The sequence below is a fragment of the Hemicordylus capensis genome, chromosome 4 (genome assembly GCF_027244095.1).
Source record: "Hemicordylus capensis ecotype Gifberg chromosome 4, rHemCap1.1.pri, whole genome shotgun sequence".
NCBI classification, from domain to species: Eukaryota; Metazoa; Chordata; class Lepidosauria; order Squamata; family Cordylidae; genus Hemicordylus; species Hemicordylus capensis.
The window spans coordinates 8,638,591-8,782,173 of NC_069660.1; the positions used below are offsets into that span (position 1 = coordinate 8,638,591).

The following is a 143,583-nucleotide window of genomic DNA, read 5'->3' on the forward strand; positions in this document are numbered from 1 at the left end:
CAAAATTCCTACGTCCTGTTTGCTTTCCCTGTCCGCTATGCTCCTCAATATATACCCTTCTAGCTATATACTCCTCAAGCTCCCTTTTTGCATCCCTTATTGACTCCTGCCTGAAACCTTGGAGAACCACCGCCAATCAGAGTAGACAATACTGAGCTAGATGGGTCTGACTCGGTATATGGCAGCTTCCTATGTTCCTGTGTTTCTATGTGAATGACAAGGGAATCATAGGGGAGGGAAATATTGTTGCTATATAGAGAGCAACTCTTTTGAAAAGCAGTTTCTCATTAATAATAATCAGAATATTTATATACTGCTTTCCTAAAAAAAAAAAGTTCTAAAAGTCTTACACAGAAAAAGGAATGAGAGATGGTTCCCTGTCCAAAGGGCTCACCATGGAAAAAGAAACACAAGCAGTTTTTCCGGGCGGTAATATATTCGGCACAAATTCTGACAGAAGAGGTAACGGGTCCAATTTTATTTAAAGGATGTTCAAGAATGTTGCTTGAGTTCTTAGTGCCATCTGCTGGCAATATGCTGACAAATCCGTGAACAAGCCAAGTTAGAAATAAAAGTTATTTGAAAAGACATGGCTTTTTCATGGACTGCCAGCAGATGGCGCTCATACAACATACTTTGAACATCATCTAAACATGACTCTTGGAATTTGCGCGGAAGTTGGAATAAATGACCATGTGAAAGAGCTCAAAGTAGATCTCATCAACAGGCACTGGAAAGACACTATGCTGGGGGTTGGATAATGACAGTTGCTTTTGCCCTGCTAAATATAAGAAAGTCACCATTTTAAAAAATGCCCCTTTGCCCATTTTGCAGGAAACAACAAAAGCCTACCTAGTTTCAGATATACACACGCACACCACTGAAAGCCAGGATTTCGTAGGAAATCTTCCACTCCTTGACCCAGTCAGTAAGCAGGTGAAGGCAGGGGTCCTCCTCAGACTTGGTGATGAAGCCATTGTGACTTGCAATTCATTCATTCATTCAATTTCTATACCGCCCTTCAAAAAATGGCTCAGGGTGGTAAAATAAATAAATAAGATGGATCCCAGTCCCCAGAGGGCTCACAGTCTAAAACGAAACATAAGATAGACACCAGCAACAGTCACTGGAGGTACTGTGCTGGGGGTGGGTAGGGCCAGTTACTCTCCCCCTGCTAAATAAAGAGAATCACCACATTAAAAGGTGCCTCTTTGCCCAGTTAGCAGGGTTGATGGGAGGTGTAGTCCAACAACATCTGGGAAACCCCGATGTCAAGTCTGAGAAACTCTGGAGTATGTAGAAGGTCTTGGCAACAATCAGTCACTTGAGAAATGCTTTCTGAAAGGAGGAGGTCAGAACTTTAGGGATTGTCGGAGTAAAAAAACCTCTTCAGTCAGGTAGATGGCACATTCAAGCCTCCTGTCCAGGGAATGTGAAAACAAAGCAGTTCTGAAATGATAATAGAATGGATTCCCAGGCAGGAGGAGATGGAGAGCATGGTGAGGAGAGAATGACAGATGGTGGGTTTCTGTGTGGATTGCAGAATGCTTGCAAAGGTCAATGCAAATATATCATTTCTCTCTGTGTGAATGTTTATATAAAGGTAAAATGTGCCATCAAGTTAATTTCGACTCCTGGCGCCCACAGAGCCCTGTGGTTTTCTTTTGGTAGAATACAGGAGGGGTTTATCATTGCATCATCCTGCACCGTATGAGATGATGCCTTTCAGCATCTTCCTATAGCACTGCTGCCTGATATAGTACCAGCAGGATTCATCTAGCAATCTTCCGCTTGTGAGTCAACATTTTCCCACTGTGCCATTAGGTGGCTTTGAATGTTTATATAGTCACAGAATGAAAACGCAAACCAAAGGCAGCCCGTCGGGTGTTCAAACAGGCAGCAACTGAGAGGAGGCGCCCTCTTCGCATGTTTCATGGGTGATGTGCCACGTGGTGGGAACTGCAGGTGCTCTTCTACTCTCCAGGATGTGGGACCGGCACCGAAGGATCGAAGACACCCCTTTCTGAATGAGTTCCCTGCTGAGAGTACGCTTGGAGGCCAACCAAGGCTTCCCTCTGTGAAATGGCACTGGGAGGATCATCACAGGGTGGGGTGGGGTGGGGAGGGCTACCCTTTGAGTCAAAAGATGCACACAGGGGAGGGGGGTGGAGCCTCCCCCCCCACTGAACCTCTGCTGCAGTCCTTTTTGGCAAGCCTGGTTCTGATACTGGAAGTGAGCAGGGCCATGCTTACAAGTGATGGAGTGTGAGGAGGTAAGAGATAGGGGAGAGAAAATGTCCCGCTCCCCATCTCCCCGGCACCACCACCACTACGAAGAATATTTATATACCACTTTTCAACAGAGTGGTTTCCATATAAAAATAAATAAGAGGATGGTTTCCTGTCCCCCAAGGGCTCACAATTCTAAAAAGAAACACAAGCACCCTATTCACACAACCAAGCAGATCTGGGTGCAGCCTCTGACTCCAGTGTGCATGTTCATGTGAATGGGCATGTGAATGGGGTGGAGGTTTCTTATGGAGGAGGGATGTTGTACTGGGGTTGGATAGGGCCAGTTGCTCTACCCCTGCTAGATATTATGACTCGAAAAGATGTTACGACTCTTCCCCTGCTAGATATTACAACTTCAAACGGTGTCTCTTTGTTCAGTTAGCAGGAGTAACATTCTGATGTAGAAAGTAGGGTTGTGGCAAATATCCTCAGGCAACATTTCGGTGCAGAAAAGGGACATTGGGGCCAGTTTCCCCTGTAACAGGGATTCCCAGAAGTTGATGATTGCAACTCCCATAATCCTCAGCTGCCACTGCCAGCAACATCTGGGAACCCCTGTTGCAGGGAACACTGTTTGGGATCCCTGAAGCCTTCCCTCCAAAGCGTACCTTTATGAAGCCCATTTGCTCAAAGTTTGCTGCCCCTCTGGGCAACTGCTTCACCAATTTTTGCTCCCCATCAGGGCTTTATCTTTGGAACATAGGAAACTGCCATATACTGAGTCAGACCATAGGTCCATCTTGCTCAGTATTGTCTACACAGACTGGCAGTGGCTTCTCCAAGGTTGCAGGCAGGAATCTCTCTCAGCCCTGTCTTGGAGATGCTGCCAGGGAGGGAACTTGAAACCTTCTGCTCTTCCCAGAGCGGCTTCATCCCCTCAGGGGAATATCTCGCAGTGCTCACACATCAAGTCTCCCATTCATATGCAACCAGGGCAGACCCTGCTTAGCTATGGGGACAAGTCATGCTTGCTACCACAAGATCAGCTCTCCTTTCCAATTTTCCTGGCAATTTGATCTCATAGGAACATAGGAAGCTGCCATATACTGAGTCAGACCATAGGTCCATCTAGCTCAGTATTGTCTGCACAGACTGGCAGCAGTTTCTCCAAGGTTGCAGGCAGGAATCTCTCTCAGCCCTATCTTGGAGAAGCCAGAGAGGGAACTTGGAACCTTCTGCTCTTCCTAGAGCAGCTCCATCCCCTGAGGGGAATCTCTTACAGTGCTCAAACTTCTAGTCTCCAAGACCAGCTCTCCTCTCCTCTCAGCCAATCATAGATCATGAAGCAAATGTGATTATGCCTCTATGCCAAACAGCCAATCAGATTTGGCAATATCACTTAGTGCAAACATAGCCAATACAGAGTGAAGGCAATGTTTCCCTTATCACATTATCCTATCACCAAAGTGGAAGGATCAGCCTCTTCATTGCCTGAGCAGAAATCTGTGAAGTCAAGGGGTCTGTTTCAGCTCAGCTCTAGCGAAAACAGAGACCTCCACATCCTGTCTTAGACATGAACAGGGAAGGCATGCAAACAAAGAAACATGGCTGCCCATCATAGAATCACAGAGCCAGAAGGGCTCCTCCTATAGGCTGCAGTCTCTAGTTTGGCTGTAATTTGGGGTGGATAAGAGCTGTGACTTCTGTTTGCTTAGGAGTTCCCAGTGCCATTCTTGTCACCAATTAGAGACCAAAGCCCAAGAAGGAGAAAGCAGCAGCCATGCAGAGGAAACAGCTGCCCTGCCTGCCCCCCTGCCCTGTGTCTCGGGCTGTGTCTGCGGAGTGGACAGTTAATAAAACACATCCATAAGAAAGAAAGAAAGAAAGAAAGAAAGAAAGAAAGAAAGAAAGAAAGAAAGAAAGAAAGAAAGAAAGAAAGAAAGAAAGAAAATCCCTGCTGAGATCTTTGCTGTTCCGTCGAGAGAATGCTGAATTTAAAAAGCCAAAAGCCAACCAAATCAAATAATTCCAGGCTGTGTCATTGCTGTTTGGGGCTCTTGAGATGGTCGTGGGCGCATTTCTGTAAAAGGTCAAAAGGCAGCTGAGAATGAAATTCGTATTTCACAATCCTCGTCGGACCATTTCTCTCTCTTTGTGTGTGTGGTGTGTGTTCCTTCTTTCTCCTCGACAATGAAGCTCAGATGGTTTACTACAAAAGTCAACAGGAAGTTTTTCTACAAATCAAGGCAACAAAATGTGGGTCTCCGGCAGCGTCAGTGGTTTGTCCTTAGAAGCCAAGGGGGCGCCAAATGAGGGGCAGATGCCTCGGCTTCCTGGCAGCCCCATTGTGCCTGTTTCCCCCGCCCTGCCCCCATGCTAACGAGAGCCGTGCTGCCTGCAGGCTGGCCATTCATCAGGTAGAGCTGTGCGGGCTACTTAATGCGAAGGCAGGATGGGATGGAACAAACAAGAGTAGGGGGCTGCCAAGCAGCAGAGGCAGCTGTGCCTCATTCCCCCGCCCCGGCTCTTTAGGGGCCATTGAAAGGGGCCTTGAAGCTGGCTACCAAAAAGTAGGCTGGCTGGTGGAAATCAACAGGTTGCTGGTCAATTTAGAGCTCCTTCCTTACAGGGCAGGGCTACAACGACTGGGCCTCTCATTTTATTTTAAAAAGGCAGCCAAAGGGAGACATGACAGAGGTTTATGCACTTACGCATAGGGTGGAGAGAGTAGATAGAGATACGTTTTTCTCCCTCTCCCATGGGCCATCCCAGGAAATTTAGGACTGACAGCTTGGGTGGCTTTAAAAAGGGTTTAGGCGAATTCAGAGGACTGGTCTATCAATGGCCATCCATGTCCAGTCTTCTGGGGAATGGCTGCTGGGGCAGGCTGCTGGTTTTCAAGAGAGGGAGTGCAGCCCAGGAGACGAGCTGTTTATTGGGGGCAGAGGGGCAAGGGGCAAGGACAGGTGTGTGTGTGTGCAGAATGTGCCGGCCCTTTGGGGAATGGGGGGGCAGGATTACCTCTCACATTCTTACACCACTGTGCTGTACTTTTGGGGTCAGATACAAGAGGCAACAAAGCAATCTTATGTTTGTTGAACTAAGCTTTATTCAGAAACAACTCCATTTTTAGCCTACTTTCCAGTAGGCTTATGAGATCAACCAGCATTCTGTGTGCCCGTCCGTGTGTCACCTCCCATCAGCTTCGCAATGCCTGGACCACTATGAACCACACTGGGTACAGTTGTAGGGACACCTCAGTGGCATAGGTTGTGATGATGTCATCCACTCCAATTCAAGATGGCGGCCACGTGAACATCTGAGGTGCAAGCAGGCTAATTTGTGAACCGCCTAACCCATTTGAACCAAGTTGGGTATAGCTGCAGTGAGTGACACACATGGACACCTCAATGGCGTAGCTTGTGATGATGTCATACATGCTGATTCAAGATGGCGGAGGCATAAACTTTTGAGGCACAAGTGGGCTAACTTGTGAACTGCTTAACCGATTTGAACCAAATTTGCTGCAGCTGTAGGGACACATAGGGACACCTCAATGGCATAGTTTGTGATGATGTCATCTAGACCAATTCAAGATGGTGGACACGTGAACGTTTGAGGCGCAAGTGGGCTCACTTAGGACTATCTAACTTATTTGAACCAAATTAGGCACAGTTGTACTGAGTGACATACAGGGACACCTCAGTGGTGTAGTTTGTGATGATGTCATCCACCCTGATTCAAGATGATGGAACCACAAACCTTTGAGGCGCAGGTGGGCTAACCTGTGAACCACTTAACCAAATTCATCCAAATTTGCTACAGCTGTAGGGACACCTCAATGGCGAAGATTGTGATGATGTCACCCAACCCGATCCAAGATGGCAGATGCATAAACTTTTGAGGCACAAGTACACCCACTTGAGGACTGTCTAACCGATTTGAACCAAATATGGAACAACTGTAGTGAGTGATGCACAGGGTCACCTCAGTGATGCAGTTTGTAATGATTACATGCACGCTGGTCCAAGATGGCAGACAGATGACCATTTGAGGTGCAAGAGATCTAACTTGTGGGCCTCGATCTGCACCAAATTCAGTCCAGATATAGAGACAGTGATAGGAAAGTAGGCTGATTAGTTCTTACTTGAACAACTTGTTCTCCTTCTACTTTCCCTCCCTTTACTTTCTGACTCCACCCGCCACAGGATCCCCACAAACTTCTAATTAACAAAACACAAAAGATTGCAAGATAGAATACAACAGTCCACCTAGCGGACAGGCCAGTCGTGATCATCACTAATATATGGGAGGCTTGCTGAAGGCTCTATTCTGCCTTCTGTACGCTGGATTCATTTGCTCTGCAATGGCCTTGTCTTCCATTACTTTAAAAGCCAGGAGGGGGGTTGTCTGGTTAAAGAATAGGCTGGAAAACTGCAGTCCCTTGCAAAATGTTATCAACCATTCAAAATACACCTCAGCGGCTGCTGTGCCTGAATCGCAGGCTGCGTTCTTCACAGGGCTTTCGTGTGCATGCATGCGCATAGACACCTGAGATCACACCTCTGCTCCTCACGAAAAGTTCCAGAAATCCTAGGGAGGCAGCTGAGCCCAGAAGAATGACAGGCAAAGCAGCTCATGCACGACATTTTCACAAGACATCTCCGGAAGGCAGAAAGAGACAGAAGAGGGACCGTGGTTTCCTTAGGATGGATACTAAAAAGAGAGGCCTGTCTATGGTAAATACAGATGGTTGGTTTGGATGCATACAGCCCTCATTTCCTCAAGTGCTGTGTGGGGGGTGGTGTGTGTGGGGGGGGGCGTGTGTTTAAGTCCCTTCTCTTGTATCTGCTTCCTGCTTCAATTCCCTAGCCCTTCCCTCAAATGTCTGAGAGAGGAGAGCTGGTCTTGTGGTAGCAAGCAAGCATGACTTGTCCCCTTAGCTAAGCAGAGTCTGCCCTGGTTGCATATGAAAGGGAGACTAGAAGTGTGAGCACTGCAAGATATTCCCCTCAGGGGATGGAGCCACTCTGGGAAGAGCAGAAGGTTCCAAGTTCCCTCCCCGGCTTCTCCAAGATAGGGCTGAGGGAGATTCCTGCCTGCAACCTTGGAGATGCCGCTGCCAGTCTGTGTAGACAATACTGAGCTAGATGGACCAGTGGTCTGACTCAGTATCCTATGCTCCTATGTTCTCTCCTCTCTGGTTCCTGTTGGCCATCAGGCCAAGCTTTGCCTCCCTGTCTCCCAACCCCACTTAAGTCTTCTCAGTAGCAGCTCCTCCTAATGAACCAGGGGGCTGCCAAACGAGACACAGTTGTTTCTGGTTACTGGCCACCTTTCTCTCCCTTCCTGCCCCACCTCAGTGTTAATGAGAGCTGTGCTGCCTGCAGGCTGGCCCATTCCTCAAATAGAGCTGTGTGGGCTAAGCCTGCACAAGTCTACTTGATGAATAACCAGCCTGCAGACAGCATGGCTCTTGTTAACACTGGGACAAGCCAGGATGGGAGAGAGAAGCTGCCAGTAACCAGAGGCAGCAGAGCTTCATTTCACACTCCCTGGCTCCTCAGGATGAGTCACTACTGGGTCTTCTGCATGCCCCACAAAGGGACTTCTTTCCTTAGGACTTGCAAGATTTTCATCCATTCTCTTTCCGCCCAGAATTAATGTTTCGTGGCTAGCTTTGTTCCTGGAGAAGTTGGAATGTTGGTGAGGATTCTGTGTCATCACACCACCGGTTCACCCAGCAGGTGTCTGAGGATTCCCTGTGTCACGCACAAGACAATGGAACATGTCCTGAGTGTGTAGAGCCGGTGTCAACCAGAGACAGAGGTGCTCCTGACTGAGGAAGAATCACCTGGGGGTTTGAAGCATGACTGCGGGGAGAGGGACTTCCTAAATTGCAACCCCCTACCTTGCTGGCCAGAATCAAGAGACCCAGCAGTTGTCCTTTGCACCTTCACTGAGAAGGCAGCTGTGGTGCATGGCCTCCCAGTGTGCCCACAACTACTCTCTTACGGATTGCAGCAGGAAGGAAGAGCAGAACAGGGCTGATCTTTAGCCCCTCAAAAGAACACACTTCCAGCAGCATATCTCTTGATGCATAATTGGATGGTGCAGCAAAGGGCTATTTTTCAGCCCTGAGAAGAACTGTGCTTTAGTTGCTCCTGGGGGGAGAAGAGCACAAGCATTTGGTTTCTGAGTTCGGAGCCATGCTCTTCCATCATGGCAAGGGGAGAACTCGCTCCCTCCCTCCTTCCCTCCTTCCCCCCCCCCCCGCCGCCCATGTCCTGGCCACTAGTAGAGAGCAATGGACCGTTGCTTGTTCTATGTACCTAAAATAGGTTACTTCCAGCTGCCAAGGTGGAGACTGAGATCCGTTTTATGCATCTGGATGTAGGTCAAGATGTGTGCAAGGCAGGGGCCAAAGTGGCCACACAGAAGACATGAGTAACAGTTGCCTGACATTTTTTTAAAAAAATGAAAAGCAGCGAAGGGAGGCTGCCCGTATGAGTGGTGGAACAATAAGGGGGAGGAGCTGCTTAACCCAGAAGCGGAGAATCGGACTCTTTATTAGGGTCATTGGGTCCCTAGATGTGGTTGGACCGAAACATTATCCCCAGCCACAATAGCCTTTGGCTTATGGGAAATGGGTCTAACCCCAGGAGATCTAAGTTTGAGCACTCCTGGCTTAACTCTTTCCTCTCTGTTTCCACACACACACCCTGCCTCCCACTCAAAAATTGCAGCAGCTGCTTTTCCAGCGGAAGAGGGGGAAATTATATGTACTGGTATCTTCCACTGCCACCCCCCTCATGGAGAATCAGTGGGGGAGGGGTGGATTTTTTATACAGAAAAATGTCTGGGGTGGGGGGTATGAACACTCCCCTTCCCACACTCTCCCACTTGCTGTCTCCTGCAGCTGCTTCAATTTTAAACAAAAAAACAATTGGAGATTCTTACACGTTTCCTTTGTAGATGGTCCTTAAATAGCAGATTTTTTATTTGACTGGCAGAGCTGGTGGGTGGGGGGGTGAGAGTTGGCAGCACTTTGAAAGAGGGGAGAGTTGCTCGCGTTGCATACACATATACTTGTTCTGCAAGGGCCGCAGGTTTGGCCGGCTGTCCCCAAAACATGCACAACCTGTTTGACCATCGGAGATATCAGGACGAGAGAAACACAGGGGTCCCGCACAGGATGCGAGGCCTCTCAAAGCGCTGGGGAGGGGCCATCGCTAAGTGGCCGAGAACCTGCTTGGCACGCAGAAGGTCCCAGGTTCTGGCCTTGGCTATTCTGATCCTGGTGGGATTCGATGTCTGGCCTTTGTAGAGGCCCAGCCTGGGAGGGAATCAGGCCTTGGATAGCTCCAAAGGAAGCCCAAGTGAGCCAGAGGGGTCAGGACCGCGGATAGCTCCAAGGAGGACGGAGGGAGCTGCACAGAGCAGATGCCACTGCAGTAATCGTCTGGAGCAGACTGCAGGCTAGGGCCGGTACAACCCCACCCATTCCCTGGGGAGGCTCTGCAGCATAAAGGGGCCTTGTCCAATTTTGGAGGCCCTGACTCTGGTCTCACGCAGGGGGGACAGGGACTCTACTTTAGTTGGCAGGCCCTTGAGGGGTTCCTCCAAGTCAAGAGGACACTATTGTGTCTCCCAGGGTTAGCTGGGCTGGTCTCCCAGTGAAGACTCACTCAGGGTGCCAAGCGGAAATTGAAGTCACAAGCTGGGAAATCCGTTGTATGCAGGAGGGAGTGTAGGTCAGCTCAAGCCACAGGCTGAGGTGTAACTCAGGAGGCCAGGGCTACACAGGAGCAAGCAAAAGAGCAAGAGTCTTCTGAATGAGAGCAATTGCAACCATGTGGCTGCAGCAAATGGAGCCCTTTTCAAGGGCTAGTGGATCCTGACCATGCCCCCTCCCCAAGCCTGGAAGGTTGCAAGGCTTAAAGTCCCTGTGCCTTATCACTCGCTCCCTAGCTGCAGCATAGCTGAGACTTTGGTGATGGAGCTGGTGCAGCGTCAGCTTCCACTTTCCTCAGGAGGAAGAAGCTGGCAAGAGGGCATCCTCCAGTCACAGGGGGAGCTTCTGGTGATAAAGGGGCACACGTCCTGGAGTGGGGTGGGGTGACATCCAGTGTCTTCTTCTGCCTCTCAGAGGAGGGGGTGGGGTCAGGCTCATGGATCGTAACAGAGGATGGCAGGGCTGGGTCAGTGGATCATGGCAGGGAGGCTTGCTGGGTCTGGTTCCCTTGGGGTGTGTGGGTTTTCTCTCTCTTTCTCTCCCCAGTGAAGAGGGTCACCCAGAGTCTGGGTTGCAACGTCTCCCCTCCCCTATTCCCTGAGCGATCCACCTCATGCCCCAGCTGGTGGGGCTGCCGGGTCCAGGGGTCATGACACCAGCATCCCCAGTGAAAAAGGATAAAGCTGGTCAGGAGGGCATCCTTGCTGGAGTCCACTCTGGAGAGGGGCTACAGTGCAGTCCAGGAGCACCTTGTTTACCGGGAGAGAACCCCCCAGGTACAGTCCCCAGCATCTCCAGGGAGGGCTTGGAAAGACCCCTGTCTGGGACCCCTGAGCTGGATGAACCAGGGGTCTGACTCAGCAGAAGACTGCTTCAAAGGGCAGAGCACATGTAGAAGGTCTCTGGCATCTCCAGGGCCCCTGGATCTGCTCTGGGAGGCAGAGTGTGATGCTGTTTGCTAGTCAAGCATCCAAATAGCCTCATGGACAGTCCGGCCCATCCACTAGGCAGACCTAGGCAGTTGCCCAGGGCACCAATTCTTGGGGGGCAGAGTGGGGGGCTAGGTGCCCCTACCATAAGGCAGGAGGGGGGTGAGGAAGACGATGATGCCTTTTAAAAGAGATCCCTAAGATTGCCACCGCTGTCCCGCATGTGCGGCAGCCAGATGAGCCGCAGGGGTGGGCGTATGGCGGGCACAGACCCTGCGCAGCCGCATGCTGGTGGCAGCGGCAGACTTGCGGATTTTAAAACCGCCTCCTTCCTCACTGCCCACCATGCCACAGCCAACTTCAGTCGCCAAGTATGACTTTGGCCAACCCCACTCTCCCACATTCAGTTAAAATTATATTCTGTACATCACAGAATACAATTTTACTGAACACAGGGGGGGAGAGCATAGAAGCCATACTTTGCCTAGGGCCGGCCCCAACTGTAGTAGTCAGGGCTTAAAGTTACAAAGGCACGAATGAAACAAAACGGGAGCCAGGAAGAAACAATCGACCGACCCATTCTCTTTGTTTAAATTTTAAAGAATGGTTTCTTTTAATTCTGATCTTTGTGTCAAGTACAAAAACCAAACAAAAAAACAACGTGTTGTGGTTCTGTTCGCCCCAGTTCCCCTTGCTCACCCCCCTGGAACAAAAAACAGACAGAGACTCTCCCCTTTCTCCCCCCGTCCCCCCTCCCATACCCAACATGACAATGCACACAAGTACGACCACATACAGTAGAGAAAGGAGGACCACTCCGAGGCCCAGCCAGCATGACAAGCTTACATTGGCTTGAGTGTCAGGGCTTCCCTAAAGGAATCCTGGAAACTGTCATGTGGCAAGGGTCTAAGAGTGATCTGACCGACACGGTGAGCCTCTATTCAGGGCTGAACTTGACAGGACTTTAATCCCATCATATCTGCTTTGGGCCTAAGTAGGCTCATCATTTCTACCAAATCACGCTTGGCATACTTCCCTTTTCTTTCCTTATAAATAGCACATGGAAGAAGGGAACAATCCTGATTTAGACCATGGTCAGGCTAGCATTAAAGCCCTTCTATCTGCCACGGGCATAGTTCAGACGGTTTCCAACGTATTCTATCCTAGGCCCAGTTAACCCAGTCATTCTAATCTAGGTTAATTTAGGGTGATTTTGTGAACTCATACCAAGGCAGGAATCCCAGATTCATCTTGGGCTATAAAGCACCTTAGCATGAGTTCACACAGTCACACTAATGCCAGTTATCCACATTAAACCTAGATTCAAACAACTGTGGGAACTAGGCCCTAGTTTATCCCTTCAAGAACTACAATTCCCAGGGTTCCTAGGGAATGATTCTTAAGCCAATTTAAGCCCACAGTGTGGCCTGTGCCCAGAGGTACTTCATTATAAATCCAATTCTCTGAGACACAATACATCGATTTTTTAAAAAAAGACATGTTATTGCATGATGTCCTGTGGATAAACAGTCTTGGGGTCAATGGGAATCTTGATCAGTGGAGAGAGAGTATTCCATGGATGAATACACGAATGTGTGCCTCTCCACACATCTTTGAGACCTGCTCTATGATGTTTGATTGAGTCAGTTGCCCACCACCATGATTTTAGGTGTGCACCAGAAATTGGTCTCCGCTGCATAAAGCACGCCCACTCTGTGGTTTAACCATTGCACATTGTTTGAGGCTCCAGGCCTACAGAGATGGGGTGTGGGGCAGGACGCAGCCAGCTGCCAGGCACCCACTCTGGGTGCACAGTTACAGCCAAGTAAAAATCCCTTAAGACGGATGGGATAAATATAGAGGGAACCAGATAACATCTGAACACTTTGCAGCATTCCTATAGTTGATAAACCCTATCCACGGAAAAGGCCGTTCCCACAGTATGTTGTGCAAGAAACCAGCCCAGGATGGGGGCTTTGCAGATGAAGAGGTGGAGATCTGCAGATAGGAGCAAGCTTCATTCTCAATGGCGGGGGAGGGTGGGAACTGCCAGGGGCAGGGAATAGTAGCTGGTTGCAATTCATGCCTATGAAGAAAAATAAAGTGCTCACTTGGGGACGCTAGGACAGAGAAAACCAAGCCTGCCCTCCGCCCTTGGCAATGCGTACACCCTAACTGATCTTGCGATATACAAGCTCTCCAGCCCTAGTTACTTGTCTTTAAGAGGGGTTTGGATAACTTCATGGAGGAGAGGTCTATCAATGGCTACTAGTCGGAGGGCTATAGGCCACCTCCAGCCTCAAAGGCATGATGCTGCTGAATACCAGTTGCAGGGGAGTAACAGCAGGAGAGAGGGCGTGCCTGCAACTCCTGCCTGTGGCTTCCAGCAGCATCTGGTGGGCCACTGTGTGAAACCGGATGCTGGACTAGATGGGCATCCTTGGGCCTGATCCAGCAGGGCTGTTCTTACATTATGATCAATCCATGTGCAATCTCTGTATAGTGCATACATGTACAGATCTGTACTCATGTAGTTACTCACACATTGTGTTGAGTACACACATATACAGCTGTATGCTTCTTATCTGCATCCTGCATTTGCGGGGGCCTGTACTCAGGCTCAAAACAAATGCATGCACACACATTTGCACAAAAACATATCTCTGTGTTCAGACACAGGCCCAGCAGAATAATGTCCAAAGAGGGCTTCCCTGGTCACAGATTCCACAACCCAGACATTTCAATACTGTGAAACGACAAAAAAGTGTGTCCCATTGCCCCTCTCTTCTCCTTTTCACATGGCTTAACAGACCCATATTTTAATGGTGTGATCAGCTGACAATAACCGTATTTGCACGTTGCTGCCCTCAGCTGTATCCCTGCAGAGGGCCAGTCTATACACGCGTACTTATGATCCACCAGCCTGAAGGCAGTGGAGTAGCCACATTTGCCAGGCCCCTTCACGGCGCAATAATCTATTTTCTGCTGCCTGCCCGAGACTGCAGAATAGAGAGGGATGCTGTTGAGCACTAGGCACTAAGCCGATGGGCTGTATTTGATTGGCTGGGTGAGAAGCTGTGGGAGTCTGGGCAAAGACAGTCCTGGGCAAGATGGCCTGACTCCACAAAAGGCAGCTCTTTATAGCCTTAAAAAGCTGTCCCAGGGCAATGACAGAACTAGTCTAAGGACCAGTCCTCAGCCAAACCCCAGTTCCAGTTCCAGGATGCTCTCAGAATGCTAGCTAGTCAGTGAAGTCTAGTGGTTTGGGTCTTGGATGAGGAGCAGGGAGAGCCTGGTTCAAATCCTGCCTCAGCCATGCAGCTCACTTGGTAACCTTCGGCCAGTGACAAATTCCCAGTCAAATTTGCCTTGGAGAATGTTGCAAGGATCAAAGGAAAGGAGCAGAAGAAGAATCTTTTATGCACACTTGAATTCTTGGAGGAACCGTGGAGTTAAAACAAGATGTAACTATTAAGTAACAGCGATGAGACTCCCCCTTACAATATCTTGCAATGGGAGGGTTTTTTGAAGCAGGAATCATGAAATCCACGGACGACCCAAAATCCAATTCTTACAGTAGCAAGCCTGAGCCCAGCGAGGTGGTTAATGCGCTTCGCTGGGACCCCCCAGAGGATCCGTCTCAGGCCGCACAGCTGTCCTCTTGCTGCTCTAGAGGCCCCGTTGCAGCTGACCAGAGAGAAGACTGAGGCAAACTACTTTGGACTCTTGGCCAGGATTCTGAGAGCCCACAAGTCATGGGCATGGCCTTGCCAGGCGAAGACTGCTGGAGAGCTAATCAAAAGCGGTTTCACAGCTGGGTGGTGAGGCTGGGGGCCTGAGGACACCCTGCAGATTAGCAGAGGGAGCTTTGGAACCCGGAAGCCAGAGAACTCCGCGGACAGCGGCTCATCCAAGGGAGCCACCTTCATTCATGACCGCAGTGGGGCCGGGGGCGGCAAAGGAGACTCAGCCGCCCCTAGTTCCTGGCAGCCTGACTGCGCTGGTTCCTCCCCTCTCGCTCCATGTTCATGAGAACCCTGCTGCCTGCAGCCTGGCTGTTCACCTGCCCGAGCTGTGCAGGCTGATGAAGGGCCCGCCTGCAGGCAACGCGGCTCTGGCTCACGCAGGGCGGGGTGAGGGCAGAGAGACACGTGCAGTCAGGCTGCTGGGACGAGCTGTGGCTGCCCCCTGACCTCTGAGACACTCACAAGCCGGAGGGAGAGAGCGGCATCCTCCCCAAGGGAGACTGTGGCTTACACACATTGGGTGCATTCTCCCCCACACCTCCTGAGCCAGACCCTGCATCCCCTATACACATGCAGCTCTGCATGGGTATAGAACGATGCCTGTTTTGCAGGGCGAGTCGGCCCGCTGCATGAGCCCAGGGGGCTCGGTCAGCGCTGTCCTCAAACCAGACAGAGGCTCACAAGTAGGGCAGGGAAGCCACAGCTCTTTTAGCCCCAGCATGCAGGCACACTGGCCCTGAATATGTACACTCAGGTACACTGGCCCTGAATATGGAGGCTCCATGTACAGCCAGTTACTAGATGCGCCTTCCAGCAACGTCCCGACTTCTTTTTTTAGAAGCCACCTAAATGAGAGGCCGCCACCACCTTCTGTGGAATGCATTGCATGTTAATTCTGCGTGCGCTGAGCAAGCACCCACCTGCCAAGATCTAGCGAGAAATGTGCGCACACTCTGGATGTGAGCAGGTGGGCTTGGGATGTTGGAGGTGCAGCCCGGCCAGCCCACCACAGCACCATTCCTTTCAACAGGCCTTGCACAGGCGAAGTACCTGACAGATCGGGCGCAGCACTCAGGGGCTGGGATCCACCCAGACCTCCTCTCTCATAAGGGACTGCAATACGATGAAATTAGTGCCTCCTCGGTGAGCAAAAGCTGGAATCGTATCTGAACTGACAAGCACTCCGGAGGCCTCCCGAGAGCCGCATTTCTCTTGCCTCCACTTAGCAGCCTGCTGGGCCTCGGGCAACCCCAGAGCAAGGGGCAGGGGTGTGTGTGTGTGGTTTGGCTGCAAAACCAGCCCAACCACTGAAAAGGGGGACCAAATGCATGCCTACAGATTTTGCTGGGGGCAAGTTGCTATCTGGAGGCTCCCAGGAGGAAAAACTCTCCTGCCTACCATCCTGGGATGTTTATAGGCTGCACAAGAGGGTCCATCCCGCCATGGGTCAGTTCCAGGATTGCTCGGGGAGAGCCATTTCGGATTACCTGTAAGGTGGGGTGGAATTTGGAGGGGAACCGGGGTGGTTTCTACAGAGAGGAAGATCAAAACTTAGTCCTGGTGAACCTGGCTCCGGAGTAACCAGGAAACCTGGTTGATGCTCAAATGAAACAGGGTACTATTTGGCAATGCATTAATTTGAATGAATGTTTCGGAGAATTATTCTTTCCACTCTACCTAGCATTTCTGTTTTGCTTTTGAGGGTTCTGTGTGCTTCACAGCTTGTTGGGATCCTTGCTGTGACTCTGCAAGGTAGGTGAACATCATGGTTATGATTAAAAATACATATATGCTGCCTTTCAACAAAAAAGTTCTCACAAGTGGTTTACAGAGCAAAAAGGTAGGAGAAAATGGTCCCCTGTCCCACAAGGGCTCACAATGTATCATGTGCGTGCGAGCACACGCACGAGAGAGAGAGAGAGAGAGAGAGAGCAGCAACTGCTGGGATGAATAGGGACAGTTACTTTCCCTTTACGAAACATAAGAGAGTCGCTCCTTTATAAAGATGCTGCTAGCCCAGTTAATAGGGGTGAGATCCATATTGCAGCCGACCCTGAGGCCTCGTTGCCTAAGATCATCTATTGAGTGCATGACAATGGCAAAAATCAAACCAAAGCCTCCGAGTGATTCACAGCCCAGCTTCTCAGCCACCAGGTTACACCAGCCCACGAAAGCTCACGAGACCATCCAAACGAGATGAGATTCGAGGAGCGTGTCATTTGCAGCCTCCGGTGGTCCAGAAATCTTCTGTGTTCACCCAGCAGAAAATCTCCGGAGTCTCTTCTCTTCTCATGCCCATGCTTTTGTCAAGGGAAGAGCTTCCCAGTGTGATCAGATCCCCCCCAGGCTGAGCTGCATTAGTCCTGCTGGTTGCCGCTTTGCACGGTGTGAATTCTTAGCCACTTCGGCTGCAGAGAGCAGCTGGTCTCTACATGGAAAATGAGGCGTTAAAGAGGGAGGAACGGTGGGGGTGGGGGTGGGAGAGAAAGGGAGCACAGTGACACATCCCCAGGAGCCGGGTTGGAATCTGGCCCTTTCTATTCCCCAACATGCGGTCGAGGTGTCCAGACCTGTGGTCCACACAAGCCATCCTCCCAGAGATGGTTCAGTTCACAGTGTTGCACAAGTCTGCTGCCAGGCAGGCGGCTGGTTAGGAGACGTTTCCAAAAGAGGCTGGAGAGGGTGGGGCGGAGGGGAAGAAACAGAAAAGGGAATAAGTCCTGGGGCTGTCAAGGACAATCAGGGGCTGCAGGACACCGGGGAGTGAATGTTGCAGCGAAACAGACCGAACGTATTGTGCTTCAAGCAAGATTGCTGGCCATTCCCTGGGCTCAAGAGCCATCTTCCTAACCCACCCCCCACCCCCATTTTGCCAAACTGGAGGAGGCTTGGTGTCCTCGAGGTGCTTCAGGTCCCTCTGTTCAAGCTATTTTCATGCCGGGCTGCTTGATTTGGACCAAACAGCCAGAGATGGGAGTAGAGCGGGGGTTCTCAAGGCTGAGTTCCCAGACGTTGTGGGACTACATTATCCCATTATCCCCAGCCACAATGGCTTTTGGGAGTTGGAAGGAATCCAGCAGTGTCTGGGGACCCCTGATTGAGTCCCCTTGGAATGGGGGGGGGTATGCCAGTTATTTCTAAACCCCCTTCAGATGCTCTTCCCTGGTCCTGGGGTCTAGAGCCCGTTCTCCTCCTCCTCCTCCTTTGTGCTCTGGAGGCCAGACTCATCTGCACACACTTGTGCTGGGGACTGCAGACCCTGATAGCAGCAGCAGCAGCGCCTCACAGTGTCCCCCAGTGTCCCCGGTTGTGATGGTGCTTCCCTCCTGGGCACTTTCCAGCCTAGCTGCTCAACAGCAGCAAAATGCCTCCGTTCGGGCAAGTCGCCTTTGTAACGCAAACAGTAGGGCGAGCCGTCTCGTGGAAACCAACAACCCCCCAAAACAGCAACTTTTAAATGTCGGATATATGACGTCCTAGCTCTGTATTGCAGCAATTAAATTCGAGACAAGGCACTGGGAATCTGAACGGCACCCTGCATTTTTTTGTGAATGACCGTACCTGGGCTCATTTAAAAAATGAACCTAGGTGCAGAACCTGAAAATGCATGGTACAGATAGGAAGTGTACTGCTGTACCCGCATTCGACATAACATGTGCATAACTGTACATGCACACATGTTGTACAAGTAATGAACATAACGTGTGAACTGGGCTATAGTGAGGAATACACCTCTAGGTTTCTCAAACAACTAGTTTCCCTTTCCAAGTGCGCTCTCTCTCTCTCTCTCTCTCTGACCAAGCATTAGGGCTGCCAACTCTGACTGAAGTTATTCCTGGAGATTTATTTCCCCCAGGAGCATTTTCAGACAGCAGGCTTTACCGGGCTGAAAGGATTTACTGAGAGTTCAAAGTTGCCCCCCCAAACTGACACAAAAAGTGGATTTCTTTTACCCTGGATATAAATGGGGCTACACTCTTAACGTGCAATGAGGAACCTGAATGGTGTGTGAAGTGCACCCCAATAGCTCGCAGGGACTTCGGGGTAAATTTGGCCGATATATGAGCGCACACCTCCATTCCGGAGAAGATGCAAGACAAAAGCCCTGCGTGAAAAAGCTCCAGGAGATTGAGGCTGATACCTGGAAGCTCCAGGCTAGTCCGGCGGGGCTGGCAACCCTAATGAGCATGCCACATTTCTGAACACGGCTTGTTCTCTTCCAACAGGGATTCTGACGAACTCCAGCAAATTTCACAAGATCTGGACATGCCAATGATACAGGGAAGCAAGTCTGCACAAGCACGATCTACGACTGAGCCTTCATTTCTAATGCACGGGAAGGGGCTTGCATTGGACCGGGCCCCTGAGCCTGTTTCTCCCTGACATGCTCAGCCCTGGCTGGTACTTGCCGAAAGAGACCACCTTGGGCATGGCTCAGTGCTTCTTGCAAGTTGCAATCCGTATTGGGGACAGTGCATTGTCGGCCAAGGGCGAGGTGAGCCTTTCTGAGGCTGGCGACACATGTGCTGCTTTCAGAGCAATTTCCCCTTTCCTGTGACTCTGGTGACTCCAGCCCCAATCTTGCTTCGGTAGCCGAGGAACCAGACAAATGTAACAAAGGAGAGAGGGAGATTTCCTGTAGGGGTGTGTGTGTGTAATTGCTCGTCTGGTTGCTGCCTCCTGCAGAGGCTATGGCATGCATGGAGGAGGGAGGGAGGGAGGGAGGGAGGAGGGGGGGATAGAAATGGAAAATAAATCGGGATGGGGCAGAGGCACTCTTACTCCTGGACTTTGGGGCTGAAATCCAGGGCCTGCACACCCCCTGGGGGCCCCCACATCCTCTTTCGTCTGTTCTGGGTGGTGTGCTCATGGTGCCACGCCACGGGCCCGCACTGCGCCAGGTGGCCAAGGGCCATTGTGACCTGCCCCAGGGAGGAGTGGGGAAAGTGTTAAGTTGCAGGTCAAAATGTTTTTGCTAATGCATATTTGCATAAATATGCCTATTTTATATTCTTACATTCTTGGGAGTTCAGTTGCTGCTTGTGCCCTTAAAAAACCCACGAGTTAAAAATACTGTGCGTGTCACTGTGTGTGTGTGTGTGTGTGTGTGTGTGTGTGTGTGTGTGTGATGATGATGATGCTTAACTTGCGGTAGGCCACCAGCGAGGTGGGGTGTGTGTGTGTTTGACTTCGAAAGGCCTTTAGGTCCAGGCTCTAAAATGACCACGGTGCACCTCTGGGAGTGGGGGCAGAGGTTGTAGAAGAGAGAGTGGAAAGGGGAAGGGAATGGGGTGGGGGTGGAGTGGGGGACAAAAAGGGGAGTGGAAAAGGAGGGAGACTGGAGGAGGAGGAGGAGGCGAAAGGCCAGAACTGAGTGGCAGAGCAGACTGGGTTTGGCCTGCAGAGGGTCCCAGTCTCTGCATCTCCCAGCAGGTGATGGGAAAGACCTTCTTCCTGAAACTCTGCAGAACTGCTGCCAGTCAGATGTGACAGTCCTTTGCCAGACAGACCCATGATCTGAGATGGCGTAAGGCAATTCCATAAATTCAAAGGTTTAGCAGGCCAGTCGCTGTCTGGCATGCAAGAGTTCCCAGGATGAACGTGTAGCAGCTCTCGTTGGAAGGATCTGAGGCAGGAGAAGACCACCTCCCTCCATCTGAAACCCCAGAGAGTGGCTGCAAGTCAAAGCAGACTTGGGTCTGAGGCTGGCGACGAATATTGTGGGGCTGACAAACTGTTGGGACTACAACACCATCTGTTGGGGGAGGAGAGCTGGTCTTGTGGCAGCAAGCATGACTTGTCCCCTTTGCTAAGCAGGGTCTGCCCTGGTTTGCATTTGAATGGGAGACTAGAAGTATGAGCCCTGTAAGACATTCCCCTCAGGGGATGGGGCTGCTCTGGGAAGGGCAGAAGGTTCCCAGTTCCCTCCCTGGCAGCATCTCCAAGAGAAGGCTGGGAGGGAGATTCCTGCCTGCAACCTTGGAGAAGCCGCTGACAGTCTGTATAGACTATACTGAGCTAGATAGACCAAGGGTCTGACTCGGTAGAAGGCAGCTTTCTCTCTAAGTCCCTTCATGTCCAGTCACAATTGGCAGGGCATTATGGGAGTTGTATTCCAACAACATCTGGGGACCCAAGCTTGGGGAACCCTTGAGTAGACAATACCAATGGCCAGACTTGAGAGAAGGCAGTTCTGTATGAAAGGGGGAAGATGGGGAGGGGAGAGAGAACAGAGGAGGAAGACAAAAGAGAAAGAGAGAGACTGTCGTGTCTGGGCTAAGGCAGGAGGGGGGGTAACCTTCCTCCGCCAGACAGCAACACCTTTGTGGGTCTCCGTTTGCACATATGCAATCTCCAACTAGGAGTCCTATTCAAAACAGTGGAAACGTCTCAAAGCCCCAATTCCATTACCCTGCCCTCTCCTAAAGCTTTGGAGGCCAGGGAGCAAAATTGTCAAAATGCTTCCATCTTTCACAGCAGTGAGGCATGCAGAAATCCAACAGGCTATGCATTTACCCATTAATTTAATTCAATTTAATTTTTTATTTTATATACCGCTTGTCTTCAAAGGCTCTAGGCGTTTCACAAAAGTATACAATGATAAATATACAACCATAATTTGAGGAGGAAGAAGAATTCCATGCCACACTGCAGCATCTTCCTGCCAGGAAAGGCTGCATCTGTTGAATTTCTGGTGCACAGGCTGCCAGAAGGAACCAGCAGGCCACTGGGTCCAATGCTTTGTCCTCGAGGTCTGGACATCCCCGTGTCATCCCTCCACAGAACCACCCACATGATTCTGCCACAGGCCACAGAGAGAGAGCAAAAGTGCCACCCTACCTTGACTGAGGAGCTGTAGGTTGCGCACCTCTTCCCGCACCTGGAGTTGCAGCACCTGCTGAAGGACCTCCTGCCGCTGAGACTCCTGAGTAATCCCCATGCGCTGCAGCTTCTCTGCATTCAGCCGCAACAGGGCCCGACCTGCCAGGCAGCAAGCAAAGCAGCAAGCAAAGCAGATGTCAAGAAACAGGGTTCTAGGGCCTTCTCCGTGGCTGCCCCGAGGCTTTGGAACACACTTCCTGCTGGAATAAGAGCCTCCCCATCTCTTACAACTTTTAAAAGGGCAGTCAAGATGCATTTGTTCAACTTCACCCAGGCTTTTAATCAGATACTGTTTTAATTGCACACGCTAGCTTTCTATGTGCAAGGACGCTTTTGGTATATGTGGGGACACTCCATCGTGTGAGCATAGAAAATTTTCGGCAAATTTTGACCTTTTCCCCGATGACCAGGAACCTAACTCCCATGATCCCATAGCTCCCAATCAGTGTTCCCTCTAACAGGGTTTCCCAGATGTTGTTGACTATAACTCCCAGAATCCCCAGCTGCAATGGCTTTCGCTTGGGGATTGTGGGAGTTGTAGTCAACATCTGGAAATCCCTGTTAGAGGGAACACTGTCCCCAATGCCTCAATATTTGCGGTTTCTGTATCCTCAGTTGCAGCTGGGAACGGAACCCTTCCGTATATCACGGTCCTCCTGTAATGGTTTAATTTCACAGCGAGTTCTTGGCTGAGATGTGATCTGGGGACCCAGAGGCGTCTCGGCTTATTGCTCATGCCCACAGCCAATGCACTCATCCAGCCTGCCTTCCTGCCTTCCGAGAAGTCTTTTAACCCGTGTCTGCTTTGTAAGTTCTGTCTGGCAACAGTGATCAAAAACCAACCTCCACCCATTTCCCGAAAGCTGCAACAGGCTGGGTCATTGAGACTTCCCTGTGCTTAATCGAGAGTCACCCTGCAAATCCATCACAGGGAGCGGGGATCACAGGACCTTCTCCATCATCCCTTGACATCATCACTGCAAAGAAGGCTGTCCCGCTGATTTCAGCCCACAAAACAGTATGGGCGTGCCCTGAGCCTCCGTATCAGGCACTTGGCGAGATACTTGTTTCCCGAGGGCAGGGGTTTTCTGCTTCTCCAGTCCTCCAGTCGTGCATCAAGACCTATTTTGTTTCTCTGCGCACGGGCAGAATGCTGGGAAATCCATGTGCCCCTCCTGGAATGCATCCCCCTCCGCCTCCTCTTCTCTGCCCATGCAGGGGCTATTAGAAGAGAGATTTTATAACCTGCTCTGTCCCCATCTCCTGGGGGTACAATCACAAATGTTTTCCCTTTATTTCCAACACAAGGGACTGAGCGAGCTGTTCCATTAGTGTTTCTGCCGTCCCTCCAGGGCACGCTAGGCCGTGGATTAAAGCCTTCGTCACTCCAGCAAAAACCTTCTTTGCCTTTCTCATCTCCTTCTGCATTTCTGCCTCCCAAATTTGGACAGAGACACGTTACCCTCCGTTGAGCAAAGATAGGTGTGTGGGGGTGTAGGGGGGGGGGGCCGGGGCGAGGAGCATGGCAAGCTCCCGATCCATCCATTGTGTCTCTTCTCCCTGCCCTTTCCTGCCCCAGACAGACAGACACACCTGGCAGTGCCTCGAAAATGGTGATTATCGGCGCCTTCCTCCTGCGCCAGTCAGGAGTGCATCTGGGAGACTTGTGAAATATTAATTCAGCAACTTCTCTCCTTGTCTGCCCTGTTATGTTCTTCGGCAACAATCCCTTTGTTCTTCAGATCAAGCCAGCCTGGATGTACTATTTTAAGACAGGCTAGCAACCCGAGGAGGATGCAAGGCTGAAAGCTTGTACCAGGTACTTGTCAAGGCACAAGTACCTCTGCTTGGCAAGAGATAGCAAGCATGAATTGTCCCCTTTGCTAAACAGGGTCTTCCCTGGCTTGCATTTGAGTGGAAGATGACATATGAGCACTGTAAGATATTCCCCTTAGGGGAGGGGGCCGCTCCGGGAAGAGCACCTGCATGCTGGCATGCAGGAGGTTCCAAATTCCCTTCCTGACATCTTCCTGACATAGGAGTGAGAGAGACTCCTGCCTGTAACCTTGGAGAAGCTGCTGCCAGCCTGGGTAGACAACAGTGAGTGAGATGGACCTGTGGTCAGACTCAGTAGAAGGCAGCTTCCTATGTCCTTATATGTTCTGCTTCTCTCCTGGATAAATAAGTCAAGGGCATGTAGAGGCAAGGCAGCCTGCCAGGTTGCATGATGGAGGGTCCACCTTGGCCCTGGAGAGTAGGAGTGAGGCAGGAGAGGACAGGATAGCCTGTCATCCAACCTGTACCACTGATGGCCCAAGTGTGGCAGGCTTGAATTCAGCCATTCCCCCGTCCGTAATGTCAAGAGGGTGATGGGTGTCCTGCTTCACAGGGCTGTTGTAAGGACTGCAGACACAACATGTGCAAAGGGCTTCAAATACTTGTATATTTTTACTCAACCCAGTTTGCCTCTGTCCAAGTGCATGCAAGACTTTGAATGCCCTGGGCCAAACCTTCCCAGAGAACCTGTGGGCCAGCCTAGATCTGGTGAGGGCAGCCGAGTTTCGTGGCTATGTGTCTCCCCCATACCCATATAATGCAGGGGGTGTCTCATCGTAATGTCAAAAGGGCATGTAGGTGTGGATGGCCACCATCCTAGTTGGTGGCCATCCACACATCCTGTGGTAGAGAACTCCATAGATTAATTGTGTGCAGTGTGAAGCAGTACCTCCTTTCGTCAGTCCTAAATTTTCTGGCAGTCAGTTTCATGGGATGGCCTCTGGTTCTAGTGTTGTGAGAGGGGGAATCTATTTTGTTGTGGGGCATAGACAAGTGGCCCTGGGTATATCTTGCTGTAAGACCTAGCCCCACCCTCCACTTTCAACATGAATGGAGCAGGCACATGGATAAGGAAATAGGGCTGGCCACTAACATCCCCCCAACGAGTACTCCTTGGCCCTTTAGTACTGAAAGAATGAAGAGCACCAATCACCAGGGAGCAGATACGGGATAATCCTGAAGTCCCTGAGCAGGGACCAAAAGAAACTCTGGAAAGAGCGGGATGCAACCCCATTTGCACCCATATCCCACTTTAGAAATGGAGGGTTTGGGGGAGATTCCATCCCAACCTGTTCCATTTGGCCAGTGTCAATCATTCCCGCCCTAGGAGCATGAGACGAGGTGAGGTGGTCTCCTCAAGTAGGAGATTCCTGGGGCACCAGCCTGGCGGCAAAATGCACCCCGAGCACCATATGAGTAGCTCTCTGGGACGGATCTGACCCTTGCAAGGAGCACAAGGAAAGAAGAGGAAGCTGCCGACACTCTCCCCTCCTCCTCACTCTCAAAGCTTGCAAGGGTTGGTTTTGAAAGGTTGTTTGCCCCCAGCAGGGGCATGAGACAAGGCAGGATTTGGTGTCTCACCACAGGCACAATACCTTGGGCCACCCCCTGGGAGCAACGTTCCTGATCCTCAGTAAAACTGCATCACTGTAGGCCCATGCATACATTATGTTCAACACGCGTACAATGAGTGTACAGTGTACACAGGTACAATCATTCACACATTATGCTGAACGTAGGTACAGAAGTACCCTTCCTCTCTGTACCATGCATTTGAAGGGCCTGTATCCAGGTTCACTTTTAAAATGAACCCAGGAACAGTCATTCACACAAACACACACACACACACACAGGAGTGTAGAGACATCTGTACACTTGTACAGCAAAATGTCTGAATCGGACTTGTGTCTCAGCAGCAACATCTTTCCTCTCTGCAACATCACCTCCTTTTGGAGAGCCCACTTGAACGATACCTGTGATGGCGTGATGCGAAAAGGCCTCCACGTAGATGAGATAATTGTGTGGACAGTGTTTCTTGAGCCACTTGCACACATCCTGCTGCGTCCACAGCACCACCGGCTTGGTAAGGCTGCCTAGTGTCGGGCTGGTGTGGTAGATGCCGTAGTGGTTGTAGGACTGGCCCTAGAGGGGTTGGGAAGTGGGGAAGAGAAGGGAAGCATTAGTGGTTCTGAATCAATGGGTCTGCTGATTTGCAGCGTCCAGAACCAGTTCTCATGAAGGAACTTGTGTTTGTGCACAAAATAATTCCTGAAATATACAACACTTCGTGGAACGAACGCATGGCGAGTCACAGCCAGAGTTCCTGTTGAAGCATGCACAAGATGCAGCTGAACAGGCTAAAGCAGGGGTTCCCCAACCTGAGTCCCCAGATGTTGTTGGACTACAACTCCCATGAAGGGAGAAGCTTGAGAACACCTGGGCTAAAGGAATCTAAAAGGACAACTTCCGATTGCCTTCACAGGATCTGCTTATGGGCTTTTGAGATGTATTTGTCTGACCACTGTGGGAAGCAGGTACTGGGCTACGTGGACCTTGGGCCTGACCCAGTAGGCTTCCTCTTCCGTGGGTTTTTCTCCTCTCCCCGCTTTACTCACCTGCCTCCCCCAGCATACCCCCAGCCAGGAAAAGCTGAACACTTCCCATTGGTACCCTGTCCAGGAAGGAGAGCTGGTCTTGTGGTAGCAAGCATGAACGGCCCCCTTTGCAAATTAGGGCCCGCCCTGGTTTGCATTTGAATGGGAGACTACATGTGTGAGTGCTATAAGGAGTACAGGCTAAATACGTGAACGCCGAGGGGATGGGGCCACTCTGGGAAGAGCAGCTGCATTCTTGCATACAGAAGGTTCCAAGTTCCCTTCTTGGCATCTCCAAGGCAGGGCTGAGACAGACTCCTGCCCGAGACCTTGGAGGAGCCGCTGCCAGTCTGGGTAGACATTATTGAGCTAGATGGACCAAGGGTCTGACTCCGTAGAAGGCTGCTTCCTATGTTTCTAAGGACCCCTCTGTAGCCTGAGAACTGCACCAGTGAATTGTAAGTGGCCAGCTTTGGCCCACGGGTGGCCAGCTGCCTACCGCCAGCACTGAAGGCCCATCCGCTCATGACCAACCCGTACTGGCAAGTACCTGCCTTGATAGCTGGCACTCTTTCCCCTTCAGCCCTCTCAAGAGCCCTCCGGCCTCCTGATTTCCCTCCAGCTCATTATTATACAATCGGTGCTGCACCACTGCTCTGGCTGAGCTGTCACCTGGCATATCCTTCCGCCTCATGACAAAGTGGAGGTGACGTCGCTGGGAATCGTTCTGTAAAGTTGTCACAGTCGTCCGTGGCTTTGCTACTTAAGAATCCAATTACCAGGAACGCTGAAGGCTCCAGTGCACCAGCCAGCAAGCTCCTTCATCATCTCCTTCCCTCCCTCTCTCCTCGACTCGTTCCCACTCAAAGGCTTTTCTCCTTCTCCCAGTGCTTCATGAAGGGGGTCCATCGGTTTCAGAAAGAGTGTCCTCTCCCCACTTTGATTCTACGGCACAATAGATTGCCCACTACTACAGGATGCCACATGGTACAGAATCACATCCCAAGGACCTGTCCTTTTCAAAGATGAGGTGTGCATTCTCATGCACAACTTGGTTTTTGGATTAAAGTCAGGCAGAGGCATTTGTTCGCTAGGCACCTATCTGCAACTATCTGCACCTACCTGCCTGTGGGACACTGTGGTCTGGACTGCACCTAGGGGTGTGCACCAACTGTTTGTCCCAAACTAGTTCACCTTGAACCAGCGCCAGTTCAACGGTTCGATCGTGGACCAGACTGGGGCCAGGGGTATTGGTTTGGGATGGTAAGGGGCTTTCCCGAGTGATGGTGGCAAGTGGTGGAAAACGCTGCTCCCCCTGACGGCTCACTGCCGCTTGCTCTCGGCATGGCAAGCAAGCTCCCCACTTCTTTACTGAGCCAGCAGCAGCTCAGTTCTGGCCTCCATGCGTGCACAGTATATCCCCCGAGTATATCCCCCAAATCGGTTCAACCTGGTTCAGTGGTCGAATCGGACCCAGTTCAACGAGACACGGAACTGAACTGGCCAAACCAGTTCCATGCACATCCCTAAGTGCATCATGGTAAGAGCTATATAAGGCACCTATTTTGCATGCAGAAGGTCCCGATCCCTGGCAGCATCTCCAGGGAGAAGCAGCAAAGACCCACCTGGGACCCTGAAGAGCCACTGCTGGTCCATAAGAGACAATGCTGAGCTAGATGGACCAACCATCTGACTTAGTATAAGGCAGCTTCATCCCTTCACAGAGTGTGGGTGCTTCTGAGACCCTGGTGAGCTACAGCTCAACCTGGCAGTCAGCCCTAGATGCCTTGTTCTCTGCACCCCCTTGTCAGAAGAGGGAGCTGTCAGTCAGCGTCCTGCTATGTTAGGTCCCACCGACACAAACAGCCAGTGAGCCGCTTAGAGCTCAGTAGTTGGGTGACACAGCAGGGCTGTCAGAGATGCACCTGGCACTATGAAGAGTCAGGCTCTGGTGTGTCTCCTTGCTCTGGGCAATTTGCTGCACCACTCAATACCCTCATACCTGGCCAACCAATGACCAGACCTGACAACCTCCTCCTTTTCCATCTCTAAGACAAATCTTGTCCTCTCGTGGCTTGCGTTTTCTTCCCTTTGTACTGGTCAGCTGCACCTTAACTGAGGCCCTTTGTTAGCAACTGAGCAGTCCAAGAAACTGAGCTTGCTACCTCAATGCAAAATGGGTCTCAACATAGCTCAGCTACAGATAAAATCCCCATGTCCCAAGCTGGGAATCCTGAACAGTCAAAACCAGCCCGACCCCCTCTGTCCAGAGAGGCCCCTCTGGCTGAGTCCAGACCTACACTTTGGGCAGTTCTGCGTCAACCTCATGTAAATCCGACACTAGTCTCAGTTCCACACCAGGCCCAAACAATCCAGATTACAGATTATTAGAGCAACTTTTTATATGTTTAAATTGCTGGGCTTATTTGGTGCTGGTAAAGCAATATGCTTGTATTCTCAAGGAGCGTCATCAGGGTGCTTTCCAGCCTAGCTGCTCAACAGCAGCAAAATGCCTCCATTCAGGCATGTTGCATTCAAAACATAAACAGCAGGGGAAGCAGTCTTGTGGAAACTAACCACCCGAAAAAAACAGCAACTTCCTTACGCTGGATATACGGCATCCTAGCTCACACCCATCCTGAAAGAGCTGCACTGGCTGCCAGTTCATTTCTGGGTCCAATTCAAGGTGCTGTTTTTGACCTTTAAAGCCCTTAACAGTTTGGGCCCGGGGTATCTGAGGGACCGTCTGCTCCCAAGGGTTGCGGACCGCCTGACAAGGTCATCTGAGGGGGCTCTGCTCTGGGTGTCTACAATGAAGGAGGCTCGTCTGTTGTGCACTCGGGACAGGGCCTTCTCTGTTGCTGCCCCCAGACTCTGGAATGCTCTCCCAGTGGCCATTCGCTCCTCGGACTCCATCACAGTTTTTAGAAAGCTTCTTAAATCTTGGCTTTTTACCCAGGCTTTTACATGACTGTTTCTACTGCTGCTTCTATGTGTTTTTACTCATTTATAGTTTTTATGCTTCCTTTTTATAGTTTTTAAATTAGATTTGTTTTATATTTTAACTTAATATTTTAATTGTCATTTTAATTGTATGTTTTTAACTTTTGTAAACCGCCCTGGGGTTGTTTTTAATGAAAGGCGGTATATAAATTCAACTATATATATATATATATATGTATATGTATATGTATATGTATATGTATATGTATATGTATATGTATGTGATTAAATTCGAAACAAGGCATTGGGAATGTGAACGGCACCCTGCTGTCTGTGTAGGGACTGTGGTGTCACGACACAGGAAGTATGGAAGCACACTTCCGAGATATGACGTGATCCCGTTGCAGGCTCTAATCTGGAAAGCACCCTGGCTACCTAATGCTTTTGTCTGGCTAGCCCCACATTTCCATTGTTTGACATATGCCCTCCGCTTAGGTTTTGTTCTTTGGTTACAATGGTTTTTGATAAGATGCTTAAATGTTTTGTCGTGAACTGCCTTCAGGATTCTTTTTCATGGAAAGGCAAGGACAGGATAGATATGTTTTTAATACATTAACTAGTATAAATATTAGAGAGTCGTCCCCCCGCCCCCTTTGTAAATAATGTATTGCAAGCATTTAGGGCAGGATAGGGTTTGAAAGGTGGGGGGGAATTAAACAAACAAACAACTGGCCTTGAATTGGTAGCAAATCTCAGTGTGAGTTATTTCTCCCTGTTTTGCATTTTGGGCTTTTGAGACACAGGATTTAAGCTATGCCTGCAGATACTCCCTTGTATGCCCCACCCCACCCCACCGGCTCCATTCTCATCAGCAGTGTAGACTCCCAGTGATCAGAGAGCCCAGGCTGGTCTAATCTTCTTGGCAGCCGAGAGAAACAGCAGCTTGTTAATAAGAGACGATGTTTCGGATGCATTAAACATTGCCGTCCTGATTATCTGGAACTCCTGAAAATGAAGGGCTATTAGTGCTGGCTTCAGTATGATGCCAGCAGCTGTACCGTGGCCAGGATGGAAAGGGAGCACCAGACAGAGCCTCACTGCAAATCAGCACCTCCCCGTATGGCTGACCCTCTTTTTGAGTTCTCAGCTGCTGTTCAGAGACAATTAGGAGACCATTCCCACCAATTCACCTACTGAATTCACAGTACAATATGAATCTTCAACTGGGATCCACTTCTAATTCCAGAATGCAACATGGGACCCAGGCTTAACTGTGGACTCTGCATCCGTTCATTTTACTTCTCTTTGTCCATTTCGCTCTCTTGCCTACCTGTCTGTCCTGCATATGAAAGTACGAAGGTCCAAATCAGAGGTCGGCTCCAACATGCATGCAACAGTCTCCCGATTTTTGGTCAGGAAAAGCAGCTGGGGGAGCCAGTGGATTTGAGTGGAGAAACCGTAGGTAGAAAGGGGATGCTTAAACCCTTCCCTGTGGGGCATGTCCCTGCATATAACCCTCCCCTTAGCAGCTGGGGATAGGGAGGGAGAAAGATTGAGAGAGAGAGAGAGAGAGAGATGATGCAGCAAACTGGACCAATGGCTTACTTTTGAAAGAACTATCACAAGCCAACTGCAAGGAAAACGGAGGAGTCCGTGCAGCAGAAGTCTTGGAGTTGGATGCTGCCTTCGTTAGTCTTTCATTTAAAAGGTATCTTCCAATGGCACCTTCGCATCCTCCTTCTGCCAAAAACCCCTTCCAATTAGGTCAGGGATTCCCCGCCCCCCTGCATGGTAGATTGCTAGCGCACCTCATAAGCAAGGGCGAGTGGTGCCAGGTGGCGGAACGCAGCCACCACCGGAGAGCCCTAATGGAGTGCCAGGGAACAGAGCTCGTTCCAGCAATTACCTCTGCCTTGGTGAACACGAAGTGCCCCGTCAAACCTGGGTCCATTTATTTGGCTCACAGGTGAAGAAATGCCTGGACGTTTAAATGTTCCTTTATCATGGAGGGTGAGGAGTTCTGGGAGGGGCTGGAGTTTAAAACTGCCTCCTCGACAAGCTATGAAGGCTTAGAAGACCTTCTCCCAATTCCCCCTTAAAATAATAATAATTTTTTTAATTGGTTTTCTAAATACAGAAATACAAAAGTAAGGAAAAAGAGAACTGGAATAACATAAAATCAAAAGGACAGAATGCATCTCTGAACTTACGATATCCACAGATAAAGAGAGTTTTACAAACTTGTTATCCACGAATGAAATACAGTTTTACAATCTTATTATACACAAATAGATCAGAATTATCTGATCCGACCAAACATCCTTTCTAAGTAAAGTCCAGAGCAAAAATAAAAAGGTATAGAAAAGAGAAATTAGCAAAAGAACTATTAATTGTGACAATCAAATTTAGCCTGAGTCTCACTGGCTTATGTATCATTTGGGTGAGAATTGGAATTGGTAAGGACTGATAGGGGAATATAGGAAGCTGCCATATACTGAGTCAGACCATTGGTCTATCTAGCTCAGTATTGTCTACCCAGACTGGCAGCAGCTTCTCCAAGGTTGCAGAGGCAGGAGTCTCTCTCAGCCCAGTCTTGGAGATGCTGCCAGGGAGGGAACTTGGAACCTTCTGCTCTTCCCAGAGCGGCTCCATCCCCAGAGGGGAATCGCTTACAGTGCTCGCACATCAGTCTCCTATTCATATGCAACCAGGTCAGACCCTGCTTAGCTAAGGGGACAAGTCATGCTTGCTAGACTTGTCACAAGACCAGCTCTCCTCTTGTTAGTTAGTGTGGGCAGTGGAGGAGAGGAGGAAAAAGCACTCTGCACACATGGTTAAACTGCAGAGTCCAGGACCTCCCTGGTTTTAATGTTGCATTCAAAGAGACTTGCTCCCAGGTAAGTATGCATAGGGATACATTCTGATAATTAGCAGAACTTATGTGGTGGCGTAGCGGGGAAGCAGCTTGCCTAGGGAGCAAGAGGCTGTGAGTTAGAATCCTGGCTGGTGTGCTTCCCAGACTGTGCCTAGTAAATATATCTGTGCAGTCACCTATATCGGACAGCAGCGATATAGGCAGGTGCTGGAGGTGGATGCTCACTTCAGTGACAACGGCAAAGGCATCATCTCATACTGCGCCGCGCGGGAGGAAGGCAATGGTAAACCCCTCCTGTATTCTACCACAAAAACCTCATGGCTCTGTGGTCGCCAGGAGTCGACGCCGACTCGACGGCACAATCTTTCCATTCCAATGATACAGAAGCAGCTCCAGGACTTATAAAATGAAGGACTTCTTCACACAGTGCATATAAAGTATTCAGTTTGCCGACCAAAGGGGAGGTGATGGGCAGTAGATAGCTTTTTTTTTAAAAGGTCTGATCGACAGAGGATGGGTTTATCACGGCTATGCCTCATGACTGCTAAATTGAGCCTCTATATACAGAGGCAGTATACCTGTGAATATCAGGTGCAGAGGACAAAGAACAGGGGTCGGCAATGGCCTTCCTGTATTCCTTTTCAGCACTGAAAGAAAGCTGAAGCAGATGGACATTTAGTCTTATCTGGCAGGGCTCTTCTTAGGATAATTACTTTTATTTATTTTATACCCCACCCTTTCTCAATAAGTTCCGAGAAGCGTGCACGGGTTCCTCGTACTCCTGCTTTATCCTCACAACAACCCTGTGAGGTAGGCTAGGCTGAGAGATAGCAGTTGGCTCAAGGTCACTCAGTAGGCTCATTAATTGGATAGGACAAGCATCCTACCCAAGTCTGGGAGCTGTGCAAGTTCCACAGGTTGGGAACCCCTGAGGTAGGAGGAAAAGCCCCCCTACCCAGGGGGAGCCTCACCTTGCTTTTACTTGTGCACGGTCACAAAGTGGGGACGCACACGGATCCTGATCTTAGGTAAGACACCTGTCCTACCCTACCGCTGCTCACGAGAGCCAGCTTTGTGAGCTTCACAGCTCAGCAAGGATTTGAACCCAGGTGTCCCCATTTCTAGTCTGGGGCTCCCATGTGGTCAAGGCCAGAGAGAGGGCAAGAGAGGGTGGAGGATCTTAGCAGCAGTCGACGACCTAAGAGTGCTACTGGATTAAATGGAGGGGGATGACCCCTTGGATACTTGAACCAGCAGACCCAGAGGACGAAGGAGGACACCTCCCAAAGGTCAATGGTGCTTAAAGGGCATTAGAGTGGAGCCAATTTCCCTGTGTGTGAACACTGGCTAATTAAGCATGCCTAATCAAGGAGCAGCAGCAATCAGAGTGACAGGAACTTCAAGGCCCGCAATGACTCAATTGCTTAACGGCTTGTCCCTAGGAGGTGGCAAGTGATAATGGGAGTCAGTTTGGAGCCTAAGTCTTTCCTAAGGATAATTAAAAGGTCCTGGATCAAGGCAGGAGAGCTGCTCTTGAGAGAGCAAGCATGAATTTGCTAAGCAGGGTCTGCCTTGGTTTGCATTTGGACGGGATACTCCATGTGAGCACTGCAGGATATTCCCAAGAGGGGATGGGGCTGTAGCTCAGTGGAAGAGTATCTACTACTGCAACTACCAACATTTATATTCTGCTCTTCAACAAGAGCTCCCAAAGCGGTTGATACAGATGGGACACAAGGGCAGAGGACTTGTGCATTGGGGCCAGACTTGGAATGCACCCAACCAGTCCGTTCTGTGAGGAGGCCATTAGACCCAGTCTGCATTTCCCCTGGTCTCTCAGACTGCAATGAAGTTTTTTCCTGATTTGGGTGCGGGGAGCCTGGCACATGAGGAACAAGCACTTGCGGGGCTGAAAAACATGAATCAATGAAGCTGCCTTAACCTGCTGCTTCACCTAGCTCAGGATTGTCTATACCAGGCCTGCTCAGCTTAGGCCCCCCAGCTGTTTTTGGACTACAGCTCCCATAATCCCCAGTCACAGTGGACAATAGCCATGAATTATGGGAGTTGTAGGCCAACATCTGCAGGAGGGCCGAAGTTGAGCAGCCTTGGTCTATACTGACAGGCAGCAGATTCCAGGCTTTCCTACAAGGGTCTTTCCCAGCACTACAGAGAGGAGAGGAGAGGAGAGGAGAGGAGAGGAGAGCTGGTCTTGTGGTGGCAAGCATGACTTGTCCTCTTAGCTAAGCAGGGGCCACCCTGGTTGCATATGAACGGGAGAGTAGAAGTGTGAGCACTGGAAGATCTTCCCCTCAGGGGGTGGAGCCACTCTGGGACAAGCATATAGGTTCCCAGTTCCCTCCCTGGCAGCATCTCCCAGATAGGGCTGAGACGAGAGAGATTCCTGCCTGCAACCTTGGAGAAGCCGCTGCCAGTCTGTGAAGACAATACTGAGCTAGAGAGACCAAGGGCCTGACTCAGTATATGGCAGCTTCCCATGTTCCTACCTGAAGGCACCAGTGTTTGAAACCTGGGGTCTTCCGCATGCAAAGCAGGTGTGCTTCCACTGAGCAAAAGGCCTTCTCCAATGCTGCCTTGAGACTAGGGCCATCTACCTCAAGGGTGGGGCGAACATTTGGACATCCCAACCACATGAGCACCCCTCCGCAAACTGCAGTAAGCAGAATTAAGGCTGTTGAGAGTTCACCTCGGACAGATCCCTGCCTTGATTTGCAATCTCTCTCCCCCCCCCCCCGCCCTGCCTTTTGATGCTTGCTGAAGAAAGATAGTGAAGCAGGCATTGGCGAGGCTCCAGCAAAATACCTCCAGTTCAGCTCCATCTTCCCTTATGGGAAAAGATGCTCAGTGTAGATGATGGGAAAAGATGCTTTCCTGATGGGAAAAGATGCTCAGCCTCCTCCTCCTCCTGCAGGAGGAGAGGCTCAATGGATTCTATCCTGATTTCACAGGAGCCCTTCACCTGCTCTTACCCCAAGGTGGATTTTCTTCCTTGGAGAAAGGGAAGAGGCAAGGAGAATTGGCACTGAATTCCTTTTAGCCACGTAATGTTGCAATGGTGAAGCAACTTGCCTAGGGAGCAAGAGGTTGCCAGTTCTAATCCCCACTGGTATGTTCCCCAGACTATGGGAAACACCTATATAGGGCAGCAGCGATTTCAGAAGATGCTGAAAGGCATCGTCTCATACTATGCGGGAGATGGCAATGGCAAACCCCTCCTGCATTCTACCAAAGACAACCACAGGGCTCTGTGAGTGCCAGGAGTCAACACCAACTCGATGGCACAACTTTACTTTTACCTGTTCTCCTTGAATGCTGAAGTCAAAAGACTGCAGAGAATCCCCTCAAGAGTTTCCAAGCGTCCAACAATAACACTCAAGAGGCACAACTGATTTTGGGGATGAGAACAACACTGTCCAATCATCCCTAAGCAGCCTGTGTGTTTGCTTCTGCTTCCCTGCATTTGTGCACCTCCATAAACAAGAGGATTATTTCCATAACCCTTGGGGACTTTCACCTCCAGAAAAAAACCCTTACCTTCTAAAGTCTCTCCTGAATTTTCTACTGATCAGGTAAGAGAAAAACACAGAACAATACGCCGTTACCCATTATGTTTATTTAGATTCCTAAGCTATACCCATCCCTAGAGATGGCAGCAGTTTTATTTTATTTTTTATTTTTCTTTTATTGAATTTTATTTAACCATTATTAAAACACACACAACATAAAGTTAACCAATACAAAACAGAAAAACAACATCTCACTATCTTCCTTTTAAATCAACTCAGATTACATCTTATACAAAACTTAATTCACAACAGTATAACTTCCCATCTGATGATATATAATATTTATACCCCAATTAAAAAAAAATTAAGACCTTATTAGAATAAAAAACCAAACTTGGGGGTGTGGTAACAAACCATGTACCAGACTGTACTGTACAAATGGTTGCCATGTTAAATTAAAACTGTCAGACTTATTCTTTATATGTGAGGTTATCTTAGACATTGATGCATATTCCCATAATTTAACTTGCCATTCCTCTAAAGAAGGAATTAAGCGTGTTTTCCAATGTTATCATATACAGCATCAAGTCAGAATATTTTACTGTATATAGGGTTTAGTAATACTTAACATAGAGATAACTGGCTAAAAAAAGGGAAGTCAATGTTTAGGATTTGCTGCATCCTATGATGCATCTTTTATTTATTTATTTTTATTTATTTATTCAATTTCTACACTGCCCTTCCAAAAATGGCTCAGGGCTTTCCCCAGAATTGTCTCGCTTTACTGGAGATGGCAGCCGTTTTAAAGTCCCTCCAGCCATAAAATGCCAACTTAAACATGAAGGCTTTTTGCAGCACTCCTGGAAAATGCGAAGGTTTGGCTTTTGACGAGTCTCTAGGGAACGGAGAGCAGCAACCAAAAATACCTCCGCATACGGACAGGCCAGACCCAAAAGCATTCTTTGAGTGATCTCAGAGGTCACTCAGGGGTGGACCAAGACAGTTCGCTGCCTGAGGCAAGAGCAATACGAAGCCCCTTCATCTGCAAGTGGGTGCTCAGCACTCTCCGGCCATGCTGATGAGGCAGTGGCGGCGGCACACAAGCCCTCTCAGACTAGGCCACTGAAGCAGGCAGTGGTGGCAGGGATGTTCCTAGCTGGGGCAGAGGGGAAAGGAAAGAGGTGTGTCCCAGCGGGGTGAGGACCGGCGCTAACAGGGGGCACAGAATGGCACCAGTGGTGGTCATGGAGGGCTGGCATTCATCTCCCCTGACCACCCCACCCCCTGGCTTGATGCTACTGCCTCACTCTGCCTCATGGTAGGGCCGCTCCTGAGATCACTATAGAAACAAATAGAGAAGGCTTCATCTGTGGTGCACAGAGCTAAGACAGTATTCTGGGGGACACTGGGGATACCTCAGGAGAGGAGTTCTCATACTTGGGCTCCCAGGTATGGTTGAGCTCCCAGATGTTGTTCCACCATTTTGGATGGGGATGATAGTTGCTGTAGCCCAGCTCTCTATTATTTATTATTTCTTGTTTACACAGTCAGACAGGTGTTATTGACTGGTTTGTTTTATCCAGACATCGAGTCCTTCCCAAGGACCTGGGATGCCAGAATTTTATTGTCAATTGTTATAGATATTGTCGCAGAATATAGGCTGTTCCCAGTAAAGCTGCTTTTTGTAATTGGCTGATGGTGATTTCTGTGGCCTCTATGGTGCTGAGGTGCTCTTCAAGGTCTTTTGGGACTGCACCCAGGGCGCCAATTACCACTGGGATTATTTGGGTCTTTTTCTGCCACAGCCTTTCAATTTCAATTTCAATTTCAATTTGTATTTGGTGATTTTTTCTATTTCTTTTTCTTCCTATTCTGCTATCCCCTGGTATTGCTATGTCGATTATTTTCACTTGTTTTTCTTTCTTCTCGACTACAGTGATATCTGGTGTATTGTGTGGCAGATGTTTGTCTGTTTGTAGTCGGAAGTCCAATCATATTTTTGCATCTTCATTTTCTTCAACTTTTTCAATTTTATGGTCCCACCAATTTTTGGCTACAGGTAGCTTGTATTTTTTGCAGATGTTCCAGTGTATCATCCCTGCTACTTTGTCATGCCTTTGTTTGTAGTCAGTCTGTGCGATCTTTTTACAACAGCTGATTAGGTGGTCCACTGTTTCATCTGCTTCTTTACAAAGGTGGCACTTGCTGTTTGTGGTGGATTTTTTGACTTTTGCAATTATTGCATTTGTTCTTAGTGCCTGTTCATGTGCAGCCAGTATTAAACCCTCTGTTTCTTTCTTCAAGCTGCCATTCTTAAACCATTGCCAGGTCTTGGTGATGTCTGATTTTCCACTTATATTGTGCAAATATTGACCATGCAGTGGCTTATTTTTCCATTTTTCTGCTCGGTTCTTGACTTGTTCTTTCTTGTAGGCCTGCTTTGTTTCATTGGTGTTGAATAGTTTCACATTATTGACCATGATTTCTATATCGCCCTTCCAAAAATGGCTCAGGGCGGTTTAAACAGAGAGATAATAAATAAATAAGATGGCTCCCTGTCCCCAAAGGGCTCACATTCTAAAAAAACCCCCACAAGATAGACACCAGCAACAGCCACTGGAGGTCCTGTCCTGGGGGTGGATAGGGCCAGTTGCTCTCCCCCTGCTAAACAAAGAGAATCACCACGGTAAAAGGTGCCTCTTTGCCCAGTTAGCAGGGCTCTAGTCAATGAACTTTGCCACTTAGGAGAAGTTGGCAGTAATCCATCTAGTGACCATCACCTTACTCCCCAATATGGCCAACCAATGGTCTCTGGGCGGCTCCCAGGCATGGTTTAAAGGCAATAGTTCTCGCCCACTGCTCATCCCTGGGAACTGCTGTTCAGAGGTACCCTGCTTATTATCACAGAGGCTCCACTTATGGATCATGACTCTTGACCAGTCTATCCCCATCCATGTCTAGTTCATTTTGAAAGCCATCTTAGCCCATGGCCATCACCACATCTCGTTGTGGCACATGCTGTGAACTAATTCCATGTTGTATGAAATAACATGGAGAGCTGGTCTTAGGAACATAACACAGGAAGCTGCCATGTACTGAGTCAGACCCTTGGTCCATCTAGCTCAGTATTGTCTTCGCAGACTGGCAGTGGCTTCTCCAAAGTTGCAGGCAGGAGTTTCTCTCAGCCCTGTTTTGGAGAAGCCAGGGAGGGAACTGAAACCACCTGCTCTTCCCAGAGCGGCTCCATCCCCTGAGGGGAATATCTTCCAGTGCTCACATGTGGTCTCCCATTCAAACTGAACCAGGGCAGACTTTGCTTAGCTAAAGGGACAAGTCATGCTTGCTACCACAAGATCAGCTCTTCTCTTGTGGTAGCAAGCATGAACTGTCTCATATGTTAAGCAGGGTCCACCTTGGTTTGCATTTAAATGGGAGACTATGTGTGAGCACTGGAAGATCTCCCCCGAGGGGATGCGCCAGCTCTGGGAAGAGCACCTGCATGCTTGTATGAAAAAGGTTCCAAGTTCCCTCCAGATAGGGCTGAGAGAGACTCTTGTCTGCAAGCTTGGAGATGCTGCTGCCAGTCTGTGTAGACAATACTGAGCTAGATGGACCAAGGGTCTGACTTGCATAACATAACTTCCAATGTTCCTAATACTTTTGTTTGTCTGTCTTAAATCTATTGTCAGTCACTTTCATTGCATGATTCCGATTTGTAGTATGAGGGGGACAAAAGATTTTTCTCTATCCACTTTCTCCACACCAGACATAATTTAATAAACTTTTATCATGCTTCCTGCGCTGCTGTTGTTTCTACAAATGAAGAAGCATCCAACACTGTAGTCTTTCCTCACAGGAAATGTTCTCCAATCCCTTGAATATTTTGGTTGTCCTTTTCTGCACTTTTGCCAGCTCTACAACATCTTTTTTGGTTTGGGTTGGATCCAATTTGGGAGCAAATGCCATTGAGTTGGCCCTGGAGATACCCACACCACCGCCCTTTCTCCCTCACATGTACAGGGCAGAGTGTGTTCATGTCTCAATTCCAAAGGAGAAAGTGAAAATGTGTCCATGTAGTCTGTGCCCAAGAGTGACGGCATCTCTTCAAAAGAGGCTGATTCCACAGCAACCATTATCCAAATAACCCTCCTAGCTACAGGGTAATAGGTACCCAGCAACCAGCAATTTCCCCCAGACAGAAGCGAACCGTGTATTACTCTTGGTGTTTAATCTCATTTCTGCAAATTGGCAAACTGTCTGAATTTGCCGCTCTCCCCCCCCCTCTGCTTCCCAAACTGGCAGCGACTGCCTTGAAATGTGACCCATAAACGGAACAGATGCTGCGTGGCACCTGAAGGCATTTTTAGCCAGTTAAAAGGAAGCCTTTCTCTCTCTTTTCCTTCCAGACTGGAGGCATCCAGTTCTCTCTTGCCGCGCTGCCTCAGTGCCACTCTCCCAGGACAGAAGGCACTGAGATCTGAAAAGGCTGCAAAGGGGAAGAGCTTTGCTTTTTGGCCTGAATGGCAATGGAGATACAGGGAACTCGCTCACATAGTTTGCTGCAATAATGGCTACTGTGTAAGATGGCTTCCACAAATAACTACATATTGGTGAGAATAGATCTGTGAGAGTGGTGTAGTGGTTAGAGTGCTGGACTAGGACCAGGGAAACCTGAGTTCAAATCCCCATTCAGCCATGAGACTTGCTGGGTGACTCTGGGCCAGTCACTTCTCTCTCCGCCTAACCTACTTCACAGGGTTGTTGTGAGGAGAAACCTTAGTATGTAGTACACCGCTCTGGGCTTCTTGGAGGGAGAACAGGATATAAAATGTAAAATGAATGAATGAATGAATGAATGAATGAATGAACACACAAACAAACAGTTACTAGCCATAGCAGATAACTGGAGCCTCCATGTCCAGATGCACAGATGTACCATGTCCAGATGTACCTCTGAATGCCAGTTCCTGGGGATGAATAGTGCTTGAAGACTATAGCCTTCAAACCATGCTTGTGAACTTTCCCTGGCTGTGGCTTAATCCTGCCAGGATGCTGGGCCTTCTGACTGGAAGCCCTGAACCCCAAAGTGTAGGCTGTGCTTTCTCAGGGCTGCTGTATAGGTGTGAACACCTCACTTCACAAAACTATTTTGTTATGGGAACTGCACTTCAAACCACAAGCAGATCGTCATGCTGCTGCCTGTCAGTGTAGACAATTTTGTGCTAGATGGACACATTATTCTATTGTGTGACCTGGTATAAGGCATCCCTATATTCCTATAATTCCTATGTTCCTACAAGAACTTGGGGTCATCCAATGAACATGACTGGCAGGAGATTCAGGACAGAAAATAACTTCTTCACACGGCACATAATCTGGGGCATTTGCCACCTCAAAATGTGCAATGTGATGGTGACTAGGTCAGATGGCTTTGACCACTGTTCCCTCTAAGCGGTGTGCATGTGCTCGCACTCACAAGCTTTTGGATGTCCACTGAGGTTGAATCAGGAATGCCCCATTCTGAATGCAGGTGCACACACAGTGCCTTGATCCTGCCACCCAGACAAAACTCATTCCGCACAGAGATGAATAAAATTAGAGGGGCCATTGGCTTTGACACCTCCATCTCTAAATACCAGTTGCCACACGGGGGGAGGGGGAGAAGGCTAATGGTCTTCATCTCTTGCTTGTGGGCTTCCCAGAGGCATTAGTTTGGCCAGTCTGGGAAACAGAATGCTGGACTAGATAGGCCTTGGCTCTGACTCCGCAGGACTTTACTTTCTTAATGTTTTGCATACATGATCTGTTTTCTTCCACTGAGCCGTGTGGGGCTTGCAGAGATAAAGGGAGGGGAGGGGAGAGGAAGCAGAAGCACTCTGCTTCCAGTTTCAAGCTTTTCTGTACCACCTGAGCGCAAGGGCCAACATCCTTCCTGACTACGGCTGCATGCACGCTCTGGGAAGAAGCACCTGTGCTGAAGAAGTCGTCCTGACTACTGCAACATGGGGACTCGTGCAGGGATGAAAAGTCAACCCACCTTCCTTCCCTCCAGGTGCGCCCTGTGCCACCCAAGAATATGTCTCTGGGGGACATGTTCAGAATCATAGGAACATTGGAAGCTGCCGTATACTGAGTCAGACCCTTGGTCCATCTAGCTCAGTATTGTCTACACAGACTGGCAGCAGCTTCTCCAAGCTTGCAGGCAGGAATCTCTCTCAGCTCTATCTTGGAGAAGCTGCCAGGGAGGGAACTTGGAACCTAGATGCTCTTCCCAGAGTGGCTCCATCCCCTGAGGGGAAGATCTTTCAGTGCTCACACTTCTAGTCTCCCATTCATATGCAACCAGAGCAGACCCTGCTTAGCTAAGGGGACAAGTCATGCTTGCTACCCACAAGACCAGTTCTCTGGCGTCTTTGGTGTTTTGGGGTTTTGGTGTTTTTGAGTGATGCCGGACTCTTCTGGGAGAAGGGGAGGTCAGCGTGATTGCCACAGCTGAGTGAGTAGAAACTGCTGGATACTGTGGGTAGGTGCATCTTACGTAGTGCACATGTAGCTGTGGAGTTCTGCCTGGGACCCAGGCAGGGCCAACACACCCCTCCTTGCCCCTGCTGGCGGCAGACGTGGGAAACCCGGCAGTGTCGGCCATGACGGTGGCAGGAATGCTTGGTGCAGAGCCTCTGAATGGGGAGGGGATGGAGGGGCAGGGTAGGGGCCGGCAGGATGTGGCTGGTCTCGCAAGAGCTGGACGTCTCATGAGACAGGATTTCGGACTCCCATGAGACTTGCACCGACTGTCAGGACCTATTCAATCCTCTGTCCAACGAGGAGACAGACCTGGAGAACGAGGGAGAATGACGATCCGCTGGGCAAGCAACTGGGTATCTTAAGGAGGAGCAGGAAAAAGAGGAGATGGGGAGACCGGTGCGGCTTAACTGCCCTGCTCCTCTCGCAAAACTCCGCCCCCCTGCTGAAGCCTCTGAGGGAAAGACCCTGGCCAGACAGACCAGGGAGGAAGGACCCCACAGCAGCCTGCGTCAGAATGTCGGCCGTTCTCCCTGCATTCCCGAGCATCTGAAGTCCCACCCCAGAGTCCCACCGTTCCAGACTCACCAGCAGCTCGGCACAGCTCCCAGAGCTGCTTAATAGGACAGCATGATGTACCAAGGGCGCATTCCTTCTGGCTGGCTGCTCTAAACCTCCCTCTAATCAACTTGCCGTCAGGAATAGCAAGCAGGCGCAACTGGGAGGCAGACAAGCAGATGTGTCTTGGCCCTCGTTGTGCTGGGAACAGAGCAAGGAAGCATCTGGAAGAGATCTGTCTTCCAACGTGCAGGCGTCCCGGAGAGGCTGTGGGCCGAGCTGAACTGCTCAGTGTTAATTAACAAGCACGGTCCCCGTTTGCTTTTCTTCCCGTATCATGAGGGCAAAGCTCAAGTCTGCTCTCGTCTCGGGTCTGAGCCCTGGAGGGCTCAGGCTTGATTCAAAAGTAGCCCTTCTCACCAGGGGATGCATGGATGGGAGCCCAGACTGTCCCTGCCTGTGGTCAGAACAGCTGGCAGGGGCCAAAAAGGTTGGGAGGGCTTGCAGCTCTGTGGCGGAGCACATGCTTTGCAAGCATAAGATCCCCGATTCAATCCCAAGCATCGCTAAGGAAGACCCTGGAGTCCTGCTGCTTCCATTCCGTGCAGGCTGCGCTGAGCGAAACAGAGCAATGGCCAGACTCAGGAGAAGGCCATTTCATAGGTATGGGGGAGCGGCTTATTGTCCTAGGCTGCTGGTACCTCTCTCCAGTGCTTGAGCGATAGGTGTCATTCAATGGGCTTTAGTTGCTATTTTTGGAAGACCACAGCAAGATGCACGATTTCACTAGGACTGGAGAGAGTCAGGGGCTTGTGGATTTCATTAAGGCACCACCACAATTTGTTCCTTTCCACACAACGCATAATCAACTTGTGGAATTCTCTGCCACAAGATGTGGTGACAGCCAACAGCCTGGATGGCTTTAGGCAGGGTTTAGATAAATTCAGGGAGGACCGGTCTATCAATGGCTACTAGTCTGAGGTATAGGCCAGCCTCAGAGGAAAGATGCCTCTCAATACCAGTTGCAGAGGAGCAACAGCAGGAGAGAGAGCATGCCCACACCTCTTGTCTGTGGGCTTCCAAGGGGCATCTGGTGGGCCACTGGGGGAAACAGGATGCTGGACTAGATGGGGCTCCTTGAGCCTGACCCAGCAGGGCTGTTCTTATGTTCTTATAACCCTCTCAGCAGCTGTCGCTCTCCTTTAGAATCAGTGTGAAGGCGAGTCAATGTGATGTAATGGCTAGAGTATCAGAGTAGTACTGAGGAGGACTGGGTTCGAATCCCCACCTAGCCATGGAGCTCACTGAGCCAGTAGTGCTCTTTGGGTCTAGCCTCCTTCACAGATTTGTTGTGAGGATAAAATGGTGGGAGGGAGTTGCATAGGCCTGAGCTCTTTTAAAACAACAAACCCAAAACAAAATAGTGGTGTGTAAATGCCATGAAATGGTAATAAAACCTGCAAGCCGACGTCCAGACTAAAGTAGCACGGGTGCTGCTAGTGCTATGCTGGTGCTGTGGGGAAGGAGTGATTTTCGCCAATCCCACCTTTCCCAAGAAAGCCCTCCTTATGGCCGCGAAGTAGGTCACTGACAGTTGGGAAGCCCTCAGGGCAGCCAGATGGAGAAGAGCACAGGTCTCGTGTACCTTTAAGAGATCCAGGAGAGGGAATTTCAGCAGGTGCCGTTCTCCTTTCCCTGCCTAACAAGCTGCACCTGCATGAATTGCCCCCTTTGCTAAGCAGGCCCCCCTGGTTTGCATTTGAATGGGAGACCAGAAGTGTGAGCACGGTAAAATATTCCCCTCAGGGGATGGAGCCGCTCTGGGAAGAGCAGAAGGTTCCAAGTTCCCTCCCTGGCAGCATCTCCAAGATAGGGTTGAGAGAGATTCCTGCCTCCAACCTTGGAGAAGCCGCTGCCAGTCTGTGAAGACAATAAATACTGAGCTCTGTGGAGCAAAGGTCTCACTCGGCAGAAGGCAGCTCCCTATGTCCTTAATGAAAGTCACCCTTTCTCCATAGCACCAATGCTGCTGATTGTGGCCACTGTTTTTCACTGGCTCTAGCAGCAGCCTCACTATGAGGGAAAGAGATTTAGCTTTCTCTTGCACATGCTAAGGCCAAGCGAGATGCAACAGCTGAGTGGGGGAAGGTGGGAAGCCATATTTGTTCTTCCATGATGGCAGACATTTCCCACAATTAAACGGAGCTGAGGGGATCTACAGGTGAAACTCGGAAAATTAGAATATCGTGCAAAAGTCCATTAATTTCAGTAATGCAAATTAAAAGGTGAAACTGATATATGAGACAGACGCATTACATGCAAAGCGAGATAAGTCAAGCCTTAATTTGTTATAATTGTGATGATCATGGCGTACAGCTCATGAAAACCCCCAAATCCACAATCTCAGAAAATTAGAATATTACATGGAACCAAGAAGACAAGGATTGAAGAAAAGAACAATATCGGACCTCTGAAAAGTATACAGTATACTGTGCTTGATTGGCCAGCAAACTCGCCTGACCTGACCCCATAGAGAATCTATGGGGCATTGCCAAGAGAAGGATGAGAGACATGAGACCAAGCAATGCAGAAGATCTGAAGGCCGCTAATGAAGCATCCTGGTCTTCCATAACACCTCATCAGTACCACAGGCTGATAGCATCCATGCCACGCCGCATTGAGGCAGTAATTGCTGCAAAAGGGGCCCAAACCAAGTACTGAATACATATGCATGCTTATACTTTTCAGATGTCCGATATTGTTCTTTTCTTCAATCCTTGTCTTCTTGGTTCCATGTAATATTCTAATTTTCTGAGATTGTGGATTTGGGGTTTTCATGAGCTGTACGCCATGATCATCACAATTATAACCAATTAAGGCTTGACTTATCTCGCTTTGCATGTAATGCGTCTGTCTCATATATCAGTTTCACCTTTTAATTTGCATTACTGAAATTAATGGACTTTTGCACAATATTCTAATTTTCCAAGTTTCACCTGTATATAATCCTCCCCTGAGCTTCCTTGCTGTGGGCAAGGGGATTCTGTGGGTTTTTTGTTTTTGTAAGGAAGAACATGTCTGCTACGGATGACACCATGTACACCCATGGAATTAATTCCTTATATACATGAATCTGGAGCACGTGTGGAAGGGCCATTTGGATGAAGAGTTGCCCCCCGTGATAAACAGATGTGACAGGAAGGCAGCAGAACGTCTGGGGAGGACATTCCAACCCCTCCAAATTGGGGGAATGGACAACAAAATGTGGTTCAATGTAAGTAAATGTAAACTGATGCATATTCGGGCAAAAAATCCCAACTTCACATATGTACTGATTGGGTCTGCGCTGTCAGTGATTGACCAGGGAAGAGATCTGCGGTTTGTGGTGGAGAGCTCATTGAAAGTGTCGACTCAGTGTGTGGCAGCTGTGAAAAAGGCCAATTCCATGCTAGGGTCAATAGGAAGGGGACTGAAAATAAAACGGCTAATATTATAATGCCCTCATACAAATTTATGGTGTGGCTACATCTGGAGTACTGTGTACAGTTTTGGTCACCATATCTTAAGAAGGATATTGTAGAACTGGAAAAGGTGCAGAAGAGGCCCACCAATACGATTAGGGGCCTGGAGCACCTTCCTTATGAGGCTAGGCTACAGTATCTGGGGCTCTTTACTTGGGAAAAGAGATGACTAAGGGGAGACCTGATTGAGGTGTGTAAAATTGTGCATGGAATGGAGAGAGTGGACAGAGGTAAATTTGTCTTCCTCTCTCCCAACACTAGAACCAGGGGTTATCCCATGAAATTTTAGGACCAACAAGAGGAAGTACTTTCCACACACAATGCATAATATCTACAGAATTCTTTGCCATGGGATGTGGAGATGGCCACCAGCTTGGATGGCTTTAAAAGGGGCTTAGACAAATTCATGGAGGACAGAGCTATCGATGGCTACTAGTCTGGTGGCTATAGGCCCCTTCCAGCTTCAGAGGCAGGATACTTCTAAATACCAGTTGCAGGGGAGCTACAGCAGGAGACAGGGCATGCCCTCACCTCTTGCCGGTGGGCTTCCCAGAGGAATCTGGTGGGCCACTGTGTGAAACAGGATGCTGAACTAGATAGGCTTCCTTGGGCCTGATCCAGCAGGGCTCTTCTGATGTTCCTAACGGCACCAAACGAGGCACAGCTGCTTCTGGTTCCTGGCAGCCCAACTGCCCCGGTTTCTCTCATAGCACCCCATCCCCACATTAATGAGAGCCTCCCTGCTTGCAGGCTGGCTAGCATGAGCTAAGCCTGCCCAGCTCTACCTGATGAATGGCCAGTAGGCAGGCAACACAGCTTTTGTTAATGCAGGGAGGGATAGGAGGAAGAGGAGCAACTGGGCTGCCTGGGAATCAGAGGCTGCCGTGCCTCATTTGGTGCTCCCATCCTCCGGCTCATTAGGATGAGCCGCCGCTGCTGCTTCTTAATCGCGTGATCAGGGACAGTATTGTCCGAACTGGCCCAGTGAGAATTACCCAATGGACAGAACATTATGCAACCAATTTCACTTTGTGGAGTAAGCCATGAGAATCAATAAGGCCTTGGTTTTCCCCTTTCAGAGCAAGCCCAGTGGTGAGTCTTATGTGCCCCATCTTCCCACCTTCCTACCTGGGAGCCTTCAGTTCCTGGCTGCTGAAGGAGTTTAACGGTCTTTCCTCCCGCCGACCTCTGACTTCTCCCATCATGCCAGGTCAAGCTGCTGCCCGAATTCCTCTGCAGGCGGTAGTTGAGGTTTTCAGCTGACACAGTGTGTTCTAGAAGGTTCTGGCAGAAGTTAAAATGAGCAGCAGCGGCAGCTGTAGGGAGGGAAAAGATTTTTATTCATTTATCTTAACATGTTCCAGGATACCTTCCAGTAAAACTATTAGGGTGGCAATAAAAATAAATAATAAAACATATTTTAAAGCTACCATTAATCAAAGCACAGAACATAAAAATGAGGCAGCAATCAAATTCCATGAAATTCAGCATGAATTCATGATGGGAAACCCCCTGATGCTGGGAGGCTTGTTGTAGCCTCCCAGTTGGGGGCCTACTCATGAGTTGCTGCAGTGCGGAGCTGCGCCATGGTGACACATGATCTGGAAAATGGGGTTAGCAGAGTACGTATTCTGCTAACCTCATTTGGGGGTTGCATTTAAGGTGGCTTGCTGCTGGGAACTGCATGGCTCCTGTTGCAGCACATGGCCCGCCGAAACTGGGCTGGGCTCCCTCAGCCTGGTTTTGGCAGGTTGTGAGAACAGCCTCTTAGAGTCCTTGATGATCACCTTTAGCAACTCTGGCTTTTCTTTAGTTAAGCCTCAGATCTTGTTTCCCCCCCAGTTCTCAGTGATTTCAGCTCTCCAGAGATTACACTACTCTGCCAGTGATTAAACAGCTCTGTGGTCTCTCTCCAAATTCCAAAATGAACTGCCTTGTTCTCCAGGACCAACACACAAACTCTTCTTCTGATTACCTGACTGAATACAACTCTATTCCAGCTCTCCAACATGTAATTCTTGGACTCTGTTCTTAAACTGAATTCTGGCTTCTTCAGAATTGAAGGCAATTCTTTCTGACTTCTTCTTTGGACTCTGACTTCGAACTCCAACTCTTGTCTCACTCAGACTCCAACTTCAACCCACCAACTCATTGAACAACCTTTTTATATATACACAATTTTTGCTCCAACAGTTTAAGCAACCCAATCAGTGTAACTCAAAGTTCTCTCTATTTTTCAAAACTTCCCTTCTCTCCAAAACCAAACTGTCAAACTGATATTCTCCAAGTGAAACTAAATGTACAGTACAGCAGGCATGAACTCCTGACCCTTCCAGTTTTCTTTGCAAGGCAAGTTGTTGTTGTTAATAATTTGATTTTTATACCACCCTTCCAAAAATGGCTCAGGGCGGTTTACACAGAGAAATAACAAGCAAATCAGATGGATCCCTGTCTCCAAAGGGCTCACATTCTAAAAAGAAACATAAGACAGACACCAGCAACAGTCACTGGAAGTCCTGTGCTGGGGGTAGATAGGGCCAGTTACTCTCCCCCTGCTAAATAAAGAGAATTACCACGGTAAAAGGTGCCTCTTTACCCAGTTAGCAGGTGCAAAGTTACACATACGATTCTATTTACAAAAAGAAGAGTTTTTGGAATATCAGTGCAACAACAAAAAGAGGTTTGAGTCTCATCCCTTCACACTTGCATTGAAGCCCCCTAGAGGGGGCTTACATCAGCAGTGGGGGAAGCAGAATCCCAGACCACTCATTTGGTCTGATGATGGCTGCCATTTATTTTTTTACTACCAATGCAATGGCTTCTCCTCCACTGCTGCCTTTCCCACAACCCCTCACAGTCACAAAGATTTGGGGAAGGCTTCTCTTGGTGGGGGCAATGGCTTGAAGCCCTTCCCAGCAGCCGCCATATTTTTTGACTGTTGCCTTGCCTCTTTTTCATCCCCAGGATATGAGATCCTGCCTGCAATCTTATGCCCTCTTACGCTGCAAGAAGTCCAGCTGATCTCTGTAGTCTTACTTCTCCTCAAAAGGCAAAAGGAGGGACATTTCTCTATCAGAAACAAGTACCAGAAAATAGGGGTTTTCGCTAGGAAACAGGGACTGCTGGAATGTATCCTACTTTATTGAGTTAGTTCCACCCACACTTCACCTCAAGATCTATTAGTGTAATATTGTGCTTTTAGAGTACTCAAGAGCCCCATCCAGTCATTTAGAAACTGCAGGTGTGCTGCTGCAGGCTGTATTCATCTGGTACAGCCAGCCTCGCAATCACGGAATCGATCCAGCCTCGCAGTCACGGAAGCGCCAGCCATCATTCTTAGGGAGCTTCCCTATTCAGACAAACCCCACTGTAAGCATGAGCAGCGGGGAGTGAGGCTGAAGGGCAGGCCGAGGGCGGGACTTCTTACCCATCCATTCCACTGTACATTTTTATTTATTTAATTTATGTATTATTAAATTTTTATACCACCCTTCCAAAAGGCTCAGGTTACATTGTTGCAGCAGCATGGTTTTAAACATATGAATGAGGCTACAGTGTTCCTCATACACTTGCTCAGCATGCTTTACCAGGGCACTTTCCAGATTAGCCACTCAACAGCGGCCAAATGCTTCCATTCAGGCAAACCGCATTCAAAACATAAATAGCAAAGTGCCCAGCAGGGGAGCAATCTCACGAAAACCAACAACCCAAAAAACCAGCAACTTCTTTACGCCGGATATACGACGTCATAGCACTATATTGCAGCGATTAGATTTGAAATAGGGCATTGGAAATGTGAACGGCACCCTGCTGTCCGCATAGAGATTGCAGTGTCACAATGCAGGAAGTTTGGAAGCACACGTCAGAGATACGCCGTGACCCCGTTGCAGGGTCTAATCTGGAAAGTGCCCAGGCCTTTCAGTCAGCTGCCAAGGGCATCCAAGTCCTCAGAGGGCCCACTGCCCATCTCTGAAGCATCCACCTTTGTGAGGCAACAGAATGATTCTTTTGGCCAGGGGAATGGCACTGTCATGGCCCCCTCACAACGGAGGGCACAATGGAGTGTGACTCTTTTGTGCTCCTTGGCTAGTGCCAGGGCTGGTGCCATCACAACCTAGGAGGGCAGGAAATCTATCCCACACCCCACGGTGAACCCCAACAAGGAATGAAGGGAGGTGGAATGTGGATAAAAGCCTTATTTTTACAACAGTCCTGCAAGGCAGGCCAGTATTTTTATCCCCATTGCGGACAAAATACAATCCACTTATAACAAAGAGTAAGGAAGAACATCACAAAACTTTGATTTCCAAAAAGCAATAGATTAAAACAAACAAACAAACAAAAACAGCTGCACAAATGTGCCTGCTTTTTCATTCATTTCTGATCTTCTAAAACATATTAATTCTGCAAGTAACACAGTGTTCCAAATAGGTTTATACCAGTCTATTAATGAGGGACGATGTGGAGATTTCCTGTGAGATAAAGTAGTGTAGGCCGTACTGAGCTAGATGGGCCAATGGCCTGACACAGTCTAAGGCAGCTTCCTATGTGCCTATGATAAACAAAATGCCAACTCTGAATCATCCTCTAATAACACCCTTAATATTTATAGATTTATTACAATTTTATCCTACTCTTCCCTTCTTCCAAGGAACTGGAATTACAGAGCAATGTACAAGGTTCAAACCCCATCCCCTCATTTTTATCCTCACAACAACCCTGTAAAGTAGGTTAGGCTGAGAGGGAGTGACTGGCCCAGAGCCAGCCAGTGAGCTTTCATGGCTGTGTGGGGATTTGAACCTGGGTCTCCCCCAGTCTGACACTTTAACCACAACACCAATCAAACCAGGTACAGTACATAACCCATTCTTAATGCTATGCTAAGCAACAAAACAAACAATACCAAGAGAATCAGGGTAATGCACAGCTTGATCCTCAATTTACTCTGGAGTAAATTCCATGGAGGTTCAAGGCACTTATTTCCAGGTAACCATGCCCACAGTCTTGTATCATATAAGTCTTTGTGGGCAGGGCACAGAACCTTTCCACTGTGGTCAACCCAGCCCTACCAAAGAGAACCTCTCTCTGCTTTTCACTCAACTGGCCTGCCAATTCGCCCCTAGCAATTTAGATGCAATGCAATTAAACTTTATGTCCTAGCAATTAAAAGCTTTATTGGAGAGGAGTATAAACAGGCAATGGGGCAGGGAATGCTTACAAGAAGTGGCTGAAAGGGATAGGATGGGCAATCAAGTGCAGTAGTTGGTTGCCAGGGTGAAGGGTCTCCTACAACCTAGCCTGAATATTTACACTAGCCACACAATATTTTTTAATCTTTATTTTTTTTATTTATTCAATTTCTATACAGCCCTTCCAAAAATGGCTCAGGGCGGTTTACATTAAAACAAAACAATTAAAATCAATTAACAGTTAAAAACAGAGACTATAAAACACTGTAAAAGAATTAGCAATTAAAACATTCAACAGTTTAAAAACCCTGGAAAACCAGGTTACAGCAGATTAAAAACATTTACAATTTTAAAACCCTGGAAGGCCAGGCCAAAGAGACAGGTTTTGAGGGCTCTCCTGAAGGCTAATAATGAATGGCACAGTGGGGAAATAACTTGCCTAGAGAGCAAGAGGTTGCCAGTTTGAATCCCCGCTGGTACTATGTTTCCCAGACTATGGGAAACACCAATATCGGGCAGCAGCGATATAGGAAGATGCTGAAATGCATCATCTCACACTGCGTGGGAGGAGGCAATGGGAAACCCCTCCTATATTTTACCAAAGACAACCACAGGGCTCTGTGGGTGCCAGGAGTCGACACCGACTCGATGGCACACTTTACCTTTAGTATTAGCCTGGTGGTTTCCCTCTGTGCTCCGGGTCCGCCCTCTGCATGTGGCAAAGTCATTATAAGCCACTTCTATTGCACTTTTCCATATACAGTGGTCCCTCTACTTACGAAATTAATCCGTTCCGAATGCACATTTGTAAGTCGAAAAGTTCGTAAGTCGAAAAGCGGTTTCCCATAGGAATGCATTGGGAACGGATTAATGCGTTCCGGAGCCTAGAAAAAAGACCCAGACCCCCAGTAAGGCTTGCAAACTGCACAGGAACATTTCTTTTCAAGAATAAACAGGCAGTAAACAGGCAGGCAAGTCAAGGAAACCGCATGTAAAATTCGTAAGTCGAGGAAACTCCATCTAAAAATTTGTAAGTCGAAAAAACCGCATCTAAAACCGGATCTAAAACTGCCGTTTGTAACTCGAAAAATACTTATGTCGAGTAGTTCGTAAGTCGAGGGACCACTGTACAAAGCATTTTACAATTTGTCTCTCATTTAGCCAATCCAGAGCTTGAGGTAATTATTGCGGAATTCTTATCCTGAGACAAACCCTTTCTGCATTAAACCCAACAAATCATAAGAAAGCACAGCATTCAGATAGCAAATGTGGTTTGCAAGTCAAGATCCAGCCTCAGAAATGCATGTTCCTCCACCTCACCCCCGCCCCCACTCCGTGGCATGATTTCCCCCTCTCTTCCCTTCTTGGCTATTTGTGACTTTTATTGGAACCTAGTATTTATGTCCAATATCAACTTCCAGTTCTCATGTTAACACAGTATATTGGTATTGTATATTAAATGTTTTTTTAAAAACCTTTTGCAAACTTGAGATTTTACTTTACTGTGTTTTAATATTTCCAGATTATTATTTGAATAATTGCATTGATTTGTCTGCCAGAGAACTCCAGCATGCCTGTCCTGGGACCCTGTGCACTGCAGAGGGCTCTGTAGGTTGTGGGGGGGACTCTAATGGATGGATATGGGGCTGTTGAGACACAACTTGAGTGAATTGAGTGCGCCCTGTGCACTACACAGGAAGACAGATCCTGGTGAAGAAGCGGTCTTCCAGGAAAGCTTGCCCACCCTTAAAGATTTTAGGCCCATTCACACGTTATGTTCAACACTCATACAATGAGTGTACAGTATAGACAAGTACAGTCATTCACACGTTATGCTGAACCCAGGTACAGAAGTGCCCTTCCTACCTATACCATGCATCTGAAAGGCCTGTATCGAGTTTCACTTTTAAAATGAACCCAGGTACAGTCATTCACACAAACACATGTACGAGTGCAGAGAATCTGTATACACTCATACAGCACAACGTCTGAATTGGGCTCTTTTCTTTAAAGAATTCCTGACAAGGAACCCTAAAGTAACTGACAGCCTAAAGTTGATGGTCTTTGTGGCTATCAGCAGGGACGGCCCAATGTATTGCGGTGCCCGGTGCCAAACGTGAAATTGCCTCATGAGCCGAGTAGTAGCCAGCCTCCTTTCGGACCTGACCACTGCAAGCTTTGGAAGAGGTGCAGGGAAGCGCCTGCTCTTCTCCTCCCATGGCTCTTACAAGAAGTGTCAGCAGCTGAGCAAAGAGGTGGCTTTTAAAGTGAAGATGCTCTTTATTTTTTATTTATTTATTGTTAAATTTATATACTGCCTTTCATTAAAAACAATCCCAAGGCGGTTTATATTTAGCAGGGGAAGAGAAACTGGCCCTATCCAGCCCCAGCAGAGAGATCCTCCAGTGGCTGTTGCTGGTGTTTCCACTGTATTTCTTTTTAGACTATGAGCCCTCTGGGGACTGGGAACCAGCTTGTCTACAGCTTCTATATCTATAATTCTCTAAGGCATAACTGGATGCCTCTAATGGCGCAGCGGGGAAATTACTTGCCTAGCAAGCCAGAGGTTGCCGGTTCGAATCCCTGCTGGTCTGTTTCCTAGACTATGGGAGACACCTATATCAGGCAGCAGCAATATAGGAAGATGCTGAACAACAACTTGAAATGGAGGAGGAGAAAGGGAGAACTAGGGGCGCAGATGCTCTGAGCTTGGGTCAGCTCGTTTATAATATTTCTTTCTTTCTTTCTTTCTTTCTTTCTTTCTTTCTTTCTTTCTTTCTTTCTAAAGCACTTTGAGAACTTTTGTTGAAAAGTGGTACATGAATATTTGTAGTAGTGATGGTGGTTGTGGTAGTAGTAGTAAAGAGGTGTTCCTGCTAGTCTTGTGGTAGCAAGCATGAATTGTTCTCCTTGCTGAGCAGAGTGCACCCTGGTTTGCATTTGAATGGGAGATTACAAACCTCTCCTCACAAGCAGGGAGAAGGGCTCACGGGTGGGCTGCGGGAAAGGTGGGTTAAACCTACCTTCCCTGCAGATGAGCATCTCCCCTTCCCTGGGTGGGCGGATCATTGCATGGTGCCTTTTCTCCTTAACCCGAACCACTTCCAATATTGGAGTCAAGCCGAGAGAGGTAACAGAATGTGTGGGAGGTAAGGAGGGAGAGGAGAAGAGGATTCAACTTCTCTCATGTGCACACAAAGGGTCCCCTCACTTTATACATGAACGAGGAGGGCACATTAAGACACAAACATGGCAGCCCCTCATATCTACTTTGGTTCTCAGATTCCACCGCAGTTCTTGAGTTCTGTATTAACTAGCTGCTGCCAGAAGGTTGCACACATGCCATGCAACTCATATGCAGCTATTGGTTCCCCCTCTCCCCACTTAAAAATGTCCTATTTATTTTGTGAAATAAAAGAGAGAGGGAGAGAGAGAAGCTGCAATTGAATATCTACAGGTTACTCACCTGTAACGTTGGTTCTTCTAGTGGTCACCTGTCCTTTTACACAAATGGGCTCTGCGCCTGCTCAGAGACCTCGTCGGAATCTAACAAGCTCAATTCTCCTGCTTGGGGCAGGAACTTCGCCCCCAGCCGCTATATGCGGCTGCGCCACTCCTCATCTCCTCAGTCAGGGAGTCCAGCATCAGTGAACCCCACGAGGACGACGGGAGGGCATGTAGAACCTGCAGTTCTTCAACGTGGTCTCTGTCTTTTACACTAATGGGCACATCACAATCTAGCACCCAAGGTGGAGGGAATACAGAAACAAATGTAATCTGACAGAATCATGTATTGCAACAAATATATCAACTGAAAATCAATTGTAGGACCCTCCTGCCAAATACAGCATTGTTCCGTGCCCTGGCATCAAGAGCATAATGATGGATAAATGAATGGGGCAAAGCCCAGGTAGCTGCCTTGACATGTAGTGTCCAACGGGACTGCACGATCAAAGGCCACAGAGGCCGCCACAGACCTAACTGAGTGCACCTTAATGGTTGCAGGCAACTGTTTACGAGCCAACTGATAACAAAGCTCAATTGTGGAAACTATCCAACATGGACTGGGCCAACACTGCATGTGCCACACACCAATGCCAAAGGTCCACAGACAAGAACAGAAGGCTTCTCGAAGACGTGCCACCTTGATGATTGACATAGGCTTTCGCCATTGCATTGTCTGTTTGTATCATCACTGAGTGACCTCCAATTATGGGCAAGAAGCCCTTGAGAGCGTTGAAAATGGCTAACAGCTCCAAATAATTGATATGATAGGTCCTTTCCTTGGGGGACCAATGACCACTCAGGCGAAACCCTTCTAGGTGAGCCCCACAACTGAGCTCCAAAGCGTCCGTCGGGATCACCCATCAGAACGAGGAGCCTGGAAGGGGGCACTGATGCTCAGGTGTCGAAACTCTGTCCACCACTCTGCCATTGCTCATACCCAGCGAGGATGGCCTGGATCCCGAGGGGGATCGAAACGTCCAGAAACCATCTTTGAACAATATGCATGCAAAGTCACGTTTAGGGCAGTACGTAAGTAGTAGCTGCCATGTGGCCCAATAAGTGCTGTACCGATCGCATGGTCTACGGGCCACCTGCTAGGAAGTCTATGGCCAGCCTCCTGAGAGTACATATGTGGGCATTAAGGAAGGAAAACCCTTTCTAGAAACATGCTGAATATCAGCCCTATGAACTGTATCCTGCGGGTCAGTTCCAACTGCGATTTGTTGAAATTGATCTGGACCCCCAAACCCTGCAGGGTATCTATGACCAACCCTAAGGCGTCCAGCACCACCCGTCTGGTGCACGCTAAGACCAGCCAATCGTCCAGGTACGGCAGCACCTGCAACTCTCTCTCCTGCAGGAAAGCCACCACCGGGGCCAGGAATTTCGCAAAAACCCTTGGCGCCATCGTGAGACCAAACGGCAAGGCTTTGAATTGATAGGGGATCCCCCCGATCTGAAAACACAGGAAGCGCCGATGTTGAGGACATATCGAGACATGGTAATATGCATCTTTTAAGTCTAGAGAGACCATCCACATGTCCTTCTCCAAGATGGTCACAGGGCCAGACTGGGGGCACTGAGAGGGTGGTGGAATGTATGTGGGGAGGGGCCAGGTTTTAAGCATAATGGGTAATTAAGGGTGGGAGCTGGGGCGCAGGGGTGGGGTGGGGCACACCAGGTGGGGTGGAGTGCACACCAGGAATATGCCCTGTTGCCCTAAGGGCAGTCTGAGCCTACTTCTCACGACCAATCGGAAGGAGAGGAGGTGGGGCTCTCTGGACAGGGAGAGGGGGAAAGGGGAGCTGGGCAGCTGGCGCAAGGAGAGCCCAGCGAGCACAGCAGGGCGCACCAGGTGAGGGTGCACCGGGAAAATGCCCTGCTGCCCGGTGAGCCAGTCTGAGCTTGCATGGTCATAATGATTGGTACCGATAGCATCTGAAAATTTTTGTACAATAGATGCCTGTTCAGGGCCCTGAGGTCCAGTATGGGGTGTTGACCCCCGTCCAGTTTCGGTATGATAAAGTACCAAGAGTAGAAGCTGGGACTGTTTGGATTGGTGACCTTCTCTATCACATCCTTTAATAGGAGCCCGGCGACCTCCTGAACCAATTCCGTATTGCACAGAGTAGTCAGAACCCCGGATACTGGTGGTGTACCCTCAAACTCGAGGGCATAACCCAAACATATGATCATAAGGACCCAGTGTTCTGTAGTCACTCTGTCCCAGCTTGCTGAAAATGGGGCCAGGCAAGTCTGGAAGCACCCCGAGTCATCGTTTCTTTTGAAAGGTACTTGGCCGTTGCTTCTGGAAGGGTGGCTTACCACGCTGGGAGCCTGGCTTACCTGGCCAGAAAAGAATGTCCGGTTGGAGAATGCTGTTGAGAGAGCGTCTTTTGTGGATGATAAGGAGACCACTGCGAAGATTTCTGTAGTTTAGTGTTTGAGGACGAGTATGACATAGAATTCGCCATGCTCCTCAACTTTTATACTTTTTGGAGTGTATCATCTGTCTGCTCCACAAGCAGGCTAGAGCCCTCAAAGGGCAGATCCTCGACCCTAGCACAGACCTCGTAGTTCAGGCCAGATGAACACAGCCAAGCATGTTGTCTAAGCGCCACAGATGTGGCCATCACTTTGGCTGCGCACTCTGAGTGCCTGGCTGAGTACAGTTCTTGTTTGGCCACTTGAATAGCCTCACAGAAGAATGCCTTAGCAGGATCCCTCTTGCCCTGAGGCAGGAGATCCAAGAACGGACCCACCTTTCCCCACAAAAAGTGATTATACTGTGTGTTAGAGGCCTGATACTTAAGTGGAGGGCTGAAGCTGAGTAAAGTCATCTGCCAAATGAGTCAAACTTCCTGCCTTCTCTCTCACTCAGTGCCGACTGGCCATGACCCCTGGTTTGCTGCATGTCTCATGGTACCAGGTGTCCCACACAAGGTAGCCTCCATATAACAAGAGCCATATCGATGTCTCCCAAAGCTGGAACAGTCCAATCAATAGTCTACCTGATATTGATATTGTCTTTTTATTGTATGTTTTAACTTTTGTAAACCACCTTGGGGTTGTCTTTTAACGAAAGGCAGTATATAAATGCAACAATAAATAAATAAATAAATAAAATACGATCCAGAGTCCTGGCACCAAGCATTATAGGATGGCTCAACCGCTACCAAAGGAGACCGGTGTTCTGACGCTCAGTACCAATCAGAGTAGACAGACTCACAAAGGTCCCAGGTCCGCTCTTGCTTGTAATCCAATGAGTGCTCTTCCAAGTCCCAACGATCACTGCAGTCCCCAAGAGAAATGTGCTCCTGGCGTCTCCGAGAGGGTGAATGACGCCTAGGGGAATATGCCTCCCTGTCTGATGAGGCGTAACCAGGCTCATCCGATGTCACAGAGCACACTCTACTCGATCAAACCCGAGCCCATTACTGTAAAATGGAACCCAACCAGGTTCAATGAGTCCTCCTCTTCAAGGGAGCGAGGCCTAGCCCAGACCGAAGACTTTGGTGCTGGACATGCAGAATCTACTTTAGGTTTCTTGGCCACAAGGGCCTCCGACACAGGAACCAACGGGGCTGCCTTCTTTCTGGGCATAGGAGGGAAATGTTGACCCGCCGACAAATCACAATGCAACTTAGACTTTTTCTTCTTCCTCTTAAGTACTGAAGTCATAGGAATCAAGGATGATTTCGGTATCAAGGTTGCCAAGCGCTTTGGAGGATCTTCTGAGTGCACTGGCTCAATCGATGTCGTTGAGGAGACAACTGCAGGAGGTGTCGATACCGGTACCGAGTTCAGGTTCTCAGCCTCTACAGGAGCAGATACAGAATGTTCTGATGTCACCGATGAAGCCATTTTCACGGATCACTTCAACGATAAGGCTTCCAATGAACGGAGAGCCAAGTCCCACAGGGCTGCGTGCAGGCGAGAAGCCCTATTTTTGCGAGCCTGCTTTGTAAACTTCTGACAGTGAAGACAGGTCTCGACAATGTGGGATTCCCCCAGACTCAAGAGACACTCGGTATGAGTATTGGGGGAAGGGATCTTCAATCCACACCAAACACACTTTTTGAAGTTTGTCGTGCCCGGCATAAATGCCGAAGGCCGGCCGGCCACCATGCTCTGTCCCAGCTGGGATTGGAGCTCCGGAGAAAGAAAGGACCATAAAAACCAAAACGCTAAGAAAAAACTGCTAACTATGTGAATAAAGCAAAGAAACAAAGGAAGAAAAGAGAAGCAGGGAGAAAACAACAAGTGGAGAGCCAAATCCTACTCGTCCTCGAGCTGCAGACTCCACGATGTTTACCGAAGCACAGACGAAGAAAGACTGAGGGGATGAGGAGTGGTGCAGCCGCATAAGGCAGCTGGGGGCCGGGTTCCCACCCAAAGCAGGAGAACTGAGCTTGTTAGATTCCAACGAGGTCTCGGCACAGGCACGTAGCCCATTAGTGCAAAAGACAGAGACCACATCGAAGAACATCCATAATCTGTAAGGCGAGGAAGAATTGGTTACTTTTGTGATTTTGTTTATAAAAAGAAAATTCTTTTAATTTAAAAAAATGCTGGTGAGGCAGGGGAAATTAAAAAAAAAAAAAGCTCAGTTTTGTTCAGTGTTATTCTCAGCACAGCCTCTAACATCGTGGTGTTAAACACACCAGGAGATCTGGAGATGGAACAAAAACTGCAGCATCAGCTGGGACTTTCCATTCCCAGCCTTTTTCAATCTGGATAACAACCCAAATACTGTTTTAAATGTCAACTTATTTCCCCGCCGCCGCCACTTCCTCCCTTTCTTTTGACAGACAATTGTTCAAAGCCCCAAACATCACTGGCGATATTGATTCACTCCAAAGCAATTAAACAGACAGGACAGAGATGGCTGTGCTCAAGATGCTATTTACAGCGAGGAGTCCTGTCCCATGTCCCACTGCCAGCTCTCACACCAGATACAGACAAATGATTCACCACCCCAGTGCACTGGATTTAGGCCAGGAATTGGCTGGGGCAGGTACCCCCCCTGCCCCCCTTGAATAAATCTGGATCACTGCTCCGTTGACCTCCTTGCTACCACTGTACAGCACTTTATGCCAAATGAACAAACAATAGAGGAACGAAAGCCAGAACCCTGTATCTGATCTTGTGTTTACCAATTAGTAACTTATAAGCTGGTTTAGAGCGAGTCAGATTCTTGGTTCATCTTATTCAGTATTGTCTATGCTGGCTGGCAGCGTCGCTCTATGGTTTCAGACATGGCCTTTCTGATCACCTGCTATGTGAATTCCCTTTAGCTGTAGATCTCGAAGACCAAACCTGGAACTTTCTGCAAGCAGAGGATGATGATCTGCTACTGAACTGTGGACCCTGCCTGTAACATTTATGGAGCATGGGCTTCTAGCCTAGCCCACATATGGTGCAGCCCATGAGTTCTAGTCAGAGCTTAAAAACAAAGCAGCCTACACGCTTACAGGTGCCGAAGGGGGTTGGAAGTCCTGCCCTGGCCCCGTCGCTCGCCACCTTGTTCTGGCTGCACACAGTCACAGTGGCATTTTGTGTTAAGAGGGAAGCACCGTAACTGTGAGGCCGGGCACTTCCATGATTGGCAGCCTGGGGAAGAGACATACTCATGAAGGAAGCCTACAGCTAGGGCCCAGAGTACGTTCTACCTAATGAAGCAGCGGGGAAATGCTTGACTAACAAGCAGAAAGTTGCCGGTTTGAATCCCCGCTGGTACTATATCGGGCAGCAGCGATAGAGGAAGATGCTGAAAGGCATCATTTCATACTGTGTGGTAGGTGGCAATGGGAAACCCCTCCTGTATTCTACCAAAGACAACCACAGGGCTCTGTGGGTACCAGGAGTCAAAATTGGCGTGAAGGCACACTTTACCTTTAGGGCTCAGGGTATTTAAGAGAGTGCCTTCTTCATGAGCCCTGCCACCTATTAAGATCATCAGTGACCACCAGCTCGTTTGGTGGTGACCGAAAACCCATCCTTCTCTAGGGGAGCCCCAAGGCTCTGGAACATGCTCCCAAGGGAACTTAGAACCTCTCCATCTCTAGCTGTTTTTAAAGTGACTTTTGGAAATGCACCTGTTTTATCAGGTTTTAAGTTTATAATGTCTTATCTATCTATCACACTTTTATACCACCCCACACATGTGTTTCTGGGCAGTTCACAATGATAAAACAGTTAAAACACATATAAAAACACATAAAAACAATTAAAAACTAACAATTTAAAACTGTGAAGAAAGTGAAGAAAACTAACAATTTAAAAATCAATCAAAGAATAAAAACCTATACATTATTAAGAAGCTGAAAAGGCCTAAGTAAAAAGATGGGTTTTAAAATATTTTTTAAAAATTGTCAGAGATGGGGAGGATCATATAGGGAGATATAAGGAGCGCATTCCATAGTCCTGGGGCAGCAACTGAGAAGGCCCATCTCTGTGTGGCCAACAGACGAACTGGCGGCAACTGGAGATGGACCTCCAGAGATGACCGCAATGGACAGTGGGGCTCATAGTGAAGAAGACGCTCTCTTAGATACCCAGGGCCTAAGCCATTTAGGGCTTTATAAGTTATAACTAGCACTTTGTATTTTGCCCGGAAACCTATAGGCACCCAGTGTAACTCTATCAGCAGAGGTGTAACTTGTTCTCTCCGAGATGACCCAGAGACCAACCTGGCTGCCACATTCTGAACCAACTGAAGTTTCCGGACTATGTACAAAGGCAGCCCCATGTAGAGCACATTACAGAAGTCAAGTCTGGAGGTTACCAAAAATGTACCACTGTTTTGAGGTCACTGATCTTGAGAAACGGGAACAGCTGGCGTATCAGCTGGAGTGGATAGAAAGCACCCCTGACCACCACCTCAACCTGAGAAACCAAGGAGAGACGTTGATCCAGAAGTACTCCCAGGCTGCAAACCTGTTTTAACGTTTTATTGATGGTTATTTTAATTGGTTTAATATGATTTAAGGTTTTAATGGTTGAGTTTTCATGTGTAAACCTCCCAGAGATTTCAAATGGGGTGACAGATAGCTAATCAGAGGCTACTAGTCTTGATAACCATATGCTACCTCTAGGTTAAGAGGCAAGATCTCTCTGAATACCAGGTGCAGGGGAGCCACAGTAGGAGAGGGGGCATGCACCATCTCCTGCTTGTGGGCTTCTCAGAGGCAGCTGGTGGACTACTGTGGGAAACAGGGCACCGGACACGGAGCCCTACCAGATTAGGCCCAAGGCCTACTGCCTGCAGGCTGATCCAACAGGGCTCTTCTTATGCCCTTCTGTCTGGCCTTGACAAATTTTCTTTGCATCTAGAGGCCAGCCCCAAAATTTAGGAGCCAGACACCAGACGCTTGACAAAATTACCAGACTTCAGCTGCATGGCTACCATTGAGCATGAGGTGGGGGGTGGGGGAAGGGCCTCACATCTGGAGGCAACCAAAGGCCTGCACTTCCCCGCCCCCCGCTCGTCTGCCCCCACTTTGCCCATGCCCATAGCCAGGACGGGCGCACTGCTCTTTTTTTTATTCCACTCAGCGCTTCGTTCATGTGGCGTTGGGGTCGGGTCGGGGTTAATTCTTTCTCTGTTCAGAGCAGAGAACCCAAGCTGACCCCAACAGCGCATGAACGAAGCGCTGAATAAAAGAAGCAAAAGGGCATGAGACTGGTGGCCACATGCCCTTGTGTATGACCTCATACATAGGGACGTGGCCGCCACATGCGCAGCAACTCAGGGGATGGGGCTGCCGGTAAGAACTGGTCCTGCAGCCGTGGGTCAGCTCCCCGATGTCCCTGCCACGCTTACCTGTGGATGTGGTGGAGAGGATGGGCAAATGGATTTCTCTGTATCCCCCTTACATACTTAGAAACATACTTAGAACAGGGCTGCTTGGGACAAATAAGGACTTTATTAAATAACTCTGACTCTGAATAGCCTAGTCTAGGAGCCACACTTATGTTTCTAGGTACCATGGCTCCCTGGCACCTGGGATTTGTCGAGCCCCAGGTCTCTAATTACTTCCCACAAGGGATAAACTGAAATCTGAACCCAAGAACTTCCTGCCAAGACCACTTATAACAACCGCGGGAGTCCTAAGTTCAGATCTGGGGGACCCTGGGACAGTCACAGACCTTGGGACCGATACTGACCATCACTGGCTGACATCCAGACTAACACTGCACTGGTGCAAACATGTCCCACTAGTGGACCCAGAGCACAAGTAAGTGAATCATCCTGAGCATCCACACAGCTATGTGGCCTTCTTGTATGAGTGCACCTTTGATCACAGCACTAGTGCAGCATTAGTCTGGTTGTCAGCCACTGTCTAACTTACCTCACAGAGCTCTTGAGAGGATAAAATGTATGGAAGTGGAATAATCACTATTAATGGCTAGTAGGCTGAGGGCTACAGTCTACTTCTAGCTTCAGAGGCAAGATGCCCATAAATACCAGTTGCAGGGAAGCAACAGCAGGAGAGAGGGCATGCCCTCAGCTCTCGCCTGTGGGCTCCCCAGAGGCATCTGGTGGGCCACAGTGTGAAACAGGATGCTGGACTAGATGGGCCTCCTTAGGCCTGATCCAGCAGGGCTGTTCTTCTGTTCACATGATTGTCCTGAGCTCCTTGGAGAAAAGGCAGGATATAAATATATAACCACTAATCATCATCATCACCATCATCACCTTGCCATGTATGGGGCTGTAATACTTCTGTGTGGGCCAGACTCCTGCATACTTGCCATGTGGGCACAGGACTCATGTATCTCTGATGCTCTGAAGAAAAGCGCAGCTCAGTCTTGCAAAACCCATCCATGGAGAATCACTCTTAGATCGGAATGTTCTGCCCACATTACAATTAAAATATCAAACCCCACCACAGCCGGGAGGAGGTCAAAGAGGAAACCCCCTTACAAGAGACTCACACGCCTGTCTCCCTGGATAAAAAGCAGCCGGCTTTGTATAAGCCGCATTGATCCTGGCAAGCAAAGACGGGCAGCGTGTGCTGCGATAAACAGGCAGATCAGAGAGCAGCAGAATGAGAAGCTTGTGTCTAAGTCTGCCTCACCCGCTCTCGGGGAATGAAAGCCTTCCGAAAAGCCATTGATCTATTGTGTGCTAATTCCACTTCTTCTCCAGCGCCAGATCAATGGGAAGAATCTGTCCTGCGAGAAGGACGTCATCAAAGCCAAGGGAAAATAAACATGACCTACCTGTGTGATTACCCTTTCACAGAAATAAACCTGGCCAAAGGGCATGGGAGAGAACAAAGGGCCCGAGGGGAGGGAAACTGCGAGCAAAACAAGAGAATTAATCAGATGCTTTGTGAGAGCAGGAAACCTGCATCCGTGCAAGGGCAGAACTGCCCTTCGGAGAGGAATGTGGAGCTTTTCCTCCTCTGCAACCCTGAAGAAGGGGTTGGGCATCTCCACACATGGACCCCGCTCCGGTGCCAACTGATTCCAGGCAGCATGCGCCTGCAGATGGCTAAAGCTTTGGATCGGGGCCTGGGAGGCACAAGTTTACCCCGCCTTGGGCATGTCATTCTCAGCCACAAGACTCAACCCACAAAAATGGGAGTGGCACTAGCCTACCTCACAGGACTGTTGCAAAGGCAACACATTTTTAACAAGATTGAAAAGCCCTTTGAATAGTCCACCTCCCTCGCCTGCGGAAGGCACCTCCTGTAATTCAGACTGAAGCCAGGTGGGCACAAGCTGGGCTGAAGGTTGCCTAGTCAGGCTCTCCAACATTTGCCACCCCCAAATAGGCACACTTGTTTTAGCATTTGCTCCTGCTGCTCTCAGTCACCATCTCTCTCCACTGTATTTTTAACTCCCCTGAAGTCAGTGGTTGGCTGCTTAAATCAAAGATCCTTGGCATTATATAAGAACAGCCCTGCTGGATCAGGCCCAAGGAGGCCCATCTAGTCCAGCATCCTTCACACAGTGGCCCACCAGATGCCTTTGGGGAGCCCACAGGGAAGAGGTAAGTGCATGCCCTCTCTCCTGCTGTTGTTCCCCTGCAACTGGGATTTAGAGGCAACTTGCCTCTGAGACTGGGGGTGGCATCAAGCAGCCATTGACAGACCTGTCCTCCATGAATTTATCTAGATTATGAGTTGTGTGAAAAAGTACTTCCTTTTGTCGTTCCTAAATTTCTTGGCAACCAGTTTCATGGGATGACCCCTGGCTCTAATGTTATGGGAGAGGGAGAAAAATTTCCATCAACTTTCTCCACACTATGCATGATTTTATAGACCTCTATCATGTCTCCCCTCAGTCGTCTTTTTTCTAAACTAAAAAGTTACAGGAACATAGGAAGATGCCTTATACCTAGTCAGACCACACTGGTCCATCTAGATCAATATTGTCTACAATGAATAAACATAACGTAAGAATATAAGAACAGCCCTGCTGGATGAGGCCCAAGGCCCATCTAGTCCAGCATCCTCTTTCACACAGTGGCCCACCAGATGCCCCTGGGAAGCCCACAGGCAGGAGGTGAGGGCATGCCCTCTCTCCTGCTGTTGCTTCCCAGCAGCTGGTATTTAGGGGCATCTTGCCTCTGAGGCTAGAAGTAGACTGTAGCCATCAGACTAGTTGTGAAAAAGTGCTTCCTTCTGTCAGTCCTAAATGTCCTGGCCATCAGTTTCATGGGATGACCCCTGACTCTAGTGTTGTGAGAGAGGGAGAACAATTTATCTCTGTCCACTCTCTCTACTCCATGCATAATTTCATACACCCCTATCAGCTTAGGTCCAAGCTATTTAAGAGAGCGCCTTCTCTGTCGTGAACCCTGTCGCCTATTAAGATCATCTGGAGAGGTCTGGTTACAGTTCCTGAAAACTCGTTTGGTGGTGACTCGGAAATGAGCCTTTGGAATGCACTCCCTGCTGAAATAAGAGCATCTCCTTTTCTGTTTGCTTTTAGGAGGATCCTGAAGACTTACCTGTTTTCCCAGGCATTCAATTGAGACTCATTTTTAAAAAATTTTAATGTATTATTAATGTTTTTATCTATTATGATGATTTGATCTTTTTATGAATTTTAAATGTGTTATGTTTTCATTCTGTACACCACCTAGAGATTTTTATACTAGGTGGTTTATAAATAAAATAAGTAAGTCTCCCTCTATCATAGTTGCCTCTTTTCCTATCTGGCAGCGGCTCTCCATGGTTTCCAGCCTTTACCCGGAGATGTAAGGGCGTGAACCTGGGACCATGCTCTTCCACTGCTCTATGGCCCCATCCCCCAAGAAGAGTCTCTTACAGAGCTCACGTGTAATCTCCCATCTAAATGCAAACCAAGGTGATCCCTGCTTAGCAAAGGGGACAACTCATGCTCTCTACCCCGAGACCAGTGCTCCTTCCCAGTCTACCTGATAATTACACATTCAAGACCTCTGAGGATACCCGTGTAACCAACTTCTGGGTACCTGCACAGGGTAAATCTGTGACAAGAAAATGTACCAGTTTCCAGGCACTGTGAGAGCTGTGTGCCAACACCACCTCTTGACTGAGGCATGGTTCTTGAACCATGCACTGCAGTCAATACCATAAGCTGTGTGGTGCATGCCAGCATCCTTTATTCTGGGCCAGCTCGGACAATACTTTGCCTGATCAGCCCCTCTCATGAGAAGGATGTGGGTGTGCCATGTGCATGCTTGTCTCCCCTGCTCCCAGCACACCATTCCTCAGGCTCATGGGGATGATGGTCATTGTAGTTCAACTGCTGGGGACCCACACTTAGCTTGGGAACCACTGGTGTAGTCAGTATTTGGCTAGCTCAGGCGTAGGCAGCCTTGGCTCGCCAGTTGTTGAACGACAACTGTGGCTGGAGATGATGGGAGTTGTCGTTCAACAACCACTGGAGAGCCAAGCTTGCCTACCCCCAAGCGAGAAGGACCAATGGTCGGACTCAACATAAAGCAGCTTCCTATGAAACTGCTTGTCTGATGTAACAGGGCTTATTGCTCAGACCACTGGAATGACTGGCTGATTGGCAGCTTTAAGGGAAGTAGAATAAAGGAAAGATGGCAGGCTGCGAGAAGAATGCAGAGAACCTGCTTTGGGGAGCATGGCATGACCGGCTTCCTTTCCTTTCTTTTCCAGTTCTGCACCAGCCCTCCAACGATTCCTGCTAACTATTCCTTCCAGCATTTTGCACAATCAGTGGTCTGTCCACCGCTTCTTTCCCGTGCCCTCAATGTCTCCAAAACTACCTATCCAGCCTGTAATTAACAGAGGAGAATTAAGATCTTGGCATCCTCGACGTGCACACACAACGCTCTCCCGCTGATGTGGGGGAGCCCCTGCCTTTCTGTCTCATTGTCTGCCCCATACGATAATCCCCTCCTTTCCCAACCTCTCGCTGATTTCATTCATTCACAAGGCAGAGGATGCAAAACGGGAGAGAATGCAAAGGACTGAAAACAGCTTAATCCACAAACGCCAGCAGACTTCTAAATCTGCCGGCCATTTCCGCCCCTCAGTCCCTCTTAATCCCATGTCAAGTGGGGATTTCCAGAGCCTTGAAAACACCCAGTTGAACAGGGCTGGATGGCCCTCAAAGTGTCCCTTGCCTGTGTGGTGCCGTGAAGCTTTCAGTTCCCTACATGAATCCATTAAGGTTTACTATAAAAGCCTTGTACACCCTTGGAGCACTGTTAAAATGAACTGGTTGTGTGGGGAAATACTCTCAAGCAAATTTCCCTAACTTGGATTTCCTTCCAATTATTCAAATACATACTCTTCTTAAATGATTATTATACAACATTCCTAATGAAGAAAGCTGAAACCCCATTTGAAAAAGCATCTGATTGATTCATCACCATTCTTTGTAAGCAATTAATTAACTAACTGGTTATATTTGGATAAACATTAACAGCTCCCAACAATTCTGTCTTCTCTGTAATTCTCAAAAAGAGGGGCCAAGAGCCATTTTAGGTTCTAAATCCGGGAACCTTAACACTGAAAAAGAGACAGAGAGAGAGAGCAAGGCGGTTAACAATCTAGCTTGTACACAAATGGAAGGCAATGGCCCACATACTGCACAATGCAAGGGTAATCCCATTGGAAATGATGGGGTTACTCTTGTGTAAATACATGTGTGCAATTCTTGCCATCGTGCAACTGCCTGCTCTGCACATTGCACTGAATGTTATGTGGGTCACTATTATTGTACTCCCATCAATACATGTAGTGCTAACAAAGAGGCCAAAAGGCTTACAATCTAGAATTCAATACAAGAACACAATAAGGAGAAGGGAAATTGAGGCAGCAATAAACAGGGCGAAAGTATGCATTTATTTCAGTTACACGTAGGGTGGGTTCAACTTCATACATAGCAAGGAACCTACTAGGGGTGTGCACGGTCTGGAACCCCTTAGAGCCGCCGCCGCTCCGGGGAGGTCCGCGAAGTGGGTGGTTTTTTGGAATTTTAAATAAATCTTTAGCCCCTTTGGGGGGCTTCCTCTAGGCTGCGGGTGTGTGTTTGTGTGTCCGCGAAGGTTCCTCCTCCCCCCACCAGCCTCATTCATCACTGCTGAGGCTCATTTTACCCCCTTTATTTAAAAAAATGGCCACCATGCATGCGCAAATGGCCTCTGAGAGGCCCTGGGCCATGCCAGGCCTTACAGAGGCCTTTTGCGCATGCACGGCGGTGGAGAAAATGTCAGCAGCACCAACATATGGAGGCCCAAATGGGCTGAAAAAGGGGGTAAAACGGGCAGCAGTGGTGATGAATGAGGCTGGTGGGGGAGGGGAAAAATTCGCAGGACACCCCCCCCCCGCGGCCTAGAGGAAACCCCCCAAAGGGGCTAAAGGTTTTAATTTTAAAAAACAAACAAACCGTGAACCCCCCAAACTGTTGGGGGGTTGGTTGGTCTGAGGTTGGACCGATCAGGGGGTGGTTCAGTTCAACCCCGGAACCGTCGAACCGAACCAGTTTGATGTAGAACGGAACTCCCCTTGAACTGTTCGGACATCTCTAGAACCTACATACAAAATAAGCAGAAGACTTGTCCTTGATTGTCTGAACTCGCGCCAACGCAAGAATCTCAGCTTTATCTGGGGCCACAAATTGACTTCTGTAACCAAGATTTGAAGTTGGTTTGACACCATCTCAGATGTGCATTATGTTTGAGCCCATGCTCTTTATGAACCTCTGGTTTGTTCCAGGAGACCCCGCCCCATCTGCCAACGGCAACCAATGGTTGCAAGGTGGCAGAAGACAGGCTGGGATAGCATCCACGACTTTCTTGGGAGGTCCAGCCAGGGGGTGTGGCTCAGACAACGGTGACATGTTATCATCTGCAGTGCCAGCCTCAGGTTCCCTCCATATCTCAAGCTGGGAAGACTTCAGGTTCTGTGTTATTTGTGAACCAGGCAATAGGCTTAGTCACAGTGGAGCTGAGGCAATGCACAAGGGGCTCAAATCTCCTTTGAGAAAGAAAGGAAAGCTAAAATGTCTAAAAATAAACACAGAGGCTCAAATACGGAGTGATGCCAACCGTCGGCATGCCGTTACCCTGGGTGTGCATGGAACCAGTTTGGCCAGTTGGGTTCGAATCCAAACCAAGCCAGTCCAGCTCTGTGTCTGCCTGAACCGAGTCAGCCGGTTCTACCAGTGGGCTGGGCCGAACCAGTTCGGGGGATATACTTGTAAAGGGGAATCTGGCGACGATTCCCCTTTACAAGGGCAGGGGGTGGGGGACCCTTTCAGGGGCAAGGGGTGGCCGGTGGAGGTGACTGGCTAGTAAGTAAGCTGCTTACCTAGTCAGCATAGCTGCCAGTGCTTGCTCTCCTGGTTGCTCAAGCAGCACGCTCCCCGCACTTTTGCTGAGCCAGCAGCTTGGTAAAAGAGGGGGAAGAATGCTCTTTGGGGCTACTGGGAGGGAAAGCAGCAGCTCCAGCAGCCACATTGGCCAGGTAAGCAGCTTACCTGCCACCCCCACCCAGCCCCCTTATTGTGCTGAACCCATTCACCCAATCTGGGCCTGGTTTGGTTGTATCACAGACTGAACCATCCCTGGTTCGGTCCGTCACTGAACTGATGAACCGGCCCCAGTTTGAGGTGAACCGGTTCAGCACAGAATGTCCATGCACCCCCACCCCGGCCATTACCTGTTCCCCAAGAGACCCCCGAGCTTTTCTTTAAAGCCTTCCTGGATGTTGAGGAACCCTCAGGAACACAGTGGGCTGTGTGGTCAGGGGCCTAGCTAGGGGAGAGGAGGCCTGTGGTCACCCCCTCTCCGGCGGCCCCTCAGAGTGAAGAAAACAGGGGGGGGTGGATCTGCAGGGGGGGGTCCTCAGGGGCCTGGGTGCTTTGGACCCATTTGCTCAAGTATAGCTACACCCCTGGCGGTGGTGACGACAGCGGCAGGGGGTGGGGAGGGTGTCTGGAAATGGGGCAGAGCTCCACTAGCTGCAGAGCAGGCAGTTCTGCCCGGCTCACTACCCCCCACCTGCAGCTGCCTGAGCCTGAGCCACAGCCCACAGCATCCCGAGCATCCCTGCACCCTCAGTAAGGGCTTTTCCGGAAGCTCAGGGGGCTGCAGGTGTTGGCCCCGAGCAGGAGCAGCCCCACCGGCCTCACTCTGCCTGAGAGCCCATGTGCTTATTTTTAGACTTTTTAGCTCACCTTGCAAGCACTCTGCTTTCCGCAGAACATAGTTCCTTATGTGAACAGGAACGTACGCATATTTAAAAATAAGACTCTGAAAAGCCTCCACCCATGGCTTTGCTCTCCATTTCCCTGGCCTTGCTATACACACTTTGGCTTTCACTCTAGCCGCTGAAGCGCCCCCCTCCCTGCCCACAGACCTCAGCGTTTCCCCCCATGCCTATTTTTTGACATCATTCCCTAACAAGTAACTCTGCAGCGCTGCCACCTTCATGGAAGAAGAACTCGGCTGCTGTTACTGGGGCCTCCTTCGCTGTGGTTAAGATTTCCAAGTTCTCCGACACTTCCCCTCTCCCACCCTCCTGGTGAAGCTCAGCAACTGAAAGGGGGAAACAATGAGGTCCTTAAGCAATCCTCTTTGATTTATTAGGCCTTTCTGAGCAGAGGGCCACTCAGCACTTCTGCAAATGCAAAGGGCTTCCGCAACACTAATTCCATTTCACTGCTCCTAGGTAAGAAAGTCATAGAAGAGAGAATCACCTTTACTGGCCGAGTATTTATCTTCAGGTAGAGAGAGTTTACACGGCTAGGAGGGCTGCAGTTCCCACCTCCTACAGCATGTCTGTGCTCCTCCCCAATAAGAATTCAGAGGGTGCAATGAGTTCTAGCACGGAGAGGCAGTGATGGAGAAAGGAAACAGATGTGAGCACTGAGGCTGCAATCTAAAACACACTACCCCCAGAATAAGTAAGGTAAAGTGTGCCGTTGAGTCGATTTCAACTCCTGGCACCAACAGAGCTCTGTGGTTTTCTTTTGGTAGAATACAGGAGGGGTTTCCCATTGCCTCCTCCCCCGCAGTATGAGATGATGCCTTTCAGCACCTTCCTATATCGCTCCTGCCCAATATAGTACTGGCAACCTTCTGCTTGTTAGTCAAGCATTTCCCCACTGCGCCACTTAAGGAGCCTTTAACACTGAAGGAAGCGGCCGGTAGAGCACCTATGTTATATGCAAAATGTCTCCGGTTCAATCCCTTGTACCCCCCAGATGGGGCTGGAAAAGACCCCTCTCTGAGACCCTGAAGAACTGATGCCAACCAGTGTAGGAAGAAAGCAACATAGGAAACTGTTGTCTTATACCGAGTCAAACCCTTGGTCCATCTAGCTCAGTATTGTCTACACACTGACAACTGGCTTCTCTAAGGTCACAGTCAAGAGTATCTTTCAGCCCTACCTTGGAGATGCTGCCAGGGAGGGAACTTGGAAGCTTCTGCATTCATGCATGCAGTGCTTTTCCCAGAGTGGCCCCATTCACTGTTCCCTCTAAGGAGTGCGCATGTGTGCACACTCACACGTTTTCCAATATCCACTCAGCTAATTTTAGATCCTGCTCAGGTTGAATTAGGAACGCCCCACTCTGAATGCATGTGTGCACACACTGCCTTGATACTCCCACCCAGAACAAAACGCATTCCACACAGAGTTGAAAAAAATTAAAGGGACCACTGGCCCCGTCCCCTAAGGGGAATATCTTACAATGCTCACATATAGTCTCCTACTCAAATGCAAACCCGGGCAGACCCTGCTTAGCAAAGGGGACAGTTCATGCTTGCCACCACAAGACCAACTCTCTTTAGACAAGACCGAGCCAGATGGACCAATGGTCTGGCTCAGTAGAAGACAGGTTCAACATCTGACTGAACATGAATGTACAAGCTGTACTTTCTGTTGAACAACATCTGCCTGCCATGTCGCTGTGCCTTTAATGTTGCTAGGGGAAAGGCCATTTAGCATCCGACCTTGTGCACAATTCATCTCCAGTCATGAAAATGGATTTGTGCTCAGGAGTAACTAGAAACCAGGCCCATTTCCTTCAGCGCTTGTAGCGGGCAAAGGCAAGGCAGGGGTCCTGTGAGATTCCCCTGGAAAGGTGAATCAATCACAGCTGAACCAGCACCTCCCCCAAGAATAGCCGCTCCATATAAGTCACATGGCAAGGCACTCAATCGGAGAGCCAGGCAGTAAAGCATCCTTGCTCTTGTCTGACTCCTTCTATTTGGCTGACTATATTGTTTCAAGCCCTCTTCCCGGAGAGGTGACAAATTCCAAGCAACGTCTCCAGAATGAGTTTCCTTCCAAAGGAAGAACGCCTGGCAATTCAGAGCATGCCACTCTGCTGCTGGCCCACCTGCATGGGTGCCCAGTTCGTCTCCGAGCTCTGCTCAAAGTGCTGGTTGCAGGGCCAGCCCTACCACCAAGCAGGGTGAAGCAGGCTGCTTCAGGGGGCAGTTCTCAGGGGCAGCAAAGTAGCCCACCCAGCAACCCCTCCAATGGATGGCCTGCACGGGGAGGCAGCCCTCCTCCCCGCTGCTTTCCCAGTTCCCTTCCTAGCAGAAAAGGAAGGCAAGAGGGTGGGGAAGAAATGAAAGGAGAAAGGCATTGGGGGGATGTGAATCTGAAAGAAAATAGGGGAAAGGCAGGTGGAGGGGACACCATCTGATGCTCTGCTGCAGGCAGCAGAAGGTCACGGGCCCACACTGAGGGTCATCACCTTTATTTATCATATTTAGAGATGATATGTGCATCTCTAGGTGGTGTACACAGTTTAACACAAATATAAAACAGAGTAAAAGCAATTAGATCAATTTTACAGAATAAAGAAGTTAAAACAGTTTCATAGGTTAAAAACAGTTAAGTAGTTTTAAATTCATTTTGGTTAAAAGCCTGGGGAAACAGGCGCGTCTTGAGGTTCTTCCTAAAAGCAAACAGAGAAGGAGATGCTCTTATGTTGACAGGGAGCGTATTCCACATCCCTGGGGGCAGCCACACAGAAGGCCCAGTCCCGAGTCGCCACCGAATGAGCCGGTGGCAGCCATAACCGGACCACCCCAGATGATCTTAACAGGCGGCAGGGCCCATGACAAAAGGAGGCGGTCTCTTAAGCACCCTGGACACAAGCCATCTGGGCCTTTAAAGCTTGAAACTATTTAGATCCAAAATATTCAAAGGACTGCTTGCTCCCCCATGATCCTGCTCAACCTTGGAGGAGGACCCTACTCTGCCTCCCTGGCTGTGGATGATGGGTACATGGGACAGGATGCCCCACTCAGGGCGGAGAGTTCCAGGGAGAGGTGCAGAGCCAGTTCACCCTGCCTAGGCAGCACCTACAAAAGGCAGCTGCTAGACTCTGCTGAGGAAAAACTGCCTTATGTGGAAGTACCCGGCCCTGTGACTTGGTTCAGTTCTGGCCCTCGGAGATGTCCGTAGTCCAGTGCTTTCATGCAGATCCTGGCTCAGCCTGGCACAACCTCCCCTGGGAGGCTCATCTGACTCCTTCATAAGAACATAAGAACAGCCCTGCTGGATCAGGCCCAAGGAAGCCCATCTAGTCCAGCATCCTGTTTCACACAGTGGCCCACCAGATGACGCTGGAAGCCACAGGCAGGAGTTGAGGGCGTGCCCTCGCTCCTGCTGTTACTCTCCTGCAACTGGTACTCAGAGGCATCCTGCCTTTGAGGCTGGAGGTGGCCCTCCGACTAGTAGCCGTTGATAGACCTCTCCTCCATGAAGTCATCCAAAGCCCTCTTAAAGCCATCCAGGTGGCTGCCTGTCACCACATCTTGTGGCAGAGAATTCTACAAGTTGATGATGCGTTGTGTGAAAAAGTACTTCTGTTTGTTGGTCCTAGATTTCCTGGCAATCAATTTCATGGGATGACCCCTGGTTCTAGTGTTATGGGAGAGGGGTAAGAATTTCTCTCTATCCACTTTCTCCACACCATGCATGATTTTATAGACCTCTATCATGTTTCTCCTCAGTCATCTTCTTTCTAAACTAAAAAGCCCCAGGTGTTGTAGCCTTGCCTCATAAGGAAGGTGCTCTAGGCCCCTGATAATCTTGGTTGCCTTCTTCTGCACTTTCCTTTCTAATTATTATTGTTTTCTTTACTACTTTGTAGAAACGGGATCCCATCTTCCTTGCTGCAGACAACCCAAGGTGGCTAACGACAAGAGCGTAAGCACAACCAGATACGAGAGAGAGAGACGGAGAGAGGAGAAAGCAAAGCAGAAACCTTCCATTCCAATAAAAAGGATGTCAGAAAAATACATGATGTCTGAAAGGAACATCACAAATGAAGCTTTTCCCAGAATACAGAAAAGCAGTGTGATGTTAATCACCTTGTCACACAGGCAAGTCAGCAGCATATATCAATGGATAACATTTTTCCAAACGAGAATGAATCGCGAATTGGTCAGGGCAAGTGTACCACACGGGCCACTGGACTTTTGCGGGACAGAATCAGAACCAAACCAAAATGACATAGACAAACCACTGATTTGTATGGTTCCCTCACATTATTTTCATCTCTGCCATATTTCCGTATCCGTTTCATTTGCAACTAATGGAATATATTCTCTTTGGTGCTTTATCTAAGGAGTTGGAAGGACAGATGGGGGGGAAATGGATTTAAAAGAAGCAGGGGAATGCACAAAGACCCAGTGATGAAAGAGGATAGGATTTCTCCTATGAAGAGGAGTTGCAAGGGGTTTTAATGTAAATAAACAAAACGTCATGATCTTGATTGATCTGTATGGTTCGTCGGAATAGTTCCCAACGGCCCTTAAAGAATATGCACGCATGGCAGAAAGGGATGGATAAACTGCAAGATGATTTAGTTAAGTTGCTTTGCAAATGACAGCCCCTTTGTGTTGGGCATTTGGTCTGTGGGAAAAATCAATGCGCCCCCTGGTCTTTCAGATCAAGTGAAAATTAAACAGAAGAGGAAATGTTTCATTTCCACAGAACCCCACATTCAAGCAGTTGCTAGAAAGGACCGCTTTGGAGGCAGGAATCTGACAAGGGAAGGGACTTCCTGGCATGTCGGCTGCTGTGACATTGGTCTCGAGACTCAGTTCCTTCCCTGACCGCATCTCCTGCAGCAGCTCCTGGCAAACATGTTAAGCAGCGTCCGGCCTGTGTTTCTGGATCAAAGCCTTTTGCGAGGAGAACAACTGGGCAGTGTGTGTGTGTGTGTGTGTGTGTGTGTGTGTGTGTGTGTGTGTTAGGCCGAGCAAGAAGACAACTTGACACTGTGTGACCTTTCCATCTGAAAAAACAACTTTACAACCACAACATTTTGCTTCCCGGCTCCCAGACTCACTCTTCCCTTAGGTAAATATTTTGACAACCTTTTTACCAAAGAGTTAAGACAACTGGCTTGATGTTACATGGTCGCACAGGCAAGAGAGGCCATTCCCGTTGCCGTTCTGCAGGGCTTCCTCTGAGCCAGATCTCAAGCCTGACATCTACCGTATTTACCCAAATCCAAGATGAGATTCCCCCCCCCGTTAAATAGAGAGGGGGCTTATCTGAATTCAAAGTCCTCTTTGGGGGGGGGGGTAAAATACAGGTATAAACTGTATTTATCTTTTAAGGCATCGTTTTAGTCACCGTCTTTTCAGATAAATATGGTATTATGCTGGGACTCCGCTCTGGAATATTTAATGGCATCACCAGAAGGGCTTCTGAGTATGTACAAAGTGTACTTTCCCCTACCACTAAATAATCAAAACAAGTCCACCTTTATTAGTTGTGAACCACTCAGGGCTATTAATTTGCCAGAAGCCTTGTAGGGAGGAGCCTGTGACATCTGCTTCCCAGAGACAGTGGCTACCTAGTGGTGAGAGCCAGTGTGGTTGCTGTCTGCTGTTGTCAGCTTGCCAGCCTGTGTGCCCCCTAGCGTGTGGGGCTGTCTGTGCACAATCAGGGCCAGAGGGGTGCATCAGCAGTTCCTGAGGGTCAGCTGCTCAGATTAGCCATCTTTCTGGGCTTATAGAAGGTCTGCGGCCCTGTGGCTGTGGGCCCGCCACCAGCAGGATCGCCACTGAAGGGGCAAAACCAAAGGGGGTTGCCCCTCTGGGGGAGCCACTCTGGGGGGCAAAGGCCCTCACGAGGGTGAGGGCCTGGTGATATTTTTTTGTCTTCTGTTGTATTTGGATCTGGGTGTTTCAGATATGCCTTGGTTTGTCTGGGGATGGGGAGAAAGTGGGTGTGTCCACTGACTGTGGGGTGGCTATTCTGGTGGTGGTGGGGAATATAGGAAGTAAAGTTGGCAGGTCAGTGTGTCATTACAGGGGAAGGGAAGTCAGAAATCTATTAGCAGTTTCCTCTTCCGGCTGCCCTGCCAGCTCTTTGACCTTGGGGAGTAGTGCTAACCTCTCACAGAAGCTCACCTTGCTCCTCTGTAATGCCAGGTCTGTCCAGAATAAGTCAGAATCTATCCTTGATTTGATTCTGGATGAAGGGGCAGACCTGGTATGTATTACAGAGACTTGGTTGGGGGAGGCTGGTGGCCCAGTCTGGGCCCAGCTTCTCCCTCCAGGGTATTCTGTTGAGGAGTGGGTGCGGGGACGTGGGTGGGGAGGTGGAGTGGCTGTGGTCTATAAGAATAACCTTTCCCTGACCAGGATCCCTGTGGAAGTATCTGACCATATTGAATGTGTGTACCTAAGTTTGGGGACCAGGGATAGACTGGGACTTCTCTTGGTGTACCGATCACCTCGCTGCCCAATGGAGTCCCTAACTGAGCTGATGGACTTGATCTTGGCTTTGGCATTGGAGTCTTCCAGGCTTGTGGTGCTGGGGGACTTCAATGTCCACTATGGGACCAATTTGTCTGGGGCAGCTCAGGAGTTCATAGCAGCCATGATGACTATGGGCCTATCCCAAAGGGTCTCGGGACCAACACACATTGCAGGTCACATGCTTGATCTGGTCTTTCACTCTTATCAGGGTGGTGTTCTGTGGGGGACTCTTGTGATTTCCCCATTGTCATGGGCAGATCACCATCTGGTTAAGGTTGGACTCACAGTCACACCCCACCTTTGCAAGAGCGAGGGGGCCTATTAGAATGGTCCGCCCGAGAAGGTTATTGGATCCAATAGGTTTCTAAGAAGCCTTGAAGGGATGTAGTGTTGGCTCTGCCGGTGATCCTGTTGATGCTCTGGTGGAGAACTGGAACAGCAAGCTCACCAGGGCAGTAGACATGATCACACCTAAGTGTCCTCTCCGACCCACTTCAAAATTGACCCCTTGGTATATGGAAGAACTACGGGGGCTGAAGTGGCAAGGTAGACGACTGGAGCACAGGTGGAGAAAGACTCAATTCAAATGCGATAGAATACAGCATAGAACACATTTGAAGATCTATGCTCTGGCTATACAGGCGGCAAAGAAGCGATTCTTTTCTGCCCATATTGCATCCGCAAGTTCACATCCAGCGGAGTTGTTCAGGGTTGTGAGAGGGCTAGTGAGTGCCCCTCCTCCCTTGAATCAGAATTTGGAACCATCTATTACCCACTGTGACATATTTAATGTGTGTATAAAATCTCTCGTATTCGGGCTGACTTGGATTTAGACTGCACAATTACTGCAGTGTCTAAGTCGGAGGTGTCCAGCGACTCCTCTTATGTGGTCAGGCTGGATCAGTTTCCGTTTGTGACTCGTGAGGATATGGACAAGCTGCTTGGAGCAATGTTGCCTACCCACCTGTTCTCTTGACCCTTGCTTGACATGTCTAATACTATCTGGCAGGGAGGTTGTCATAGAAGGCATGGTAGAGATCATAAAAGCTTCTCTGAGGGAGGGCAGGATGCCTCCTTGTCTTAGGGAGGCAATTATTAGACCACTTCTGAAGAAGCCTGCCCTGGATTCCTCAGTGTTGAGCAACTATAGGCCTGTTTCCAACCTACTGCGGCTGAGCAAGCTAATTGAGAGGGTGGTGGCCTCCCAATTCCAGGCAGTCTTGGATGAAACTGATTATCTAGACTCGTTTCAGACCGGCTTTCGGGTAGGCTATGGGGTGGAGACTGCCTTGGTCAGCCTGATGGATGATCTCCAATTGGGAATTGATAGAGGAAGTGTGACTCTGTTGGTCCTTTTGGACCTCTCGGCGGTTTTCTATAGTATCAACCATAGTATCCTTCTGGAGTGTCTGAGGGGATTGGGGGTGGAAGGCACTGCTTTGCAATGGTTCCACTCTTTCCTCTCGGGCAGATTCCAAATGGTGTCTCTCAGGGACTGTTGTTCTTCAAAAACTGAACTTCGGTATGGTGTTCCTCAGGGCTTTGTTTTGTCTCCGATGTTGTTTAACATCTACATGAAACCGCTGGGTTAGATCATCAGGAGATTTGGTGCAGGGTGCTATCAGTATGCTGATGACACCCAAATCTATTTCTCGATGTCAACGTCATCAGGAGAAGGCATAACCGCACTAAATAACTGCCTGGAGGCAGTGATGGGCTGGATGAGAGGTAACAAGCTGAGACTGAATCCAGATAAGACAGAGGTACTTATTGTGCGAGGTCAGAACTCAGGAGATGATTTTGATCTGCCTGTTCTGGATGGGGTGACACTTCCCCAGAAGGAACAGGTACGCAGTCGGGGGGTGCTTTTGGTCACAAAACTCTCCCTGGTGTCTCAGGTTGAGGCAGTGGCCAGAGGTGCCTTTATCAGCTTCGGTTGATACACCAGCTGCATCCATTTATTGAGATAAATGACCTCAGAACAATAGTACATCTGCTGGTCACTTCCAGACTTGACTACTGCAATGTGCTCTATGTGGGGCTGCCTTCGTATGTAGTCTGGAAACAGCAGTTGGTCCAGAATGTGGCAGCCAGGTTTGTCTCTGGGTCATCTAGGAGAGACCATATCACTCCTATCTTAAAAGATCTACACTGGTTGCTGATAAGTTTCTGGGCAAAATTCAAGGTTTTGGTTATAACCTATAAAGCCCTAAACAGCTTGGGCCCTGGGTATTTAAGAGAACGTCTTCTTTGCTATGAACCGCACCACCCACTGAGATCATCTGGAGAGGTTCGTCTGCAGTTGCCACCGGCTCGTCTGCTGGCTACTCAGGGACGGGCCTTCTCCATTGCTGCCCTGAGGCTTTGGAACACACTTCCTGCTGAAATAAGAGCCGCCCCATCTCTTACAACTTTTAAAAGGGCAGTCAAGACACATTTGTTCACCCAGGCTTTTAATTACATACTGTTTTAATTGTGTTTTAATAATTTTAACTTTTAAATTTTAATTGTTGAAATGTTTTACTCTTTTTATTGGTTGTTTTTATTGTCTTGTAAACTGCCCAGAGAACTTGCGTTTTGGGCAGTATAAAAATATGTTAAGTAAATAATAAAATATTTAGATTGGATGGGATAAAAGTGTAATTGTTAAATAAAATAATACTATATATATCTGGGATTGGAGCAAGCATCTAGGTGAGATGATGCCACTTTTAACTAGGCATAACCCTGTCTACCTCTCTTTTTATAGAAATAAATCCATCTGTCTCTAATAGGCCAGCATGGCTCTCTTGAACACATATAAAATCTAAATCTAATAGAGCAATTCCGAACGTGATTAACTGAAGACAACTGCTACAAAATGCAGCCACGAGAATGCTGGTGAGAGAGAGGCACCCCTTATGACACTATGAGCCTATTCCCACAATCACTGGAAAGCGGGCTAAGGGAGCCTAGCCCACTTTCCAGGGATCGTTGGAACCACTGGGCTCGCTCGGTAGTGCCAAGGCGGCTTGCACGCCTAAATCCCCTTTAAAAAAGGTTAACGGAGCGAGCACTCTGTTAACCTTGGGGTTCTTGCTCGTGCACTGCCATGGCACGCAGCGACACACAAGCAGACCCCCAACTGGAAGGCTACAAGCAGCCTCCCATTATTAGGGGTCTGCCAGAATGCCCCACGCACTCATGCAGGGCATCTTGGGACTACCTGGGCCCATGCAGCCCCTGATCCCTGCAGCCCCCACCGGCTCTGTGACAGAGCTGGTAGTTGAGTGGGCGGCCGATCTGGCTGCCTAGGGCTGCAGGCTTGATCATCTCCCCACAGAGCCTGGTAAGGTGCTTCACACTAATCATGTGAAGCGCCTCTATCTGTATCAATTGCACTGGCGGCCACTTAACTTCCAGGCTCAATTTAAAGAGCTGGTCTTGATCTTTAATGCTCTAAATGGCCTGGGATCAGGTTATTTTAAGGACCACCTGCTCCCAGATGAACCTGCCAGAGCCCTTGCACAGGCTCTGGATGCTCCTCTCTCAAGACCACCTTTAACGGAGGTCTGTCTACTGGTCACCAGAAACTGGGCCTTTCTGGTGGTGTCACCGCAATTTGCGAATTCTCTCCAAAAAGAGATACAACTAGGTCCCCTTTAGCCTGCTTTCAAGCCACCACTGGACACTTAAAAAAAAAAATCTGCGCTTTGTACAGTATCTTTGTTGTAGCACCAGACTAGATGTGAAGTTAATACACATCATTGTCTGGTTAGGGGGTTGTTTTTATCCTGTGCTGCGCATGGCCCCAGTTTCAAGTAGAGGGTGTTTAACCCTTCAATTCTGTGCCATGTTCTTGCCAAAAATTGTATCTTGAAGTGGATATTTAACTCCAAGTTGCAACTGCAGCAAATGACACTTTCAGGGATCCACAGAAACTTGGGATTGGGGTGGATTTTGGTAGGAAAATCATTATTAAGACATATAATCACTTCCAAACAAAAATGGAGCAGAATGAAAGAGCTGAGCACCCTCTATATACATGCTGACGTTCTGATCCAAAAGAAGCCTGCACACAGCTGCTATCCAAAGATAAATATAAGAGCTGACATACTACACAAAATTCCATCTGCGTTTTAACAAAGCATGTGCTCAATTGTGAAAGAGCACTCTTGTGAAAGCACACAATATTGTGCAAAGCTGTGCGACAGCCAGCCACTGGAAACAATGACCATCTATCATGAAATTGCATTTGTGCAATTTCATGTTTGTGCAAGCGCCCCTGCACACAAGCGCCCCTGCACACAAGCGCCCCTGCACACAAGCGCCCCTGCACACAAGCGCCCCTGCACACAAGCGCCCCTGCACACAAGCGCCCCTGCACACAAGCGCCCCTGCACATGTGCTTCATTAAAACACAAGACAGAATTTTGTGCAGTATGTCAGTCCAGATGTTTAACCTCGTATAGCTGATTAATGCTGCTGCTTTTGCGCTGCTGTTTTCAGGTTTTTAGAGTGGTTGTCCATTTTATTCGTTTATTTTACTGTTAGCCACCCTAGGAAGACAGGGAAATAAGATAAAAATCCCACTGAAATGAATAGGATTTACTTGTGAGCAAATACAGTTCAGATCACCTTGCAAAAAAAATTGCCTTCTGGACTCAGACAAGGGATAGACCTCAGCCAATACTTTGTGTTCCACAACAGTCAGCCAGATGGCCCCCAGGAAGCGTATAACCAGAATATGCTGAATATAACCATTATCTGTGCCCCAACATCTGGAATAGATCACCAGAGGAATAGGTGATATACTAATAAAGAAGAGTGCTTATAAGCATGTACAAAGTGCATTTCCCCTCACCTCTGAGTAATCACAACCAGCTCCCACACAGCTGGGGTCACAGAACAGAGCTTCCAGATGAAATAATATGGCTTCTACAAGGCTTCTCAGGGATATACTGCTTTTGAACATGGAGTCCCCATTTTTTGCTATTATCTTTCATTCCAACACATTTGATTAATCCTTTTCTTTTCCTTTTTCCTTTTTCAAAAGGCTAGCAGTCTGGCAACATCCTGAGTTTAAAAATCACAGGTAAACCCTGAATGTACTGGGTGGCCATGAATGAGTCACTTTCTCACAGTCTTAATTCCTTACCTGCAAAACAGGGATACTATTGAGTCACAGGGCTGCTGCAAGGATGAGTGAGATAAGGAGGTGTTGCTACCTGTTCTATTCAGCCTTTAAGGCTAGGCAAGGCTCTAGATGCTAAAATTTGCTAATCGTACACTGTGGCAGCGTGTGATTTAGGAAACAGGTTTTTCCTCATCAGCACCTGTTTACCTGGGGAAAAGGAAGAACCAGAGAAATAACAGAAAGAAGTGGCAAATGCAAGATCTCGAATGCTCTTCTTGCTCCATCTTTTGGCCCCGGAATCCCTACATGTCAGAAAGCCAGTGTGGTGCAGTGGTTAGTGCTGGAGTAGGACTGGGGAGACCTGGGTTCAAATCCTCACTCAGCTGTGAAACTCGCTAAGTGAACTTGGGCCAGTTACGACTAGAGCGCAGATGAAAGTTCTCATGTGAAGAGCTCTGCAGAGAGCGTGCTGGGCAGGATTCCACTTCCAAGGGCACTCCAAGGTACTGTAGTGCTGGACAGGGGATGCAAAATGCTGCCTTGCCCCACAACTAGAGATGTGCGAGCCAGGGCTCGACCGAACCAGCCCAGTTCAGGTGATCTGGATTTGAACCAGACTGGTTCAGTAGTCTACTGGTAAAGGGGAATCCCATGCAGGGTTCCCTCCCTGGATTCCCCTCAACTAGTAGACCACTGAACTGGTTCGAACCAGTCTGACAGTTGAACCGGGGTTGACTGGGTCCAGTTCAACTTGAACCAAAACCAAACCAGCAAAACTGGTTTTATGCACATCCCTACCCACAACCCTGGTGGGGGCCAGCCCTCTTTCGAAACCAACCCATGCAAGCTTTGAAAGTGCTCATTAAATTATTAAATAATGTATAATAATTTAATAATTGTTAAATTATTATTTTTTGAAAAATCATTATTTTTTTAAAAAAAAAAAAAATGCTCGCAAACTCCCTGAACGGCCGGTGTTGGACTGAACAGGGGGTCAGTGTTCTCTCTAATTTTTTTTCATCTGTGTGCGGAACTAATTTGTTCTGGGTGGCAGTATCAAGGCAGTGTGTGTGCACTTGCATTCAGGGTGGGGCCTTCCTGATTCAACCTGAGTGGGATCTAAAATTATGTATTATTTAACATATTTTATACCACCCAAAACTTACATCTGGGTGGTTAACTGAGCGGACATCAAAAATGTGTGTGCTCGCACGCACATGCACAAGCCTTAGAGGGAACACTGCAGGGGGTGGTTCGGTTCAACCCCAAACTGTTGAACCGAATCAGTTTGCACATCCCTAAAGCCTTCTCAGACATTGCCAGAACTTTGCAGGACTTCATTTCTCCATAAGATGCTCGACCAGTATGGGGAACTGCACACCGCTGTGCAGAGGTAATAAGTTGGGCACAGTTGCCTCTGCACAGTGCCAGCAGGGCTGTGCAGATTATTCAGTTTCAGATATTTGGAGCTGAATATTTGCACGGGCCTAACAGGAACTGCAAGAATGATTACCCCTCCCTGCAATTAGGCTACTGGAATATGCAATAACCCAATGTAGATTTGCACTTCCAAATGGAGGTCATCTCAAGGCCTATTCAGACATTATGTTCAACTCTCGTACAACAAGTGTACAGCGCACACAGCTACAGATCTGTACACAGGTACAGCCATTAACATGTTATGCTGAACACAGGTACAGAAGTACCCTTCCTCTCTGTACCATGCATTTGAAGGGCTTGAATCCAGGTTCACTTTTAAAACGAACCCAGGTACAGTCATTCACACAAACACACGTACGGGTTGCAGTGGTATAGTAAGCTCCCCAGTGGTCGGGGGACAAAGTACCACCAGGGGGCCTCCATGTTTTTCCATCGCATGCGCAATGTAGGGATGTGCACAGAACTGGGTGGGGGAGGCTCGAAGGCGGGGTGCAAGTGCTGCTTTAAGGGCGGGGGAGGGTGCATTTACCCCTCCCGCCACTCTTTGCTCGCTGGCGCTCTGTTTTTAGAAAGCCCATTGGGGCAGCAGCAGCAGCATCCCTCCCTGACACCCTGTCTGCCCCCTTTACTGGAACTAGCAGGAAGTATCTGACGAGAACACCCGGAGTGCACAGATGTGTCCCTGCCCCGCCCTTAACGCAGCTCCCCCTGCCTTCGAACCGGCAGAACCAGCTGCTGTTTGAACCAGTTCAGAGGCCCATAAAGGGCCTCCGAACCGGTTCCATGCACATCCCTAGTGCAAAGCACGCATGCGCCCCAAGCCACCCCCACCCCCCATGTCTGGCGTCAGATGCAAGGGAGTGGGGCAATTAGGCTAGCCCAGGTTCCCCTGTAGGAGTGCAGAAGCTGTAGCCAGACAACTGCCAAAGCACGGTGGCCTGGAGGAAGCCAGTGCCGGCGGGGGGGGGCACCATGCTCCGCTTCTCACCTGCTCCCGGACTCCCACCTTCCGCTCCAGGTGCTGCACAGGCTCCTCAGCTTTGTCAGCTACTTGCTGAATTGGCTGGCCAGCAGGCTGGCAGGGCTCCCGGCCTGGTACCCACCCGACCGACCCTCTATCCGCCCAGCAGGAAGCACGGTGCTCATTGGGAGGCGAGGCGGCCCTGCGCGCTCCTGCTCCTCCTCCCCGCTCCTACCGCCGAGGCTGGTCTCAGCTCTGCCCATCCTGCTCTGCCTCCAGTGCCAGCGGCCCAGGCTTTTCCCCTTAAAGAGCCCGCTGCTGCTAAATGCCCCCAACCAGGCATGCTCCCCTCTGCTGCCACCCGGGTTGCCCAGGGCATGGAGTGCACCACTGGGGTGAGCGCACGTCTGGGTCAGGGATGCAACCCCCGGCAAGCACCCTTTCCAGCCCGGGTGAGCCTGCCCCACAGAAAGCCACACGCAAGCTGACCCTTTGGCTATTTCCTTGGAAGCAAGTCCCGCCGAGCTCCATGGGGCTTGTGAGGCCCCCTGACCCTCTGGGCCTGGGGACAATTCTCCCCTCTTGTCCAATGGATGCTACACTCCTGATGGGATGCTACACTCCTGTCCCTCCTCTATAGCATACCTAGCTTTAGAAGGACTGAATAGGTCTACTATGAACTTAAGAAGCTGCCTTCTACTGAGTCAGATCCTTGGTTCGTCTCTAACTCAATACTGTCTGCTCTGACTGGTAGGCACTTTCCAGGATTTCAAATAATGGCCTTTTCTAATGGCCTTTTCTACCTGGAGATACTGCCAGGGATTTAACCAGGGGCGTAGCAAGGTCGGAGTGGGTCCAGAGACAAGATTTTGAAATGGGCCCACCCCTCACTGAAGCTCAGCTCATGAAGTAAAGAAATCAGCTCATGAAGTAAAGAAAAAGCACACACACACACACACACACAACACCTATGTGCCACAATAGAACATCATCCTAAATTAATTTTTAAAAGGTTTCGTAAATTGTGGACGATGCAAGTCATTTAATGGTACTAGAGAAAGACCTGCTGTTCTGGTAGCTCCAGGTCTTAACACTCACATCAGTTTTGGAGGATGAATACAACTGAAGGAAGCCCAGGTGGGTGCGTGGCTGGGGGAGCCAGTCATGCGACTAGCCTCTGTGGGGGGGCCCCAAGGCAGTGGGCCCCCAGACAACTGTCTCCCCTTGCCCTATTATAGTTACGGCCCTGGATTTAACCAAAGACCTTCTTCAGGCAAAGCAGATGCTTGATCACATAGGAAGCTACCTTATCTGGAGTCAGGCCAACGGTCCACCTAGGTCAACATCACCTACACTGACTGGAAGCAGCTCTCCATGGTTTCAGGCAGGGATCTCTCCTAGCCCTCCCCCTGCAACTGCTGTCAGGGATTACCCCCGAGATCTTCCAATTAAACCCAATTACGTCCGATTACACCCGAGATCTTCTACATGCAACGCATGGGCTCTGCCAGTGAGCTGCATCGCTCCCCCAGGAACGATCTAAAATTTGAACTCTAGAAAAGCTATGCATGATTCTCAGGTGTAGTTGTAAGGTAGCAGCCACCACCCCCAGCTCTGTCTTCACAAATGCTAACGCCAATCAGAAATCCATTTCACTCCCAAGCATGCATCAAAACACGCCTTGGGAAATCTTATGTTGGACATCACTCTAAGCTTGACAAGGTAATTGAGGAGTGTGGAGGGATATCTGTCCTGTTCTGCACTCCGCAATCTTTAGAACGCGCCTCTAATTCCTTCCACCCCTACGAACCAGGCACTGATATTTACTCTGGATTAGTCTGGACAGCTATGTGGAAACGCCATCTCTACACACCTGCCCATCCTCTGTGCTTGTTTCTATTTCATTGAGGCAGTTAGTGAGCAACTTGCTCCTCACTTCTAAGCGTATTTACTCAGAAGCAAGGCCCACCAACTTCAATGGGACTTCTTTAATTAGCAGGTTTAGGCAGGGGCTACTAGACACCGCCGCGGCACTGCTCAGCATGCTTACGAGGGATCAGACAACCCCAGTGAACACAGGGGGACTTAGCTCTAGCTACGTGGAGCTGAAATTCATTTGCTGCCCTGCTACTCTGGGTGGATACAAGTCTACAACTGGAAGGTTCCCCCCACCTTTTGAAATTTCATTGTTCAAGTGCAGTCTATACTCTGCAATGGAAAACTCTCCTAGTACCTTACAGAGAGTTTGATATAAGACTCTTGGACGCAGCCTCTGGTACCTGCTTTCAATGACTTCACTTATGACTTATCCCTGGTAGGGAAGAAGAAAACCATGCCTCAGAGCACGTGCAGAGTGAGAGCAGCCCTCCACTAAAGAACCACAAGCAGCTGCCACATATCTGAGGGCCCCCACAGGGTGGAGAATGGGACTTCTTTCCAGATCGGCTTACAAAGAGACGCTGGCATCTGCTCAAGGAGGACCACCACACCTACCCTTCACCGTAGCACCTAGTTGATACAAATATTTCCCTTGGCAAAGAAAGGCCCCCCGGGTAAAATCCACTGCCAGCCGTCCATGACAAACGCAGCCCAATCCTAGATTCCGTTCCCTCGGAAGCAGAACTCAAATATTCACTCTTAAGTAAACATGCACAAGAATGCAGCTGTTTGTTTTCTCTTTTCAATTTTATCAAACACCCCCCCCCACACACACACACACAGTGCCAAAGTTCCATCTCAGAGACACCAGAATAAGCAGTCAAGAGCGCCTCTAAGCAGCTGCAGAGCGCCTCCGCCCTCCCTCCCTACCTGGGCAACAGGCCACAAGGGCTCCGAGGTCAGACATCTTTGCGAGAGTCGTCGCAGCCCTTCGCAGCTCACGAGCGTCTCACGAGAGTGCGCCCACCACCCTCGCCCGCTTCTTCAGCCTCAGCTCTCCGCGAGCAAGTCCCGCCACGGAAGCGTCCTCGCCGACCCTTCTCACGTGCAGAGCCGGAGGGCACCCGGCAACCCCCCCCCCGCCTCCCTCCCTGCCGTCTCTCTCCAACCTCTGCTAACTAAGGCGCGTGTGGACCTGGCAGCGGGCTGAACTCTCGGCTCAACCCCGGCCTGAGTGAGGAGGAGCTTGAGGAAGCCGCGAGCCAAGCGAATGGGCCCTCAAGGGCGCGGGTACGCCCGTCCACCGCCCAAAGGCTCCACCCGGGCTCCGCCGAAGCCCTCGCCTCCTCCTCGCCTGCCCCTGCTGCCGGCAAGGGCCCCGAGCAGCCCACAAGCCCAGCCCGCGCTCCTTACCTTCCATCTCTTTGGTCTCGCCGCAATTCATGGCCAGCGCCGGCGGTTCATGCTCCCCTCCCGCGCCTCGCAAGGGGTCGCCTTTGGAGCGGAATTCGGCGAACATCGAGCGCAAGCGGCGGCGGCTGCCTGGAGCTGGGTGGGTGTGGGGTTCAGACGGTCGCTTGCAGCCCGAGACGCGTCCAGGCGGGCGGGAGTCTGCTGCTCGTGTGGACAGCCTTCTGCGCTGCTCCTTCTCTCCCTCCCTTCCTTCGAGGATCTCTCTCTCTCTCACACACATACACACACTGGGGCAAAGTGGTCGATTCCACCCTCCGCCACAAAACCAAGCCTTCCTTGGCCGCTGCCAACCCTCCTCCTCCCTTCCCGCTTTTGTCTCTCTTGCTCTCAAGTCACCCGACGACGCTGTGGTTGGGTCGGGGGAAGAAGATGCTCTAGCACGCCCCTCGTCGCCGGCTCCTGCTGCATCCCTGCAAGGTCATCAGCCGCCCCGCCAGCCTTCCAGCCGCCTCCTGCTGCATCCTTCCCGCATCGGAGAGTCCGGCCGGCCGATCCCCTCTCCCTCCCTCCGCCCTCCCCACCCGTCTCCTCCTCCCCCTCCCCCCGCCCCGCGCCTGTCCTAAGCCGGCCGGGAAAGGAGGCGACGCTGGAACTGGAGGCGACGGCGGCTGCCGGCCGCTCCTGGACAAAGCCAGCAGCGCCAGGAGGCGGTGGCGGCTCAGGCAAGGAGCCCGCTTCACGCGCGCCTCGCTCCGGCAGCGGGGGAACTTTCCCAGCGCGCCCAAGCCAGGCCGAGCAGGCTCGATCCCGGCGGCTGCCAAGAGAGCGAGTCTGTTCCAGGTTTCAGCAGGCGGCGGCGGCGGCGGGATCCACCCGGCTCGGCCCCGGCCGCCGGAAAAGGACCGATCCGTCCTCCCTGGGCGAACAGCTCGCTTCCTTCCCCATCCGCCTTGCCCTGCGTGGAGCGCGGCCAGGCAGGGCTGTGGCTGGTCCAGCCGCTGCCTCGGCTTGGGAGGCGGGCCGGGCAGGCACCGGCGGCTGCGTCTGGGTCAGGGCGAGGTCAAGGCGCAAAGGCGACCTCCCGGCCGGGCGATGAGAGCCTCAATACGGCAAGCCGCTTGCGGCCGGGGGCAGTCACGGCTACCACCCTGCCGGCCTTTCTCTGCTCGCCACCGCCCTGCCCGGCGCCTCTCCTCTGGCTTCGCCCGCTGTTGCGCAAAGTGCGCTTCGGCACACACGCGCGCCCTGATCTGGCCCTGACCCTGCCACGCCCTTCTTCCCTTCCATCCCTAGGGCTGCTTTTGCTTCGTTCTGGACTGGGAGCCGGCTGGGGCGCCTTCCATCGATCCAAAAGATGACGTTTATTTTATTTTATTTTATCTTTTCTTGCCTTCTAACCACCTGCGCCCAGCCTTCCCCGCGTAGCTGCTTTCCGTCCTCTCCCCGTCCTTTGTGCCCCCCTCTTTTTCTTCTTTGCTTTCTCGCCATTGTTCTCTCCTTAACCGCTGTGTGTGACTCCTGTATTTATTTACGGCGCAGCCGCCCTGCGCACGGCTGGCTACTCAAAAGTATATCCTGTTGAATTCAATGGGGCTTGCCCAGGAAAGTGAGCAGCAGGGACTGTGGCGCCCTCGGATTAAAAGAGTTCCCTGCCCCCAGGAACTTACAGTCCGAGTCCGACCATGGAGAAGAGAGACAAGAGTAGCAAGGAGTAAATGTGGGCAAGTGTGCAGGAAGAGGTACTCTAGCTTGCTTAGAGCCGGGGATGAGGATTTAACCTGCTGCAACAGAAGCTGCCTTCTGCTGAGACAGATTTTATGGCATAGACTCAATATTGTCTACTCTGACTGGCAGCAACTCTGAAGGGTTTCACACAGGGGGCTTTCCTCAGGCTGGGGCTCAATAGCTGAATGGTACAGCATTGACTTGGTATGCAAAGGGTCCCAGGCTTAATCCCAAACATCTCTAGGTGGGCCTGAGAAAAACTCCTGCACAAAACCTTGGAGTGTTGCTGTCCGTCAGACAATACTGAACCCCTGCTTACTGAGCAGGGGCGTAGCAAGGTGGGAGTGGGCCCAGAGACAAGATTTTAAAATGGGGCCCCCCTCACTGAAGCTCAGCTAATGAAGTAAAGAAATCTTAAATTATTTTTAAAAAGGTTTTGTCAATTGGTCCTAGAGAAAGACCTGCTGTTCTGGTAGCTCCAGCTCTTAACACTCCCATCAGTTTTGGAGGATGAATACAACTGAAGGAAGCCCGGGCGGGTGCGTGGCTGGGGGAGTCAGTCATGCGACTTGCCTCTGGGGGGCCCCCAGACAACTGTCTCCCCTTGCCCCGTTATAGTGACGCCCCTGTTACTGAGCACACAGACACCTTTTCAGGTGGCGATTCTCTTATATCTAGCGGGGGAGAGCAACTGTCCCTATCCAATGCCCACGAGTGTAGTTGGCTGTACTAATAAAGACTAATGAGTGGAGGGGGGACGCGCAGGGAGGGAGTGCCGAGACTTCTCGGCTTCTGGGGCTGTTGGGGTGGGCATGGCCAGGGGGGCTGTCCTGAAGAACACCCTTCTGCACTTCTGAACTGGCAGCCACATCACTGCCACGCCAGCACAGCATCCCTCCAGTGGCTGCTGGTGCTGACGGTCCGCCTTATGTTCCTTTTTAGACTGTGAGCCCTTTGGGGACAGGGGACCATCTGATTTATGGATTATTTATTTCTCTGTGTAAACCGCTTTGAGAATTCTGGTTGAAGAGTGGAATATAAATAGTCATAGTAGTAGCAGATGATAGCCCTGACTCGGTCTAAGTAGGGATGTGTAGCAATAGCAATAGCACTTACATTTATATACCGCTCTATAGCTGGAAGCTCTCTAAGCGGTTTACAATGATTTTAGCATATTGCCCCCAACATTCTGGGTACTCATTTTACCGACCTCAGAAGGATGGAAGGCTGAGTCAACCTTGAGCCCCTGGTCAGGATCGAACTTGCAACCTTCTGGTTACAGGGCAGCAGTTTTACCACTGCGCCACCAGGGGCTCCATATGCAACGGATTTTGTGTATGCGACGGATTTTGTGTTTCATTACCAGCTCAAAACAAAATGTGAAATGCTTGAAACATTTCTTCGAAACCGTGGCCAAGCCGGCTGTTTTGACGGAACAAACTCAAAACATTTTGAGTGTTCCGAGCAACACTTTAGAGGGCTGTTTTTCTGGGGAGAGCTGGTCTACCGATTGGGGTCGGCAGGGTTCAACCTACCTTCCCCCTGATGACCCTTTGCAGCCTGGGAGGCAAGCAAACCACACACCCAGCGCGGCGGATGACTCTCTGCGCTGCTCCTGGCTGTGCTGGCAAAGAGAGGCCGGGACGCGTCCTCCTGATCTCCGTGAACCCCATCAGGGGCAGTGCACTGGGGGATGGGCATAGCGTCCCTTGGACAAGAGGGGGCAAGTGTCCCCTGGCCCGGAGGGTCAGGGGGGCCACAAGGCTGCTGGGGCACGCAGCGCTACCCCCTGCACTTCCTCCTCCCAGCCCCTCCCCACTGCTCTGCCCCCTGACCTGGCCGCCATGTAGGATACACCGGAGGAGGGGCCTCCCGGCCCCAATCCACTGCCGCCCCCAGACAGAGGATGGCGTCCCCGCACCTGATCCCGGTCCATCGAGCTGGCGCTGGTGCGGCCATGATCCGCAAAGAATCACCGGACAGCAAGTTCAAGAGATGGGGATGGGAAGGCTTGGAGGGGTAAGGTTGCCCCGCCCCCTTTCTGACATCAGAGGCGCAGGGGGCGTGGCTTGGGGCTCGGGGTTGCACGCACGCTTTGCTGGAGGCCCCCTGCCTCACTTTGTCCCCTGGCTGCTGGGAACCTCTCTACGCCCTGACCCCAGGGGACAGGTGATCTAGGTGCCCACCTCCCCACTCATGCTGACACATGATCCCGGAGTGGGGGTTAAGAATGTGTCTGAATGGAGGATGTTGGAGGAGGAGGAGGAGGAGGAGGAGGAGAGCTCTTTCGATGGCAAAGAAGGCAGGAGGGCTAAATGGAACCTCCATGTTCCGAGGCAGCATGCTTCTGAATATCAGTTGCCAGGGGCAGATGACTGGAGAGGGCTGCTGCCTTTATGCCTGGTGTGCACATTTCCCAGAGGTATTTGGCTTGTTGCTGCAAGCTATTTATTACTGCATTCCTATCCCACATTATTTCTGTCATGGCACTCAAGGCTGCTTGTGTGGGGTCCCTAGGCCGTCTCTCATCTATTTATTTATTTTTATTTTATTATTACATTTATATCCTGCTCTTCCTCCAAGGAGCCCAGAGGTACATGGTTATGTTAATCCTCACAACAACCCTGTGAGGTGGGTTAGGCTGAGATATGCGTGACTGGGTGGCCCAGAGTCACCCAGTGACTTTCATGGCTGAGTGGGGTTTTGAACTCCGGTCTCCCCGGTCCTAGTCCAACAATCTAACCACTACACCACACTGGCTAGGCAATGACCAGACCCAGACCTGCGTCCATTCAGCCAGGTGTGGCTGTATCATGTGCTGTTCGAAATTGAATCCTGAACCAGATGGACCTTTGGTCTGGTCCAGTGCGGCCTGCTCCTCCCTCCCACCCACCCACCCAGCCTAAAAATATTGACTTAGCCATGCTGGCTTTTGTCTATCCCTGTTATAAGTCACTGATTTGACTTAGAACAGGGATGCATTGTTGTAATTATTGATTGCATCCTGCTGGGATTCAAAGCTTAGTTCAGTGCTGTGCTGTTTAGTTGCTTTTAGGTATATATAAACACACACAGAATTTCTTTGAAAAGTGATCCTAAGGACAAAAACAATTATGCCCCCAACAACTTCCCGAAATTGCTTATTAAGCCCCGCTAAGTGTTGAGATGAGAGCATCACTGGCCCAGTGTGTTAATGAGCGATTACATCTCCACTTGTGCATTATTGAACGTGGCATGTGCAGTTTGTGGAAGAGTGCGGATAATGAAAACGCAATGCCAACAACAAATGACTCCCAGCGCACAAGTGTATTGCAGAAGGCCTCTATGAAAACTCATAAATAGCAATAGAATTCAGTGTGAGGTGAGGTGTGGAGTATGATAGCTTCTTCTGCTCATAAAATTATGGTATGATGGTGGCAGGGCCGGTGTCTAAGCACAGAACTGCCCCAATCACATAGAAAGAAGGGCTGGGCAGTCTGATTTTAACAAAAGAAATGCCTTTTTGCATAGGCAAAAAGATGTCCCCCATCATAGGAACATAGGAAGCTGCTGCCTACTGAGTCAGACCATTGGTCCATCTAGCTCAGTATTGCCTGCTCTGATTGGCAGCAGCTCTCCTGGGCTTCAGGCAGGAGTTCTCAGCTCTATCTGGAGATGCCAGGGATTGAACCTGGGACCGTCTGCATGCTAAGCAGATGCACTACTACTGGGCTATAGCCTCAGTCATTACTTCTCTCCCGGCATCCTCTCCCCCCCAAGTGCCTTTCACCCACTTATAGTCGTGGAACTCGACTGAGAAAAGTTATTGGGGAGATAAGTGACAGTTTGATCAACGAGTGGAACTGTCGTTGTCATTTCCAGTTTAGTTCTGATAAAACAGACAACAACCCTTCCCTTACTTTGAAATCCTTTTAAGAATATTGTGTCTGCTGTCAAAGGAGATACCATCAAAGACTTGTTCATAAGATTAGCTCCTTGGATAACAATGCTGCCTTACGAACTTGCACTTCTTTAACCAGGCAACAGATTGATCCAGTTGTGTTATTTATTTATCATATTTATATACCACCTGATAGAGATCTCTCTAGGCCATATAAAGGTAAAGTGTGCCGTCGAGTTGGTGTCGACTCCTGGCACCCACAGAGCCCTGGGGTTGTTTTTGGTAGAATCCAGGAGTGCTTGACCATTGCCTCCTCCTGCACAGTCTGAGATGATGCCTTTCAGCATCTTCCTATATCGCTGCTGCCCAATATAGGTGTTTCCCATAGTCTGGGAAACATACCAGCGGGGATTCGAACCGCCAACCTCTGGCTTGCTAATCAAGACATTTCCCCACTGTGCCATTAAGTGGATGTCTAGGCTATATACATACTCTGTATACATAATCCAAATTACATTCTCTCTCTCTCTCTCTCTCTCTCTCTCTCTCTCTCTCTCTCTCTCTCTCTCTCTCTCTCTCTCTCTCCAGTTCAATATAAGAAGGAAAATCCTTTCTTGCTTCTGTTTCATCCTGACATCCTTGCTTGTGTCAAGGATGCTTCTATAATACCAGCCATTGCAACTATGGGAAAGCTCCAGGTGAGAGAATGAAACTTGAGATACTCAGTCTGGCGAAGGAGAATCAGTAAGGAAAGCATGGTCAGAGAGGGGATGCCCTTACTGGCTGTCTCTACCCCTAATGCCCCGAGTGGTCAATAAGGTGGCTGATGCTCAGAGTTGATGCCATCAGGAGCTGCATCTCCCACAATTACAAAGTGCATTGGAGTTAGTTAAGCAGTTCTGAAGTGCATGGTAGTGCATTGGGTCTGTCTGTGTGGCAGTCCCTCTCTTTCCTGCAGGTAGTCCTGGCTCAGGGCTGGACAACGTTGACCCTCCTGCAGACGTTGGCCTGCTCCCTCTCCTATCATCCCTGACCGGGAGCCAAGCTGGGGATGTCCCACTGTGGCTAGGGATGATGGGAGTTGTAGTCCAAACACAGGTGGAGGGCTGAAGTTGTGCAGCCCTGTTTTGGTTGGTCCTTTCTGCCTTCTTCCTGCTGTGCCCTCATTAACTTTGGAGAGGGTGATTAAAACAACAAAAACACTTCCTGGACAGTTTCTCCAAGGCAAAGCATAAGAACTCCTGTTGCCACATTTATATTCTCCAGGTTTCACGATCCTCTTTAACTCTACCGCATAACTGAAGAGACAGTAGTGTAAAGGCCCATGAAAAATTAATCAGGCTTATGCCAAGGCAGCGGAGGGAAAAAAGAATCCAATTCAGTATAATCAAAAATTCAATATAATGCATCCTGGTCATGGCTGATGATCTTATCAGCATGCAATGTACACTGCAGCAGGCCACGTAAGGAGGATAACCTCATCAGCTGTGACAGAAAGTCAACACAAGGGTGTCCGAAAGGGAAGGGGTGTTGGCTTGGACTGGGGACAGGGAGGGGGAGAGTTGGCATAAGTAACCTTTAGGAACTGCAACAACTCCCCCTCACCCACTGTGCCCCATCTCCATACCTGCGGTTTTCTCAGACCAGTTCTCTGACCCACTGATGTACATATACCAGAGCTGGTGTAATGCAGCAACTAAGCTTATTCATCTGATTAAAAACAGAAGAGAATGGCTTTTCGATAGATCCACAGTCTGCAGAGGGATGCGCTTTATTATTATTATTTTGTATTATTATTATTATTATTACATTTATATCCAACTCTTCCTCCAAGGAGCCCAGAGCGGTGTACTGCATACTTGAGTTTCTTTTTCACAACAACCCTGTGAAGTAGGTTAGGCTGAGAGAGGAGTGACTGGCCCAGAGTCACCCAGCAAGTCTCATGGCTGAATGGGGATTTGAACTCGGGTCTCCCCGGTCCTAGTCCAGCATTCTAACCACTACACCACACTGGGACACATGTTAATCATCAGAAGCCTCTTCCCAAAAGTGCCGTACTACCCAAAGGGATGCTCTATCTATTTTTCAAATCTAGTAAAAGTTTTTCAAAACCCTTAAAAAATTTTGTTCTCATTTTAGTTATTCTTCTTTCCCTTATTTTCTATCTATAGTTATTTATTGTTATAGATCAGGAGTTCCCAAACTTGGGTCCCCAGACGTTGTTGGGCAACAACTCCCATCATTCAGGTTTTTCATTGTGTGTTAAGAGTATAGCCCAATTTATATCCAGGGTAAAAAATATCCACTGTTTGCATTGTTTTCTGGGGGGCAACTTTAAAGTCTGCTGTCCAAAAACCCTCCAGGAAGCTTTTCACATGGGACTTTTGAAGCCCTTTAACTCGCATCTCCTGCGGAATGAAGGGGGTGCATTCACATATCGGCTAGATTTACTCCCCAAGTCCCTGTGGCCCAAGTCCCTGTGGGATATCAGGGATCAGTTCACACTCAATTTGGGTTTTCCACTGCACATTAGAGTGTAGCCTGATTTCTATCCGAGGTAAAAAAAATCCACTGATTGCAGCAGTTTTGGGGGACAACTTCCAAGTTCACAGTAAAGCCTCCCCATAAACCCCGTGGTGGTAAAACCTGCCATGCATAAAAGTCCTAGGGAAGACAAACATGAGCAACATCCTGCCTTAAGCAATAGACTGGAGGAAGGATGCAAGTTGCAGCCTGCAGGAGCAGGTCAGGTCTCCCATCAGCTAACTAGGGTGGGAGAAAGAAGTATACTTTGGGGCCCTGGAACAAATTTGGGGTGAGGCAAGGGGGCCCCAGAAAAACCTTTGGGGTGGAGGGCTGGAGCTGGAGGAGAATTTGGGAAGGGATGGATCCATCCTCACCCATGCCTGGCTACAGGGCTGTTTGTTGCTGCCGGTAACCTTTCTTCCTCCTGATCCCCTGTACCACTTTCAAAGCTTACATTGGTCAGTTTTGAAAGGGCGCTGGCCAGGGCAAGATAGTACTTGGGACTGGCTTCAGGCTCTGTGATCCCTTGAGCCTTCTCTGTGTGCACATCATTGATTGGCCTGATCCTCCCTTCCCCGGCTAATCTCAGCTGCAATCTAATAAAAAATGCCATGTTTCCAACCCATGATGAAGGAATTAATCAACGAAGCATCAGTCCATCGACGAGTGTTTATAGGGCTGCAGAACTGAGGAGGCTGACGTGGAAAGTATTCATGGAAACAGTTCAGGGCTGCTCAACGGTTTCTATTTCAAGCTTTCCTCCGCGACCACGAGGTCTTGGAAACCACCTTAGTTCCATGAAATCCCAGATTCCCCTGAAACCACACAGCTTTAGGCAGAAGGACGTTAAGAAAAACACGCAGGATTCCATACTTCTACTGAACTGTGGAAGTTGGCAAGACAGTTATTATTAGAATCGCAGCTGGCAGGAAATGGATGCCCTTCTTGCTTCCTCTGAGTTGTCCCACAAATAGTGATTATTCCAAGTAAACTATTAGCTGACACCAGCAGATTTCTTGGTTCCTGAGGGTAGAAACTGAAGAAAAACATTAAAATAAGCCTTGGTATTGAACTGCAGTATTTCAGGAACTTTCTTTCCCTTAAAAATCACAACAATCATCATAATAATGTGAAGTGCATGCAGAATTCAGTGCCTAGAGGAGTCTCTGACAATTCACAAACTAATTTTCCTTCCTTCCTTCCTTCCTTCCTTCCTTCCTTCCTTGATAACTGGTTGAAGGACAGGAAACAGAGAGTAGGAATAAATGGACCGTTTTCACAATGGAGGTAGGTAGTAAGTAGGGTCCCCCAGGGATTGGTACTGGGACCAGTGCTTTTTAATTTGTTCATAAATGATCTAGAAATTGGGGTGACCAGCAAAGTGGCCAAATTTGCAGATGACACTAGTGAAATGCACAATGGATTGTGAGGAACTCATAAAAGATCTCTCCAAACTGGGGGACTGGGCAACAAAATGGCAAATGAGGTTCAATGTAAGCAAGTGTAAAGTGATGCACATTGGGGCAAAAAACACCAACTTCACATATATGGTGATGGGATCTGAGCTGTCAGTGACTGACCAGGAGAGAGATCTTGGGGTCATGGTCGACAGCTCGTTTAAAGTGTCATCTCAGTGTGCGGCAGCTGTGAAAAAAGCTAATTCCATGCTAGGAATCATTATGAAGGGGAATGAAAATAAAAATGCTAATATTATAATGCCCTTATACAAATCTATGGTGCGGCCACACCTGGAGTACTGTGTACAATTCTGGTCACTGTATCTTAAGAAGGATACTGTAGAACTGGAACAGGTGCAGAAGAGGGCAACCAAAATGATCAGGGGCCTGGAGCACCTTACTTATGAGGCTAGGCTACAGCGTCTGGGGCTCTTTACCTTGGAAAAGAGGCGACTAAGGGGAGACATAATCGAAGAGTATAACATTATGCAATGAGTGGGGAGGGTAGACAGAGAGAATTTTTTCTCCTTCTCTCACAACAACACTAGAACCAGGGGTCATCCCATGAAACTGAAGGCTGAGAAATTTAGGACTGACAAGAGGAAGTACTTTTTCACACAGCACATAATTAATCTATGGAATTCTTTGCCATGGGATGTGGTGATGGCTACCAGCTTGGGTGGCTTTAAAAGGAGCTTAGACAGATTCGTGTAGAACAGGTTTATCAATGACTACTAGTCTGGTGGCTGTGGGCCATCTCCAGCCTCAGAGGCACGATGCCTCTCAATACCAGTTGCAGGGGAGCAACAGCAAGAGAGAGGGCATGCCATCACCTCTTGCCTGTGGGCTCCCCCAAGGCATCTGGTGGGCCACTGTGTGAAACAGGATGCTGGACTTGATGGACCTTTTGCCTGATCCAGCAGGGTTGTTCTTATGTTCCTTCCTTCCTTCCTGATTGTGGGTGGGGGTGATAGATAACAACCTGGAGTTTGCCCTCAAGCTGAAAATGAGAGATTACACAGCTTCCAGATGCCCCTGCAAGCTCATATCTCTTTCTCAGTGCATGCTCATGGGCTGATCATGCAGCCAGTAGGGACCTTTCATCATTTTGCAGTGCCATCTCCTGGCCATTGCAGCAGTCTGAGATGAAAAATAAAATATTTTTGAAGTCATTTCATTTGGTTTTCACCAAACAAAACACTTGTGATTGTGTCCAAAAGGTTCAGTTTTTTATTTTTATGTTGGATGACCTATTCTGGATGATCCTGGACATCTGGATGACCCACAAGGCTTCTAAAATAATGTTCTCTGGACAGATGAATCAAAAAAAGAACTTTTCAGACACAATCACAAACATTTTGTTTGACAAAAACCAAATGCTGCTTTCCAAAGTAAGAAGTCCATCCCAACTGTCAAGTATGGTGGTGGAGGCATCCTGGTTTGGGTTTGCTCCATCAGGACCTGGACATCTTGCCATCATTGATGGAACCATGAATTCAGCTGCATATCAGAAAAGTTCTAGAGGAGAATGTCAGGCCGTCTGTCTGTGAGCTGAAGCTGAGCCCAAAGTGGGCTATGCAGCAAGACGACCCTAAACGTTCAAGTAAGTCTACCACAGAATGGCAGAAGAAGAGGAGGAGGAGGAGGAGGTGACCTTGTGTTTTGGAGTGGCCAAGTCAACGTCCTGACCTAAACCCTATTGATATGTTTGTGGCAAGGCCTGAAGCGAGCTGTTTATGCAAGGAAACCCTCAAATGTCACAGAGCTGAAACAGTTTCGTATGGAAGAAGGGGCTAAGATTTCTGCAAGCCGGTGTGAAAGACTGATCGCCAGTTACAGGAAATGTGTAGCTGTAGTTACTGCTGATCAAGGAGGTGCCACCAGTTACCAAATGCAGAGTTATTTATTTTATTTTATTACATTTATTTCACATACATTTATTTCACATACATTTTGACACACAGATGTTTGTTGTTGATTTTTTTCTGTTGAGTCAAACAGAAAATTTGTTATTCAAATTATATCCCCAGGAAGTATTTGGGGCTGCGGCAGCTGGGGGACGCTCGTCCTCTCCTACTCAGCGGTGGCCACGTGCCTCGATCTAATCATGAGTTGAATGAATAGGAATTGTGCTAACATGGGTGCTTTCCAGATTGGATGCCACAACCGTGTCACAACGCATCTGCTAATTGTGCTTCCATACTTCCTGTGTTGTGACACCGTAGTCCCTATGTTGTCAGCAGGGTGCCATTCACATTTCGGATGCCTTGTTTCAGATTTTATCACTGCAGTTTAGTGCTATAATGTCGTATGTCCGTTGCAAAAAAGTAGCTGCATTTGCCCATTGTAGGGAAATTTCCCTGTTGTAGATTCTGGGGATTGTTTTCAATTTGATCCTTCCAAGTCGAAGCATTTTACCACGGTTGTAGTAGGTAATCTGGAAAGCACCATGCAGACCATCCTAGGGAGTTCACAAACTTTTTCTTTCTTTTTCTTTTTCTGATGTGAGAGGCAGGCATGCTGCAAATGCAATTGACTAACTCAGCAGTGGCCATAATTCCTGGGAAGTTAATGTTGCCAGTGCACCCTTCTCCTGGAAGCACCCTGCGCCACTTGGAAACCTGTCCCCAAGCATGATCACCAGTGCTATGCCAGTCTGGGACTCTTCAGTAGCACTGATGCTTAGTTACACAATGCAAGTGCTTCATGAGGATGCCAGCCAGGGGTCTCTCTGTCTCTGATAAATCACAAATTGACAGCCTGACTAAATTACTCCATGGAAATCCTTTCAAAATCCTTTCACCACCTATGCCAAGGTGGTCATGACTAACTTCTCCTCTTAATTTCGATGGGACACCCACTGAGTGATGTAGTCAGGATTTCAGCCATTGTTAATATTTTGTCCCTATGTATGCCTTTTGGTAATGCTCCTATATACTTGTTTTAAAAGGTTACGGTAAAGTGTGCCGTTGAGTCGATTTCGACTCCTGGCGCCCACAGAGCCCTGTGGTTTCCTTTTGGTAGAATACAGGAGGGGTTTACCATTGCCTCCTACTGCTTAGTATGAGATGATGCCTTTCAGCATCTTCCTGTATCGTTGCTGCCCAATATAGTACCAGTGGGGATTCGAACTGGCAACCTTCTGCTTGTTAGTCAAGAATTTCCCCGCTGCACCACTTAAGGTGGCATCTACAGAGAAACAAAGAGGGAGACTTTGTTCTCTGCCCTGCCCTGAAGAGTTTCCAATCTGAAATTTGGCAGGTGGTAGCGGCAGAAGGAAAGGAGAATGATGCAGGCCAGAGAGACAGAGGAAGGATTTGCTAGTTGGTTTAATTGAAACAATTTAATTAAAGCAATTTCAAAACTACGAGGCTTCTAATGGCTGTTTTGATTGTGGTGTTTTATTTGATGCTATTCTTTTTTTCCTGGTGTGTGTGTTGTTGTTTTTAAATGATGTAATCTGCTGCTGTTTTGATTGCTTCTGAACATTGCCTTAAAACTGATTGTTTCATGTTTTTATGTAAGCCGCTTTAGGGTCTTTATTTTAAATAGAAAACCACCCTATCGACATCTCAGACCGACAAACAATTAATGTTCAGAATCAATCTGCCCTCAGTGTATGCAGATTGTGTCCGTAATAAACTCTACACACTAAGGCAGTTCACACAATCAACATCAGGGTTGTAGAAGCTTCCTACCCTAAATAGGAAACTCTGCACACTCCTGATTTTCAATTGTGTGTTGATTAAAAACAAGATCAGAGGGGGAAGCTCAAACGTGAGCTAAGGAGCACGCACTACCCAAATGCCGTCCTCAGCTTCGGAGCGAGGTAGGTATTAAAACCATCCTACCTAGCTGGGTCTTGTCTCACAATCAAACTCCCTGCCTCAAACCTTGTTTTTAACTGACACACCATCAAAAATCGGGCATGCGCCCAGCTCCTGAATTAGGGTAGGAGGCTGGTCCTACCCTAATGACGTTCATGTGAACTGCCCTTATTGTGTGTGGCTGTGTGTGTGTGTGTGAGAGAGAGAGCTAGTGGGGGAGAAGGTGCTGCGGTTATCCCCCCTTAGCTGCTCAAATGCAACCACCAGCTTTCCATTCGGAAGCAAAGCGAGGCTGTTGCTTGAGTCTGGAGGGGCTTGTGTTGACGCTCCATGGGGCTCATGAATCTTTCAGAAGGTATATTTACCTAATGCACAGTTGGTTTTGCTAAATAGGACACCCTGTCTCCAGAGAGCTGTGGCAGCCTGGTGTGATAATGGAGTGAGAATCCTTTCCACAAGTGTTAATTGAGGAGTTGTTCAGACAAGTACCAGCTTTTTGGTTTGGTAATTAAAATATAGACCCCAAGACAAGACTTCTTCTGTGTCTTCTGTACTGCAGCTCAATGCAAGACAATGCTCGCCATCTGTAGGTGCAAAAGCATGCTCCTGAGATGATCAGAATCTCCAGTCGACCAGGCTCTCTCTGGGGCTCCAGAATTTACATTCCAATTTGCATGAAGAAACATGGCCCAGAATGGTTCTGCCTCTGCAATTACACTCCATGCCTCACACTCCCAAGTAGCTGAAATGCAATGTGTGATGTGGTAGATTAGTCAGCTTTGTGTCTTGAGTGTGTGTGAGGCAACAGCAGAGATGTCGCGGGTGCAGATTTTGCAACATTGAAGCAGGTGTCTAATTAACACACAAGCAGCCCAAACAAACTGGTGATATTTCGTCACGTGAGCTGGCATTGGCTCCAACCGGGCTTTCAGCAGCGGCTCCTGGTAATGAGCCAGGGAGTGCCTGACTGCACCTGTTTCTCCCATCCTGCTCCACCCCCGACATTAATGGGAACTGTGCTGCTGTCAGGCTGCCATTCATCAGGAGAGCTTTGTCATTGTGGGCTTAGCCCGCACACACCTGATGCATGGCCAGCCTGTGGTCAGCATGTCTCTCGTTAATATGGGGCAGGGTGGGAGAAACAGGCATAATCAGGCTGCTGGGAACCAGACAGAGGCAGTTGTGCCTCAATTGGCACCCCCTGACTCGTTAGGACAGGCTGCTGGTGGACATATCCATTCAACAGGAGCCGGGCTCAGTTTTTCAAGCTGTCACGCCCCAACACCTCCTTGTCAGAATCAGAGTGAAACTGGATGAAACATCAGGAGACTCTATGGTCAGCCTTTCCACCTCTGGGAAACAAGGGAACATAGGGAGCTGCTTTAGACCGAGTCAGACCCTTGATCCATCTAGCTCAGTATTGTCTGCACTGACACACCCTTGCAGCTCTCCAAGGATTCAGGCAGGAGTTTTTCCCAACCCTGCCTGGAGATGCTGCCGGGGATTGAACCGGGGACCTTCTGCATGCCAAGCAGGTGCTCTGCCACTGAGCTTCAGCCCCATCCACCGCTACTTTGTTGATGCCTAGGAGTTGTAAACGAAACATCTCATCTGGATCAGTTCTCCATTGCAGGTGATCCCTTAGCTCAGGGATTCTCAGCGTTGGGTCCCCAAATGTTCTTGGACTTCAACTCCCATAATCCCCAGCCCCAGTGGCCTTGGGTTGGGGGTTATGGGAGTTGAAGTCCAATAACAGCTGGGGACCCAACGTTGAGAATCCCTGCCTTAGCTCAAAAGTTCCTGACCTTGGGTTCCCAGATGTGGTGGGGCTACAGCTTCCATCATTCCCAGCCCCAATGGCCTTTGGGAGGCGTAGCCCAACAGCATCTGGGGGCCCAAGGTCGGGAACTGCTGCCTTCGCTGGGCAGCCCTGCTACTTCTTTGGAGCCCTTGCTCTGGGATCTGCTGGGCAGCTTCGGAGTGGCTGTGGGGCCAGGACACCAGGACAGTGCCAGCCTGCCTTATTTCTCTGTGTAAACCTCCCTGAGCCATTTTTGAAAGGGGGGGTATAGAAATTGAATAAAATAAAATAAATAAATTAAAAAATAAATAAATAAAGGCGCTAAGTGCCCGCTTAGGGCACAATGCTTGACATGTATTACAGAGCCTTGGTTGGGGGAGGCTGGTGGCCCAGGCATAACCTCCCTAAATGCCTGCCTGGAGGCAGTGATGAGCTGGATGAGAGATAACAAACTGAGACTGAATCCAGATAAGACGGAGGTACTTATTGTGTGGGACTGGAACTCAGGGGATGATTTTGAACTGCCTGTTCTGGATGGAGTCACACTTCCCCAGAAGGAACAGAGGCATTCTGGGGGTGTTTCTGGATCCAAGCCTCTCCCCGATGTCCCAGGCTGAGGCAGTGGCCGGAAGTGCCTTCTTTCAGCTTTGGTTGATATGCCAGCTGCATCCATTTCTTGAGATAAATGACCTCAGAACAGTAGTACATCTGCTGGTCACCTCCAGACTTGATTACTGCAATGTGCTCTGTCTGGGGCTGCCTTTGTACATAATCCAGAAACTGCAGTTGGTCCAGAATGCGGCAGTCAAGTTGGTCTCGGGGTCATCTCAGAGAGATCATATCACTCCTTTCTTAAAAGATCTACACTGGCTGCCGATAAGTTTCTGGGCAAAATACAAGATCTTGGTTTAAACTTATAAAGCTCTAAACAGTTTAAGCCCTGGATATTTAAGGGAATGTCTTCTTTTCTATGAACCACACCACCCATTGAGATCATCTGGAGAGGTTCGTCTGCAGTTGCCACCGGCTCGTCTGGTGGCTACTCGGGGATGGGCCTTCTCCATTGCTACCCCGAGGCTTTGGAACATGCTCCCGGCTGAAACAAGAGCCTCTCCATCTCTTACAACTTTTTAAAAAGCAGTCAAGACACATTTGTTCACCCAGGCTTTTAATTAGATGATGATGTAATAGTTTTTAATAGTTTTAATGTTGTATTAAGTTTTACATTGTTGTAATCTTTTAACCTGTTTACTTGTTTTTATTGTTTTGTTGTAAACCGCCTGGAGACTTGCATTTTGGGGCGGTATAGCAACATGATGAATAAAGCCAGCCAGCCAACACCCTGGGTCACATGGTACATAGGGTCGCCACCCTCTGACCCCTCCCCTGGCCTCCACCCATGCTTTTGTGGCAAGCGGAGGCAAAGGCGACAAGGAGGATGGGCAAGCAGCGGACCCTCCCTGTCACCCACCTGCCTGCCCTCTTTGCTGCTGCCGCCGCTGCCACCACAAAATGGTAGGTAAACGCAGTGGCAGCGCGGAGGGCAGCTGTGCACTCCCCATTCCCCGCCCTGTCTCCTGCCCGCCACCTGCAGAGGAGGCTGTGGCCAGGAGGGTGCCGTGTGGGCAACGGAGGTGGTGGGGCTGCCCAGGTGGGCTTCACTTTGGGGCACCCCGGAGTTTTGGGCCAGCCCTGCCCCTGGGTACCATTTTTTGCACTAATGTTGAAAAATACCCCTTCCTATGTACCTGGCTTTCTAGTGTGAGAAGCTCCCCATGGCTCTCTGTCTCCTCAGAAACAGCAGGGCTATGCACACAATCCCAGGGCCTTGCCCAGATTTGGGAGATGTGCAGACTCCTGATTTCTGGCTGTGTGTGAGCAAAAACCTAGGAAGGATGTGCGGAGCTTGATGGTGCGGTGGTCTCCCCTTTTACCTCATCCAAATGCTGGGGACACAATCTGGGTTGGGAGTGCTCACTCTATCTTGCAGTTTTTGCTCACACTCTGCCAAAAATTGGGAATGGGCACAGTTCCTAGAACTGGGTCAGATGCTGGTTCTATCCAGGTTTCAGCCTGATGACTAGGCAGGCAAACTCTACCGTGCCCTGCTATTCAGGGTTAAGTTAACCTGTCTCCCTTGCGTGACCACTTAGCATATGAAAAGAAGGGATGTAATTTGTAGCCAGTGATGCCCAAATCTTGGATTGCTGAGGCGTGCTCTCCTTTTTTCCTGAGTTAAAATAAAGAGCACTATTTACCATTATATCCAGATAGATGTTAAGAAATAAGAACAGCCCTGCTGGATCAGGCCCAAGGCCCATCTAGTCCAGCATCCTCTTTCCCACAGTAGCTCACCAGATGCCTCTGAGAAGCCCACAGGCAGGAGTTGAGGGCGTGCCCTCCCTCCTGCTGTTACTCCCCTGCAACTGGTACTCAGAGGCATCCTGTCCTTGATGCTGAGGGTGGCCCACAGCCCTCCAACTAGTAGCCATTGATAGACCTCTTCTCCATGAAGTGATCCAAATCCCTCTTAAAGCCATCCAGGTTGTTGGCTGTCACCACATCTTGTGGCAGAGAATTCCACAAGTGGATCATGCGTTGACAATCAATTTCATGGAGTGACCCCTGGTTCTAGTGTTGTGTGAGAGGGAAAAGGATTTCTCTCTCTCCACTTTCTCCACACCATGCATGATTTTATAGACCTCTATCATGTCTCCCCGCAGTCGTCTTTTTTCTAAACTAAAAAGCCTCAGGTGTTGTAGCCTTGCCTCATAAGAAAGGTGCTCTAGGCCCCTGATCATCTTGCTTGCCCTCTTCTGCACCTTCTCCAGTTCAACAATGTCCTTTTTAAGATGTGGTGACCAGAATTGTACACAGTACTCCAAGTGTGGTCGCACCATAGTTTTGTATAAGGGCATTATAATGTTAGCCATTTTATTTTCAATCCCCTTTCTAATGATCCCTAGCATGGAATTTGCCTTTTTCACAGCTGCCGCACATTGAGTCGACACTTTCAACGAGCTGCCCACCACGACCCCAAGATCCCTCTCCTGGTCCGTCACCGACAGCTCGGATCCCATCAGCATATACTTGAAGTTGGGGGTTTTCATCCCAATGTGCATCACTTTGCACTTGCCAACATTAAAGCACATTTGCCATTTTGTCGCCCACTCCCCCAGTTTGGAGAGATCCTTTTGGAGCTGCTCACAATCCGTTTTGGATTTCACTACCCGGAAGAGTTTGGTATCATCTGCAAATTTGGCCACCTCACTACTTACCCCTGCTTCTAGATCATTTATGAATCAATTAAAAAGCACCGGTCCCAGTACAGATCCCTGGGGGACCCCACTTCTTACTTCCCTCCACTGTGAAAACTCTCCATTTATACCTACCCTCTGTTTCCTGTCTTTCAGCCAGTTAGCAATCCACACATGTACTTGTCCCCTTATCCCATGACTGCTAAGTTTCCTCAGGAGTCTTTGATGAGGAACTCTGTCAAAAGCTTTTTGGAAGTCCAGGTATACTATGTCAACTGGATCACCTTGATCCACACACTCGTTGACACCTTCAAAGAAGTCCAAAAGGTTGGTGAGGCAAGATTTACCTTTGTGGAAGCCATGCTGGCTCACTCCCAGCAGGGCCTGTTCTTCTAGGTGCTTTACAATTTTATCCTTGAGGATGCTTTCCATCAATTTGCCTGGAACAGACGTTAGGCTAACTGGCCTGTAATTTCCCAGATCGCCCCTGGATCTCTTCTTGAAAATCGGTGTTACATTTGCTACTCTCCAGTCCTCTGGTACAGAGCCCGATTTCAGGGATAAGTTAAATATTTTAGCAAGGAGGTTGGCAATTTCACATTTGAGTTCTTTGAGGACTCTTGGATGGATGCCATCCGGCCCTGGTGATTTGTTAGCTTTCAGTTTTTCCAGACAGTTTAGTACATCATCCCTTGTCACTTCTATCTGACTCAGCTCTCTAGCCTCCATCCCTAAAAAGCCTGGTTCAGGAACAGGTATATGCTCAGTATCCTCTGCCGTGAAGACAGATGCAAAGAACTCATTCAGCTTCTCTGCAACCTCCATATCCTCCTTAATAATCCCTTTCACTCCCTCATTGTCTAATGGTCCAACTGTCTCCCTGGCAGGTTTCCTGCTTCTGATGTACTTAAAGAAGTTTTTGTTATTCCCCTTGATACTTTTGGCTAAATGTTCCTCAAGCTCTCTTTTTGCCTCCCTTATTGTCACCTTGCATTTCTTTTGCCAGAGTTTGTGTTCCTTTCTGTTCTCTTCATTTGGACAGGCCTTCCAATTTTGGAAGGAAGTCTTCTTCCCTTTTATGGCTTCCTTGACGGTACCTGTTAGCCCTGCTGGCATCCTCCTGGACTTAGTGGTACCATTCCTCCTTTTGGGTATAAAATCTAACTGGACTTCTAGTATTGTGGTTTTGAGTAAACTCCATGCACTCTGGAGTGAAGTGACTCTCTTGATTTTCCCCCTCAGCTTTCTTTTCACCATATTCCTCATTTTGGAGAAGTTTCCTCTTCTGAAATTCAAAATGTCCATGTTAGACATCCTTGGTGATTCTCTCCCCGCATGTATGCTGAATTTGATGGCACTGTGGTCACTGTTCCCTAAAGGGTCGATGACACTGACATCACGCACCAGGTCCTGGGTGTCACTCAGAATTAGATCCAAGGTCGCCTTCTCTCTGGTTGGTTCCATGACCAACTGTTCTAGGGCACAGTCATTTAGCGTATCTAGAAATTTGACCTCTTTGTCCTGACTTGAATGTGAATTTTCCCAGTCTATGTGTGGGTAGTTGAAATCACCCATAATTACAGCCCTGCCTCTCCTTGATGCCTCCCTGATTTCCTCCTGAAACTCCCAGTCACTGTCGGCATTTTGATCCAGAGGGCGATAGCACGTCCCCAGTAGCACGTTCCCTTTCCGGCCTTGTATAGTCACCCACAGGGTTTCTGTGGAGGACTCCAGTCCACCTAGGTCAGGGGTGGGGAACCTTGGCACTCCAGCTGTTTTTGAACTACAACTCCCATCATCCCAAGCCACAATAAGTGGGAGTTGTAGTTCAAAAACAACTGGAGTGCCAAGGTCCCCCCCCCCACCCCTGACCTAGGTTTTCTAGCTTGTTAGATTCTATCCCTTCTTTAACATACAGTGCTACCCCTCCTCCAAGGCACCCCTCCCTGTCCTTTATATAGAGTTTATACCCAGGGATAACAGTGTCCCACCGGTTCTCACTGTTCCACCATGTTTCTGTTATGCCCACTATATCTATTTCTGCATTAGCAACCAAGCACTCCAGCTCACCCATCTTGGCTCGGAGGCTTCTGGCATTGGCATATAAGCACCTATATGCTGAATCTCTCCCCGGATGTATGCTATTCTTTTGACTCTTTGACCTGCTGGCACAGGCTCCCATCTGCTCTTTATGTGTTTCTGCTCTGTCCCCTTCTGTTTTATCTGAATTCTTTGCAGCCTCACACTTTAAAGGATGGCTTTTGCCAAATGGGATACTGCCCAGCTCCCATCAGCTGTTCCCCAGGTGTCATTTTAAAAGCTGCTCTGCAACCTTTTTGAGTTTAAGCGCCAGCAGTCTGGTTCCATCTTGGTTCAAGTGCAGCCCATCCCTTTAGTACAGGCCTTGCTTGCCCCAAAATGTGTCCCAGTGCCTAACAAATCTAAACCGCTCCTCCCGGCACCAGCAGTCTGGTTCCATCTTGGCTCAAGTGCAGCCCGTCCCTTTTGTACAGGCCTTGCTTGCCCCAAAATGTGTCCCAGTGCCTAACAAATCTAAACCCCTCCTCCCGGCACCAACGTCTCATCCACGCATTGAAACCCCTCAGCTCTGCCTGTCTTACTATACTTGCGCGTGGAACAGGTAGCATTTCTGAGAATGCTACCTTGGGGGTCCTGGACTTCAAAATGCTACCTATCGGCCTAAATTTGGCTTCCAGGACCTCCCGACTGCATTTTCCCACATCGTTGGTGCCGACGTGCACCACAACAGCTGTCTCCTCCCCAGCACTGCCTAGGAGCCTGTCTAGACGCTGCGTAATGTCCGCAACCTTCACACCAGGCAGGCAAGTCACCATGCGGTCAACACGCAGGTCACAAACCCATCTCTCTATCCCTCTAATGATAGAATCACCAACTACAAGGAGGCCCCCACCCCCCAGGAGGAGTATCCCCTGTGCGAGAGGATATGGGCTCATCATCCACAGAAGGGGTCCCTTCTAAAGGAGCATTTCCCTCTTCCTCAGACCGATGTCCTCCTTGTCCAAGACCTTCATTCTCTCTGACAGCAGAGGAGCTACCAGCCCTGGAGTGGGATGCCTCTATCACATCCCTGAAGGTCTCGTCCACATGCCTCTCTGTCTCTCTGAGCTTCTCCAGATCCGCCACCTTGGTCTCAAGGGAACGGATTTGTTCCCTGAGAGCCAGGAGCTCCTTGCACCGAGCACACACCCATGACTTCTGCCCATGGGGCAAATAGTCATACATGTGGCACTCTGTGCAATACACTGGGAAGTGCCCCTTCCCCTGCTGACCTTCTATCTTCATACTGTTTTTGTTGGCTGTTTACAGTATTTAGGGAGCTTATTGTCCGTTTATTAGATAGTTTATTAGGAGAGGTCTCAGCTGTAATGGTCAACTATTTAACTGTCCAAACAGCCTTTCCCAAGAATATGAGGGATACGAGGGAGGGATATGTACTTACATTCTCTTCTCCACCAGGCTCCTTGTGATCACAGGGGCTTGTTCCAGGCTCCCCCGCACACTTCCCGCTAAACTCCTGCAAAACTCCTACGTCCTGTTTGCTATCCCTGTCCGCTATGCTCTGTTGGCTATGCTCTCAGGCCTTCACCTCATATGTAGAGTAGGCTTCCAACTGTCACACAGGATGTGAGTCAAAGGAAAGGAATGTGGGGCCTCTCCCAGCCCTAGCTGACTCCACCCCCTCCAGGCAGCCACTAAGTAAACACTGCAGTTAGGTAACCCTAAGAACTCCTAGCCCTGTGATATCTTAACCCTAACAAGTAACACACAGAGAGATAGAGAGACTAAGACCTACCCCTTAAAGAGAAACAGCCTCTGCAAAACTCCTCTCTTCCTGTTAGTTTGTTTGAAGGGGGAAAGGCTAGATGTTTAGAAAGGCTTGCTCACCTTCTCAGCTGTGTCTGCTCTTTGAGAGTAAGAATTGCTTACCTTCAGGGGAGGCTGCATCTCTGCATGAGTGACTGATCTGCATACCCTTGACTGGAAGAAGGCAAGCTCCTGCCAGTGACAGTGGACTTTTTATTTTTATTTTTTAAGTACACTGCTCACACCAGGGCTGTGTCCCAGGGCATCTGGGTAATTAGAATGTCTGCCACAAGGGTGTGCTGGAAGTTACAAGGAAAAGCAAACTACAAATTTTATTTTCCAATAAAATTTATATCCAATAAAAGGTAAAGGTAAAGGATGCCATCGAGTTGGTGTTGACTCCTGGCAACCACAGAGCCCTGGCCATGGTAAATCACAGGAGGGGTTTACCATTGCCATCTCCCACAGAGTATGAAATGATGCCTTTCAGCATCTCCCTATATTGCTGCTGCCTGATATAGGTGTTTCTGTGAAACATACTGGCGGGGATTCGAACCAGCAACCTCTGGCTTGCTAGTCAAGTCATTTCCCTGCTGTGACATTAGGTGGCGCTATATCCAATAAGCTGGATATAAATTGGTCCCATCCATTTCCCATTCCATGTATTCAAGAAATGAATGCATATGCTTACCAGTGACTCAGGCAGAGATTCAGCCAAAGCCTCTTCCAAGGGTGGATGATGATGATGATTGAAGATGATTATTATTACATTTATATCCCGCTCTTCCTCCAAGGATCCCAGAGCAGTGTATTCCATACTTAAGTCTCTCCTCACAACAACCCTGTGAATTAGGTTAGGTTAGGCTGAGAGAGAAGTGACTGGCCCAGAGTCACCCAGCTAGTATCATGGCTAAATGGGGATTTGAACTCGGGTCTCCCCGGTCCTAGTCCAGCACTCTAACCACTACACCACGCTGGATTAGTTCTGCTGCAACTCTACACAAGGAGTGGCTGCATGGTCCTTTCGTCCCAAAGCTGAAAGGTGGCAAGTTTACCCACACCCAATTTGACTGTTTGGAAGAATTGTGCAGGCCACATTCTTTGTGGTTCAGAAGCATCTAGGTATTTCATGAATTAGATTCCTGTGACACCTCTAACACAGTTTGGACTTTCCTATCAGGGAACCCTTGAGACTGGACCCTGCGAGAATAGATACACCACCCAGAGATCCCCCAGTATCAAGAGGCCAACATGCCCTCTCAGCCCATAACTCTGAACCCTCTTCCCCACATGATCTCCACTGGACTTCAAGAACTGCGACGGACATGAGCATCAACCAAAGCTCAGATCTGATGGGGCAGCCCAAGGTACCCCCAGGTAGAATCCTGACCTTACATACCAGACCCCTTTAGTACACCAGGAAGGGTGGGGCAGCTGGACTTTCCATATCAGGGGTATAGAAGTGTCACAAAATGGCGGCTTGAGGAGGTGGGGCCAGCTGCAAAATGGCAGCTTATACAAAAATTGACATGGACAGAATAAGGGACTTTATTACATCAAAACCACCGAATTCTCTGGGAATTCCAAGAGAACTTTTCTGCAGAAGAGACGAAGAGCAAGAGGCTTTGCTCGGCAGGAGAAGAAACTTGAGGAAAATTAATGGCAGCCAAAGGAGCACTCAGAGAGGGGGAGATTCATATGGTGTGGCCCCCACTCAGCCAGCCAATCAGCTTTTCAGTATGGGCGGGAAAGGGAGGGAGAAGACGGACTGGACACCTGGAGAGTGGCTTCCGATGAGCTGAGGAGTCCTGAGCTACATAATGCCCACCACTAGGGGCGTAGCTAGCTTGCCAGCGGCCCTTGTGCGGCTGCGGCGGGCGCCCCAATAGCCCTTCCCCCTGCATCTGACGTCAGATGCAGGGGATAGCCAAGCCCCCCGTGTCTGACATCAGGCGCGGGGAGCGTGGTCTGGCTCCCGAACGGAGCCTTGAGGCTCCGTTCGGGAGAAGCAGCTTAACTGCTGAAGGGACCATGTGGCCCCTTCGGCAGTTAAACAAAGGCTGGTGCTGCATTGCGAACGCAGCACCAGTCTTAGCTCCTGAAGGGGCCGCGCGGCCCCTGCTTGGGAGCTAAACTACCGCCCCCGCGTCTGATGTCAGACGCGGGGGGCATGTCAGGGCCACGAATGGCGGCTCCTGATTGGGCACGGCTCAGGTTCTTTGAACCCGTTTGCCCAATTATAGCTACGCCCCTGCCCACCACCCCGTTCTACATAAAAGTCAGTAGCTGCCTGGAAGTTATTAATCAATCAATCAATCAATTAATTAATTACATTTAGAAACCACCCCATCCAGAGGCTCTGGGCGGTGTACAACAACTTTTAAAAAGACATAAAAACACACAATTAAAAACACAGTGCTGAAAGGTTGCTGCTGCAACACCTCTCTGGTCCTGTCCCTAGCTTTAGCTGCTTTATGGGCACTTCTCCTCTTGCTTGGCACTCTGATGCACATTTAATTAATTAATTAATTAATTAACCACCTACTAACAGCTAGATCTCAAAGTGGTAGGTGCAACTTAAAACAATAAAGCTCAATGCAAATAATTAAAACCATTTTGAAATCATAACATTTTAAAAGTAATTTTAACATTTTGAAATAGTTTTAGCAAAAGGCCTGAGAAAACAGGTGTGTCTTAACTTAAGTGGTTTTTAAAAGGCAGCCAGAGCTCTTATAGTGAGAGGGAGCATATTGCAAAGCCCTGGGGCAGCCACAGAAAAGGCCCAGTCCTGAGTCACCACCAAAAGATCAGGTGGCAGCTGTAACCAGACCGCCCCATGTGATCTCAGTGAGCTGATGGTGCTGGCCATCTGGATGGCTTAAAGAGGGCTTTGGATGACTTCATGGAGGAGAGGTCTATCAACGGCTACTAGTCGGAGGGCCACCTCCAGCCTCCAAGGCAGGATGCCTCTGAGTACCAGTTGCAGGGGAATAACAGCAGGAGGGAGGGCACGCCCTCAACTCCTGCCTGTGGGCTTCCAGCAGCATCTGGTGAGCCACTGTGTGAAACAGAATGCTGGACTAGATGGGCCTCCTTGGGCCTGATCCAGCAAGGCTGTTCTTATGTTCTTATCTTTCTGCCTTGCCTGCAAGACCAGGCATGGGACAATGGGACAGATCCTGCCCTGAATTTGGATGGGTGATGGAGAAAACCAGGAGACTTGAGGAACTCATACCAGTCTACTTTCTTTGGCTTTTCCAGTGGTGACCGTGATGTAATGGACAGACTTCATCCAAAATAAACGGAAGGATCAGAATCAACTCGAACTGCTCAGGAATGAAACTTTGGGTTCACAGCAGAAAGTTCACTAGAAATGTCAGCTCATTGTGCAGAGGCAGAAGAATGGAAAGGCCACGTTTGGAAAGGCTCTGAAATAAAAGACCAACCTTTGTCAGGTGATTATATAAGGCTGTGATGCGTACACAGTTGGAATGTCATGTGTGGTCCTGGACATCCCATTCTGAAAGGTTGTGGTAGTGTTGGAGAAGGCAGGAGGAAAAACAGCTTAAACGATCTAGGTAGGAAGGGAATATCTTCTTATGAAAAAATGCTTCAAAATAGAATTATCACCCAATTAAAGATTATTCTTAGCTGATTAACAGTGCAGAGTATTATCCAGTTCTTCAGCTTCGCTTGCAAGTGGGTGTGCATGAACCAGAACAACAGATCTGATGGTGGAGAAGACAGGACTTAAATCAGACGCATAAGAACATAAGACTAGCCCTGCTGGATCAGGCCCAAGGTCCATCCAGTCCAGTGTCCTGTTTCACACAGTGGCCTACCAGATGCCTCTGAGAAGCCCACAGGTAAGAGCTGAGGGCATGCCCTCTCTCTTGCTGTTGCTCCCCTGCAACTGGTCTTTAGAGGAATCTTGCCTCTGAGGATGGAAGTGGCCTTTAGACACCAGACTAGTAGCTACTGATAGACCTGTCCTCCATGAATTTGCCTAAGCCCCTTTTAAAGCCATCCAAGCTAGTGGCCATCACCGCATCCCGTGGCAGAGAATTCTATAGGTTAATTATGCACTGTGTGAAAAAGTACTTCCTTTGGTTGGTCCTAAATTTCTTGGCAATCCGTTTCATGGGATGACCCCTAGTACTAGTGTTGTGAGAGAGGAAGAAAAAAAAAAATCCTCTTTAACAACTTTCTGCCCACCATGCATGATTTTATAGACCTCAGTCATGTCTCCCTTCAGTCGTCTTGTTTCTAAGCTAGAAAGCCCCAGATGTTGTAGCCTTGCCTTCTAAGGAAGGTGCTCCAGGCCCCTGTTCATCTTAGTTGCCCTCTTCTGCACCTTCTTCAGTTCAACAATGACCTTCTTATTGGAAAAGACTCCCTTTTGTTTTAGATGATTAATTAGCCATTATTACTTGGGTGGGGGGAAACACACCCATGGAGCCAGAGCCTTTTGGGAAGGGATGGCACGTCTGCTCACTTTCGATCCTCTGCCAATGCTATCAAGGGAAGGCGGGCACTTCAGATCTCCTCTTCTGGTGCTCGGAAGCTAGTGGGGTGGGCTTTCCTGATGACAAGAGGCCATTGACATGAGAAGGACACCTAACTTGTCCTTTCAATTTCAATGGACCACTTGGAATGATTTTTCCTTGTCATGTCAGCCAAAGTCTTTAAGCCAGGGGTTCTCTGCCGTGGGGTCCCAGGTGCGGTCACACTACAGAACCCATCATCCCCAGCCACAGCAGCCTTTGTTGCTGGACCACAACAGGGCTGCACAACTTCAGCCTGTTGTTGGACTCAGACTCCCATCATTCCTGAGTATTGGCCCCTGTGGCTGGGGATGGAGGAAGCTGTAGTCTAGTAAGAGCTGGAGGGCAAAGGATGTGCACCCCTGGTCTACAATTTTGTGGTTGGACTACAACTTCCATAATCCCCAGCCACAGTAGACTTTGGCCCAAGGTTGAGAACCCTGGCTTTAATTTAGCCAGTTAATTTAATTGGCTGGATGTTGCAGCCCAGTCTAAAAGGGTTTGTCGTTTGACCTTGTCCTCATGTCAGGAGTCCTTCTCCAGGACAGTCAATTTTAGCTGTCCTCCTGACCTATGATAGCCCAGGTTTAGCAATGGTTAGTTATTCCAGCTGATGTCTTGCAAAGGCTGGTTATTTTCACAAGCTTTAATTTAATGAGCTTGGAGAGCATTTGGACTGGCAAAATGTCTTGTCGTCTAGCAAGCTCAGATCTGGGAAAGCTGACAGAACTTTCAGATCGCATTGTTCAAGGAAACCTCAGTGCAGCTGGAACTGACCAGCGCAAAGGCGAAATCAAGAGATGAGCTTTCAAAGTGAAGGAGAGACCAGCGTCGGCATTGGCTGCCTTTTCAAAGTGGGAGAATTGACAGGTGCGTGGATTGCATGTCAGCTTCCTCAGTCTCTGTGGGCATTGCTAGGTATGACTGAAAGTGAAAGGAACTGCTTGTCACGGTGTAGCCCTTCAGCAAAGTCCATCGATTTTTTTCCATTAGATTTCCCTCTGGCTGCATAAAAATGTCTGTTTCTGGAACAAAATTTTCCTTCAGACTTCTATTCAAGTTGTTGAAAGATACTTGGTATGCTAAACATGCAAAATATTAAGCCCCACCACTTACTGAGGTTGTTAAGAACATAAGAACAGCCCTGCTGGATCAGGCCCAAGAAGGCCCATCTAGTCGTCCTGTTTCACACAGTGGCCCACCAGATGCCACTTGAAGCCTTCAGCAGGAGTTGAGGGCATACCCTCCCTCCTGCTGTTACTCCCCTGCAACTGGTACTCAGAGGCATCTTGCCTTTGAGGCTGGAGGTGGACTATAGCCCTCCGACTAGTAGCTGTTGATAGACCTCCATGAAGTTATCCAAACCCATCTTAAAGCCATCCAGGTTGTTGGCTGTCACCACATCTTGTGGCAGGGAATTCCACAAGTTGATTGTGTGTTGTGTGAAAAAGTACTTCCGTTTGCTGGTCCTAAATTTCCCGGCAATCAATTTCATGGGATAACCCCTGGTTCTAGTGTTATGTGAGAGGGAGAAGAATTTCCCTCGCTCCACTTTCTGCACACCATGCATGATTTTATAGACCTCTATCATGTCTCCCCACAGTCGTTCTCACGACTCCAAGCAACTCGTGTCTTCTGGAGTGTTGGGAGCAGAGGGGTCCTGGCTGCCCAGAAGAAACTAAAGGTAAAGTGTGCCGTTGAGTCGGTGTCAACTCCTGGCACCCACAGAGCCCTGTGGTTGTCTTTGGTAGAATACAGGAGGGGTTTACCATTGCCATCTCCCGCGCAGTCTGAGATGATGCCTTTCAGCATCTTCCTATATCACTGCTGCCCGATATTGTACCAGCGGGGATTCGAACCAGCAACCTTCTGCTTGTTAGTCAAGCATTTCCCCACTGTGCCACTTAAGGTGACTTAAGGTGGAATCCACTTAAGGTGGGGATTCCCTGCAGTCTTTTGACTGCAGCATTCGAGGAGTACAGGTAAAGGTAAAGTTGTGCCGTCGAGTCGGTGTCAACTCCTGGCAACCACAGAGCCCTGTGGTTTTCTTTGGTAGAATACAGGAGGGGTTGACCACTGCCTCCTCCCCCGCAGTATGAGATGGTGCCTTTCAGCATCTTCCTATATCGCTGCTGCCCAATAGAAGTGTTTCCCATAGTCTGGGAAACATACTAGTGGGGATTTGTGGTTCGTTTTACCTCGGTAGGCAATCGTGTGAATCGTGCAGTCGTGTAAATCATGTCGGCAATCGTGCCCCTGAGTAAAAAAGGCTTCTGCCCGGCCCACCACCATTTCCAGCAGCGAGCAGCCGGGGTGTCACTATAATTGAGCAGATGGGTTCAAAGAACCCAGGGCCCCCAGCTCCTGAGGGCCTCCCAGCCCCATCTCTCCCTATTCTCTTCACTATCTCCCTCACTCCGAGGGGTCGCTGGGGAGAGGCGCGAACACGGGCCCCCTCTCGCCTAGCTACACCCCTGAGAGCAGCCGCAGTGCTCACGGTGTGGGGAACTCTGGGATGAGGGAGGGGCAAGTCCTCCTGCTTCCAGCTTTTGCCTGCACTGTGCCACTCCGAATGGGGGCACGCAGAGCTGCGCAGGTGAAAGCAATGATGCTCGTCTGCCGGGGAAGGCAGGGGGGTGAGCTCCCGCTTTGCCCGCAGACCTCCCCAGCAGCGGCATGAGGTCGTGAGAACAACCTCACTGGATGAAGGTCATCTGAGGAGGTCCAGCTACAGTTCTCATCGGCTTGTCTGGTGGCAACTCCGGGCTGGGTCTTTATAGCAGATTTTTTAGATTGTGAGCCCTTTGAGGCCAGGGTTCCATCTTATTTGTTTGTTATCTCTGTGTAAACCACCCTGAGCCATTTTTGGAAGGGCGGTATAGAAATTGAATAAAACAACAACAACAACAACAATAATAATAATAATAGAGCAGCCCCTGGGCTTGGGAATGCACTCCCTACAGGGACATCTTTGACAGCTTTTAAAAGAGCCTTGAAAATGCACCTGTTTGAGCTCCTTAAGCCTGTATAACCAGGCTTTGGGATGGGCTTAAAACTGCATTTAAAAAAAAAAATATATTTAAATGTTTTAATGTGATTGTTTTTGTGGTTTTTAATCATGTGTGAAAACTGCCATGAGACTTCCTTTTTGGCAAGGCAGAAATGTCATAAGATTAATTAATTATATACTCTATAAATACATAAATAAAACAGATGCAGAAAAATATCACCAGGGGCCCCTTTCTCGCAGGTCAACAGCTCAGCACCTGTGACCCCTCTAGCTGGAGTAGTTGAAGGGTTTCTCTGTCTGGGATGAACAACTCCAACAACTTTGAGAGACAAGGGAAGCACGATTCTTTGCCAATGGAGAACCATAAAAGGCCAGAGTCAAAGCGGAGGAGCCCTGCCCTGTAGTGGAGTCTCTTAGCCATTGAGGCACACCAGACCTGTACCGTCTCAGGGGGTGTCTTCTCACGTGTGAAGCCCTTGCCAGGTGCCAGGAGTGTGAACTGGGGCTGCCAGCAATCTGGAGGTGGTGCCTTCCTTCCTATACCACCAACATTCTGCCTCCTTTGCAAACCTGGCCGGCTAAGTGTTGCAGTGGAAGGGTGCCACCTAGGCTGCAGCAAATAGTCAGCTGACCCCACAGACCAATCCCTGCTCATCTGGCCTATGGGTCCTTCCAGATGGCAATAAGCTGTGCAACGTGAGAAGCTTGCATGCAAGTTCCAAGCATGAGTTTATTCATACGCTTCCACATGATGAGTTTCCAAGCATGAGTTTATTCATATTTATCCACACACTTCTGCAGGCTTCTGGCTTGCTTCCCAGTACAAATTGATCTTCTGTTCAGATGCAGATTAGAGTCCAATTTTTTGCAGCAGCACCTGCTGGCCAGTTCTTGCTTTTTGTACTACATAACCGAGTAGTTTTTTAAAAAACAAAAACAAAATGGGGTGAAGGGCTGCTTTTTCTTGGAAGGCCAGCAGGTGGAGCTGTAAAAATTGTGCAAGGACCCTGCTCTGCATCTGAACAGAGCTGGGAAACAGAATGGAAACCTGCTGGGAGTGTGTGACTGTGAATAAACTCAGGCTTGAAACCTGTACACCAGGTTCTCACATCATGAAGCACACTGCTGTCTGGAAGGACCCTATAAAGCTATGGCTTCAGAGCTTGCTCATCAGCCTGACCAGCTTGTCACAAAAAAAAATACCAGCAGAGTTCTGGTGCCCTGCCCCACTCTGCTCAGTTCTCTGGAACTTGATCTTCAGCATGGCCCTGATATTGTTAATAGATCTGCTCTGGGGTGCTTGGCTGGCACACTCCAACTAAACATTTGGGTTAATTTTGTTTGTTTGTTTGAAATATTTATACCCCACCCATCCAGTACACTACTGCTCAGTGGGCATGTGCAGAGTTCACAGTCCCTTGAGCTCTGGTACAACCAAGATGGAAGCCGTGGTCCCACAGTTCCAAATTATATAGAGGGGTGCTATTAATTTGCAGCCCCAAGATAAGCTGTTTTGCCAGGATTGTTTCATTGCACAAAATGCATTGGCCTCAGGGCTGATACAATGTGGTTTTGTTTGTTTTGTTTGCTTGCAATGTCAAGGCATAAATAATGCTAACAATTGTATTCAGTGATGGGGAAGTGTCTAAAAATGATATACCGTCAACCATACACCATACAACCTCAGTCTGTGCGTGAACAGGGCACGTTTAAATTGTAGTTTTCTTACTTTTGACATTTGAAATTGATACCTACATGTAAGCAATAGTATTAGTGAAGTGTCAGACATTTGTCGTATTATCTGGCTGTATAGCAAATGAAAAAATTGAATTACTTTACTATGCAAGTAAATAATGTATGTTTCAATCTTTATGTGTGTTTTTTAAAAATTTGGGGCCCCTTCATAACATATGCTACAGGCCCCGCACTAGCTTAATCCAGCCCTTGGATTCCTATCTGTTTTCTCCAACCTCATCCTTGCCTACTCAGGTCCCCTTAGGGCAGGGCTGCTCAACTTCAGCCCTCCTGCAGCTGTTGGCCTACGACTCCCATAATCCCTGGCTATTGGCCACTGTGGCTGGGGATTATGGGAGTTGTAGGCCAAAACCAGCTGGGGGGGGGGCTAAGTTGAGCAGGCCTGCCTTAGGAGATGGGGCCACCCCGGGAATAGCATCTGCATGCTTACATGCAGAAGGTTCCAAGTGCCCTCCCTGGCTTCAGGGGCACACCTAGCTAATTTGTGCACCTGGACCTCCCAGCCATGAGCCCCCCCCCCATGTGAGGCCCCCTGAAACCTCTGGGTTTCCCCCCTGTTACTACAGCCACTGCATGGCTGAGGGGTGGCTGCCGGCAGTGAGCGGAGCAGTCGTTCACTGCTCTCCCCTATCTGCCCCCCTGGTGGTGGTGGCAGTGGCAGCCAGAGTGACACTGGGCCCATCTTCTCGGGACAGCTTCTTCTGCCAACACCACGGGCTTGCGACGATCTCTCAACTGTGCAGGCACACCTCACAGTTGGTAGAAGTCACTGGCCCGAGCGTTGGGTCCCAGAGTTGCTCTGGCCATCACCGGCACCACCGGAGGAGGATAGGGGAGAACGGAGAAGGACTGCTCTGCTCACCACCTGGCAGCCACCCCTTGGCTGCATGGCAGCTGTAATTTAAAAACAAAAATATGGAGGTTTGGCGAGGCAGGCACGAAGTGGCTGCCAGAAGTCCTCCAGCCATTGGAGTGGCGGCCAGAAGTCCTCCCCTCTGGACCTTGGAGGCCATGGACTGGGGCCCCAAGGTCTGGGGGTTAGAGTGCCTCTTCCTAGCATTTCCAAGATAGGGCTGAGAGAGGCTCCCACCTGTAACCTTGGAGAAGCCACTGCCAGTTTGTGTAGACAATACTGAGCTAGATGGACCAATGGTCTGACTCAGTATATGGCAGCTTCCTATGTTGCCTTTGCTTCCAATGGAACATGGGCTCAGCCTTGTCATCGGTTGCCTTCTGGAGCTAAAATCTATTTTATCTAGCATTTGAAGCCATCTGATAGTCCACTGCCGACTGGTCTTGCTGAAAACCTTGACAATGGTCAACCTTTCCATTCTATTGTTCTTAGTCATGTGTAGTTTTCTTCGGCTGTAAACCATTCTCTGGAAAGTGGCATACAAATACTAATATAAGTAAATATTAAGAACAGTTCTCTTACAAGAAGGCAACTTTCTGCATGTTGTCTCCTGTGAATGGAGAGGAGAGCTGGTATTGTGGTAGCAAGCATGACTTGACTAAGCAGGGTCTGCCCTGGTTGCATATGAATGGGAGACTTGATGTGTGAGCACTGCAAGAGATTCCCCTCAGGGGATGGAGCCGCTCTGGGGAGAACAGAAGGTTCCAAGATCCCACCCTGGGCTGGCATTTCCAAGCTAGGGCTGGGAGACATTCTTGCCTGCAACCTTGGAGAAGCCACTGCCAGTCTGTGAAGACAATACTGAACTAGATAGACCAATGGTCTGACTCAGTATATGGCAGCTTCCTATGTAATGTTCTTTAAAGAGGGAACTTCCTCTCTTCCTCCTCCCACATGTCCGATGCCAAGCGGGATGTCCCTGTGTCTGTCAACACTGCCCTTCACTGCCTCTGAGTCACATCTTGGCTCTCCAACCAGCCCGAGGTCAGTCCAGGTCACTTCCAATGGCCTTCTTATCACACAAGCCTTTTTTGTCTGGCTTCCCCCTTTCTTGGGCACAACTTTCTGCTGTTGGAAGCCTAGCCTCAACATTCTTTCCGCTCTGGAGATCAGCCGGCTGAATTATTTTTCTCAGCCTTTGGAATTTGGAACTCAACAAGAAGTGCAAAACATTGCTTTCGCTCTCTCCCTGGACGACAGACAGACAAAATCAGGAAGCTGGGGGCAGACTAGAGGGGACAAGGAGTAGCAGGCAGGATACAGGGCATGTGGGTTAAGAAGGGTCACTCCCTGGCTCGCCAGCAAGGGGAAGCTGCTCAGCATGGCAGGCTTTGTAGCTGGTCTACATGTACAACACAGAGTGGCAGCTTCTTCTAAAGCGAGGAAGGCAGCAGGACTTTTGAGGGCAAAGCCAGCCTGGAAGATCAAGGGGGATTATCATCTGCCCTGTTCTAAATGACTTGAAGAAGACTTTCTTTTCTTTTGCCACCTGTCTGGGACCAGGGTAGAGGGGTGGGGGGGGGGACGGTGAGATTTTCTGCTTAGCCTCAATTGACTCCACTCTCCATCTGCTTCCTCTGAATACCAGTTGCAGGGGAGTAACAGCAGGAGAGAGGGCATGCCCTCAACTCCTGCTGTAAGCTTCCAGTGGCATCTGGTGGGACACTGTGAGAAACAGGATGCTGGACTAGATGGGCCTTGGGCCCGATCCAGCAGGGCTGTTCTTATGTTCTTATGCTTGAACAGGGATTCTAAGTGTTGGGTCCCCAGAGGTTATTGGACCAACTCCCATAATCCTTAGCCCCAGTGGCCTTTGTCTGGGGATTATGGGAGTTGAAGTCCAGTAACATCTGGGGACCCAACGTTGAGAATCCCTGTGCTTGAAAGCGAACCACAGATGTGCACTTGTTGACTCCCTGCTTGTGGAGAACTGGTTGTGTGCAAGCGGCTAGCATCCAGATTAATGTTGCACTCAGGCATAGATATTGTGCTAGCTCATGTTGGGAGCTTGTGTTTCAGACCTGCGGTGCAACCTCCTCCTATGAAACCTCTTCCTCAGTCCATATAAATTGCAGGGAATGATGATGCAGAGCTGTCAGCTGGCTTGTTTGCACACGTGGACTGAGACAGAAAGATATCGCACCACTTTGAGCATCCGCCTGGTCCATTGCATTAGTGCAGCGTTAGTCTGGATGTCAACCATAGTCTCCATTTACACAATGATGCTTTAAGCCAGCTGCTGCTGACCCACATGAAGACTGATTTGCAAAAAAATTGATCCCACACATGGACAGATACACACAAACAGGGTTTTGCAGCTGTTTCTGTTTTCTGCGGCCATCTTCTGACTGGTTGAATCCACCCCTAGCCAAGAGGGAAATTTCAGTGTGTGCACATTTAACATTTCATGTATAGAATGGTGGGGCGGTGGTGGGGATCACTTTCCCGGGACAAGATTTACAGTCAATCAGTCTTGGTTTTCCAGGGGACAGTACATGGTTGCAGAAAAAGACTGGCTGTGATGGGATGGTGAAGATGCCTAGAATCTGGTAGTGAGCTGCTTCCCACGAACAGTCTGCCAGCTTGCCCCCAGGATCGATCTCCATGCAGCTGGGCTCCTTGGATCATCTTTTACTCCAGGGGTCCTCAGCCTTGGGTCCCCACATGCTGCTGCACTACAACTCCCATCATCCCCTGCCACAATTTCTTGGCCACTGTGGCTGAGGATGGTGGAAGTTGTAGTACAATATCTGCAAGCCCAAGTTTGAGGAGCCCTGCCTTATAGCAGGGATTATCAATGTTGGGTCCCCAGATGTTATTGGACTTCAACTCCCATAACCCCCAGCCCTAGTGGCCTTTGGTTGGGGATTATGGGAGTTGAAGTCCAATAACATCTGGGGACCCAATGTTGAGAATCCCTGCTCTATAGCATCATGCCCCTTACCCTGCCTCCATTTGTTGCTGTTCGGTTTCTGAGTGGCACCCGTGATACTAAAAGGGGGTGGTCCTTTGCTGCTTTCTCTTCTGCTGTGTTAAGGTTTGTTTATTTATTTGTTTGTTTATTTAATTTAACACATTTGTATACCGCCCAAAACACAAGTCTCTGGGCGGTTTACAACAAAACAATAAAAACAACGGATGAAAAGATTACCACAATTAAAATCTAAAATGTTAAAACTATTTAAAACACAACAACAATATCTAATTAAGAGCCTAGGTTGCTTGCTACAGAGAGATGGAAGAAGTCTAGAGTGACTCCTATCCGGAACCTCTGGTTAAAACAGAAAGCCCCCACTGGCCATAAATTCTCTATGGGCAGCAAAGCCTTAGTTAACCATGAAATAAGACCTAAGTTAGAGCACACGTTCTTGTCTAGTGCCTTTGCTGGTGCTTTATGTTTCTGCTGCCCAGTCATGGTGACACCAAAATCCATCACTCCCATGGGCCGTTCATGGGCATTATTATTATGGGCAGGGAATATCTTAAAAATGGCTTACCCAAGGAGGAAATGCCCTACAAAGACAACGCAATCCATCTCTCTGGTCTTTTTCTAACTCTGTGGACTGTTGCTCCCTCCCAACCTATGCCCGAGGCAGCCACAGGATTGCTTGGTGGCAAGGCCAACTCAGGCCTGGCATCCCCCATGTGGTCCAGCAGATTTCCTGACAAATCCATTGATTCTAAGTCAGTGTTCCTTGCAAGTATTAGCCCCATCAACACTAAGTATTAGCCCCATCAACACTAAGTGTTCCCTAATTATTTATCGGGCTTGTGTGGAGTCAGTGTGGTGCAGTGGTTAGAGTATTGGACTAGGACCAGGGAGACCTGAGTTCCAGTCCACATTCAGCCAAAACTCACTGGGTGACTCTGGGCCAAGCATGCATCTCTCAGCCTAACCTACCTTGGTGTTTGGTCAAAGCTGAATACTCCTGAGTCCATGGTGACGGACTTCCCTTCCCCGGGTCCATGGTGCCAGCTGAGTCCCCCTGGCACCATGCAGAGATGACCATTCCCCGCATAGGGAGCTCCTATATGAGAAACAGAACCCACTTGAGCCCCTGCACCCTCTTGGAAGGCATGCACAGACTGCTGGGAAGTGTCGCCCTTCCCAGCACTTCCAACCCTTTCAACCCAGAGCTCTTCAGAGGGAGCTCCATCTCCCTTAAAGGGCCCTCCCAGCACTGAGAAAAGTGCAGTACTGTGCAGAGGTCAGCACTAGGTGCATGAGGTACGATTCGGAACCCGAATCGCACCACATCCCTTTAAAATGGGGGGATTCCACATCCCCTTTAATACGGAGGAGAGCAGGTCTATACCTGCTCCTCCAGCACTTGCCACCGTTTCCTTGTGTATTGTTTGTACAGAATTAACACAATACAAAATAGAAAACATTTAAAGTCCGTAAAAAGATAAAAATCATAATAAATAAAAACACATGAAATTTTGAAATTTGGGCAGCTCCCCGCCCCCCAGCTCTCAGCAAGTGCCAGTGGCATTCTCCCCCAGCTGCCCCTGTGCAATGGCGGCACGCACATGGCCTCCGCGCATACCAAGGCGCATTGATTGCTGCGGGGAGTGCCGTGCTTAAGGAAATCGCAACGAGTGCAGGAGGGGCAGGTGTGGACCTGCTCTCCTCCATGCTGAAGCAGCTATGAAATCCCCCCCGTTTTAAAGGGACGTGGCATGATTTGGATTCTGAATCACGTTTCGTCCACACATCCCTAGTCAGCACAGTAGGAAATGGCTCTCACATTGAAGGGTGGCTTTTCGGCTTGTTTATTTTGCCAGAGTGGCCCCTGCTTGAAAAACAGTGAAGTTCAGAGACATTCATTTTGGAGGCCCTTGTGTATGAATGTGGGTGGTATAAATAGAGCCAGGCCTCTCCCAGCTGAATCTACCCACCTGATTAGATCAACTGGGAGGGCTCTGCTCCATGTGCTGACAACGGCTGAGGCCTGTCTGTTGAGCACATGGGACAGGGCCTTCTTGGTTGTGGGCCCTAGGCTGTGCAACTCACTCTCAGCTGAGACCCTCAAGGCTCCCCCTCTCTTCCAGCCATTTGGAGGAAAGTAAAGACTGCCCTTTTAATTCAGGCTTTTGGCCAACGAGCTGTCCTTTGCTCTTTTTAAACTTTTAGCTGTATTTACTCCATTTTTATGTTTTGAATGAATTGTCTTTATTATGTTGTTAACTGACTTGGGGTCTTAGGACGAAGGGCCGTATATAAATATATAATCTTAAACAAACAAACAAACAAATAAAATGCCCAATTTCTTCATTTCTAGGGTTACTACCTCTGACTGAACCTGTTCCAGATATTTCCCCTGCAAATCTTTTCCCCAACATTTTTATTTATTTAGCAAACCATTAAAATCAAACCATCATTGATTGATTTAATGTTAAATAAATAAATATCAAATCATTAAAATCAAACCATCATTGATTGGTTTCTTGTTAAATAAATAAATATCCAATGTTACATAAATAAAATAGCAAACCATTATTGACTGATTGATAAATAAATAAATAAATAAATAAATATCAAACCATTAAAATCTCCAGGACTGCACTCAACAGCCTCTTGGAGACTGATGCCAATTCCTAGAGATTCCAGGCCAGCCCAGGAGGATTGGCAACCTCATTCAGTACAGCAGCATCCTTTAATGCCAGCTGTGTTTTGTTCATGATGTGGTCCATGGCGTGCTGGTTGCCAGAGGGAGCATTTCCAGGGCTTCATTGGATCCACGGCCCAGCTGCAGAACTCGGTCCTCAGTGCCAGGGCAGCCCTGGAAGCAATAATAAGGAAGAAGATGGAATTGCCATTTCCCTCTATAAAGACATTTATACAGCAGAGGCCCATTGGAGTTGTAGTGTTAGTTCCCTGCCAAGGGTGATTTGTAAACTGCAAGTCAGCCTTGAGAACGTGTGATCCGACATCCTCTCCCTCCTTCTTGATCCTCCCTGGTTCACCTTAACCATGGTGGAACATTTTATCTGGTGCTAACCATGGTTAGTGCTAACCAGGCTACCTTTTTTTTTGCTAGACCTTGAAACCAAGGTTAGAAGTGGTTAAGAAGGAACTCAATTTATGCTAACCATGGTTGCTACTTGGTCAAATGTAACCCAATGCATGTGTGAGCCCCACCTTGTACCTGTTAAACGGTTCCAATGAAGCCCTGCTCCAAATCTCATCCTATGAGGAGGATAGGTTAGCCTTCTCTGTAATGATGGCGAGGTCCGGGCTGTAGCAGAGGATGGGGCCGTAGATGAATGGCAGAGCATCTGGTTTGCATGCAGGTCCCAGGTTCAATCCCTGGCAGCATCTCCAGGTCGGGCTGGGAAAGACTCCTGCCTGAAACCTTGGAGAAGCTGCTGCCAGTCTGTGTAGACAATACTGAGCTACATAGATAGGCCATTTGTCTGACTTGGTGTAAGGCAAGTCCTATGCGAATAAGGGGAGTTGTAGCCCATCAGCATCTGGAGGCAACCTGACCCTGGGTTGGGAGTCATGCTATAGGCCAATAAATTGTAGCTGGGTCTGATGTTGTTCAGCAACATCTGGAGGCCCCAGGTTAGGAACCATTGCTCTAGGCAACTGTTATTATTACAGATTATGGGCACAGTCCAGCAAGAAGATCCCCTGTGCATGACTAACTGAAATGGAAGAGAACTGTGCAGGTTCTTATACAGCTCCCATTCATTTGGGTGGCGCTCAGGAAGCAGGACTTCCCCATGGGTTGTGCCGGATAGGGTTCTCCTTTCATCTCGCCCACCCGGCTCATCTTTGGGGGATGAGCCGGGCGGTTGCCCAGGGGGCCTAAAGGGGGCACAGAGTTGAGCTTGGTGCTTGTGGAGCGTGGAGCCTGTGAGGGTTCTGCTGGACCCCAGACCTGAAGCACAGGCAGCTAAGAAGCAACCTATTGAGAGCTAGCTCTGGGCCATTTTCATGGGCATTGCTGGGAAAGCCAGGGAGGAACCAGCAGCAGGTCCTCTGAGACTAGCCGATTTTGCAGTCCTCCACAGGTAACACAACTATTGTATTGTATTGTATTGTATTGTATTGTATTGTATTGTATTATTTAACATATTTGTATACTGCCTAAAACACAAGTCTCTGGACAGTTTACAACAAAACAATTTTTTAAAAAGGTTAAAATATTACATCAATTTAAAATTTAAAAGGTTAGAACTATTAAGAATCAAACAATTAAAACAGTATCCAATTAAAAGTCTGGATGAACAAATGTGTCTTGACTGCCTTTTAAAAAGTTGTAAGAGATGGGGAGGCTCTTATTTCAACAGGGAGCGTGTTCCAAAACTCTGGGGCAGCAACAGAGAAGGCCCGTCCTCGAGTAGCCCCCAGAGGAGCCAGTGGCACCTGCAGATGGACCTCTCCTGATGATCTCAATGGGCGGTAGGGTTCATGACGAAGAAGACGTTCTCTTAAATACCCAGGGCCCAAGCTGTTTAGGGCTTTATAAGTTATAACCAAAACCTTGTACTTTGCCTGGAAACGTATCGGCAGCCAGTGTAGCTCCTTCAATACAGGAGTGATATGGTCTCTTCGAGATGACCCAGACCAGCTTGGCTGCCGCATTCTGGACCAACTGTAGTTTCCGGACTATGTACAAGGGCAGCCCCAGATAGAGCACATTACAGTAGTCAAGGCAACAGTGAGAACTAACTATGGGGGTGGGATGTGGGAGGCACTGCTTGTCCAGGGAGCTGTTTCAGCCAGCCACCCAGATCTCACCCCTGCTTGCCTTTGATTCTTGTCATCCCATTGGTCTTCTCATGCATTTGGGGACCGACTTCCACTCCTGTCTTGTTTCTACCAGTAGCATCTCATTCGAACAAGCTGGGGGTGCCAAAGAAGGCAGACCGTGTTGCTTCCCACCCCCCCACTCCGCCCGAGCTGTCTGCAGGCTGGCCACTTGTCAGGTAGAGCTGCTTGGTCGCTGTGCATTTGTCAGGAGGTGGAGCTGATGAATGACCAGCCTGCAGGCAGCAGACTCTCAGGCAGGCAGCCCTCCTGGTGCCTCGGGATGAGGCAGTGCTGGTTTCTGCAGTCTCTCTGCCCAGTGTGCGTTTCTCATTGGAAATGAAGACTATCTTTTCTTGCTCAAAGAAAACACAGTGAAAGCCAAATTCCTGAAATTGGATCCATGTTTTTCAGGAGAAATTAAACTTCTAATCTAAATAGTTTTTTGGGCCTGTGCTCTTCCTAGGGGCCTGGGGGTGGGGAGGAGAGAGAGAGAGAGAGAGAGAGAGAGAGAGAGAGAGAGAGAGAGAGAGAGAGAGAGAGAGCGCTAAAAAAAAAAGTTCCTCTCATTACACACCTCTTGTGATTTTTCACTGGTCCCCATTGCCAGTGACAACAGAAGACTGAAGTTCCTTCCTTTGGATCCACATACCATCAAATATTCATGACCCTGGGGGACAGACTTGACTGCCAAACATGATGTGATCCATCCCTTTATTCTGCTGCGAACAGCTGGAATTTATGGAAGGCATCTTCTTTTCATAACAGCCTTGGGAAGTGCCACAGGTACAGGGGCCATCTCTGTTCAGAAAGACGCAGTTTATTCTAATGTGCAGCTGGACACATTTGGTGCAGGGCAAACGAAGTTCTTGTGCAGTGGAGTTTAATAAGGAAGGAGGCTGCTCCTTCAGAGAGGAACATAAAAGAAGAGAAAGAGAAATGGAGGGTGGGGAAGGTCAACACAGTTTCCTTTCAGTCTTCATAACTCTCATGCATAAAGTATAGCAGAGCCTTCTCTTAAACTGTCCCATTCTTTGTAAGGCCCCTCCATTTTTCTTGCTTCCTTTCTGCCTTTGTCCTTCTCATGTTTTCCTTCCTCTGTTATTCTCCCTCTCTTTCTGTGTCTTTCTTTTTCTCTTCATTCTTCCTGTCTCCAAAGGGCTCACAATCTAAAAAAGGAAACATAAGAGAGACACCAGCAACAGCCACTGGAGGGATGCTTTGCTGGGGATGGATAGGTCCCGTTGCTCTCCCCCTGCTAAATAAAGAGAATCGCCATTTTAAAAAGGTGCCTCTTTGCTCAGTTAGCAGTAGGACAGGGGTTTCCAACCTGTGGTGCTCCCGATGTTGCTGAACTACAACTCCCATCATTCCCAGCTACAATCAATTCCTGGGGATTATGGGTGTTGTGGTTCAGCAACATCTGGAGTAACACAGCTTGGGAATTCCTGAAGTGGGAAACAAAGGATGGCACAAACCTAGACAAAGTATTCAGTTTTCAAGGGAGGCAATGAGTCTAAAGTTCCCAGGAATGGCACTCTGGAGTGGTGGTACTGTTGCTTATTCTGAGGAAAGGAATTGCACTCTGCATGTGCTTAGAGGCACCCTAGCACAGATATGGAGCTGACTTCCTGCAAAGTGTGGCTTGCAAATTGGGGACCAATATCAGGAACAGCCAGGCAGGGTAGACAGTGCCCTGGGCTAGAGGGGCTAACAGTCTGGCTTGCTACAAGGCAGTTGCCAACTTTCTGCATTCATCTGATCTGTGGGATGCAAGGTAGGGAGCAGATTCCACTTGTGAGGTGTGCAGTTGGAGGCATTTGTCCCTTCTCTGAAGCTCGTTCACAGACCCAATAATAACCATGGGAGGAAGGTCTGCCTTGCCCATTTTGCACCCAAGGAACAGAGGTTGCAAGACCAAGTGACTTGCCCAGTACCTCCAGTGGAATCCATTGTCATAAGCCCCAAGTTCCGCTTGCTAGGGCCAAACCCTCCTGCCTGAAACTCTGAACAGCTGCTGCCAGTCAGTGTAGTGTAGCCAATATGAGCTAGAAGGAACAATGGTCTGACTACATAAGGCAGCGTCCTGTGTTCCTAGACCACAAGGCTGACTCCATGCATCTGATCATGTAGACCCTACTAAAATGAATGATAGGGAATGCCCACAGAAATGCACTGGTTCTTTCCAAATGGCCATAGGAATGCATGGAATTTCTGAATGGCCATTGAAAATTCGATTCATTCCATGCCCCTTTCAGTGGGCATTTCCCACCATTCCTTTTAGGATGACACTAGTCCACTAGAGGATTTGCAGGCTGTCAGTCTCAAGTTCACTGCTGGGAAAGACGCCTGCCTGAAACCCTGGAAAGTTGGTGCTGGTCAGTGCAGACAAGACTGAGAGCTAGACGGAGCAATGCTCTGGCTTGGTATAAAACAGCTTCCGATGCTCCACTTCCTAAGCTAAGCTTCTGATTCTCTCCCCTCGCAACAGGCCAGCTCTTGTAAGGGCTTATGGCCAGCTCCAAGATGCTTTGCAGTATTGCCCAATCTGCTCTCTCAACATTTGGGGCCACTTGGTATAATTATTTTTAATCACATGGAGCCATTAGCCTCAGTCTCATTGGGCTGCGTTACATATTTATGGCTGCTGCGCTCAAAATAAATCCCTTCGACATGCAAAGTTCCTCTCCTCTAAATCTCTAAAGCAATCATTCCACACGAAACGGGGGGGAAAAAAATCCATTAACAACCTGTGCTCTTGAGGAAAAGCCAGATGAAATATCGACTGACAGGACCGGAGAGTGAGAGCTTTGAAAAGAAAGGAAGCGTCAGCTCTCAAGGAGGTTGATAAGAAAGGTGGGGAGCAGTGGGGGGGGATGTGACCCCACAAGGATTTCTTCCAAATGTCACAGCAACTGTAAAGTTTTCTCTGCCACCTGGAATTCCAAAGACAGGTTCCTGGGGCGGATGCAGAATATGAATACAAATATGATGGATATTTATATGCCGGTGTTCAACAAAATCCCCCAAAGCTGTCTACTTAGATATAAATAAATAAATAAAGATGACTCCCTGCCCCCAAAGGGCGCACAATCTAAAAAAGTAAACATAAGCTAGACACCTGCGACAACCACTGGAAGGATGCTGTGCTGGGGGTGGATAGGGCCAGTTGCTCTCCTCCTGCTCAATAAAGAGAATCACCACATTTTAAAAAGTGCCTCTTTGCTCTGTTAGCAGAAGGCTTTGCTTAGCAGTAGACACTCCAGGTAAAGGCTGTCCAGGAAGAGCTCAAGTAGGTCAGACAGGTCCAAAGAACCCAAGTGTCCCGGAGCACTGGCAAAGACTCCGCATGGCCAGGAGCCACTCATGGTTTACTGTAGGGATGTGCATGAACCTGTGCGGAGACCCTTTGACGGGTTTTACGAACCCTGGCTGGCTCAAAGCTTCGACGGTGGGGGGATGTCCACCATTAAGGGCGGGAGAGGATGCACATACCCACCCACTCCGGGTTTCCCCCGCTGGTGCACGATTTCCCAAATGCCCGTCGGTGCAGCAGCGTCCCTCCCTGCAACCCTGTTGCCCCGTTTACTGGAGATACCCGGAAGTACTAGACACACCCGTGCACGTCGCGCTCACGTGCAACACATCCCACTCATGCACACGCACATCCGGTGTGTGTGTGCAGCAGGTGTGCGTGCCCTACGTGCGCAGGCGTGTCTAGTAGCCCCTGGTGGCGCAGTGGTAAAAGTGCCACCCTGTAAGCAGAACGTTACAAGTTCGATTCTGACCAGGGGCTCAAGGTTGACTCAGCCTTCCATCCTTCCGAGGTCAGTAAAATGAGTACCCAGAATGTTGGGGGCAATATGCTAAAATCATTGTAAACCGCTTAGAGAGCTCCGGCTATAAAGCGGTATATAAATGTAAGTGCTATTGCTAAGTGCTAGTACTTCCGGGTATATCCGGTAAACAGGGAGACGGGGCGGCAGGGAGGTATGCTGCCGCCTCGACAGGCTTTTTGGAAATTGTGTGCCCGCGGGGGAAACACGCGGGGGAGGGGGAAAGTGCATCCTCCCCCGCCCTTAAAGGCACCCCCCCTCCCCACCGTCAAACCAGCCCGCGCTGGTTCCGTGCACATCACTAGTTGACTAGGGGGTGGGGTGCCAGCAAGGTCATTATGTGGAGGCTGCCGGGGTGGGTCTCAGGTCAGGGCAGGGTGGAGGTTCGAGCAGGACTACCAGGGAAGGCAGCTACTGGGCAGTGGCGGCTGCAGCTAGGGTCTGGAGCCTGGAAATGGGGGAGACAGGAGTGAGGCTGCAGGAGGCGACAGGGAGGCTTGCAGGTCTCTGCCCCTGGCTGGGTCCAGTGGGGCAGGAGACAAGGCCAGCAAGAGCTGTTGCTCCCACCATGAGCTGGTTAGACTGAGCGGCTTATAATGCTGAGGCTTGGGGAGCAGCGCCTAAGGAATCATTGGTTGCAGCTGGGGCGGCCTGCCCGCTGGCTTCCCAGCTGGGGCGGCCTGCACACTGGGAGAGCAACCGGCACTATCCGACCCCAGCACAGCAGCCCTCTAGTGGCTGTGGCTGGTATCTGCCTTATGTTTCTTTTTCGATAGTGAGTCCTTTGGGGACAGGGGGCCATCTTCTTATTCTCTTTCCATGTGGACCACGTTGAGAACTGTTTTGTTGTTGAAAAGTGGCATATAAACAATACTCGTAAGTAATAAATTATTTATTTTTCTCTGTAAACCAGTTTGAGATCTTTGGTTGAAGAGCAGTATATAAATATCTGTGGTAGCACTAGTAGTTCTAGCCCTTGACCCAAATTCCTTTCTAGCAGCCAGGCAGGTATTTCACTGGCGTTCGCAGAGAGGGCTTCATGGGCCTTCCTCTGGTGCTGTTCGATCAGCTGGGAAGGCTCCTCCAGATCAGAGGGTCTCGAGGGGACCCCCACACCCACAATGGTCTTGGTAGGGGGCCTACCTCCTGGAGGGTTCTAGGATGCTCCATTCTGTGGCATCCCCTGACTCCAAGGACCGAGAGGGGCTTTGGACGGGTCCCCACTCACTGGTTCGGTGGTCTCTGCACTAGCTGGACATGTCTGGGACCTTGGGCTTGTTGGTCCTAGCCCCCTCCTGACCCTGTTCAGGCTCAATGCTGGGGGGCCCCATCATGTTCTGGTTCCCTGACTACCTCCTGATCAGACTCGGCTCCGACTCCAGTGGCCCAGGGCAATCCCTGACCCCGAGCCACCCAGTTCCTGCGGGGCACCTGACTCGCCCCACCGCCTCAAGCTCATTTCCCAGCTGTTGCTGTGTGTGTGTTTTGTTCATTGCTCCCTTGCTTGGAGTGAGGGAGGGTCATGGCCAGAGCCCTGGAAGGTCCATAAGAGCCCTCTGGAGCTCATGCCCAGCTGGCACTCATTTGTTGGGTGGTGTATTTTCCTTTCTCTACCTTGAGCTCAAGGGAAAATACACCACCCAGCAAACAAAGGCCAGCTGGGAATGAGCTCCAGAGAGCTCCCATGGGCCCTCCGGGGCCATGGCCATGCCCCTTGTGTGTGACATCGCACCCAACGGACATCATTGGCATGTGCCACAAAAACCCATCAGGTCCACCAGGGATGGGGGCGAACATGGGCTCCACTCCTGTGACTTCGCCGCTGCTCCCAGTCAAAGGCAGCTTCATGCTGGCAGCTTCCCTGAGCTGGTCAATTAGAACCACCACCCACATCATAGCCCTCTTCAGATATTTTGTTGTATGAGTGTATAGATGTCTGTATACTCATACATGGTTTTGTGTGAATTAATGTACCTGCATGTATTCTAAAAGTGAACCTGGATACAGGCCCTTCAAATGCATGGTACAGAGAGGAAGGGTACTTCTGTGAATGACTGTACCTGTGTACAGTGCTGTACCTGTGTACACTGTACACTCGTCAAATGGCTTAGGTCCAGGTTACCTCAGAAAGCGCCTTCTTCTGCATCATCCCCACCACACGTTAAGGTCATCTGAGGAGGTCCGTCTCCAGTTACCATCGATACGTCTGGTGGCGACTCAGAGGCGGGCCTTCTCTGTAGCCACTCCTGGGATGTGGAATGCACTCCCTGCAGAAATCCATAATTTGAACCCTTTATTGACCTTCAGGAGAGCTCTTAGGACTTATCTGTTTGGCCTGGCCTTCCAGGGTTTTAAAATTGTTGTAGGTTTTTTTTTTAATGTACTCGGTTTTTTAGGGTTTTTAAATTGTTTTTTAAGTGATTGTTTTATGGTATTTTAGGATTTTTGTTTTTGCTGTTGACTGATTTTGACTGTAACCCACCCTGGGCCAAATTGGGAGAGGTGGTATAAAAATTCAATGAATGAATGAATGAATGAATGAATGAATAAAATATGGGTGTTGAACGTAACATGTGAATAGGATGATCATCACACCTTGTGGCAGTGAATTTTATAAGCCTGGCTCAGCAGTGGCCAGCTGTGTATGGGGTTGTAGTCCAAAATTAACTAGTGAATCCACGGATGTGCCACGGTTGCACAGTTCTCTATGGTTTCCATGCAGGGGAGGGCATGCTGGCGACCGGTGGCTGAGTAGAAGAGGAGTGAGGGTTCTCACAACCAGAGAATCAGGGTAGGAGGTCCCTCCTCTCCTCCATCTCAGTAAAAAGCTGGGTAGCCCTGCTGGGAGTAACTTGGGTGGGAGGGAAATGCATGAATTTTGGCAATCTGGGTACCTCACCTCCCACACTGATTTTAATGGTCGTGTGAAGCAGCCTAGTGTCTGAATAGGACTACTCCAAATCACTGAGGAGAGGTCTAGCAATGATCATTAGCCCTAAACATCTCTGTTTAGAGGCAGGATTTATTGAATGCCAAACATTTGGGCTTCCCAGAAGCATCTTGCTGAGATGCTGGATGAGCGTAGTCTTTGATCTGATCCAGCAGGGCTCTTCTTATGTTTTTGCACAAATACCATGTGGTGTGTATCAGATACACATGTGGCCCTCTTCTTTTGATCATGGCGATACTAAAGGCCCACAGTGTCTTGTGCCTTTAGCCAGCCAGCAGGATGGTGATGGGAACAGCTGGGATGAAGGGGAGACAAGTTTCTCCTCCATCAAATTTAACAAGGCTGTTAGGATTCCACCCAGAGAGTCGCAGATGCACAGCGGCAGATTCTCTCTCACCAGAGTGTTGATTTAATTTGCTTCCAACCTTCTCAGACTCTGCAGACAGGTAAGGTCACCTTTGCTGTTTCTGCAAGAGCTTGGACCCGCTGCCTGACTGATGCAGGAGAGTCCTCTAATGATTTCGCGTTTGATGGACTTTATGAACTCACACTGCCTGGCAATGTATATATCTCCTTCCTTGCACATGCTCTGCCTGTTAAAAAGGCTTCCTGCTGACCTGGTTAGGTGACTGGCTATTCTGGAAAGAAGCAGTGTGCGAGAGAGGAAAGGCTAGGCAGGATTTCATTCCAAGCATCGTCAGTTTCTCAGCATCTTTCTCTCATTTTTAAGATTAAGTGCTGAAAGAGATAGTTATATATGCACATCGATCTGGGCACACTCATTTGCCCACCTGATCATTGTGAGCCAAATTTCCTAAAAGCTGGGTCCTCAGGTTTGTGCCTGTTTGCATTCTCATGGGGTAAGTAGTGTGAGAAACAGAAATATTTTTGTGTGTTTCCATTTATGTTTCTTTAATTGTCACTTCTATATCCCACTCTTCCTCCAAGGAGCTCAGAACAGCATGCATGGTTATGTTTATCCTCACAACAAGCTTGTGAAGCAGGTTAGGCTGAGAGGGATGTGGCAGGCCCAGAGTCACCCAGTGAGTTTCATCGCTTTCTTTTCTGACAAGGAAAAGTATTCATGACTTTCTAAAAATAAAACATGAGAACACTCCTAAGCAGGACAAGTATGACTGACATCGATTCATAGCTATATATCTGTTCAATCCAGTCAACATGGTTCCCCCCACCCCCCGGGTGATTATTTATACCCTTATGCATAATGTCTCCTAAGACAAAAAAGGCTGCCATATTATCCAATGTTATTCTCTAAGCTAGGGTTTCTTAACATTGGCCCCTATATTTTGTTGGACTAAACTCCCAGACTCCCCAGACATGGCCTTTGTGGTTGGGGATTCTGGGAGTTGGAGTCCAACAACATCTGCAAACCTGCTCTAAGCATATGTTCATGTTGCTGTGAATAATCTTTGAACCTCTATGTTGGCATACCGGTGAATGTCACAAATGTGGGGCAGAAGGCAAAAGAGATTCATTTAAAAATCAAATATGCATTTGAGTCCATGTACATAGGATGTTCAAAATCCAAAGGTGGGAAACCACATGGAAAACCAAACCAAACTCAACCCTCAAAAACCCAGCCCTTTAAAAGCCAATTTATTCATGACGAATGAGCTCCAATATGTGTGCATTTCTGATCATGCAACTAGTCTGCATTCAGGGGCTGTGAAATGTTGCCACAAGACGAGCTGCCTGAGATCTGTGCTTGGAAGGCTTCCCCGAGGCTGCAGCCAGCTGGCCCCGAAGGCAAAGTCAGGTTCATCAGACCCTGTAAAGTGTACATATTGTATTAGTTTCTAACTGTTTTGCTGGTTTAATTGATTGAGGTCTTTCACACAACCTCCGGCGGCCGTTGCGAAGGGCTGTGGGGAAGGCAAGAGCCCGCCTGCCTTCCCCAGCAGACGAGCATCGGCCACCCTTCCCTCCACCCCCTTGCACACCCACATGAGTGGCGGTGCGGTAGCGGCAGGATCTGGGAGTAGAGTGGGAGGACTCCCCCCCCACCGCCTGCGAGGCCTTTTGGGCTGAGTCGGGAACTGAACCTTTCTCCTCAGGGTGGCCTATGGATGGCTCAACAGAACAACCGCGGAGGCCTCCTTCCCTCCAGCTCACTGCCAGAAATGGCGGCGGGACGGGGGGAAGGCGTTTAACCTGGCGGCAGTCATCTGGCAGTGGCCGCCCATAGGTTCACTTAACCTTGGCTGAATGCCGGGTTAAAAACTTGGGCTTGGTGAGGGGGCAGCACCGGGATCGGGATGAACAGCCTCATTATTATTATTACTATTATTATTATCTTATTTACACAGTCAGACAGGTGTTATTGACTGGTTTGTTTTATCCAGACATCGAGTCCTTCCCAAGGACCAGGGATGGCTGGATTTTATTATCAGTGTTGTTGCTGTTATTATGATAGATATCGTCGCAGAATATAGGCTGTTCCCAGTAAAGTTGCTTTTTGTAATTTGCTGATGGTGATTTCTGTGGCTCCTATGGGAAATAATATTACTATTAATAATTAATTAATTAATTATTAATTCAATTTCTATACCGCCCTTCAAAAAATGGCTCAGGGCGGTTAACACAGAGAAATAACAAATAAATAAGATGGATCACTGTGTCTTTGTTTCATCCATCCATCCATCCATCCATCCACCCATTCATTCATTCATTCATTCATTCATCCTTCCATCCATCACATTTATAAACCACCTAACAAATTGCTGGCAGTGTACAGCAATTTAAAACAATAAAATAAAACAATAAGAACAGTTGAAAAAAATATTTTAAAAATAGGCTTAATCAAAGCCAGGCCTGAGAAAACAGGTGTGTCTTGAGCAATTTCTTTGAATTTTGACTTTGTTGTGAGCTGCCCAGAGCTGACAGATGGAGCGGGATAGAGATATTATTCATTCATTCATTCATTCATTCATTCATTCATTTATTCAATTTTTATACTGCCCATCCAAAATTTCACCTCAGGGCGGTTTACAATAAAACAAAGACAGTTAAAAACACTCAACAATTAAAAATTATAAAATACCATAATCATCAAACGATAAAACAATTTAAAAATCCTGAAAAACAGGTACAATCAAAACAAAAAAGCAAGCAAGCAAACCAACCAACCAACAAACATAAAACTGTAGCATGGACCTTGCTCCTCAGTCTGAGCATTTGGTCTCTGGTGAGAGGACACCGCTGCTGACCTGTCCGCCTGCACCCTACGCATGATTGTTGTGCTGGCCTTAATCCCTGCCTGGCTTGATTGTGTAGATCCACTTTTGACCATCTTGGCCAACGGTCTGTCCCCCCAGGGTGCTGGAACCTGACCCTTGGAAGCCTGCTGCTTGCCACCATGGCCTGTCAAGGCATCTGGAAATCCCTGCCCCCCGAGCAGGGGTGTAGCTATAATTGAGCGGATGGGTTCAAAGAACCCAGGACTCCCAGCTCCTGAGGGCCCCCCCCAGCTCCACCCCTCCCGATTTTCTTCATGATCTCCCTCACTCCGAGGGGCCGCCAGGGAGAGAAGTAAACACAGGCCCTCTCTCCCCTAGCTACCCTTCTGCTCCCAGAGCCGCCTGCTGTGTCTCCTGTGACCTGGCTCATGCAAGGATGCAACTCAATATTTGCACATATTGTCGGAATTGATACATAAGGTGTAAGTCGGCTGTAAGAATCATGTGTGATGAATCAGATCTTGGACATCTCAGGAAGTGACTCTGAAACAAAGGGGGCTTATGCAGTTGTGATTCAGCAAGGAACGGTCTCTGAGACAACTACGTTCCACCAGCCAGAGGCCCAGTCTGAAGGGCTCTGTGAGGTGTCTTGCTGGGGACTCTAGCTATAGGGCCCAGGCACCAGACCTGCTAGCCTGGCTTTAGAGCTGGCCCGCTCTCTGCTAGGCTGCACCACCACCACTGCAGATGGCTGGAGGGTGGCACTGCAGCCATCAGCCCAGGTAACACAAAGAGCCGATCGGGTCCCCTCTGGTCTTATAAAGCTGCTGACCTGGGTCTGGTTCCTCAGTCTGAGCAAGACATCATTTGGGTGAAGAGTAGGCTGCTCATTCGCACTGGTTTGCCCACTTGACTGCCCACTGAACTCTCTGGGAAGCCATCTCATCTTCAGACATCCAGCCCTGAGACAGAGCAATCCATAGGCCACTGTAAGGGGAAAAGGGTGACTCAGGGTGAGTTCCCGTCTCAGCCATAAATAAGGTCAGACACTGTGGAACTTTGCATGAGAAGTTCAAATCTTCTGCAAGGGAGAATGGCAAGGCCATTCATTTCTTTGTGAACCCCTGGCTGAGAAAACAGAAGGCACACCTGAAGGTTAGCTGGCAATTCCAGAGCTGAGGTCAGCCTTGGACAGTCAGCAAGCCTGCTCCACCACGTCAGAGTTCAGTTAGAGCCTGATCTTACAAAAGAACATAAGGACAGCCCTGCCGGATCAGGCCCAAGGCCTATCTAGTCCAGCATCCTGTTTCATACAGTGGCCCACCACATGCCTCTGAGGAGCCCACAGGCAAGAAGTGAACACAATCTTCCCGGGAGTAATGTATGGCTCTCTGGGAGCTCTCCAAGGTGCTGACTGCAGGCATGCTTACTCTCTGCTTCTGGATACCTGCTCCATCCTTTTGACTTGTTCCCCGCTCCATGTTGGTTCTCCTGCTGCCCACCCCCATGGACTTTCCAGCCCTGTAATTGTATTATGTGTTGATGATGTGGCTACACATCATCAACAGCTGTGTGTTGATGATTCTTGCACCACAATACTGGCGGTGTGTACAGTTTTTGTTCAGCTTAAAGGCAATCATTTTGAAGCAGAAACCAGAGGGTGTGCAAGAGACTTTTAATGAGCCCATGAAAGCAGGCTACTTATCTTGGGCTACAGCTGGCTCACACTTTAAAGTTCAGAGCTCAGAATGTTGGAAAGCGCTTCAAAAGACAGAAGGAGCCCTTTTAAAATGGCAAGGAGAAACATCAGGCTTAAAGAGCAGGGCTGCGCCATGGGGCCTTGGACGGGAAAGAAATCAAAGGTCATGCTTGGTGGTGTGGTATTCCAGCACCTTGTTTAAGAATCCGGAGCCTTGTATCTTGTGTTTCCAAATCTTGACTATAAGTATAGTTTTGGGCTCTCATTGCCTGAGCAGTGGGGAAGTTCCGAAAAGCCTTTTCAGCTTTGAAACTTTCATGCAAATATATTGCACTTCACAGCTGTAGAATACTACTTCATTCCACATTAAGATTGTTGCAAACTGCAGACTGGGGTTTCCATCGTACTCAGCACTAAGCTTCTCTCTGCTCACCCCCCTTCTCTTCTTTTCTTTCCTTTTTCCTTTTTTTCTTTATTGTCCAGGCAGAAGAAGAACTCTGGTGCACTAAGAAATGTGCAGTTATTTGAGCTGGATCCTATTAAAGGTGTTTTACCAACCCTGTGTGGAATGTTTCTAATGGACAAATATGGTACTTACATTTTGTGTTCTGCAACCTGTTCCTTTCTGCACTTTCAGTAACAGTAGGTGGATATTAAATTGTTGCTAGTTTTTACTATTTTCTACATATTAATAATTTTTATTCTGGAAACTGCATAGACAAGGGAGGTAAGAAGGAAAGCAAGCCAAAAAAGCAAGCCTGGGAGAAACAGTTAAATGCTCTAGCATCATTAAATATCTTTTAATCAGCTTGCCAAACTGCAGGGAAAACTAGAGGCAGACACGCAATCAAAAGATGCTCTTTTCTCCTACCCATAAGCCAGCCTGAAGATAAATTGCCTTTGATACCTGGCTATCCTCTCTTATCTGGCCATAACAGGTAGATCACTCCCATTGGCATATTGATCCTTTGGGTTACAGCAAATCAATCACTTTCAGAAACCTAGGAAAACATGTTGGGTTTGTTTCTGCACTCACTGGACTGATTCAGCTATATATCCAATGCTGCATTGTTTCTGAGTGGCAGGAGCACAAACACAAATGAGCAATCTTGCAGGATCAGACCAAAGTCTTATCTCATGGAACATTGTGTTTCCCAAAGTGGTCACCTGAGGCCTCTGGGAAGCCCGCAAACAGGACATGGGTCTCTGCTGCAATTTGCCCCACCAGTAGCTGGTATTCTGAGTTATACAGGCTCCGAATGGCAGATAGTTTATGGAATTTGCTGCCACCACCTGACAGTGCGTTGTATATGCCTACAAGTTTCTCTACACTTGTACAGGTGTTTGTGTGAATGACTGCACCTGTGTTCATTTAAAAAATGAACTTGGGTACTCAAATGCGGGGTACAGATAGAAAGTGTGTACTGTTGTATTTGCATTGAATACTGTTGTATTTGCAGATCTGTACATGCATATACTGTTCACAGACTACGTGTGTTCAGCATAACATGTGAATAGGGCTATTGTGTGATAAGGACACAACTCAGACAACTTCAAAAGGGGCTTAGAGAAAAATCATAAGAACATAAGAACTGCCGTGCTGGATCAGGCCAAAGCCCATCTAGTCCAGCATCCTGTTTCGCACAGTGGCCCAACAGATTATTATTATTATTATTTATTTTATTCTCAGATGCCTCTGAGAAGCCCACAGGCAAAAGGTGAGGGCATGCCCTCTCTCCTGCTCTTGCTCCCCTGCAATTGGTATTCAGAGGCCTCTTGTGTCTGAGGTTGGAGGTGGCCTGTAGCCCTCAGACTAGTAGCCATTGATAGGCTCGTCTGTGAATTTGTCTAAGCTCCCTTTGAAGCTGTCTAGGCTGGTGACCATCCTCACATCCCGTGGCAGAGAATTCCACAGATTAATTATGTGCTGTGCAAAAAAGTACTTCATTTTGTCAGTCCTACATTTCCTGGCAATATTTCATGGGATGACCCCTGGTTCTCATGTTATGAAACAGAGAGGAATTTATCTCGAATAACGTTCTCCACACCATGCATAAGTTTACAGACTTCTATCATGTATTCCCATAGTCATCTTTTTTTCTAAGCTAGAAAGCCCCAGGAGTTGTAGCTTTGCCTCGTAAGGGAGGTGCTGCTACTCCTCGCGATGGCTATGTGGAACCTCCATGTTCAGAGGCAGTATACATCTGAATACCAGCTACTGGCAAGGGAGGAATTACGAGTATGTGGGGAGGAAGTATGAGGACAATAGGGGATGCCTTCACAATATACTGGGTGTGGGGGCTTCTCCAAGTCACAGAAACTTGGCTCCTGTGGATAACAGGTTGCTGGTCTTGATGGATCTTGGGTCTGATCCAACAGAGCTCTTCTTAGGTTCTTAGTGCACTGCAAGTTGCTGGCACTGGCTTGAAACAGCTGACACTGGGACAGAGAACCTTCATGCAACTGCACAAGAGCACATCTCTGTGTTGCCCCAAGGAAGAGCTTTTCAGAGGACTGAAGGCCGTGGTGGTTATGGATGATGGGAGCTGTAGTCCAGCAACATCTGGGGCTGGTCTTGTGGCAGCAAGCTTGACTTGTCCCCTTAGCTAAGCAGGGTCTGCCCTGGTTGCATTTGAATGGGAGACTAGAAGTGTGAGTACTGTAAGGTATTCCGCTTAGAGGATGGAGCCACTCTGGGAAGAACATCTAGGTTCCAAGTTCCCTCCTTGGCAGCATCTCCAAGATAGGGCTGAGAGAGATTCCTGCGTGCAGCCTTGGAGAAGCCGCTGCCAGTCTGTGAAGACAATGCTGAGCTAGATAGACCAGTGGTCTGACTCAGTATATGGCAGCTTCCTATGTTCCTGTGAGCAGCACCTGCATGCTTGCATGCAGAAGGTTCCAAGTTCCCTCCCTGGCAGCACCTCCAGATACGACTGAGAAGAGACTCCTGCCTGCAGCCTTGCTGCTGCCAGTCTGGGTAGGCAGTACTGAGCTAGATGGACCAATGGTCTGACTCAGTATATGGCAGCTTCCTATGTTCCTGTGTTCCTACCCCGTCCCAGGCAACTGTGCCCTAAATAAACAAGCCACGTTTTGAAGCTAGTTCCTGTGCTGCTCTGCAACAAACAGCGTGAACTGGCTTGTTTAACACACCGTGTGAAACTGACTGCATGTTCAAAAGCATCTTGTCGGGGGCCCCTCTGAGATTGGGGCTGCTGCTCGTCCTCCTCTCCGGGTTTTCTTGTCTGTGACACGAGTGGCAAGGCTGGCCTAAACAGCCGCCCTCTGCTGCACAATCTGTTTTATTCCGCCTTCACACTGTTGTGTTGAGTTTCCAGGCCGTGCTTGGCATTAGCGTTGCGTTTCCTGTGTTCAGGACGACTGTGCGACTTGTGTGGCCTACTTAGCTGGGAGCTGCTTGACGGTCAGCCCCACAGGGCACCCCATCAAGGGCTCGGCCAACCTCCCCCCCCCGTTTTTGCTCCCTGCCTGGAACTGCAAAGGCCAGAGGCAGGGCTGTGAAACACCTAGCCGGCCAATTTAGACTGGGGCTGTGGACCGAGGGAGGGGGGACCTGAGTCTGCCCTCCCTCACCATGACCCTGAGCTAAATCACCCCCGAGTCTCCTATTAGCCCTGGAGGGGGGAAACTTCTCTCCTTGGAGCCAACAACCTGCGGGGGGAATGATTTATGTTGGAGAATTGCTCCGTGGGAAAGAGCTAAATTCCCCCCTGCCCTTGGCAGCCCGGTCTTCCTGGTAGCTGCTTTCTGCTGGGAGTTGCAGAGTCAATGATGCCATGCCCACGTCCTCTTCCCGTTGCTTTCAGATAGAAGCCCTTCCTGGGTCATTAGAAGCGAAATCTCTGAAGTGCAGAGGGAGGAAGCATCTTCTCTCTCATGCAGCTGCACATCAATGCTCATGCACTGCTTCCCTTCCACATCCCCTTCACTGCAGCTGCTACTGTAAATGGT

At 49.0% G+C, this 143,583-nt stretch overlaps 2 protein-coding genes across 4 annotated transcripts; both read right to left on the minus strand.

Moving 5' to 3' along the window:
• Window positions 1-11,099: 11,099 nt before the first annotated feature.
• On the minus strand, window positions 11,100-88,164 carry SAMD10 (sterile alpha motif domain containing 10). 3 transcript variants are annotated; one of them, XM_053250936.1, is made up of 5 exons: window positions 87,627-88,164; window positions 47,029-47,216; window positions 25,334-25,502; window positions 21,483-21,623; window positions 11,100-17,070 (listed from the first exon to the last, which is right to left on the minus strand). In XM_053250936.1, the coding sequence occupies exons 1-5, from the start codon at window positions 87,904-87,906 to the stop codon at window positions 17,000-17,002; spliced, it is 849 nt and encodes a 282-aa protein (XP_053106911.1). In that variant the 5' UTR covers window positions 87,907-88,164; the 3' UTR covers window positions 11,100-16,999. The 3 variants fall into 3 exon arrangements, with proteins under 3 accessions (XP_053106911.1, XP_053106913.1, XP_053106912.1); XM_053250938.1 differs by lacking the exon at window positions 87,627-88,164 and adding an exon at window positions 87,144-87,301; XM_053250937.1 differs by lacking the exon at window positions 11,100-17,070 and adding an exon at window positions 17,124-17,315.
• LOC128322298 (uncharacterized) lies at window positions 88,061-91,287 on the minus strand. Its single transcript, XM_053243300.1, has 2 exons — window positions 91,187-91,287; window positions 88,061-88,670 (listed from the first exon to the last, which is right to left on the minus strand). The coding sequence occupies exons 1-2, from the start codon at window positions 91,285-91,287 to the stop codon at window positions 88,061-88,063; spliced, it is 711 nt and encodes a 236-aa protein (XP_053099275.1).
• Window positions 91,288-143,583: the final 52,296 nt, after the last annotated feature.

Coding starts and splice junctions, on each gene's coding strand:
- SAMD10 (XM_053250936.1), bottom strand. CDS start 87,906: ATGTGTGTGAGAGAGAGAGAGATCCTCGAAGGAAGGGAGGGAGAGAAG. Junction 47,217..87,626: donor CGAGACCAAAGAGATGGAAG/GTAAGGAGCGCG, acceptor CCCTCCCTACAG/CTGCCGCTGCTGCTCATTTT. Junction 21,624..25,333: donor TTCGCATCACGCCATCACAG/GTATCGTTCAAG, acceptor GCTGCCTGGCAG/GTCGGGCCCTGTTGCGGCTG.
- LOC128322298 (XM_053243300.1), bottom strand. CDS start 91,287: ATGGACCGGGATCAGGTGCGGGGACGCCATCCTCTGTCTGGGGGCGGC. Junction 88,671..91,186: donor GTATCCTACATGGCGGCCAG/GTCAGGGGGCAG, acceptor GCCCTGACCCAG/ACGCAGCCGCCGGTGCCTGC.